The sequence below is a fragment of the Marmota flaviventris genome, chromosome 7, assembly GCF_047511675.1.
Source record: "Marmota flaviventris isolate mMarFla1 chromosome 7, mMarFla1.hap1, whole genome shotgun sequence".
NCBI lineage: Eukaryota > Metazoa > Chordata > Mammalia > Rodentia > Sciuridae > Marmota > Marmota flaviventris.
In genome coordinates this window covers 72,188,632-72,332,810 of record NC_092504.1, presented here as the reverse complement: position 1 = coordinate 72,332,810, position 144,179 = coordinate 72,188,632, and the positions used below count along the sequence as shown (strand labels likewise).

At 40.8% G+C, this 144,179-nt stretch overlaps 1 protein-coding gene and 1 non-coding gene across 2 annotated transcripts; one reads left to right on the top strand and one right to left on the bottom strand.

Annotated features, from left to right (window-relative positions):
- The first annotated feature begins 66,648 nt into the window (after positions 1 to 66,648).
- On the top strand, positions 66,649 to 122,127 carry LOC139706420 (broad substrate specificity ATP-binding cassette transporter ABCG2-like). Its single transcript, XM_071614434.1, has 17 exons — positions 66,649 to 66,780; positions 70,126 to 70,165; positions 70,830 to 71,020; positions 75,411 to 75,470; positions 76,132 to 76,246; positions 76,792 to 76,944; positions 91,640 to 91,776; positions 98,233 to 98,384; positions 99,826 to 99,915; positions 100,220 to 100,467; positions 107,547 to 107,629; positions 113,192 to 113,281; positions 114,879 to 115,003; positions 116,113 to 116,267; positions 118,565 to 118,654; positions 119,809 to 119,894; positions 121,924 to 122,127. The coding sequence occupies exons 3-17, from the start codon at positions 70,848 to 70,850 to the stop codon at positions 122,069 to 122,071; spliced, it is 1,905 nt and encodes a 634-aa protein (XP_071470535.1). The 5' UTR covers positions 66,649 to 66,780; positions 70,126 to 70,165; positions 70,830 to 70,847; the 3' UTR covers positions 122,072 to 122,127.
- A 20,960-nt stretch (positions 122,128 to 143,087) lies between these two features.
- On the bottom strand, positions 143,088 to 143,194 carry LOC114081952 (U6 spliceosomal RNA). Its single transcript, XR_011708175.1, has one exon. It is a non-coding gene; the product is annotated as a U6 spliceosomal RNA (small nuclear RNA).
- Between the last annotated feature and the right edge of the window lie 985 nt (positions 143,195 to 144,179).

The following is a 144,179-nucleotide window of genomic DNA, read 5'->3' as shown; positions in this document are numbered from 1 at the left end:
GCTCCCAACTCCAGCAGAGAGAGTCCCCTCTACCTTGCGTGTAGCGGGGAGCTCCCCACCAAACCCAGGGAAGAGGGGACTCTGCCCTCCAGGCGGGAGTCCCCTCTACTGTGGGTGTCGGGGGAAGCATTGTATACCAATGCACCCAGGATAGAGAGGACTCCCCCCTCCATGGGGGAGACCCCTCCAACGTGAGTGACAGGGGGAGCTTCTGCTTACCACCACACCCAGAATAGGGGTGATTCCATCCTTCAGAGGGCACCCCTCTAACCTGGGTGCGGGTGGAGCTTCATATACCAACGGACCCTGGGTAGAGGGGACTCCGCCCTCCAGGGGAGAAACCCATCCAACCTAGTTGAGGGGGGGGGAGCCCCATATACCACCGCACCCAGGGTAGAGGACACTCCCCATCCAGGGAGGAGACCCCTCCAACCTGGGTGCCGGGGGAGCCCTGTAAATCACCACACCAGGGTGAAGGGGACTCCCCCCTACAAAGGGGAGACCCCTCCAACCTAGGTGCGGGGGAAGCCCCATATACCACCGCACCCAGGGTAGAGGAGACTCCCACCTCGAGGAAGGAGACCCCTCCAACCTGGGTATCGGGGGAGCTCTGTATACCATTGCACCCAGGGTAGAGGGGAGTCCCCCTTCCAGGGGGGAGACCCCTCCAACCTGTGTGTATGGGGGAGCTCCGAATACCACCACACCCAGGGTAGAAGGGACTCCCCCTCCAGAAAGGAGACCCTCCAACATGGGTATCAGGGGGAGCTCCGTATACCATCGCACCCAGGATAGAAGGGAGTCCCCCCTCCAGGGGGGAGTCCCCTCCAACCTGTGTGTAATGGGGAACTCCATATACCATCGCACCCAGGGTAGAGGGGACTCCCCCCAACAGGGGGGAGACCCCTCCAACCTGGGTGTCAGATGGAGCATCATATATCATAGCACCCACATAGAGTGGATTCCCCCCTCCAGGGGTAGACTCTTCCAACCTGGGTGTCTAAGGGAGCTCTGTATACCATCGCACCAAGGGTAAAGTGGATTTCCTATTCCAGGGGAGAGATCCCTCTACCATGGTTTTCAGGGGGAACTCCCCACCACACCAAGGGTAGAGGGGACTCTCAGCTTCTGGGTGGAGGCCCCTCTATCCTGTGTGTCAGTGTGTCAGGGGGAGCTCCCCACTACACCCAGGGTAGAGTGGACTCTGCTCTCTAGGTGGAGACCCTTCAAACCTGGATGCCAGGAGAGCTCCATGTACCACCACACCCAGAGTAGAGGTGAATCCCTGCTCCAGGCGGGAGACCCCTCCAACTTGGGAGCTGGGGGAGGGGGGTGGGGGGAGGGGATCTCCGAATTTCACTGAACCCAGGGTAGAAGGAACTCCCCACTCTAGGGGGGAGAACCATGCAACCTGAGTGCAGGGGGGGGGGCTCCGAATACCAGGGCAAAAACGGGAGAGGGAACTCCCCCCTCCTCCAGGGGGAAGACCCCTCTAACCTGGGTATCAGGGGGAGCTCCGTATACCATCCCACCTAGGATAGAAGGGAGTCCCCCCTCCAGAGAGAAGACTCCTCCATCCAGTGTGTAAGGGGGAGCTCCATATACCACCGCACCCAGGGTAGAGGGGACTCCCCTATAAAGGGGGGAGACCCCTCCAACCTGGGTGTCTAGGGGAGCTCTGTATACCATTGCACCAAGGGTAGAGGGACTTCCTCTTCCAGGGGAGAGATCCCTCTACCCTGGGTCTGTGGGGGTGGGGGGAGGGAAGCTCCCACAACAACAGGGTAGAGGGGACTCTGTCTTCCAGGGGGAGACCTCTTCAAACTGGGGGACAGGAAAAGCTCCTTATACCACCATACCCAGAGTAGAAAAGACTCCCCCCTCCAGGGGGGAGACCCTCAACCCTGGGAATGGGGAGGGGGAGCTCCAAACTCCACAGCAGCCAGGGTCAAGGGCACTCCCTTCTCCAGGGGTGAGTCCCCTAAAATCTGGATGCCCGAGGAGCTCCCAATGCCAGAGCAGCCAGGGTGGAGGGCAATCCCTTCTTCATGGGCGAGAATCCCCCAACCTGGGTGCAGGGAGGGGGGGCAGCTCCACAAGCCTCCATAGCCAAAGGTCCAGGGCACTTCCACTCCAGGGGGGAGACCCCTCCAACCTGGTGCCAGGGTGAGCTCTGCACTTCAACTCAGCCAGGCTCAAAGGCACTTTCCCCTCTAGGGGAGAGACCCCTGCAACCTGGGTTCCCAGGGAAGCTCCAAAAGCCACTGCACCCAGGATGGAGGGCACTCCCCCCTCCAGGGTCCAGACTCCTCCACCCTGGGTGCTGGGAGAAGCTCCTTACTCAGCCCCAGCCAGGGTTGAGGGCACTCCCCCCTACAGAGGCGAGACCCATCCATCCTGGGGGCCTAGGGAAGCTCTGCACACTGCCCCACCCAGGCTCAAGGGGACTCCCCCCTCCTCCAGGCACAAGACCACTCCACCCTGAGTGCCAGGGGGAGCTCCACATGCTGCTGCAGCAAGTGTACAGGGCACTCCCTTCTCCACGGGCAAGACACCTCCAACTTCCATGCCATTGGGAGTTCCACACTAGCAGGCAAACTCTAGGGGACTCCCATTACCAGAGGCAAGACCCCTCCACCCTGGGTGCCAGGGGAGCTCTGCACACTGCTGCAGTCAGGGTCCAGGGCACTCCATTCTCCAGGGGAGCTAAAAGCCCCTGCAAGCCTGGGGGAGCTAAAAGCCCCTGCAACCAGGGTCTAGGGCACTCCCCACTCCAGGGCTGATACCCCCTAACTCTGGGTGCCAGGGGGAGCTCCTCACGCCCCGCACTCAGGATAGAGGAGACTCCCCACTCAAGGGGCGACACCCTTCCACCCTGGGTGCCAGGGGGAGCTCCTCAAGCAGCTGCAGCCAGGGTAGAGGCCACTCCCGCCTCCAAGGGCAAGACCCCTCCACCCTTGGGGCTTGGGAGAGCTCCACAGGCCTCCGCACCCAGAATAGAGGAGACTCCCCACTTAAGGGGCGACACCCCTCCACCCTAGGTCCCAGGGGAGCTCCGCACGCTGCTGAAGCTAGGGTGAGGGGACTCCCCTGTCCAGGTGCCAGACCCCTCCATTCTGGGTGCCAGGGGTAGCTCCGCATACCCCTGCATCCAGGGTTGAGGAGTCTTCCCCATCCAGGGGCGAGACCCCTCCACCCTGGTTGCCTGGAGGAGCTCCTTATTTTGCCCCAGAAAGGGTCCAGGGCACTCTCCCCTCCAAGGGTGTGACCCCTCCACCCTGGATACAGGTGGTAGCTCTGCATGCCACCACACCCAGTCTCCAGGAAACTCCCCCCTCAAGATGGGAGACCCCTCCACCCTGGGTGCCAGGGTGAGCTCCGCATGCTGCTTCAGCTAGGTTTGAGGGGACTCCCCATTCTAGGGTGAAACCCCTCCAATCTGGGTGCAGGTGCGAGTTCTGGACACCTCTGCAAACAGGGTGGAGGCAATCCCCTCTCCAGCGGGGAGACCCCTGGAAAATGGATGCGGGGCGGGGGGGGGGGGTGAGAACTCCGCATGCTGCCCTCAAGGGGGGAGACCCTTCCAACCTGGGTGCTGGGGGTGGGGGCTCCTCACGTAGCCACAGCCAGTGTAGAGGGCACTCCTCCCTTCCAGAGGGGAGACCCATGTGACCTTGGTGCGGGGGGGGGGGGGGGGGAGCTCCCCACACCACTGCAGCCAGGGTGGAGAGCACTCCCCTCTCCAGGAAGGAGACCCCTGGAACCGGGTGCCTGGGGGAGCTCTGCACCCCGCCCTCAAGGGGAGGAGACCCCTCCAAATTGGGTTGGGGGAGGGCTCCGCATGCCACCTCAGCCAGGGTCGAGGGCACTACCCCCTCCAGGGGGGAGACCCCTCAACCCTGGGTGTCGAGGGGAACTCCAAACTTCACTGCAGCCAGGGTCGAGGGCACTCCCTTCTCCAGAGATGTGACCCCTAAAACCTGGTTGCCTGGGGGGAGCTCTGAACGCCAGAGCAGCCTGGGTGGAGGGCACTCCCTTCTCCATGGGCAAGAATCCTCCAACCTCGGTGCAGGTGGCAGCTCCACAAGCCCACACAGACTAGGTCGAGGGCACTTTCCCCTCCAAGGGGAAGACCCCCTCCAACCTGGTGCCAGGGTGAGCTCTGCACTTCACCTCAGCCAGGGCCAAAGAAACTTTCCCCTCCATGGGGGAGACCCCCTCCAACCTGGGTTCCCTGGGGAGCTCTCCAAGTTGCTGCACCCAGGGTCAAGGGCACTAATCCCTCCAGGGTCCAGACTCCTCCCCACACTGGAGCTCCTTACTCTGCCCCAGCCAGGGTTGAGGACACTCCCTCCTCCAGAGGCGAGACCCATCCATCCTGGGTGCCAGGGGGAGCTAAGCACACTGCCCCACCCAGGCTCAAGGGGACTCCCCCCTCCTCCGGGCACAAGACAACTCCACCCTGAGTGCCAGGGGGAGCTCCACATGCTGCTGCAGCAAGTGTACAGGGCACTCCCTTCTCCAGGGGCAAGACACCTCCAACTTCCATGCCATCCGGAGTTCCACACTAGCAGGCAAACTCTAGGGGACTCCCATTACCAGAGGCAAGACCATCCACCCTGGGTGCCAGGGGAGCTCTGCACACTGCTGCAGTCAGGGTCCAGGGCACTCCATTCTCCAGGGGAGCTAAAAGCCCCTGCAACCAGGGTCTAGGGCACTCCCCACTCCAGGGCTGATACCCCCTAACTCTGGGTGCCAGGGGGAGCTCCTCACGCCCCACACTCAGGATAGAGGAGACTCCCCATTCAAGGGGCGACACCCTTCCACCCTGGGTGCCAGGGGGAGCTCCTCAAGCGGCTGCAGCCAGGGTAGAGGCCACTTCCCCCTCCAAGGGCAAGACCCCTCCACCCTTGGGGCTTGGGAGAGCTCCACAGGCCTCCGCACCCAGAATAGAGGAGACTCCCCACTTAAGGGGCGACACCACTCCACCCTAGGTCCCAGGGGAGCTCCGCACGCTGCTGAAGCTAGGGTGAGGGGACTCCCCTGTCCAGGTGCCAGACCCCTCCATTCTGGGTGCTAGGGGTAGCTCCGCATACCCCTGCATCCAGGGTTGAGGAGACTTCCCCATCCAGGGGCGAGACCCCTCCACCCTGGGTGCCTGGAGGAGCTCCTTACTTTGCCCCAGAAAGGGTCCAGGGCACTCTCCCCTCCAAGGGTGTGACCCCTCCACCCTGGATACAGGTGGTAGCTCTGCATGCCACCACACCCAGTCTCCAGGAAACTCCCCCCTCAAGATGGGAGACCCCTCCACCCTGGGTGCCAGGGTGAGCTCCGCCTGCTGCTTCAGCCAGGTTTGAGGGGACTCCCTATTCTAGGGGTGAAACCCCTCCAATCTGGGTGCAGGTGCGAGCTCTGGACACCTCTGCAAACAGGGTGGAGGCACTCCCCTCTCCAGCGGGGAGACCCCTGGAAAATGGATGCGGGGCAGGGGTGGGGGTGATAACTCCTCATGCCGCCCTCAAGGGGGGAGACCCTTCCAACCTGGGTGCGGGGGTGGGGGCGCCTCATGTAGCCACAGCCAGTGTAGAGGGCACTCCTCCCTTCCAGAGGGGAGACCCATGTGACCTTGGTGCGGGATGGGGGGGGGGGAGCTCCCCACACCACTGCAGCCAAGGTGGAGAGCACTCCCCTCTCCAGGAAGGAGACCCCTGGAACCGGGTGCCTGGGGGAGCTCTGCACCCCGCCCTCAAGGGGAGGAGACCCCTCCAAATTGGGTTGGGGGAGGGCTCCGCATGCCACCTCAGCCAGGGTCGAGGGCACTACCCCCTCCAGGGGGGAGACCCCTCAACCCTGGGTGTCCAGGGGAGCTCCAAACTTCACTGCAGCCAGGGTCGAGGGCACTCCCTTCTCCAGAGATGTGACCCCTAAAACCTGGTTGCCTGGGGGGAGCTCTGAACGCCAGAGCAGCCTGGGTGGAGGGCACTCCCTTCTCCATGGGCAAGAATCCTCCAACCTCGGTGCAGGTGGCAGCTCCACAAGCCCACACAGACTAGGTCGAGGGCACGGGAGGGGGAGACCCCCTCCAACCTGGTGCCAGGGTGAGCTCTGCACTTCACCTCAGCCAGGGCCAAAGAAACTTTCCCCTCCATGGGGGAGACCCCCTCCAACCTGGGTTCCCTGGGGAGCTCTCCAAGTTGCTGCACCCAGGGTCAAGGGCACTAATCCCTCCAGGGTCCAGACTCCTCCCCACACTGGAGCTCCTTACTCTGCCCCAGCCAGGGTTGAGGACACTCCCTCCTCCAGAGGCGAGACCCATCCATCCTGGGTGCCAGGGGGAGCTAAGCACACTGCCCCACCCAGGCTCAAGGGGACTCCCCCCTCCTCTGGTGCGAGATCAGTCCACCCTGAATGCCAGGGGGAGCTCCACATGCTCCTGCAGCAAGGGTACAGGGCACACCCTTCTCCAGGGACAAGAGGCCTCCAACTTCCATGCAATCTGGAGTTCCGCACACTGCAGGAGGCAAACTGCAGGATACTCCAATTACCAGGGGAGAGATCCCTCAACCCTGGGTGCCAGGGGTGGGAGGAGCTCCTCACCCCGCTGCAGCCAAGTTTGAGGGGAATCCCCCCTCCAGGGGCGAAACCACTCCACCTTGGGTGCCAGGAGAATCTCCTCATGCCACTGCAGCCAGGATCAAGGGCACTCCCCACTTCAGGTGCGAGACCCCTCCACCCTGGGTGCCAGGGGATCTCCACACACCACTGCACCCAGACTCCAGAGAACTCCCTCCTCAAGGAGCGAAACCCCTATACCCAGAGTGCCTGGGGTCGCACCTCAGCTGCTGCAGCCAGGGTCGAGGGGACTCCTCCTCCAGTGGCAGGACCCATCCACCCTAGGTGCTAGGGGGAGCTCTGCATGGCACCGCAGCCAGACTAGAGGGGACTCCATTCTCCAGGAATGGGACCCTGCCACCCTGAGTGCCAAGGGGAGCTCCACAGGATGTTTTACCCAGGCTCTAGGACACTCCCCTGTCCAGGGGGGAGACCCCTCCACCCTGGGAGCTTGGAAAAGCTCTGCATGCTGCTGCAGCCAGGATCCAGGGCACTCCCACCTCCAGGGGCAAGACCCCTCCATCCTGGATGCCTGGGGGAGCTCTGAATGCCACAGCACCCAGGCTCCAAAGGCCTCCCCTGTCCAAGGGCGAAACCCCTCCACCTTGGTGCTGGGCGGACCTCAGCATGATGTTTCACCCAGGCTCAAGGGGACTCCACCCTCCAGGGCAAAAACCCTCCAACCTGGTATCCAGGGGGAGCTCAGCATGCCTGCAGACAGGGTGGATGACACTCGCCCCTCCAGGGTGGAGACCCCTCCAACCTAGTTACCACGGGGAGCTCCCCACGACCTTGCAGCCAGGGTCGAGGGCACTGCCCCCTCCAGGGGCAAGACCCCTCCACCCTGGGTGCCTGGGGGAGTGTGGAGCTCAGTGATGTGTGGACATCACTGAAGCCAGGGTCAAAGGGACTGCCCCCTCTAGGGTCGAGACCCCTCCACACTGGGAGCCAGGAGGAGCTCCATACTTCACACCAACCAGCGTCTAGGGCACTCCCTCCTCCAGGGGCGAGACCCCTCCACCCTGAGAGCTGGGAGAAGCTTCTTACTTGGCCCCAGCCAAGGTAGAGGGCACTTTCTCCTTTAGGGATGGGACCCCTCCCCCCTGAGTGCCAGGGAGAGCTCTGCAGCCACCAGACCCAGGCTAGAGGGGACTTCCTTTTCCAGGAACAGGAACCCGCCACCCTGGGTGCCAGGAGAGAACACAGGATGCTTCACCCAGGCTCGAGGGGACTCCCCCCTCCATGGGTGGGACCCCTACACCCTGGGTGCCATGGGTAGCTCAGCACACCTCAGCAGCCATGGTCGAGGGCACTCCCTGCTCCAGGGGCGAGACCCCTCCACCCTGGGTGCCTGGGGGAGCTCCACACACCACTGAAGCCAGGGTCAAGGGGACTGCCCCTTAAGGGGCCCTCCACACTGGGTGGCAGGAGGAGCTCCATACTCCACCCCAGCCAAGGTCGAGGGCATTCCCTCTTCCAAGGGAGAGACCCCTCCACTCTAGGTGTTAGGGGAAGTTCTGCATGACTCTGCAGTCAGGTCCAGGGGACTCCCCCCTCCAGGGGCGATACCCCTCCACATTGGGTGCCTTGAGGAGCTCCTTACTCTGCCCCAGCCAGGGTTGAGGGCACTCCCCCATCCAAGAGCGAGATCCCTCCACCCTGGGTCCTGGAGGTTGCTCTGCAAGCTGCTGCAGCCAGGGTCTAGGGGACTCCCCTCTCCAGGGGTGGGACCTCTCCACCCTAGGTGCCAGGAAGCTCTGCAAGCCGCTGCACCCAGGCTTGAGGGGACTTGCCCTCCAGGCGCGAGACCCCTCCACCCTGACAGCAGAAGGAGCTCTGTATGCTGCTGCAGCCAGGGTGGAGGGCACTGCCCCCTCCAGGGGCAAGACCTCTCCACCCTGGGTGCTGGGGGTGGCTCCACACTTGCAGCCAGGGTCGAGGGGACTCTCCTCTCCATGGGTGGGACCCCTCCAACCTAGGTGCCAGGGCAAGCTCTGCAAGCTGCTACAACCAGGCTCCAGGGCACTCCCCCCTCCAGGCTTGAGACCCCTCCACCCTGAGTGTGTTGTGGGGGGGAGGGGGGGAGCTCCGCAGGCCTCATCATCCAGGCTCTAGGATACTCCCCCTTCAAGGGCGAAACCCCTCCACCGTGGGTGCCAGGGGGAGCTCTGTTCGCTGCCCCAGCCAGGGTGGAGGGCACTTTCTCCTCCAGGGGCGGTACCCCACCACTCTAGGGGCAGGAGGAGCTCTGCAAACTGCTGCAGCAAGATTCCAGGAGACTCCCTTCTCCAGGGGCGGGACCCCTCCACCCTGGGTGCCTGAAGGAGCTCCGCACACCACTGCAGCCAGGGTTGAGGGCACATTTTTCTACACGTAGACCTCTTCACCCTGGGTGTCTGGGGAGCTCCTCATACAGCTGCAGGCTTGGTTGAAGGGACTCCTCCCTCCAGGGGCTGGACACCTCCACCCTATGTGCAGGGGGGAGCTCTGCATGCTGCTGCAGCCAGACTCAAGGAGATACCCTTCTCTAGGGACAGGACCCCTCCACCCTGGGTGCAGGAAGGAGCTCTGCATGCTGCTGCAGCCAGGGTCCAGGGCACTCCGCCCTCAATGGGAGAGGCCTCTCCAACCTGGGTGCCAAGGGGAGCTCCGCACGCCACAGCAGCCAGGGTTGAGGGTACTTTCCCCTCCAGGAGTGAGACCTCTAGACCTGGGTACCGAGGGAGCTAAGCAAGCCACTGCAGCCAGGGTCGAGGAGATTCCCCCCTCCAGGGGCAAGACCCCTCCACCCTTGCTGCGGAAGGGAGCTCCACAAGTCCCTGCAGCCAGGGTCGAGGCGACTCGCCCCTCCAGGGACTATACCCCTCCACACTGGGTGCCTGGAGGAGCTCCTTACTTCGCCTCAGCCAGGATCGAGGGCACTCCCTTCTCCATTGGCGAGACCCCTCCATGTTTGGTGCCAGGGGGAGCTCTGCAAGCCTCCACAGCCAGGGTCCAGTGCACTCCTCCCTCCAGGGGGAAGACCCCTTTACCCTGAGTGACAGGGGGAGCTCCACATGTAGCCTCAGCTAGAGTCCAGTCCTCTCCAGGGGCAAGACTTTTCCACCCTAGGTGCTGGGGGTTGCTCCACAGGCCACTGCAGCCAGGGTCAAAGGGACTTCCCCCTACAGGGGCTAGATCCCTCCACCCTAGAAGCCATGGGGAGCACTGCAAGCCACTGCAGCCAGGGTCGAGGGCACTCAACTCTCCAGGGAGGAGACCTCTCCACCTTGGGTGCCAGGGTGAGCTCTACACGCCACTGAAGCCAGGGTTCAGGGGACTCCACCCTCCAGGTGCAAGACTCCTCCACCATGGGTGCCAGGGGTAGCTCTGCGCACTGCTGCAGCCACAGTAAGTCAAGGGGACTTTCCCTTCCAGGGGCTAGACTCTTCCACCCTGGGTGCCAGGAGGAGCTCCTTACTCCGCCCCAGCCAGGGTCCAGGGCACTCCCTTCTCCAGTTGGGGAGACCTCTCCACCCTTGGTGCCCTGGAGCTCGGCACACGCCTCCACAGACAGGGTCTGGTGCACTCCCCCCTCCACAGGGGAGACCCCTCCACCCTAGGTGACAGAGGGAGCTCCACATGTAGCCTCAGCTAGGGTCGAGGGGACTCCCCCCTCCAGGGTCGAGACCCATCCACCCTGGGTGATGGGGGAGCTCCATACGAACGCAGCCATCACATCCAGGCTCCAGGGGACTCCCTCCTCCAGGGGAGGGACCCCTCTACCCTGGGGTCTTGGGGTCGCTCAGCATGCCACTGCAACCAGGATCGAGGGGACTCTCCCCTCCAGGGGCTAGATCTTTCCACCCTGGGTCCGGGGGAGCCCGAAACGCCACAGCAGCCAGGGTCTAGCGCACTCCCTGCTCCAGGGATGAGACCCCTCCACCCTGGGTGCCAGGGTGAGCTCTGCACGCCACTGAAGCCAGGGTTGAGGGGACTCCCCACTCCAGAGACCAGACCCCTCCACCCTGGTTACCTGGGGGAGTTCCGCATGCCACTGCAGCCAGGATCGAGGGGACTCCCCGCTCCAGGGGCGAGACCCTTCCACCCGGTGCTGGTGGTCGCTCTACATGCCACTTCAGCCAGGGTCCAGGGGACTTCCCCTCCAGGGCAGGACCTCTCCAACCTAGGTGCCAGCACAAGCTCTGCAAGGGCACTCCCCCCTCCAGGCTTGAGACCCCTCCACCCTGAGTGCCTGGGGTCGCTCAGCAGCCATTTCAGCCAGGGTCGAGGGGACTCCCTTCTCCAGGGGCAGACCTCTCCACCCTGGGTGCCCAGGGGGTGCTCCACAGGCCAAGGCACCCAAGCTAGAGGAGACTCCTCCCTCAAGGGACGAAAGCCCTCCACCCTTGCTGGGGGGAGCTCCATTCGTCACCCCAGCCAGGGTGGAGGGCACTTTCTCCTCCAGGGGCGGGACCTCTCCTCTCTAGGTGCAGGGGGGAGCTCTGCAGGACCCCTCCACCCTGGTTACCTGAAGGAGCTCCGCATGCTGCTGCAGCCAAGATGGAGGGCACTCCCCGCTCTAGGGGGAAGAACCCTCCAACCTGGGTACCAGGGTGAGCTCCACACCACTGCAGCCAGGGTTGAGGGCACTTTACCCTTCAGGGGTTAGACCCCTGCACCTTGGGTGTTGGGGGGAGCTCTGCATGCAGCCGCACCCAGGCTCCAAGGGACTCTCCCTTTCAGGAAGGAGACCCCTCCAACCTGGGTATCAGGGGATGCTCCGCACGCTGCTGCAGCCAGGTTCAAAGGGACTCTCCCATCCAGGGCCTGACACCCCCATGCTGGGTTCCAGGAGGAGCCCCTTACTCTGCCCAAGCCAGATTCCAGGGTACTCCCCGCCCGCGCCCTGAGACTGCTGCACCTTGGATGCCAGGGGTAGCTCAGCACACCGCACACCGCACACTGCTGTAGCCAGGGTGGAGGGGACTCCCCAATCTAGGTGCAAGACCCCTCCACCCTGCATGCTGAGGGGCGCTCTTTACTCTGCCTTAGCCAGGGTCAAGGGCACTCCCCAATCCAGGGGTGAGACCCCTCCCCCCGGGTGCCTGGGGTAGCTCCACACACCATTGCAGCCAGGGTCCAGGGGACTCCCCCATTCAGGAGGGAGACCCATCCAGCCTGTGTGCCCAGAGGAGCTCCTTACTCCACCCCAGTCAGGGTCAAGGGCACTCCCTCCTCCAGGGGCAAAACCTCCTCCACCCTTGGTGCCAGAGGTAGGGAGCTCCACAAGCTGCTGCAGCCAGAGTGGAAGGGACTCCCCCTCCAAGAGCGAGACCCCCCCACCCTGGGAGAAGGGGGAAGCTACTCATGCTGATGCAGCCAGGGTCTAGGGCACTCCCTTCTCCAGGGGCGAGAAGACTCCAACCTGTGTGCCAGGGGAAGCTCCTCAGACCTCTGCAGCCAGCCTCAAGGGGATTCCCATCTCCAGGGTGGGATCACTCCACTCTGTGCCAAGGGGAGCTCTGCATGCTGCTGCAGCCAGGGTCGAGGGGACTCCCCCCACCAGGAGCAAGACCCCTCCACCCTGGGTAAGGTGGAAGCTCCACACTCCACTGCACCCAGTCGAGAAAACTCCCCTGTCAAGGGGCGAGATCCCTCCACCCTGGGTGCCAGGAGTAGTTCCACACACCACTGCACCCAGGTAGAGGGGACTCTCCCCTCCAGGGGTGAGACCCCTCCACCCTGGGTGCAGGGGGAAGCTATGCATGCTGCTGCAGCCAGGGTCCAGGGCACTCCCTTCTCCAGGGGCCAGAAGACTCCAACCTGTGTGCCAGGGGAAGCTCCTCAAGCCTCTGCAGACAGACTCAAGGGGACTTCCATCTCCAGGGGCAGGACCACTCCACCCTGAGTGCCAGGGGTAGCTCTGCATGCTGCTGCACCCAGGGTTGAGGGCACTCCCTTCTCCAGGGGAGACCCCTCTACCCTGGGTGCCTGGTGGAGCTCCACTTCCCCCTCTAGGGGTGAAACCCCTCAACCCTGGGTACAGAGGCGAGACCCTTCTACCATGGGAGCCAGGGGAGCTCTACACTCTGCAGCCAGGGTCGAAGGCACTCCCCTTTCAGGGCGAGACCCCTCCACCATGGGTGCTGGGGGAGCTCCGCATGCCTCTGCACCCAGACTCCAGAAGACTCCCCCTTTCAGGAGTGAGACCCGTCCATGCTGGGTGCCGGGGGGGGGGGGGAATCTCTGAACGCAGCCACACCCAGGTTCCTGGAGACTTCCCACTCCAGGGGCGAGACCCTCCAACCTGGATGCCAGGGGGAGCTCAGCATGCCATTGCAGCCAGGGTTGAGGGCACTTTCCCCTCTATGGGCGAGACCCCTCCAAGCTGTGTGCCCAGAAAAGCTGTGCATGCCGCAACACCCAGGGTCGAAGGGACTCCCCCCTCCAGGGGGATATCCCTCTACCCTGGATGCTGTGGGGGGAAGCTCCATATGCCACCGGAGCCAGGGTGGAGGGAACTCCCTCCTCCAGGAGCGGGACCCCTCCACCCTGGGAGCTGTGGGAAGCACCCCATGCTGCTGCAGCCAAGGTCCAGGGCACTCCCCCCTACAGGGGCAAGACACCTCCACCTTAGGTGCCTGGGGGAGCTCCACACACCACAGCAGCCAGGGTCAAGGGGACACCCCCACCAGCAGGGGCGAGACCCTCCAACTTGAGTGCCAAGGGGAACTCAGCATGCCGCGGCAGCCAGGGTTGAGGGCATTTTCCCCTCCAGAGGGGAGACTCCTCCAAACTGGGTACTGGGGTTGGCTCTGCGTGCTGCTTCAGCTAGGATCGAAGGGAACCCCCTTCCATTGGCGGGACCCCTTCTCCCTAGCTGCCTGGGGAGCTCCATGAGCCGCTGATCCCAGGCTCCATGGGACTCCCCCCTCCAGGCGTGAGACCTCTCCACCCTGGAAGCCTAGGGAGCTCTGCATGCTGCTGCAGCCAGGTTGGAGGGCACTCACCCCTCTAGGAGCTTTCCTGTGTGCCCAAGAAAGCTCTGCAGCCATCAAACCCAGGGTCGAGGGCACTCCCCACTCCAGTGGAGAAACCCCTCCACCCTGGGAGTCAGGGGGAGCACCCCTCGCTGCTGCAGCCAGGGTCCAGGGCACTCCCTCCTCCATTAGCGAGACCCCTCCACCCTTGATGCCAGGGGGAGCTCCACAGGCCTCCACAGTCAGGGTCCAGTGCACTCCCCCCCTGCAGGGGGGAGACCACACCACTCTGGGTGACAGGGGTAGCTCTCCACACTTAGCCTTAGCCAGGGTCCATGGGATTCCCCCCCACACACACAGGGGCGAGACATTTCTACCATAGGTGCTGGAGGTCGCTCTGCATGCCACTGAAGCCAGGGTCAAGGGAACTTCCCCCTACAGGGGCGAGACCCCTCCACCCTAGAAGCCTGGGCGAACTCCGCACGCCAATGCAGCCAGGGTCCAGGAGACTCCCCGCTTCAGGGGGGAGACCCTTCCACCCTGGGTGCAGGAAGGAGCTCTGCATGCTACTGCAGCCTGGTCAAGGGCACTCCCCCCCTCAAAGAGAGAGGCCCTTTCAACTTGGGGGAGCTCTGCATGTCACAGCAGCCAGGGTTGAGGGTACTTTCCCCTCAAGGGGGAGGGAGACCCCTAGACCTAGGTGCTCGGGGAGCTCCCGAGCTGCTGCAACCATGGTCAAGGAGACTGCCCCCTCCAGGGTTGAGACCCCTCCACCCTTGGTGCTGGAGGGAGCTCCGCACTCCCTGTAGCCAGGGTCCAGGGGACTCCCCCCTCCAGGGGCAACCCCTCCACAACGGGTGCCTGCAGGAGCTCCTTACTCTGCTCCAGCCAGGGTTGAGGGCACTCCCCCCCCCCTCCAAGTGGGAGATCCCTCCACCCTGGGTGCTGAGGGTCGCTCAGAAAGCCGCTGTAGCCAGGGTCGAGGGGACTCCTCCCCTCCAGGAGGGTGACCCCTCCATCCTAGGGTCCTGGGGGAGCTTCATATACCGCTGCATCCAGGGTCGAGGGGTCTCCCCCCCTCCAGGGGAGAGACCCCTCCACCCTGGGTGCCTGGAAGAGCTCCTTACTCTGCCCCAGCCAGGGTCGAGGGCACCCCTTCTCCAGGTGCAGGACCACTCCACCCTGGGTGCCTAGGGGAGCTCCACACACCACTGCAGCCAGGGTGGAGGGGACTCCCATTTCCACCGAGGAGACTCCCCCCTCAAGGGGCGAGACCCCTCCACCCTGGTGCCAGGGGAGCTCCTCACGAAGCTGCAGCCAGGTTTGAGGTGACTTTCCCTTCCAGGGGCCAGACCCCTCCAACCTGGGTTATGGGGGGAGCTCAGCACGCCTGCAGTCAGGGTGGAGGGCACTGCCCCCTCCAGGGTGGAGACCCCTCCAACCTTGGTGCTGGGGGAGCTCTGCAGGCTGCTGCAGCCAGTTTCGAGGGCACTCCACCCTCTAGGGATGAGACCTTCCACTCTGGGTGCCAGGGGGAGCTCCGCATACTGCTGCAACCAGGGTCTAGGACACTCCATTCTCCAGGGGCGAGACCCCTCCAACCTGGGTACCTGGAGGAGCTCAGCTCACCTGCAGCCAGGGTGGAGGGCACTCCCCTCTCCAAGGTGGAGACCCCTCCATCCTTGGTACCAGGGGGAACACTGCACGCCGCCACATCCAGGCTCAACTACCCCTCCAGAGGTGGGACCCCTTCACCCTGGGTGCCAGGGGAGGCCCTCAAGCCACTGCAGCAAGGGTCGAGGGGTCTTCCCCCTCCACATCCAAGACCCCTACAACCGGGGTGTGTGGGGGGGAGCTCCATACGCAGCCTCAGCCAGTCTCCAGGGGCGAGACTCCTCCACCCTTGGTGCCTGGGGTCCCTCCGCATCCCACTGCAGCCAAGGTCGAGGGGAATCCCCCCAGCGGGGGCAAAATCCATCCACCATAGGTGCTTGGGGGAGCTCCCCATGCCTATGCACCCAAGCTCGAGGGGACCCCCCCCTCCAGGGGCGAAACCTCTCCACCCTGGGTGCTGGCGGGAGCTCTGCATGCTGCTGCAGCCAGACTCCAGGGGACTTCCTTCTCCAGGGGCGGGACCCCTCCACCCTAGGTGCATGAAGGAGCTCCACGTGCTGCTGCAGCCAGTGTCAAGGGGATTCCCACCCTCAGCGGCGAGACCCCTCCACCCTGGGTGCCAGGGCGAGCCCCACATGCCTCCCCAGCCAGGAACAAGGGAAATCCCCCCTCCAGGAGCAAGACCCCTCCACCCTGGGTGTCGTGGGTGTAGCTCTGCATGCTGCTGCAGCCGGGGTTGAGGGGACTTCGCCATCCAGGGACAGGACCCCTCCAACCTAGATGCCCAGGGTAGCTCTGCAAGCTGCTGCAGACAGACTAGAGGAGACTCCCTTCTCCATGGGCGAGACCCCTCCAACCTGTGTGCCAGTGGGAGCTCCTCAGGCTGTTGCAGCCAGGCTCCAGGGAACTCCCCTCTCCAGGGGTGAGACTCCTCCACCCTGGGTGCCTGGGGGAGCTACAAACCCTGCAGCAGCCAGGGTCGAGTGCACTTTCTTCTCCAGAAGTGAGACCTCTGGAACCTGGGTGCCAGGGGCAGCTCCGCAAGCCCCTGCAGCCAGGTTCCAGGGCTCACCCCCCTCCTGATGAGAGACCCCTTCAACCTGCTTGCTGGAGGGAGCTCCGCATGCTGCTGCAGCCAGGGTCCAGGGCACTCCCCAATCCAGGGGCTAGATCCCTGCACCCTGGGTGCCAGGCGGGAGAGGGGGAGCTCCACAGGCCGCAGCACCCAGGCTCCAGGGGACGCCCCCCCTCCAGGGGCGAAACCTCCTCACCCTGGGTGCTGGCAAGAGCTCTGCATGCTGCTGCAGCCAGACTCCAGGGGACTTTCTTCTCCAGGGGCTGGACTCCTCCACCCTTGGTGCCAGGGGGAGCTCAACACACTGCTGCACCCAAGGTCAAGGGCATTCCCTTCTCCAGTAGCGGCACCTTCCAACCTGGGTGCGGGAAGGAGCTCCACATGCTACTGCAGCCAGGGTCGAGGGGACTACCCCCACCAGGGGAGAGACCCCTTCAACCTGTGTGCCAGGGAAAGCTCCACATGCCGCTGCACCCAGGCTCAAGGGGACTCCCTCTTCCAGGGGCGAGACCCTTCCATGCTGGGAGCCAGGAGAGCTCTGCATGCTGCACCCAGGGACGAGGGCACTCCCTCATTAAGGGGCGAGACCCCTCCACCCTGGGTGCCCAGGTAAGCTCAGCATACTGCAGCAGCCAGGGTCAAGGAGACTCCTCCCTCCAGGGGCAGAAACCCTCCACCCTAGGTGCCTGGGGGAGCTCCCCACACCGCTGCACCCAGGCTGGAGGGGACTCCCCCCTCCAGGCGGAAGACACCTCCACCTAGGATACTGGGTGGAGCTCCACACGCTGCTGCACCGAGGCTTGAGGAGACTCCCCCCTCCAGGGGCGAGACTCCTCCACCCTGGGTGCCTGGGGTTGCTACACAGCTGCTCAACCAGGATCCAGTGGACTCCCCCTTCTTGGGGCGGTACCCCTCCATCCTAGGTGCCCTGGGAAGTTCTGCATGTTGCCGCAGCCAGACTCCAGGGGACTTCCTTCTAGAGGTGCGGGACCCCACTACCCTGGGTGCCAGGGGGAGCGCCGCAGGCCGCCGCACCCAGGCGCAAGGAGACTCCCGCCTAAAAGGGGGAGATACCTCCACCCTGGGTGCTGGGGAGGAGCCCCTTACTCTGCCCAAGCCATGTTCAAGAGTACTACCTGTTCCAGAGGCGATACTCCTCCACCTTGGGTGCCCTGGGGAGATCCGCATGCCACCCCAGCCAAGCTTGATGGGACTCCTCCCTCCAGAAGCGAGACCCCTCCAACCTGGGTACCAGGATGAGATCCACAGGGTGCTGCACCCAGGCTCGAGGAGATTCCCCCATCAAGGGTCTAGAACCCTCCACCCTGGGTGCCAGGGGAGCTCCTCACGCTGCTGCAGCCAGGGTTGAAGAGACTCCCCTCCAGGGGCAAGACCCCTCTAACCTGGGTTGCGGGGGAGCTCAGCACGCCTGCAGCCATGGTGGATAGGACTCCTGCATCCAGGGTGGAGACCTCTCCAACCTCGGTGGTGCTGGAAGGAGCTCTGCAAGCTGCTGCAGCCAGGGTCCAGGGCACTCCCTTCTCCAGGAGCGAGACCCCTCCAACCTGGGTGCCTGAGACAGCTTTGCAAGCAACCTCAGCCAGGGTGGAGGGCACTCCCCACTCCATGGGCCAGATCCCTTTAACCTGGATGCCAGGGGGGGAGCTCCGCATGGCTCCCCAGCCAGGGTTGAGGGCACCTCCCACTCCAGGGCAGAGACCCCCTCCCCCCCCCCCCCAGTGCTGGGAGAGCTCTGCACATCACTGCACTCAAGCTCCAGGAAACTCCTTCCTCCAGGGAGGAAACCAGTCAACCCTGGGTGCCAGGGGGAACTCCACATGCCTTGGCAGGCAGCCAGGGTGGAGGGCAATTCCCATGCGAAGGGGAAGACCACTCCAACGTTGGTACCTGAGGGAGCTCCACAAGCCACAGCACTCTCCCATCCAGGGGAGAGACCCCTCCAACCTGGGTGCTGGTGGGAGCTCTGCACAGCACCGCAGCCAGGGTGGAGAGCACTCCCCCCTTCAGGGTCGAGACCCCTTCACCCTGGGTTCCAGGATGACCTCCTTTCTCTGCCCCAGCCAGGGTCGAGGGTACTAACCCCACCAGGGGCAAGACCCCTCCACCCTGGGTGCCAGGGGGAGCTCCGCAAGCTGCTGCAGCCAGGGTTCAGGGGACTCCCCACCACAGGGCGATTGCCTCCAACCTGAGTTCCCGGGGGAGCTCAACACTCCTGCAGCCAGGGTGGAGGGTACTCCCCCCTCCAGGGTGGAAACCCCTTCAACTTGGGTGCCAGGGTGGGGAGGAGCTCTGCACGCCATTGTAGCCAGACTCGAGGGGACTCCCCCCTCTAGGGGTGAGACCCCTCCAATCTTGTTTCCAGGGGAGCTCAGGATGGCTGCAGCCAGGGTGGAGGGCACTCCTCCCTCCAGGGTGGAAACTTCCTAATCTGGGGTGGGGTGGGGCGGGGTGATCCGCAAGCCTTCAAAGCCAGGGTCAAGGGCACTTTCCCCTCCAAGGACGAGACCCCTCCATCCTGGATGCCGGGGAGCAAGGGGAGCTCCTCATGCTGCTGGAGCCAGAGTCAAGGGCACTCCCTTCTCCAGAGGCCAGAAACCTCCAACCTGGGTGCCAGGGGGAGAGCCGCATGCCACTGCAGCCAGACTCCAGGGGACTCCCATCTCCAGGGTTGAGACCCCTTCACCCTGGGTGCCAGGGGCAGCTCCGCATGCTGCTGCAGCCAAGGTCTAGGGGAATCCCTTCTCCAGGGTCGAAACCCCTCCACCCTGGGTGCTGGGGAGATCTCTGCATGCCACAGAAGCCAGGGTTGAGGGATTCTCCCCTCCAGGGATGAGACCCCTGAACCTAGTTGCCAGGGGTAACTCTGCAAGCCTTAAAGACGGGGCGACGGGACTCCCCCCTCCAGTGGACAGACCCCTCTAACCTGGAGCCAGGTGAGCTTCGCAGGCCACCACAGCTGGGCTCCAGGCGACGTCCCCCTACAGGGACGAAACCCCTCCACCCTGGGTTTCGGGGGAGCCCTGCAAGCTGCTGCAGCAAGGGTCTAGGGGTCTCACCCCCTCGGGTGAGACCCCTCCAGCCTAGGTGCCAGGGCAGCTCCGCATGCCTCCTCAGCCAGGGTAGAGGTCACTTCCTTCTCCAGTGGCAAGACCCCTTCAACCTGGGTGCCTGGGGCAGCTCAGCAAGCAGCTGTAGCCAGGGTCAAGGGTACTTCCCCCTTCAGGGGGGACACCCCTCCACCTGGGCGCCAGGGAGTGCTCCACAGCCGCTATGCTCAGGTTTAAGGGGACTCCCCCTTCCAGGGGCCAGACCCCTCCACCCTGGGTGTCAGTGGGAGCTCCACAGGCCATGATGGCACCCAGGGTGAAGGAGAGTCACCCCCCCAAGGGGCAAGTCCCCTCCATCCTGTGTGACAGGAGGAGCTCTGTACACCACTGCAGCCAGGGTGGAGGGGACTCCCCACTCCAGTGTTAGACCCCTCCATCCTGGGTGCTGGGTGCAGCTCCTCATGCCACTCGAGGAAACTCTCTTTTCAGGGGCAGGACCCCTCCAACCTGGGTGCATGGGGGAGCTTTGTATGCTATTGTAGCCAGGGTCGAGGGCACTCCCCTCTCCAGGGGGGGGGAGACCCCTCCAACCTTGGAGCCGGAGGGAGCTCCACACTCTGCAGTAGCTAGGGTCTAGAGTACTCCCCCTCTAGATGCTATACCCCTCCACCCTGGATGCTGGGAGGAGCTCCTTACTCTGCCCCAGCCAGGATCCAGATCACTTCCCCTTACAGGGGGGGAACCCTCCAACCTGGGTGCGCTAAGGAGCTCTGCATACCACTGCAGCCAGGGTGGAGGGCACTCCCCCATCCATGGGCGAGACCCATCCAATCTAGGTGTTGGGGGGAGCTCCAAATACCACCGCAGCAAGGCTTGAGGGGACTCCCCCCTCCAGGTGAGAGACCCCTCCTCCCTGGGTTCCGGGGGTAACTCCGCACATAGCTGCAGCCTGGATGTCTGGAGGAGCTCCTTACTCTGACCCATCCAGGGGTGAGGGCACTCCCCACTCCAGGGGCAAGACACCTCCACCCTGGGTGCAGGAGCGAGCTCCGCAAACCCCTGAAGCCAGGCTCAGGTGGACTCCCCCATCCAGGGGTGAGACCCCGCCACCCTAGGTGCTGGGGGGAGCTCTGCAAGCTGCTGCAGCCAAGGTAAAGGACACTCCCTTCTCCAGGGGCGAGACACCTACAACATGGGTGCAGGGGGAGCTCCACTGCAGCCAGCTTCGTGGGTACTCCCTGCTCCAGGGGCAAGACCCCTCCACTCTGAGTGTCTTTGAAGGCATTTCAGTCTTGTTAGCTTTGGAATGATAGAAGCTAACAGGCCACAGATTACTGCACAGATTACTAACTCATTATTAACAGATTACTACTGATTTCACAAGTTTTTCTATGAAAAACTTACTTTTATATGTTTATTTGTATAATTCCTATATTCTAAAGCTTGAGAAAAAAAAAATTCACATGGATGGAGAAGACAATCATGTGTCTCTCCTCAGAAATCCTAAGTTTAAAAGGAAAATAATGGAGGATCCAACATGGCGGCGGGCGGGGAGGCAGCGCTTTCAGTACCTCCTCAGTAACAGGGTCAGAGAGATGCACTGATATGCTTGGATTCTACCTGCTGAGAGGCTCCTGGCGAAATTCCACTGAAGAGAGACCGGCCGGCAATTGGTAGGATTTTTGGAGGTGACAGTTTGCCCCAGATGAGTGAATCTCCACCACGCAGCATGGAGGTCCGGACCCGCCAGCCACTGCCCAAGCAACTCGGCGGCTAGCCTCCTCAGCAGGAGCAGCACAGGGACTCTAGGAAGAGGTCTCTAGCCAGGCTTTCATGAAGTAGTGAACCGGGAACTGAAGCCAACCAGAGACAGACCAGTCCCACCCCTCCCTTCGGACACTCGGGCAAGGAGCCTGGGGCCCGCCATAGCAGAGAGGTGACGTCACCGGAGTTCGGCGGATGGAATTCCTTCCCAGCAGAATCCACTTTAGCAGGTGTGTGACTCCCACCCCCTCCAGATACAAGCAGCCAGGAAACCTCAGGAATTTCTCCAGGGGCGTGTCTGTAGGGAAGCAGAGAGGATTCCCGATCCCCAACTCCCCTTACCACCAGCGGCGACACCCAAGATCTTAGCCGCCAGTTTCCGGGGGCATGCCCACCAAAGGGGTCCGGAAAAATTAAACTGTTGGTTCCCAGATCACCGCACCACAGCACTGGGGCTTAGATGAATGACAGAGAGAGTGCTCAGTCCTTCGGAAAATAGGACACGCGGTGGGGCTGCAAGTGTAACCAGATCTTTGTGGAACCGACTCCGGTGAACAGGACCTGATGGCTGGCTGGCAGGAGGAGGGGGGGAGGGAGCCGGAGAAGTGAAACGGCTCTGGACTAACAGGATTGAGAGATTCCCAGGAGCCACCTTACAGGGATTGCTATCTGCACATAGAGGGCAGAAGCTCGGCTCGGAGGGCACAGCTCCGCCTACTGGAAGAGAAGAAAATGGATCTCTAAGACTTCAATTTTTTTTCGTTTTTTTTTTCTCTCTTTGTTCTTTTCTCCCCTTTTCCTTCTTTCTTTCTTTCCTGTTTCAAGCTTTATTGTTCTTTCCATTCTCCTCTAATCTATCTCTCTCTCTCTCCTTCTTTCTTTTTAAGAGCACCTTCCTTCCCCTACCCCCCAACTTTCATCCCAAGCATTACGTCTTCCATTATGTGTAATTGTCTAAATGCAAATAGGTGAGTGTTTCAAGGCTGTCTATAGGGCTCCTAAATACCTAGCTACTACCAACACCCTGATCCAATCACCTGTTAGTATCCCCCTTCAGTAGAGCAATCTTCTAAAGTAGCCAAGACATACTAACCCTAATACCATCATAGCACCTAACCTAAACATAAAGTCCTAAGAACAGACAACAAATCATTATATGCATATAGAATCTGGAAGCCTTTTATGAATTGAATGAATCAGCTTTAAAGCACAATAAAGCCCAACATTTCTAGGCATAGTCTCCCACCACAAAGGAGAGACAACAGAGATATACAAAACCAAAACAAATTTATAGGAGAAAACAGAAACACAGCAGTCAAACAGCTGTAAAGTAACATGAACAACATGAAAAAACAAGGGAAAAAAGGATTATAAACAATGCAGGACAACTTAAATCTACAGGAGAACCTAGAGGCATCAGAAAAATGGACAGAGAAAGAACTCAAGGCATACCTAACTCAGATGGAACGGAATATTAGAGAAGACATGAGACAGCAAGTCCAAGCAATGAAAGTATATTTTGAAAACGAATTAAATAAACAAATTCAAATGGTAAAGAATGAACTCTACCAGGAGATAGAGATTGAAAAAAAAAATCAAACAGTAATCCTAGAAATGCAGGAAACCATAAACCAAATTAAAAACTCAAACGAGAATATTACAAATAGACTAGATCAAGTAGAAGTCAGAACATCAGATAATGAAGACAAAGTTTATCAACTTGAAAAGAATATAGTCAACACAGAAAGGATGCTTAAAACTCATGAGCAATCTATACAAGAGATATGGGATGTCATAAAAAAACTAAACTTGAGAGTCATTGGGATAGAAGAAAGTATAGAGGTTCAAACCAAAGGAATGGACAACCTATTAAATGAAATAATCCTAGAAAACTTCCCAGATATGAAAGATGGAATGGATTGCCAAATCCTGGAAGCCTACAGGACTCCAAACATTCAAAACCGTAATAGACCAACTCCAAGACACATAATTATGAAGATATCCAACATACAGAACAAGGAGAGAATATTAAAAGCTAAGAGAGAAAGGAGGCAGATTACATTCAGGGGTAAACCAATTAGGTTAACGGCTGATTTTTCATCACAGACGTTGAAAGCGAGAAGATCCTGGAACAACGTATTTCAAACGCTGAAAAATAATGGATTCCAACCAAGAATACCGTATCCAGCAAAATTAAGCTTCAGATTTGACAATGAAATTAAAATATTTCACGATAAACAAAAGTTAAAAGAATCCGCAGCCAGAAAACCAGCACTGCAAGGCATTTTGAGCAAAATACTACAAGAAGAGGAATTGAAAAATAGCACCCAAAACTAACAGTGGGAGGTATCTCAGTAAAGGGGGAGAAAAATAACCAAAGAGGAAAAACTAGCCAAACTAAAATAAATAAATAAATAAACATGGCCTGAAGTACAAACCGTATTTCAATAGTAACCTTAAATGTTAATGGCTTAAATTCACCAATCAAGAGACATAGGCTAGTAACCTGGATTAAAAAAAAAAAAACAAATCCAACAATATGCTACCTTCAGGAGACTCATATGATAGGAAAAGACATACACAGGCTGAAGGTGAGAGGTTGAGAAAAATCATACCACTCACATGGCCCTCGGAAGCAAGCAGGAGTGGCCATACTCATATCGAATAAAATCAACTTCAAACCTAAGTTAATCAAAAGGGATAAAGAAGGACACTATATACTGTTAAAAGGAACCATCCACCAACAAGACATAAGAATTATTAATATGTATTTACCAAATAATGGTGCTGCAACGTACATAAAACAAACTCTCCTCAAGTTCAAGAGTCAAATAGACCACAACACAATAATTATGGGTGACTTCAACACACTGCTCTCTCCATTAGACAGATCCTCCAGACAAAAGCTGAATAAAGAAACTATAGAACTCAATAACACAATCAATAACCTAGACTTAACCAACATATATAGAATATATCAACCATCATCAAGTGGATACACGTTCTTCTCAGCAGCACATGGATCTTACTCAAAGAGAGACCATACACTATGCCATAGGGCAACTCTTAGTAAATATAAAGGTGTGGAGATAATACCATGCACCTTATCTGATCATAATGGAATGAAACTGGAAATCAATGATAAAAAAGGAAGGAAAAATCCTGCATCACCTGGAAAATGAACAATATGTTACTGAATGATCAATGGGTTACAGAGGACATAAAGGAGGAAATCAAAAAATTCTTAGAGATAAACGACAATAAAGACAAAACATACCAGAATCCATGGGACACAATAAAAGCAGTTTTAAGAGGGAAATTCATTTCCTGGAGTTCATTCCTCAAAAAAAGAAAAAAAACCAACAAATAAATGAACTCACACTTCATCTCAAAACTCCAGAAAATGAAGAGCAAAACTACAGCAAATGTAGTAGAAGACAAGAAATAATTAAAATCAGAGCAGAAATCAAAGAAAATGAAACAAACAAACAAAAAAAACCATTGAAAAAATTGATAAAACTAAAAGTTGGTTCTTCAAAAAAATAAATAAGATCAACAGACCCTTAGCCACGCTAAAGAAGAGAAGAATAGAGAGAATTCAAATTACTAACATATGGGATGAAAAAGACAATATCACAACGGACACCACAGAAATACAGAAGATAATTAGAAACTATTTTGAAACCCTATATTCCAATAAAATAGAAGATAGTGAAGATATCGATAAATTTCTTAAGTCATATGATCTGCCCAGATTGAGTCAGGAAGACACACACAATTTAAACAGACCAATAACAAAGGAAGAAATAGAAGAAGGCATCATAAGACTACCAACCAAGAAAAGCCCTGGACGGGATGGGTATACAGCAGAGTTTTACAAAACCTTCAAAGAAGAATTAATACCAATACTTTTCAAGAAATTTCAAGAAATAGAAAAAGAAGGAGCTCTTCCAAATTCATTCTATGAGGCCAACATCACCCTGATCCCGAAACCAGACAAAGACACTTCAAAGAAAGAAAACTATAGACCAATATCTCTAATGAACCTAGATGCAAAAATCCTCAATAAAATCCTGGCGAATCGAATGCAAAAACACATCAAAAAAATTGTGCACCATGATCAAGTAGGATTCATCCCTGGGATGCAAGGCAGGTTCAATATACAGAAATCAATAAATGTTATTCACCACATCAATAGACTTAAAGATAAGAACCATATGATCATCTCAATAGATGCAGAAAAAGCATTCAACAAAGTACAGCATCCCATTATGTTCAAAACACTAGAAAAATTAGGGATAACAGGAATTTACCTCAACATTGTAAAAGCTATCTATGCTAAGCCTCAGGCTAGCATCATTGTAAATGGAGAAAAATTGAAGGCATTCCCTCTAAAATCTGGAACAAGACAGGGATGCCCTCTCTCACCACTTCTATTCAATTTAGTTCTCGAAATACTGGCCACAGCAATTAGACAGACAAAAGAAATTAAAGGCATAAAAATAGGAAAAGAAGAACTTAAATTATCACTATTTGTGAAAGACATGATTCTATACCTAGAAGATCCAAAAGGTCTACAAAGAAACTATTAGAACTAATAAATGAATTCAGCAAAGTGGCAGGATATAAAATCAACATGCATAAATCAAAGGCATTCCTGTATATCAGCAACAAAACTTCTGAAATGGAAATGAGGAAAACCACTCCATTCACAATATCCTCAAAAAAAAAAAAAAAAATAATAATAAAATACTTGGGAATCAACCTAACAAATGAGGTGAAAGATTTATACAATGAAAACTACAGAACCCTAAAGAGAAAAATAGAAGAAGATCTTAGAAGATGGAAAAATATACCCTGTTCATGGATGGGCAGAACTAACATCATCAAAATGGCGATATTACCCAAAGTTCTCTACAGGTTTAATGCAATGCCAATCAAAATCCCAACGGCATTTCTTGTAGAAATAGAGAAAGCAATCATGAAATTCATATGGAAAAACAAAAGACCCAGAATAGCAAAAGCAATTCTAAGCAGGAAGTGTGAATCAGGTGGTATAGCGATACCAGATTTCAAACTGTACTACAGAGCAATAGTAACAAAAACAGCATGGTACTGGTACCAAAACAGGCAGGTGGACCAATGGTACAGAATAGAGGACACAGAGACCAATCCATGAAATTACAACTTTCTTATATTTGATAAAGGGGCTAAAAGCATGCAATGGAGGAAGGATAGCATCTTCAACAAATGGTGCTGGGAAAACTGGAAATACATATGCAACAAAATGAAGCTGAATCCCTTTCTCTCGCCATGCCCAAAAGTTAACTCAAAATGGATCAAAGAGCTTGATATCAAATCAGAGACTCTGCGCCTGATAGAAGAAAAAGTTGGCTCTGATCTACATATTGTGGGGTCGGGCTCCAAATTCCTTAATAGGACACCCATAGCACAAGAGTTAATAACAAGAATAAACAAATGGGACTTACTTAAACTAAAAAGTTTTTTCTCAGCAAGAGAAACAATAAGAAAGGTAAATAGGGAGCCTACATCCTGGGAACAAATTTTTACCCCTCACACTTCAGATAGAGCCCTAATATCCAGAATACACAAAGAACTCAAAAAATTAAACAATAAGATAACAAATAACCCAATCAACCAATGGGCCAAGGACCTGAACAGACACTTCTCAGAGGAGGACATACAATCAATCAACAAGTACATGAAAAAATGCTCACCGTCTCTAGCAGTCAGAGAAATGCAAATCAAAACCACCCTAAGATACCATCTCACTCCAGTAAGTTTAGCAGCCATTCTGAAGTCAAACAACAAGTGCTGGCGAGGATGTGGGGAAAAGAGTACACTTGTACATTGCTGGTGGGACTGCAAATTGGTGCGGCCAATTTGGAAAGCAGTATAGAGATTCCTGGGAAAGCTGGGAATGGAGTCACCATTTGACCCAGCTATTGCCCTTCTCTGACTATTCCCTGAAGTCCTTAAAAGAGCGTACTATAGGGATACTGCCACATCAATGATCATAGCAGCACAATTCACAATCGCTAGACTATGGAACCAACCTAGATGCCCTTCAATAGATGAATGGATAAAAAAATGTGGCATTTATACACAATGGAGTATTACACAGCACTAAAAAATGACAAAATCATGTAATTTGCAGGAAAATGGATGGCATTAGAGCAGATTATGCTAAGTGAAGCTGGCCAATCCTTAAAAAACAAATGCCAAATGTCTTCTTTGATATAAGGAGAGCAACTAAGAACAGAGCAGGGAGGAAGAGCATGAGGAAAAGATTAACATTAAACAGAGACGAGTGGTGGGAGGGAAAGGGAGAGAGAAGGGAAATTTTATGGAAATGGAAGGAGACCCTCAATGTTACTAAAATTACATATAAGAGGTTGTGAGGGGAAAGGGGGGGGGAATACAAGGGAGAGAATTGAACAACAGCAGATGAGGTAGAGACGGAAGATGGGAGGGGAGGGGAGGGGGGATAGTAGGGGATAGGAAAGGTAGCAGAATACAACAGTCACTAATATGGCATTATGTAAAAATGTGAATGTGTAACTGATGTGATTCTGCAATTTGTATTTGGGGTAAAAATGGGAGTTCATAACCCACTTGAATCAAATGTATGAAAGATGATATGTCATGAGCTTTGTAATGTTTTGAACAACCAATAAAAAAAATTAAAAAAATAAAAGGAAAATAATGAATTATTAGACATCTGAACCTTGTAATTCTTGGTGAAATATTTATTCCTGCCAGGACCTCTTTCAGTTCAAGTTGATTTTCTCTTACAAACTTCTCATTTCAACTCATTACATATTTGATAGCTGAGGAAAATAAAATTCAATGATTTTATTAAAAGTCTAGAGATTCTTAAAATTTGATGCATCAGCAGTCTAGAATTGGCTAGAATTTGAATCAAAATGCAGATGCCTAGAGAGTCTTCTCAGACAGTGAATTTGGGGAAATTGGTATACAATCTTTGGGGGTTGGTATAGGGAGCCCATATTATTAATAAGTATCTCATAAAATCTCTAGTAACTCCCTCTGAGACCTAGGTATCAACTAAGTATTAAAAGAATGGTCAAATAATGTATTTCATTGATCATTTAAGTAATAATACTCTTTAGTAATTGGTTTTCATCCTACTTTAGTAATACATTAATATTATTAAGAACTTAGAATGCCATTTAGCACTTACCTAAATGTTTTAGAGATAAATAGAGTTTTCACAAGGCTATTGAGATATTAGTATTTCCTTATTTTGACAGATAAGGCTTAAAGGTGAATAACTGATCAAGGGCTCACAGTCACTAAGGAGAAAGGCTAGAATCTGAGCTCTAGTCTGATTTTATGGTAGAAACAGTTCTAACCTATGTTTTATAGGATTTATTACTTATGAATATAAGAAGCAATGGCAAAAATCACTTTCCCAAACTATTTTTTAAATATCTTATGAGAAGAATCACTTCAATTTAATAAATTGATAAGCACCTAGTATATCTAGTATATCCAAGCATGATCTTCCTCAAAGAGAAACAGGAGATAAGATCTATAATTTCAAGATGAGGTGGATTAGAAGTTATTGATGGCTCTTTGTAAACAAAAAAGCAGAGTGATAACCCATTCTGAAGGTGATATATGTAGAAAATCCAAATTACCAACAACAGTAAGCTAAGAAAAGAGATACTCACAGTGAAAGAACAAGGTGAGCAAAGTGTGAAATGAACAGACAAAATCTCAAAACTATAAGAAGTAGTTCCATGTAACACAACAATCAGTGTTTATGAATGTGCTGTGTTGGCATTGTTTTGGATGAAGAAGATAACTACAAGTGAGGGCCAAACAGGACCATGGTGAATCCTTCATGAAGAAAATGGAAATTAAGTCAATTGACAATAGGGATCTGGGAAAGAACTGGAAGATAGATGTGGGAATCCTAAGAGCTCTGCACCCAAAGTGTGCTTTGAGGACTAACAGCATTAGTATCAGTAATTCTTCTTCAAATCTCCTGTGGAGAACTTTGATGCCTTCTTGAGACCTAAGAAACAGGATCTGTATTTTAATCAGTCCCCAGGTGATGAGTGTGCACAGAGGTGCTTGAGAAGGACTGAGCAGAGAGAGCTCTCTGCATGAGGAAGGATGCCTATGTGCTAAGCAGAGGAAATCTCAAAGAAAATGTCTATGAATCAAAATACCATACATATGTTGTGTAATGGGACCTGAGCTCCAGACCCATAATTTGACAACTTCACTTATATGTGCAAATGACATCGTAAACTTAAGCAGTATAAACCCATGTATATATCCCCTTCTTGCTGTTTCCTCTTGTAGCATAGAGATCTGCTCATAAGATCATGGGCATCAGATGAAGCATGGTTGTGACAGAGAGGGGAAGCCATGAAGGTAATATGACCCGCAACTTAAAACAATGGGGCAGAGGAGCTTCTAGAGGTGGTAGACAAAGGGAAACCAGAGCTACTTAGAGACTGGTTCCATTAAGCAGTTAAATTATGTCACTGAGCAAGTAAGTGACATATATAATTTATTTTGACAGATAAGGCTTACTATACTTTGATATAATGAAAGCCAAACCTCTCCCTATCTAATGTCACTTAAAAACATGAAAATGTCAAAGACTGAAAATAAGACAGAGCTGATAGATTGGAGTCAGAAATATTATTATGAGTTCATGGGTTTTTCAATGTTTACACAATAACAGAAATAGCAATAGTTATAGATCTATGTTCATTCATGTATTTTTATAGGAAATAACTATGTATACATATATATGTACCACAATTAGATGATAAAGGCTGACACCACTTCTGCAGGTTGCATTCCCAGGTGTGTTGCACTGAGAACTCAGCATTCTTTCATGCCTGAGTCACTCATGCAACACTCACTGGGATGGACCTTGCAGGGGGTTACCCATTAACTGTTCTAGATTTGAAGAAGACAGGGAAAATGTGTTTCTGCAGAGGATCCTGAGCAGACAGGAAACAGAGACAGTAAGGAGCACTCCGAAAATCTGAGTAGTTCTGATTAGATGTTGGAAAAGCCATGCTCATTGATTGGGGATTGAAGATGACTGCATGTCCTCCCTGATTGGAGTTTACAGCAGGAAGTATTTGGTGTGAAAGGGAAGGATGGCAGAAAAAAAACTAAGGACCAACAATGAGGGAAGGAGGGGCTGCATATGGAGTGAAATGTCACAGAGGGAAATCCAGGTGAGAAGAGTGGGATTTCATCTGTATCGTTCTTGGATCCTTCCTCTCCAGTTTGAAATATGTTCCTTTATTTTTAAAGATGATGTCTAAATCTCAACTATTGAAAAATTTCCTACAAATATCCCTTCACATTTTTTATAAAGGAAATGCCATTTCTTTAATTTCATTTTTCCACTTCTTCAAGCTAGTAATACCAGCAGTCATTGTCTCAATCCTCCCATCACAGGTGGAAATCCTGAGCTGATCCTGTTGGTTCCCTTGAAAACAGACCCAAAATCCACCCTCTGCTCACCATGACCATCCTGGTTGAAGCTCCATCATCCTTCAGCAACTCCTTCACTTGGTCTCCCCTCACCCTTCCCTATCTGCCATTGCTGTGTTCCAAAACTCTCAAAAACCTCCCCATTTCCCTTAGGGACAGAAAAAGCTATACTTCTTACATGACCTATGAGGTCTATGTGATCTGCCACCCGCCCAATTCCACCTCATGTCCCAGTCGACCTGTGATGGATTGAACTTCGTCCTCCCCAAACTCAGATGTTAAAATCCTATCCCCCAAGGCCTCTGAATGTGGCCATAATGGACATGGTACTTTCAAAGAGGTTTTTAAGGTTAAATGAGGTCATTGAGGGTCCTCATTTGCCTATGTCAAGTTAGAAGGTGATTAGGACACAGACATACAAAGGGAGAAGCTGACCAACTGCAGCCAATGAGAGGCTGATGAAGAAATAATCCAGAAGACACATTGGTTTCAACTTTCTGCCTTCAGATCCATAAGAAAAAGTTTGTTGTTGAGCCCCCAATCTGTGGTATGGTTGTGAAAGTTCACGAGGCAACCTCCACTCACCTTAGTCTCTGGGTCTGTCCCTCTGGACTTGCTGATATTCCATACACATCAGACATGCTCTGCCTTAGGGCCAATGGCTGTGTCTTCCAACCAAACTCTTCTGATTTACAGCACATCTCACTCACTCTCTCCCAGCTCAGGTGTCACATGATTGTGGTCTTCTCTGACCTTCCTATTGAAGATAGGAAGGCCTTCCTTCTGTATGTTCTTGTTTCATCTTTCTTGAACCACTTGTTTTTTTGTTAATTCTAACCTGCTAATAAAGAAGGAACATTTTTTTAGCTGCTGCACCAGAAATACCAGTAAAAAGAAGTAATTGGACAGTAAATGAATGAAAAACAATGTTGTCATAGCATTTATTTTTTAGGAGTCTCATGACATCATTAGCTGTTCTCCCATCTAAGCCAGTTGTGAGCTTACACAGGAACAAGATGAGAGGATCAAGGATCCCCTCCATTCCTATACTAGTCTTTTTTCTTTCTCCTTTAGATTCCACCTAAAACACAAACTATTATCATCTTCAAGAATTTCCATGGTCACTGTCATTTGGTGAATTCACCAGTAGCAGTCCTGCTAGAGACACTTTACCTCATTTTCTTCATTATTCTGAACAGGAAGTAAATGAAACCTGGAAGAAGGAGGAGACTTTTTGCTCTTACCACAGCTGAGCCCAGTGCAAATTTCTCAAGTGATTGCACCTGATATAAAGCTCATTCATTTAATAGTCCTGCACATTCCTCACCAGTTAAATAATTTTAAGAGAGTAATTTAAAACACTAAAAATAAAACAAACAAACAAAAAAAACTATGACAGGGAAATAACTCTTAAAATAGGAGAAGAACCAGATGCAGTGGGCATGCCTATAATCCCAGTGCTAGGGAGAGTCAGGCAGGAGGATCACAACTACAAAGCCAGCCTCAACAATTTAGTGATGCCCTAAGCAACTTAGTGAGACTCTGTCTCTAGATAAAATATAAAAAAGGGTTAGAGATGTGGCTCAATGGTTAATCACCCTTGGGTTCAATCCCTGGTACAAAAAAAAAAAAAAAAAAAAAGGAAAGAGAGAAGAAAAGGAAACAACCTATAGTGATCTTTTAATATACTGTAACCACCACCTCCAAACACTACATCTCCACAAAAAGATCCCAACTGGATTGAAGAGAGTTACCTCAGCTCCAGGAACACATACTTTATATCATACCATACTCACATCTTCTTTATTTCATTTTTTCCCCACCGTGATTCTTTCTACATCTTAATTTACTTTGGAATTGCTCATTTATCTTTTTAGAAAAATCTAGGAGAGGGGATATTTCACAGGGCTAGTGGCCTAATCGATGCAAGCAGTAAGTATGTGTAGAGGGGATAAAAAAGTTTTGGGGGAGGGAAGAAGTAGGAAACACATCTGGAATTTGTGTAATCAAATCACAATCAAATGTTCTTCATGTCCCTTGATTGGTTTCTACCAACAACTGAACTATTAAAAGACATTTGGGTACCTAATTCAAAGTACTATGTGCATGTACAAATATACCACAATGGAGTATATTATTCTGTATAATTATTATAACCAGTAAAAAAAGCTTTGAGAGACAATTAAGGAAATGTGAGAGATGTCAATATAAACACAATATAGCTGAGAATACACAGACATTGTTCATTTGATCACTGATAATGGTATTGGTAAGGTAAGGAAATGTGCTTATTTCCTTATGTAATTATGGGAGAAGAGGGAAACAAATGACCAATTGCAGGGAATAGTATTATTACTAATACAGTGGCATTAATTATTTAATTGTTAGGTAGTTGTTCTTATCATTTGAGTAATCAGACATTTTTTCTACATTTCTGTCATGTTCAAATATCATAAAGAGCTAAAAATAAATTATTTGAATCAATGAGATTTTATACTTCTAAGAAGCCAACAATTGTCTTTTTACTTTTCCCCTGGAAATCCAAGCAAGCAACTCATGGAAGTGCCTTCTTGGAACTAAATAAGACAATAAAGAAAGTATCTTCCTAGAAAGACAAATCACTTTTAATAAAAAAGCAGCCCCAAAGTCAACATAACTCAATCACTCAGCAACAATAACAACAACAAAAATGTGTTGAAAGGTTGAATCCTGTGCCAGTATAATTAAGGGGAGATCCACCGACAAAAAATTGATATTCATCTGCTACAGGTCCAAACCCCTCTGAAATCCAAACCAAGATTCAACAAGACTTTTCTTCAGCTTGGCATTTTTTACTATAAATAACTCTAACCTCAACTTTGATAATATTTGTAACTTTTATCATAAATGAGAGTAGTGATCCCAAAAGTCAATATTGTACCTTCAACCCATTTGAATGTATTCATTTAATGGTTTAAAGTATTAATTGGTATCAATCTTCCTAAGTTTGTTTTCATATCTCTGATTTATACCTGTTCCTCTTACCCTCAATTCATCCTCTTGCATTATCTGCTACTACCTTACATAAACACCATCCATATGTTTTGCCTTTGTAACTTGGTATGAATTATCTTTTATACCTCTTGTCTCTCTCTTTCTTTCTGTCTCTATTTTCCTTCTCCCTTTTGGCCTATCTCCCAACTCCTCATCCCTCATTTAAGGTGATAGTAATTATGATAAATTTAAGAACTAATTTTTTAGTTATTCCAGTACTTTAATTACAGGTTTACATGTGTATTTGGGGAACTATGGAGGAAAAATAGCAACAAATTTGTGTTTCTTATAAGGTTGGATAGTATGGGGCTTGGCTCTGAACTGATTATAGCAAATAGGGTTCAGTGGCATCCTTGACACTGGTGTTGATATTGGGATCAGCAGAGGTGACACATTGAAAAAAAATCAACCTCTGGATATATGATAAACCCAGGGCTCTTAAGAGAAAGAAACTCATGAATAGTCCCTCTCTTGATAAAGAAGTGAGAACTGTAGCAACCGATGAGTAAACACAGAAACAGTATGAGAAAGCAAGAGAACAAATCATTCCTAAAGCACATAATGTTTCAACAAGTGACTCCATGTACACTACCATGGAGGATATGTCAGAGAAAGAATTTGGAAATTTCATAGATAAAATGTTCTATAACCCAAAATGTTGTAAAGAGCAAAATTGGAGAGAAAATACAGGCTATAAAAGATCATTTCAGTAAAGATAAAGAAATTCTAGAAAGGAACCACATGGAAATCCTAAAAGTGAAAAACTCAGAAACCAAACTAAAAGTTCAGTGGAAAGCATCACCAAAAGATTAGATCACTTTGAAGGTAGATTTTCAGGCCTTGAAAACCAAATATATAATCTTGAAAATATAGTTTTCCATAAAGAAAATATGTTAAGAGACAATGAATAGATAATCAAGAAACATGGGATATCATTAAACGATCAAATTTAAGATTCATTGGGATAGACAAAGGCTTGAAATAAAAGCTAAAGGGAGGCATAATCTTCTCAAAAAATATTAGAAAATTTTCAAACCCTTAAGTATTAGAGAGAAATTCAAATCAAAGAGACATATAAGAATCAAATTATAAAATAATCACAATTGATCCACACCAAGAAACATTATAATGAAAATGCCTAGTTTACAGGAAAAGGATAGAATTACAAAAGCTCCAAGGGAAAAAGGGCTGGTCAGATTTAGAAGTAAACCAATCCAGATTTCAATCGATTTCTCAAGCCAGACCCGAAAGCCAGGAAGACTTGTAGTAATAGTTACAAAAGTCTGAAAGAAAATGGATGTCAACCATGAATTTCTATACTCAGCATAATTAAGTTTCAGAATTGAAGAGAAAATAAAAACATTTCATTATAAACAGGAAGCCAATGAATTAATAATAGGAATCCTGCACTACAAGACATACTCAATGAAATTTTCCATAAAGAAGAAATGAAGAACGAAATTGAAAAGCAGCATAGGAATGAAGTGCACTATGAGAATAGTCAATTAAAGGGGCATCAAATCTGCTTTAAATATTTGAAACAAATCAAATGTCTGCAAATATAAACCCTCTCTCAATAACAACATTGCATGTAAATAATCTAAAATCTTCAATAAAATGACAGAGGTTGACCAACTGTATTAAGAAACAATATCTAACAATAATTTCTTTGGAAGAGACTCACCACACAGGCAAATACATCCATAGACAGAAGGTAAAAGGATGGGATAAGGTATACCATTCAAGTGGGACTCATGAACAATCAACCTTAGCAATTCCTATATCAGATAAAGTAGATTTCAAGATAAATTAATCAGAAGAGACAAAGAAAGTTACTTCATACTGCTAAAGGGAATTGTATATCCACAAGATAATGATGGCAGAGATTAATGCCTCAACCAACAGAGCATCTATGCACATGAAACAAACCCTTATCAATATTAAGAATCAATAATACAATGACACTGGGTGACTTTAAATTTCCTCTCTCATTACTGAATGGATCAACCAAACAAAAACTAAGTAAAGATTCTAAAGAAACTAAAAAATACAATTAATACATGAACCTAAGAGACATCTATAGAATATTTCATCCATCAATGACTAAATTCACTTTCCTCTCAACAACATATGGGAACATGTTATGAAACAAACTGTATTTTCTGCCTCAGGCAATCTTTGAAAATACAAAAAAAACAGAGATAATATCTTAAATTTTATCATAACATACAGAAATAAAATTGGAAATCAACAATAAGATAAAAAACAAAGACCACTCTGACACCGCATATTAAACAATGCACTTTTGGAGATGAAAGTGCAAAGAATTAAACAATCTGTGTCTTGAACAATGAGGATGGGAGGACCACAGAAAAGGCCATATGAGGCCTACTCCATCTACAAGACTAGACCACAGTTAAGATTGTTTCTCTGCATAATTTCCCTCTTCATAGTATATAAATAGTCACTTTTCTCATCACTACAGAAAGCAGCCAGGTTTTTTTTTGCTTTTTTAAAATAAATTTTTAATTGACTTTTTAAAAATAAATGACAGCAGAATGCATTACAATTCTTATTACACATAATAGCACAATTTTTCATATCTACTTTCATAAAGTATGTTCACACCAATTCATGTCTTCATACTTGTACTTTGGATAATGATGTCCATCACATTCCACCATCCTTGCTAATCCCCTACCACCTCCTTTCCTCTCCTATCTCTCTACCCTATCTAGAGTTTGTCTATTCCTCCCATGCTCCCCCTCCCTACCCCACTAGGAATCAGCCTCGTTATATCAGAGAAAACCTTTGGTATTTGTTTTTTGGGGATTGGCTAACTTCACTTAGCATTATCTTCTCCAATGCCATCCATTTACCTGCAAATGCCATGATTTTATTCTCTTTTATTGTTGAAAAATATTCCACTGTGCATATATAAAAAATATATCCATATTTTTTATCCATTCATCTATTGAAGGGCATCTAGTTGGTTCCACAGTTTAGCTATTGTGAATTGTGCTATTATGATGTGGCTGTGTCCCTGTAGTATGCTGTTTTTAAGTCTTTTGATTATAGACCAAGGAGAGGGATAGCTGGGTCAAATGGGGGTTCCATTCAGAGTTTTCCAAGGAATCTTCATACACAGAAAGCAGCAACAAACACCTTGGGAAACTTCTGATTAAGGTCATATTGCCCACACAGGGAGCTCTTCTTTCCTGGTTATGTATGACTCTATCAGGTTTCTTACATTCCCTTAGAATCTGCCCTTCCTCCAGATCTAACTCTTTAATGGCCTTGTTGATATTTTCATTTTTTTTCCTGGTTTGTCAGAGTTGTTGTAAGCCAAAGGGCCGCTGAAAACCATATGTTTTTTCTCACCATCAGAATGTGCGTCACAACATCATCCTGAAGGCAAATGTGATTTCATTGAGAAACACTGAATCTTTTCTAAGACCATCAATTCAGTGTATGTAATTTAATATATGAAAATAACAAACCCAAAGGAAAGTTCTAGTTATTGTGAGTGTTCAACTTTAAAAATTTAAGAAACTTCACACAGCTTCAGAGCCCAAGGGAATCATTTTCACTCTTCATCTGCACACCCACATGTAGCACACATGATTATGATGACTTTTAGACACTTAAGGAATGCTTTGAATGAGGATTTTTAAAAAAGTCATTTTTTAGGAGAAACAGAAAAGTGAATAAAGGGCAAAAGGGACAACAGTAGATCCTGTTGGAAAAAGGATCAAAAAGCTAGAAATGCCTAAAAGTTTATTTCCAGGTTCTTTCTGCCTCTCCTTTTGACTCCTCCCTCAATCCTAAAGGAGATTATATAAAGATAGTATAGAGAAAGATGGTTTCTTGAGCATGTTCAACTGGAAACATGATAAACTATAAGCCCAGGCTCTTGCCCATACAGAAAGAGGAGACACCTAAAAGGCAAACCCACTAATACTTACCTGTACCACATACCCTGAATTACATTGGAAATTGGCATCCTCGGTTACCTCTGGCATCCTTCAGGTACCGAGACATCTCCAGATAAACCACCTGATTCTTTTCTTGCAGCTAAGACATCCAACAACCTATAAAAGGACAGATTTGTTGTGAGATTATTCCTCCCTTTAAAGGCCACATCTTTCACCTACTTAGAATCCAAATTCTATTCGTTAATAAATGAACTAGTCAAAACATTCTAAGGTTTAATATGTGTGTGTTAAACACACACACCAGAAATTCTTACTTTCCTTTTCATCAGAAGCCATAAGAAATCTCAGACTTTTTTTTCTTTTTTACCTCTGATGCATGTTCTCACTGAGACCTTCAGCTTTCTCTCCACTTTTAGTAGTATTCCCTTATCTTCCTTCCTCATTAGCTCATAACATGGCCAATTGCTATTGGTTAATCACTTTATCATGATGTGTTATTAAAGCGGAGTTTAACAACACTTGCTTGTCCTAGGATTAAAACCATAAACTAATCTAAATGCAAGGTATTCATAGTTGTTAGCTGCAGGGCAGACTGAACACATGTTAGCTGCAGGGTAGGCTGAACACTTGACCCTCACCCTCACCCTTCTGGTTCCTTATCACTTGTTTGCCTCAAGTCTGAGCACTCAACCCCACTCAAGGTTGAACATTGAACCCCACTCAAGGCTGAACACTCAACCCTCACCTGTCTGGTGTAATGGAAACCCACATCTAGCCCCTGCCTGGTCTGCCTGAAGGCAGAAGATGACACCTTAGCAACTACTGTGTGATCCAACCACTGTATGCCAACAAGGCAGCTTGCAGACCCAGAGACCCTGTTTGACTTAAGCAACACAGCAAAAGGCATATAAGATCTTCTCCTATTGTTACTTTCTCTCTCACTTTCACTTTCTCTTTTGCTTTGCTCTTACTGCTCTGTTTCTCTTTCTTCTCTCCCCCCTCACTTTGCTCTCTCCCTATCTCTCTCTCTTTCTTCTTTCTTTTCTCTCTCTGTCTCTCTCTCTCTGGCTTTCTCTCTCTTTTCCCTGTCAATTAGATACCCCCGCAATAAAGATCTCTTGGTCACTCTGTTATGATCAAATTAGGGACCCCAAAAGTCCACCAGAGACCAAAATTGATATAAGCAGCAAAGAGGTGTTTATTGTGAGCTAGCTTGGTCCTCCGCGCTCACACCGCAACTGGTGATGCTGAGAGGCCCTGAGCCCAGGGTTTGAGCAGTTTTATACACTCTTTGGGGAAGGCAGGGACTTCACATACATCAGAGCATCTCTTAGCAAATCATCACACACCATGGGAAAATCAAACAACAACTCTTTTTTTTTATTGGTTGTTCAAAACATTACAAAGCTCTTGACATATCATATTTCATACATTTGATTCAAGTGGGTTATGAACTCCCATTTTTACCCCGTATACAGATTGCAGAATCACATCGGAAACAACAACTCTTAACATTGATTAGCACATTCACTGGCAGGAACAAGTTGGGTAGGGGTGATTCTTTAGTACAAGAGGGGGATTAGCTTGAACTGATTGGTTTAAGTCACGAGGGGAGTAGTGCTGAACTACATGGTTTCCCAACATGTTATCAACCACCATAAACTACTGGGAGGGTCTTCTGGCATCCCAGGTATTTCCCCTGTCTCATGCTAATTGGTGGTTGCTAGGGGGTTGCTATGGGTCCTCACCTAGCCTGACTCAGTCAGGGACACCTGGCTGGAAGATCTCTCCTGTTATTGGTAGATAAACAACTTAGCAGGGTGGGTAGTATGTGCCTAGGAGTGCTCTGTGGGTCTTTCCAAGGACAAGGGTCATGCCCCCTTCCTTGGACAGGCTTTGCTCTGAGGTAGAGGCTGGTTTCTCAGCTATATGCCAAATGTCGAGGTCACTTTTTTTTCAGTAGTACCTAGGACCACACAGGGAATTCACAACAAATGAATGCGATTTTTTAAAAATATTTTTTTAGTTGCCAATAAACCTTTATTTAATTAATTAACTAACTCTGGTTATTTATACACCTCAACTCTGGTATCTATGCCAGTCTCTGTTTAGAATTGAACCCAGTGCTTCACACATGCTAGGCGAGCACTGTACCACTGATCCACGATCCCAGCCATGAATGTGATTTTTAAAATCACACTGAAACAGCACAAAAAAAGGCTTACTTACACTTTCATTGTATTCACAAAGTTTGCCTGCACCTGAGAGTCCCATGATGGCATTAAGGCCAGGTTAATGATCCCACTGTAAACACAAAATATACTGATTTAATATTTTACTTTTTAAAGAGTTCTATAGGTTTAGGGGCTATGCAGAATATGTTCAGTTAAGGCTGATGAAATTGCAGACAGATAACAACCACCAAATCTTAAAGAAAATAACTCATTGATTAAGAGAAGTCTAGCACATATAGGATATCATCCACTATTCAGGACCTATAAAAAAACTATCTGAGATTCCTGAAATATCTTGAAACCACTAATCCATTTTGGGAAATGACACATTTAATGTTTGCAGACCACAAAATATGTAGCAAATCCTCATGAATCATATCCATAACTCTTACTCCTCTTGAAATAGTTTCTGAGTAATGTTTGAGGATCAGCCTCTTCAAATCCCCTTCACCTGCTTCTCAGTCAAGTCAGACACAATGAATAAACCACACTGATTTGGAGATTATTCAGCAAATTGTTAAAATCTAATCAGAACAAAAATTAATGTATCAGTACAAATCAAAGAGTGAAACAAAGCATTCCAGAGTATAAGAAACAATCACCTGTTCTTCAAACTTGAGAAAATCATCTTACCAATTAAAAAACCAGGATAGAAGATTTATTGCTTTGTTAAATGTCTGATAAATTGACTGAAAAATGCTTGGTTTAGTATTGGGAGACATCTCTCTAGCATGGATGTCTATTCCATATGCACAACCAGAAAACAGATGAAAGTATGCTTCAATCAAATTAAATATATGTGTGAAGCTAGTGAACAATCAGATGGAGTAGAGGTGATTATGGCACCATTGACTCTGCTAAGACCCAAGAAGTAAAGTAGGCTAAATATTGTCCTAAATATAAGAATTGAAACTACAGAGAAAATGAAATGGAGGAGGAGACCTAAGGGCAGGGCTACTGCAAGTGCAGAGGAGTGAACTCAGCCATCTGACTTCACCCATTCAGAACTCTGGTATCTATGCCAGTCTCTCCTTAGAATTTCAAGGTACATCCAGATGTATTCTCCTTGGAATCGGTATCTGTTCCAAGTGCAAGATCAAAGGTCACAGCTATGCATCCTCACATATTGATATCCAGGGAGGTCGATCCTATGAGCGCATGGCTGTTGTGGGTGATGAAAGTCCCAGCACAACTGCCCCACAACATTCAGATCCACAAGGACCTCATCATTCATAGCCTGTGGCACCTGACCTATCACAATGAAAATAGGGCTTCTAGCGACTGAGGTGAAAATTACCATTCACTTTGCTCATTCACTGAGGAGACTCCAAACTCAGGACTAGTATAATGAGAGTGTGGTAAAACAAGAGCCAGCTGTGACTCAGAAAACTCTTAATTCATTTGATATCCTTCCTTCCCCAGTGTAAAGACACAGAAATGACTGGGTGTCTGGGGGTGTGGGTCAGTGCTAGCATGAAGGTTTAGCTTGCATGAAGTCTTGGATTCAATTATTATCAACCACCCAAATTCAAAATTTCTGGGTAAATTCTCAAAGTGCATTTCTTTACAGTTCTTAATACATCTCCCTTATTAATATCTACCCAGTAACTACTTCTAAAATGATCACAAACATCCTTCTTGTTCCCTAAGTCCTCAATGCCTGGAAAACTTCCAGAGTTTTAAAATACTTTCTTGGGGGTTGCGGATGTTGCTCAAGAGGTAGCGCACTCGCCTGCCATGCGTGCAGCCCGGGTTCGATCCTCAGCACCACATACCAACAAAGATGTTGTGTCCACCAAAGATTTAAAATAAATAAATAAATATTAAAAAAAATAAAATAAAATACTTTCTCAAGGAATGAGCAAACCATCCTGAATGATCCAACCAGAAAACAAATGTGAATATGTTAAGGCAAATCATTCCACTGTTTGGCTTTCTCTGATGTTAAATCCCAGTGTTACTCAAAACAGCAGTGCTGTAGAATGACAAATGCCACACCGGCTACTTCTACATTCATTCAGACAACACAATTATGATATGTCTACTATTATGTATATACAACATACTCTTCTAGGAAATGAGACAGAGCTGAGAACAAATCAAGTAGATAAACAAATGGAAAAACAAATTCCTAGCGCCCTGGCATTCATATTCTAGCCCAGGGATAAGAACCTTACAGCTGGTCACTTATTTTCTATTTTCACAAACACTGTGATTGGTCAGAGACATGCTCATTGATTTAAGTAGGGTATAGAGCTACTTTAATGCCACAAAGGCAGCAAATTCCATCGACTATGGTCCACTATTTCCTGATCTCCCCACCCTCCCTCCACCCTTCTCTAGCCCCTCTTAAGTCATTCCCCCATTATTTTCTGCTTCATAGTCTGTGCCTACAGAGCTCCTCCCTCCTCATACTGTGAAACTTTGACAAGAAGACTGTGTCTTACTGAAACTGCTTCTCCTTCCTGCCCTTCCCCATCATGCACAGCACACTGTATTCCTAGTACTGCATACACAAGATGAAAAGCACCTGAAGGATTTCTGTTGGTTCTATTACACTTTACTAGACAATCATCCACACTCTGATCTTTTTGTTTGTGAGCAAAGGAGCTAAATGTCATTCTTTGGGCATGGTCAACCACCCTACACACACACACACACACACACACACACACACACACTCACACATTTTTCACTTTTTCAATCTCTGTGCACCTGGCCCTCCAATACAGGGTAAGGAGTTTCTGTTCTGTTTTTGAATACTTCCATCAATCACAGCAAACAGTACAGGGAAACTGCCCTAGTTTTCTGATCCTTCCATCCAAATAAAGTTTTCTATAAATAGAGGGCATATCTCTGTCACTAGCATGTTGGAAAACACAAGGCACCTACTAGGCACCCCTATTTCGTTGTATAAGTGAATCTCCACCTTTTTGTAATGAGTCCCTAGTAGGCTATCTGGAAAGGATGAGTGAGGTAAATGAATCCCAACATAGTTTGTGCTTTATATATATTCAACATGCACATATTCAAAGCATGGTACCTTCTACCTCTTTTCATCACAAAATCTGTTGGTACCATCATTTCTTAATTATTGTGTTTCACAAATACCTTGTCAGCTTCTAATCATGTTGCCAAAGATCAAAGCCTTCCATCCACTTTTCCTCTCCTTTCTCTCCTAGTCAGGATTTTTAAGCAACACAGGAGTAAGACAAGAAGTTGATAAGAGAGCAGGTATTGCTGCAAGGACTGTGTTTGAATTCACACAGCAGCACTGGCTTCAGCCCAGTAGCCCTCAGATCCTCACTATTTCTCTCCCACCCATGCCTCAATGTTTTCTATGCTATCTTGTCACTTCTTTTATTTCTAAAGGGAGTTGCCTGACATTAACTAAAAAGTGTATAATCACATAAAAATATCAAGAAAATAGAAAAAACTCTAATTCATATACATCTGCACACTGAGTCAAAAGATTCTTTTATAACCACTCTCCAGTCTTTAGCAATCATGAAAGAGTGCTTGCTTTGACTGGGAATGATTATTTTCCTTATTAAAGAGACAGAACTCATAGGCCATGGTATCTGAGCAAGGCCAATTATATCCATACACTGTAGAAGGGAAGCAAATGTTCATAAACATCAGGGAAACATTGACATTTCTAATGACCACCATCTGTGAGCTCATGAAGGTACCTCATAGTGATGGTTTCAATAGAAACACTTATCTCTCTCCCATTCTAGGTCTCACTTCAACATCACACTTTGAATTCTGAATTTGTTGCTGGATAAAAAGAATAAAAATAAAATCACAGTTATTTGATACTTTAAATACTACATAACTTCAATCAAATTTTAGGAATCTTATATTTAAATATGTTCTACCTGTCTTTATTAGAATAAGCAATATTATGGAATATGAACTACTATAAATAGACCATTCATTTAAAACAGGTCTATTTGAAAAGAAAAGACTTTCACAATATAGTATCATTTCAACCACCATGCTTATAGAACATAAAGGACATACTGTGCAAAAGTACCTAAAACTCATGTCTCAAAAAGCATGTTCCAGTAGTGAAATAGAAACACATTCTCTTCTGAGTTTGGAAAGATTAGAGTTACAATTACATACCCACAATCAAAAAGCAATAAAATAGCCTGGTGCAGTGCCACATGCCTGCATTTCCATTGGCTCAGGGATGAGGCAGGAGCATCCTGAGTTGAAGGTCAGGCTCAGCAACTTAGTGAGGACATAAGCAATTCAGGGAGAATAAAAAAGGGCTGAGGTGGAGATGTGGTTCAGTAGTTAAGCACCAAGGGTTCAATTCCCAGTTTTTTTTAAAAAAAGCAATAAACTATACCACTAGGCCTATTTCCACAAATCATGGGACTTATACATGAAAAACTAAATGGCACATTAATTGTTCAGTTTCTCAAAAAAAGATTAATGCACATGGTACAATCACTTTAATGAATGAATTTTAGTTCAGTTCCTTTTAAAGCTAAACATACACTTCAGAGACCCAATCATTTCACTCCTAGTTTAGTCAAAAGATATAAAGGCATTTCTCAAGGTGTCTAAATAAAGATTTGAACACAAATATTCATAGTTTATTGGTAATAGCCAAAACCTGAAGTTCATTGTAGGTCAATAAATTGATACTTTCAAAAGTTTATGCACATACTTGATATCTGATAGTTTCTTTTTCTCATTTTCTGATTAAATAGAAAGCCTTTCTTCTCTTTTACATGATAACAGATGTTGTGAAAACTTAGCACAGGCCCTTTTTGGTCCCTGGAGGTTGTCCCAGAGAGGACATCAGAGTTTCTTTGGAACATGTGGTTTAAAACCAGGTCATTATTGGAAGACATCTGGAGATGGGAAAAGCAATAGTAAGTTGACAGTTCTGGTATGAGATTTTAAACACTAGATAACAACACATGAACATATTTAAACCAATCTTCTTTTAAACTGTGCTGCAGTGAGTAGGTTCCTTTCCAAAGAACAGCCCGCATCACTGTGATAAGAACAACCTTAGAATCTGTAATGGGAAGCAGATACGAATTAGAACACCTGCACTCCAATTAGATGTCATATTTCCAAATTAAGGGATCCTAAAACATGAACAGTATGACAGTTATGCAAAACCCAGGAAGGAAGGAAAAGCAGATGATTCTTAGTCTTGTTTGGTTTGAAAATCATACTATGATACAACTTCAATTCAAGGACATTCTACATGATCATCATGCAGCTCCTGTATTATTCTTAAATATTGGAGTTTACAATATTTTTACCACCAAAAAGAGCTTAGTCTATCAGTCAGGAACTGGAGAGATTTTTTTTGAATTTAGAGTTTCAACTTGTATGACTCTGATTGTTGTGCACCTTAAATCAGCTAAAATGCTAAACTCCAACATAATTTTGTAATGACATTATTGTTTCTTGAATGGGCAAACATGAAAATGAATCAGTAAATCAAACCAATAGTTAAACACCTCAAGGCCTTAAAGAAAAATTGAATATTAAGTAAATGAGTGAAGTGAAAAATGTTTCATTGAAGAAGTTACAAAAGACTCCTTAAATAGATTTGGAGTAAGATCTGGTATTGAACTGAGGTTGTTAAATTTAAGTTTGAAATGCTAATGGCAATAATTGTAGTTTTCATTTTTGAAAGCCAAAATCATCCATGAAAAACTTTCTCTCTGCCTATTGCACACAAGCTACTCCTGAGAACAACTATAGAACGAGACAGAACATGACATGGAATATTGAAGAGTTCTCTGATGAGATCAACCAAGCCACAGGGACTACAGGAACAAAAATCCCAACAAGGAAGGAACAGCACTGGGCAATGCCAGCACTCCATGCCTTTTCTGCTCCAGGTATTTGCAAATCCAACCTTTTTACACAAGGGGCAACACTTGGGATCCAGGCAGGAAGATGCTGCTAGAGCATCTTCTAGAAGCCTAGCTATATCTGAGCAAATATCTCAACAGTCTTTCAGCTGGGGAGACAAAACTGGACATCTTTGGCAGCAAACGTAAGGATTCCTGGAAACCCAATCTTTTGAGATTCCAGAAACAATATGGCATGGGAATACTGGAAAACCTAAAAGATAACCATTTTCTGTTTAATCAAGGTCATCTGCTCAGAAATTTCTAGAAGAAAGTTAAATCATTTGTCAAAAAAGATATCATCAACCAGGTGTTCTGGCAGTACACAGTTGTAATTACAGCCATCCAGGAGGCTGAGGCATGAGTGTCACAAGTTTAAAGTCAGGAACATAGGGAGATGCTGTCTTGAAATAAAATAATAATAAAAAAGTGTGCGTTTATGTGGTTCACTGGATAAGGACCCTGGATTCCATACCTGGTTAAAAAAAAATCCAAATTTTCAATCTAAAATTACCAGACATGCCATAATATGGGAGGTAAAGTTCCAAATCAGAACATAAAAGAAGACCCACAGGTAAAACACAATGGAGTTATCAAGCACTGACATGAAAACCATTGATTAATATATTTAGAAAACATAGATTATCACCAATAACCAGATCTTTAAAAAAGAAAAAGAACAAATAGAACTCAAGTTAGACATGATGGTGCAAATCACTATAATCAGCAACTCAGGAGACTGAGGTAGAAAAGGTGGTCAGGAATGTGCTCTCCAATGAGGCTGTTGAGCAGTCACAGAGGGAGGCCATCTGGAGGAACAGCACTAGTTTGAGCAATAATGTAAGAAAGCAGCAAAAGGGCCAGAGTGCCTAAAGTGTGAGAGGGGCCAAGAAGAGAGGAGATAGGGTCAGAGAAAAGACAGATCAGGAAAACCCAACATTGACCACCATAAGTAATTTGACTTGGACTAGAAATGAGACTGAGAGATACCAGAAAGTCCTGGGTGAAGGAATGGCATGATGTAACTATGTTTATAAGGACCACTCTTATTGGGGATACAGATGGAGCAAGGAGATCATATAAAAGACTACTGTAACAACCCAAGTGCCAACATGGGAACACTGTTCTGAACCCCTCCTCTATGATAAGGTCTTTGAAGAATTTTTTATCTTTGTATGTGCTGCCCCTGTACAGAACCACTCAGGAACTCCAAGAACAGACACAGCACCAGGTTTATCAGACATACCACCTGCTGCAGCATCTCCTATTCCAGTGGAAAATGGAGTACAGGTGGGGAAGGTACAGAAATTCAGGAGGACAACCTCATACACACAGCAAGGGCAGAACCAAACAGGATTCCTAAGAATTCTTTATGAATATGTTCCAAACCATCCCAGTGCCCTGCCTCACCCAACCCATGACAATCAGGTGAATAAAAAGAGTGCTATACATAATAATGGTTGACTTTATGATCCTTGGAAACTAGAGAAGAACTCATGTAAATTTAAAAAAGATCCTATTGAGAAATTCCAGTAAATTCAAAGAAGAGAAGTAGGTAAAAAGGCTTAGGGGAGGGGTGTCTGTGGGTGTTAGGAGGACAAAATTGGCAGATGCCCTGGAAAATCCTCACCCTTTGTCTTCTCACAGCATCAAGCTCACCCACCCTACTGACCCCTATTTAGACCTTCTGTGAGAGAGTAGATAAACTTAGCACCACTCAGTCAGTCCTTCCCCTTTCTTTGTAAAACTCACCTCCAGTGGCTTCAGTGGGAGAGCACAAGATTTGTTACATTCTAGAAACTTCTATTTCACCTTTTGGATAAATTGAAATGGATTACCTAATGCTAGCTGGGCCTAAAAACTAAATTACTCCCAGACCCTACATAGCAGCAAGGACTTTCTAGTCACAAACCCAAGAGATTAAAGTATTGATTAATAAAGTAGAGGAACACTTGTTCATCAGTGTCTCCTCCCAAGCCAAGACATCATTCCTTTCTTGTGAAAACAAACTTATTCATAGACACCAGGATGGGAGATGAAGGTAGAATAGCAACTTTTCTCCATACTTCTCACTAATTTCTGGCTCAAACAACTGCTATACTACTAACTTTAAATATTATCCACTGAATATTTTCTTTCTGTAAATAAATTAAATGTGTAGCTTACAATCATGTTGGTACCCCTATTCTCAGTCTCATAGTGAGGGGGAAAAATGAGTACTCATCAGTATGGGTTTTGTGGGATTTTGATGCATGGATGACTTTGAGTACATATTAATATTAATATCAATATATATTAATAACCACAGAAGTATACTTTAAGTAGGAGAGATGTGGTATGTGAATAAAATTACAAAAGACATTATTGAAAAGGAAAATAGTTATGAGAACAAAATCAACTAGACTATAAACTTTTGGTTCACATTCTGATGTGAGCTCAGCATTGATTACTTAAAGAGTGGATGAGGTTATCGTATGTCTATAGAACCTATAGATATAGGTAGGGAGGCCATTTGGACTCTTTAATTTTTATTAAAACATTTCAATCCTAACTTCCTATCCTACACTATATGGTTCATTCTTAACACAGTGTAAAACTTCCTCCCTGATACCATTTTTAACTGCTACCAAACTCATAGCAAAAAGTGTCAGCACAGTGTCTGAGGTGGCAGATAAACCAATTACCCTCATCTGATCATTGCACATTGTAGATGATAAGGAAATGTCACACCAAAAATTTACCTATCTTAAATTAGTGTGGGACCATTGAAAACGATGTGCATATTTTTTGAAATTAAGATAGACATATTTACAGAGTACTTAAAGAACATGAGGACCACCTATGCCTCTATAAAATGCAGGTTTATCCTCAAATAAGCTCCACCATCCACAGTAGCATAAGGGACCACAGAGTTGTAGCATCCAAGTGAAGCCAGAGTTAAAGACAAGCAGTCAGTACAGATATAGAGAATGAAGACCAATTTGGGTCCTGGAAGTTGGAGACCACTCATGAGGAACTGAAATGTTAATTCCTTCAGGGCCCTTCCTCCACCCTTATCAGGATAACCTGCCCCTGCTCCAACCTCTTGCTAAGGTAACATGTCACGTAGATTGTCACTCCCCACAGGGAGTTGTGAAACTTGTTAATTAATGTATCTTGGGCCCCCTTCCTGCTTGGATCACTCCACCTTGGCTCCTCCAGCCATCTGCCTCTCACCTTTTATCCATCTCACCTGGGCCATCTCCTGGGCCTAATCATGCAGGAAGGAGAAAGATAAGGGGGAAGAGAGCAGGAGAACAAAGAAAATCTGGGATGGATAAAAAAGAACACTCTTACTTCTTGAATACCAGGATACCAACTATTATGGCCCTTTCTTCCTCCCAAGAGAAAAAGTCTGTATTACTCCCTTTTAAATAAACTCTACTTTATATGCTTGCCTCGGCCTGCTTCTCTAATATTATACTTAAATATGTGAGAAGCAGAACTCCTCATCAACAATCAGTGGTATCATAATTGTATCCCCTAATAACTATGAGGATCCTTCTTAGGAAGTGCACTTAGAACATGCATATGGACAGCACTGAGAGTGCTCTTCATTGCCATTCCTCAGTCCCTCTGCATCCCCACGTGACACACACACACAAATATAATTGCCATGAAAACAGACACATAGATCAATGGTACAGAATAGGAGACTCATAGACAAAACCATTCAGGAATACTCATCTGATCATTTTTGAAAAAGGTTCCAAAAACACACATGGAAGAAAGTACAGCCTTTAAAAAAAGGTGGTTGAAAAGCGGGTTGCCCGCATAAAAAAGAGTAAATATACCAAAGAATGAATATAGAAGCATGAAAATGCAAAAATAATTTCTGTCATTGTATATGACTATAATGCACCAAAAATGTAAGAAAAAATAAAAATTTTAAAATAAAAAAAAGATAAATGCCAGGTAAATCTTCTCTAATGAACCAGCTTTAGAGGGAATGACTGATCTTTCCCTTTCTCCTATGGCTTCTAGGATGCAAAGTTTTGAAGTACAGAGGCCCTTTCTGTTCCTCTGTGTATATTCCAATGTGTTCCCCCAGGGCAATGTTCCACTGTGGGTGGTATTTTATTTCATCTTTCCAATGCTCACTTCAAATGCTTCATGGACCCCTAATGATAATAAATGCAGAAATGGGTTGGCAGAGTCCTGTGTGTATTTCAATACTCCTTAAGGAAAATAATGTGCTCCCTAAGGGAACTCCTGAATAATGCCCAAGGCCTGAGATCAAATAAACCCAATACATATTTGTTACTTTGAATCTGTATTTTTTTCTGAAAATGGAGAAGGAATTTACAATGCTACAAAATATAGATATATAGATACATATATAAAATATATATTCTACTATATACATGTATGTATATATTGCCTTCTTATACACACACTTTTTAAAACTGATTTAGAACCTAGTTTTTGGTCTAAATTTTTTTGCATTATTTAAATGTTTCCATTATTATTTTTAATAAGTGTTTTAAATAGTTGGTTAATTTTTAAATGTAACTATTAAAACTGAACTATTCACAGAGAAATTCTGAAAGAGAGCTCAAGGACTCTATAGCAAACTACCCAAACTTGTGAGCAAAGTTAATGGCCTGGGAATAAGAAAATTGTGTGTACAATCCCTTTAAAATATCAATCCTAACAAATATTTCCTCCACCAGCAGTAACTCCCATGCTTATTACGTTTTCATTCTTCAATATTAACTATCCTCATCTTCACACAATTGGGCACAGTCAAGAGTTTTATCTTAACTGAGACGTGTGCAGGACTCACCACAAGACCTGGAATCAGTTGCACCCACACATAATTTTCTAAAAAACCTCTGAATGGGCAGTTTTTATTTCCTACTCTCAAATTAAACTGCCAAGGGTACAAACTCAGTCATCTCATTTGAGCAGTGTGCTCTTTTCAAACCAAATGTGCATCCAATACCCACCCACCTTTCCTGTCACACAAACTTGCCCACTTAACAGTAGTTCAAGGGACCAAGGGCTCAGGGCTCTAGTCTCAGGATGCACATGCTTAGAGGCAGAGCATACAACTCTTGGATTTAAAGCAGGGATATGGAGGGGGGTTCCCTATGACAAGGACACACAGCATCTGTGCTGCTGTGGAAATCCTCAAGCACTTTCCTCAGCTTGCTTGGCTTTTCCCAGTCTCCTCCTTCCAACCCTTCCCTCCTCACTGGAGGGTGGAGTGCTTCCTCTTCCCCACTGTGTACTTGGAGGTTGGTCTGCTAGGACTCAGGGCAGTGCCCACAGCCTCCACTGAGCCCTTCCCTGGATAAAGACAACCCCACAGTACCAGCTGCTGTCAGGTGGGACACTCACTGTGGGCAGCCACCTGGGAAGGTGCTGGAAGCCCAGCTCAGGGCTGTGGGCCACAAGCTGGGCCACTAGGAGACAGCTGGGAAGTGACTTCTCTATGTAGGGCTCAGGCTGCAGGGCCAGAATGCCAGCAGATGCCCATCCCTGGAGTTGGGCTTCAAAGTCCAGGGTGGGGACAAGAAGGCAAAAGGCAGGATGTAGCCTCACAGAACTTGATGAACCTCTGTGCTCAGGGCACCCAAGGTCAAGGACCACCCACTTCCTGGGAAGTATCATCGACAAGACTTTTCCTGACCACACAGGGACAAATCAAAAGTACCTCCTCTGGTGCTTTTTCTAAATGAACAGAAGCCATTAGGTCTGGTATCAGTGAGGACTTCCCGGACTGATGGACATCTCTTGTGGCTAGAAGTGTTTGGCACAGCTGCTCTCCTTGCCCCTGAGCACTGGGAACTCTGACACCTAGGCTTTTCCTCTCACACTGCACCCATCCCAAGGGCAATGGGTGATTTCTGGTAAGTGAATTTGGGACAAATTAGATGGTTGTGCCCAGGGCCAAATACATCAGGAAATGAATCTAAAGTGGTGGAGGGTTAGAATGAAAGTATTCCTGTGGATGGTTTCAGTGTCTTGACACACTGCTGAAACAATTATTTCTCTGCAATATTTTTAGGCTGTAGAAATCCTAAAAGACAGTATGGGTACAGGAGAAGAGCTGGTTACGAGGCTCTGTGAATGAGTAATGCATTCCCCCTTTCCTCTATCCTCAGAAAGTAGCACCTGCATGGAGAAACTCTTCAATCTGCAGTTTACAAAGAAAATCCACAGTATCATCTTTTGACCCTGAAAATTATTGTTAATATTGTGTCCCATTCAGGAAAATTTCAGGCAAGAAGAGAAAAAAAGAAAATAGAACATTAACTTTTAGAATATTGAAGATACTCTATTGTAGAGTTAAAGAACTTCAAGGATATATCTATATCTATATCTATCTATCTATATCTATATCTATCTATATCTATATCTATCCATATATATATATATATATATATATATATATATATATATATATATATATATATATATATATCCATATATATCCTTGATGAACCAAACATTTTCATTAAGTCATTCTTTTGGGATACATTCTGTCAATGAATGAATGTTAATGAATTCTGGGATGACTCATATAGAAATACAGTTTATTCTGGTTTCATTTCAACTTCATTGAAGCAGTTCAAAGAAAGTATCTATTTATAAAAAAAGGATAAAGAAAATGTGATATTGAGATCAAGCAAAAATATCAAACAGGATAACAGGTTGTATATAGTATTTTGAATTATATTAATGAAAGACATCAGGGGCTGGGATTGTGGCTCAATGGTAGAGCGCTCACCTAGCATGCACAAGGTCCTGGGTTCCATCCTCAGCACCACATAAATGTAAAATAAAGATATTGTGTCCACCTAAATCTAAAAAATAAATATTTTTTTAAAAGAAAGACATCATACCACTGAAAATTATAGAGAGATTACAGCCTAGATTTGTGCTCTGTACATACATAAAGAGGTAAATAAATAAATAAAAACATATACCCAAATTCCCTATGTAAAAAATAGTTGGATGAAAACAACTATTTTAGTGCAATTTATTTTATAGTTGGTTTAATGCAAATATACATTTATAATGAAAAAAACATTGTTTTTAAAGGTAAATCCATTGATAAAATGAATATCTAAAGAGACAATGCTTTGAGTCACACCCCCACTCAAATAGGGCCCAAACAAGAGAATCAACAAAGTTTTCACCTCGTTTTTTATCTACTTTGTAAAATAGTTTTCTTTGTGGTGATTTTTTAAAATTTTTTATATGCCAGTTATTCCTTACCTAAATGGAGTGGCTTTCTAGAGCCATAAGTTCCTGTTTGTGGAGGAACTAGGTGAAAGGACTTCCACTTCTAGTGTTTCTTTCTGAGTTACCACCCTATGACCATCTCTGCAGTGTCTTTTATGCTTTGGATATTTAGTGTCTTTGGAAAAGCTTGTGTGTTAATTCAGGCATATTGAGAGGTGAAATCATTAGATTATGAGAGCAATAACTTAGTAGGCTAATCCTTTTGAAGGAATAATAATTTGAATACAATTTTGGGTGACAAGAGCAGGCAGGTGGAACATGGCTGGAAAAAGTAGTTAATTAGGTATGTATCTTTGGGGATTGTATCTTGTCCTTGGATCTCCTTTCTCTCTCTTCTCCTCTCTTCTATTTGCTTTTATCTCTCTCTCTTTCCCTTCTTGCCTTGCAAGGGCTGACAAACTTTCCTCTATGATGTTCTGCATCATATAGGACCCTAAGCAAGGGAATTAGCTGACTATGAACTGAACATCTAAAACTGGGAGCCCACAACTTTTACTCCTCTAAGTATTCTTATCTGGTATTTGGGTCATGGTAATAGCAAGCTAACACACCCTGATTTGATAAACTGCTTCTGTATGTGGACACCACAAGAGTTGGATTCTCCAAAGGCAACTCTATTAGCTCAGGATGGCAGGAATAAATTTGTTTAATAATCTGGATGTAATCATGAATGATACTTAAGCACTAATGGGAACACAGTGGCTGGGTTTAAGACTATCCTGAATTAGGGTTATCTTAATATTGCTTAGTAATATAGTTTGATACTTGCCTAGTATATGTAGGTGAGTTAACAACCCCCTTTTGCTCCTGCAAGGGGAGTATGTACACTGATCACCTTGCTGAAGTTTAGCTTCTCTGCTTTTTGCAGCAAATCACAGGGAGTACTACCACCCTTATGATAATATCTGTCTTTTTTTCCCCAGAAACAGGCAACAGTCTTCTATTCCCTAAATTTCTTACTTAGAAATGACTCATATGATTAATCAATATTCAACATCACAGAATTTAAGACTTTAAACAACATGAGGAATACATCTATAAACATTTATCTTTTCTATTCACCTAGTCTATCTTTGGCAGTTGTACCTGCATTACTCAGATACAGACAAGCATTTCAAGTTATTACTTGGTCAAAGAAGACCCCTAAAAGTTAACTTGATACACACAATACCCAGGAGTGATAAAGGAATATGAATTGACCAGTTTATTAAAATACAGTTCAATCCAAATTATATTTATGACAAAATGGAAGAAGCTAAGATAACCTGTTTATACTACTAAACTTTAAGATATTCATTTGCAGTTTTATGAAGTTTGTGGAACAATTTTTTTTTTTAGGTAAAGCAGATTTCATAGCAGCCTGATTTCTTAAAATGGCTGTGGCTATTTCTCCTCCTCCTCCTTGTCCTTCTCCTATGTCTCCCCTTCCTCTTTTTGCTCCTTACCCCTCGTCTCCACTTGATGCTTCTCTCTTCATTGATTTCCTATTCCTCCTTCTTCTTTTACCTTCTTCTAATTCACAAGTGAATTTACAAGTTAACTCTTAGATATTTGCTTTCCACATAAAACTGTAACATGAATAAATCTGCAAGCAACCTTAAGAACAGTTTTTCTTAATATAAGAAGAAATTCAGCAGAAGAGAAAATAGAAAGTTTCGAACTTTTACATGCTGACCCTATAATTGCAGTTTAAGATTCATTTTAAAGGTACTTCCAAGAAGTTTTAAAATTAGGCATTCCCAAATAAATAAAATATTAAATTCATGCAGAACCTAAAGTGAATTCACCAGAAAAGGTTACAAGATATTTGTATGAGTCAATTGTGTTAAAAAGTGCAGGGGAGGGGTTGGGATTGTGGCTTAACGGTAGAGCGCTCACCTAGCACGGGCGGGACCCGAGTTTGATCATCAGCACCACATAAAAATAAAGGCATTGTGTTGTGTCCATCTACACCTAAAAAAAGTGCAGGAGAAACCCCTTCAAAAGAGCAAAGTGGCCCCAGGAACCCCTGCTAGCTATTCCTTAGAATTAAGCAGAAAGTTTACCTGACAGTTCTAAGTTAAAATATTTCCAATGCTGTCCCCATGGCCCATTTTGAGGCAATACTGTCCTTATTTCAAGGAATATGAAGATCAGGCAGAATTACAAAAAAAAAAAAATATTTTTGCTTCTTATGGATTCATATCTGCAAGTTACCTAATTTGGGAGAATGCCAAAATAAAGATAAAGGGTGATTTAAGACATGACCACCATGTTTCACAACCTTTGCGTTCTTTATGTTCTTCATTCTTTGTTATGTACACTTTTTTTTTTTAATAATGAGGGGATTCATCTTTAATTTTCATAAATCATTATTTTCTTTTTTTCCTCATACATTATTCCTCATTAATTCAAATAAAGACCAGGAGTAGAAAAAATGTGGATTTTGGAAAATTTATTTTACTTTACATTCATTCAGAGTCTTAAGTCATAACAAAATAATCTTTTATATTGCCCCTCTCTATATATATGTTTCTACTCAATGCAAAAAATATTTTTATAAGTATAGGTTAATAAAGTTATCTATGACAGTGCTTTACCTTAAAAGTAGAACATGTTAACTCACATGTTTTTTTTTTTAATTTTTTATTGTTGGTTGTTCAAAACATTACATAGTTCTTGATATATCATATTTCACACTTTGATTCAAGTGGGTTATGAACTCTCATTTTTACCCCATATACAGATTGCAGAATCACATCAGTTACACGTCCATTGATTTACATATTGCCATACTAGTGTCTGTTGTATTCTGCTGCCTTTCCTATCCTCTACTATCCCCCCTCCCCTCCCCTCCCCTCTTCTCTCTCTACCCCCTCTACTGTCATTCATTTCTCCCCCTTGTATTATGTTTTCCCTTTCCCCTCACTTCCTCTTGTATGTACTTTTGTATAACCCTGAGGGTCTCCTTCCATTTCCATGCAATTTCCCTTCTTTCTCCCTTTCCCTCCCAACTCACATGGTTTTAAACACAAATATCAACACTTCATAGTTACTTGGTATCATGACTTTTCATTTCACTCTTTCTTTTAAAAAAATAGGAACTGTGACATCCAGGATGTCACAGGAAGTGTTTGAGTGAATTATTGCATGCCAAGATAAAGATATTTTCTTTTGACTCATTCATATTTCACATTTTGTTGATAACCTGAGACTACCTACAAGGAGTATGCATATATTACCTGTAAAACCTGTATTTTTACCTATAAAACTCAATCCAATAATGAATGTAATTGCTTTAACAAGTATTTAAAAAAAAAAAAAAACCTTTTGAGTCTTTTGATGTGGTACAAATTGAAACTTTTAACACTTTTAATCTAAGTTTATTAAGATAGTGGTTTTGTCTTAACATTTGTGCATTCATTTAGTCCACTGAAAACTATTAAACTATGTCAGCTTAACTTCGGTACCTGGTATTTTTCATCTAACACTAACATTTCATGCTTTCCTTAAGAGTCATCTTAAGAAATTAAATAAATTATTTCTGTTTTGGTCAGTTTTTTCACTGCTGTGACACAAAGACCCCATCAGAACAATTGTACAGGAGGAAGTTTATTTGTGGCCTCACAGTTTCACAGGCAGCTGGCTTCATTCTTCATGGCTCCAGATGAGGCAGAAGAACATGTTGAAGAATGTTGCAGAGGGAGATGCTCACATGATGATCAGGAAGCAGAGAAAGAAACTACACTCACCAGAAACAAATATATACCCCAAAGCCATGCCCCCAGTGACCAACCTCCTCCAGCTACACCCTTCCCACTTTCACCACTCAGTATCAGGGGATTAATTCACTGATTGGGTTAAGGCTCTTATAACCCAATCATTTCTCCTCTAAACCTCCTTGCGTCATCTCACACATGAGCTTTTGGGGGCCACTTCACATTCAAACCGTAATAGTTTCCATTTTACATAAATTTTGTAAAAATCATTTGTAAAAGGTTTAATGATGATGTTTTCAGTAATTGAGGATAGCGTCCTGGACGTGGGCCCAGGTATTCCTGGGTAGCAGGCCCAGGTCTTCCTGGTTATCATATGGCATTCAATGATGGAGTCATGATGCTCTTGAGCAGGACCAAAGGTACAGTAGTCTCAAGCAAGTTCATTCGTATCTTGCTTTGTGCAAGCATGATGGCTTGATTTAAAACTAAATCCTCCTAATGTCTTCTTCCTATTGTTGATAAATATGCAGATGATAAAGCCTTTGTCACCCTCTCACATTGATGGTGCTTTGGATTGTGGGGCACCTTAATGTCTCCTGTTAGTTTTATGGAAAACTAAGAATATGTCCATTATTCATACATTCAGCATGCACTTGAGTGACCAAGTTCCTCCAGGCAATGGGTTTATGATTCTAATGCTATAAATGAGTTAAAGCAAATACAAATGAAGAAAAAACTAAACCAAGATTTTTGTTGTTTTATCTTTTCTTTTCTTTTCCTTTCTTTCTTTTTTTTTTTTTTTTGAGAAAAAGGAAAAAGAATGTTTATTGCTTTGTTAGCAAAGGAGAAACACACGGGACTCCTGTCCCAGAGGCTCTGGTACTGCTCTACAGCAAGAACAGGGGACTTTTTTTTTTCTACATGAGCTCTCTTCTTCTTCTTCTTCTTCTTCTTATTATTATTATTATTATCATTATTATTATTATTTTGCATTACAATTCTTAATACACCTTTATACCATAATTTATCATATCTCTGTATATAAGGTATGTTGACATCAAATTCACATCTTCATACATGTATTTTGTATAATGATGAGGGTCTCCTTCCACCATCCATGCTATTCCCCCTTTCCCTCCCTTTCCCTCCCACCCCTCTTCCCTATCTAGAGGTAATCTTCCTCCCATGCTCTCTCTCCCTACCCCATTTAGAGTCAGCCCCCTTATATCAGAGAAGACATTCAGCATTTTTTTTTATTGGGATTAGCTAACTTCACTTAGCATAATCTGCTCTAATGCCATCCATTTCCCTGCAAATGCCATGATCTTATTTATTTTTAGTGCTGAGTAATATTCCATTGTGCATAAATGCCACGTTTTTTAATCCATTCATCCACTGAAGCTTTTAAAGAGATGATTCAAAGGCTGCATTCCACAAGTTTTCTGTTAAAGTTGTAATTCACTTGTTAATTTTGGAGATAGTCAGGTCTGAGATCTTTAGGTACCATCCTCAGGGTCTGGGTTACTTCCTTTCTATGGTGGGTGTGTACTCAAGGATAGATAACTCTGTCTAGGATGGGAAAGAAAAGTAATCCAGTTTCCCCTGTGATTAGGGATAGGGAGAGTATAGGGAGGAGCAAGGAGAGAGGAAGAGAAACATGTTGATTTTAAAAATAAGTTTCAGTGGCAGAGCAGCAAGGGATATATTCAAAGCATAAAGTGGACCACTGTTACATTTTCCCACTGTCAATTTCTACATTCCATTTCTGGGCCACAGAATCTCCAAGCTGCTTCTGGCTGAAAGAGGACAAAGTTGGGGGAATTAACGCAAAGTCCTTGTTCTCTATCAGGTGGGGCATGGACAGTTAAGGGCATTCAGCATTGGAGCAGTCCAGTGGCCCACAGTAGCAGATGGCAGGACAAGGCATACATAGGGCAGGGATCATGCTAAGACAACAACAAACAAGACAGCAAAGCATTACTTTTATTTTTTAAACAATTAGCACAAAAGCAAGTAGTATTTCAACCAGCGTCTGAAAACAGTGGTTTTCAGAATATGTCCTCTGAAAACTTTGTGGATTATTTGCCAAGCATGTTTTGTCTCATGCTATGGGAAACTTGTGCCATGCCACAGTCTGGCTGGGCACAAATGCCGCAGTCTGGCTGGGCACACAATCACGAGCCACCACACAGCTTGTAGATTCAAACAGCAACTCTTTATTCCCAAACTCACACCAGCCATCTACAATCACGTTCTGGGGAAATCCACGTTCTCTGCCCAAATCCACGTTCTCTGCCCAAATCCACCTCCACTGGGCTTCTATCTCCAAAATATACTGTCTGAATCCCGTGAGAACTCAAGGGGAACTCAGGCAGCAGGATACGCCCTATTCCCAGCAGGAATAATCTTAAACCTTAAACCTGGAACCTAAACTGGGAACGCCCTAAACACGATTATCTTAAAACCGGGAACACCCTAATCTGCCTTGGTCCTTGAGCAAGGTCACCTACATTCAATGTCGCTGCAACATGTCAGCAACATGGGGTACGCTGGCAAGGAAATTGTCATACCTACTTGGCTAATGGCTCCCAGCAGTGCCATTCTTTTATCTCAATGGTCCCAATTCAGAGGGAAAGTGATACTTTGATTCACTGTCAGAAGACTTCATTTGATCTAATGTTAAATGACAGAGGGTTTTGGAAAAATCTGTCTGTAGGTCAGAAAAATACATATCAACAATAGGAAAGCAATCCAGTCTGTATAACAGATCTGGATTAATAAACACAATATTTTTAGTCCTATCATTTTTTAATCTTGTTCCTTTTTTGTATGAGAACAGTATAGTTATACATATTGGGTTCATTTTGTCACAATCATGCATGCATGGAATTTGATTCAGTATTTTACCTGCCTACTGTCCATCTCTTTGGCCCTCTTTGTTCTCTTCTTCCCCTTTTACCTGTGGATTCTGCCTTCTAAGAGACTTCACTATGGCTTGTCCTTTGGGCATGCACATTCTAGGCTAAGTCACACCAAATTAATATTTTCTCTGAGCTCCAAGACAGACGCCATGCACATTTGATCTCTTTCTACTAGTAGTGAAAGCAGGAGGATGAGTGTTTTAGCTGTTTCCATTTGTTTACTTGCTCATCACTGCTAGAACCACTACAGAAGACTTTTCCCAAGGTCTTAGAGGCCCCTAGTAGTAGTGAGAAGAACCAAGGGAGTGAACATTGTACACATAGCCTCTCCTCCTACTTTGGCATTCAGTCCCAATTCCTGTGAAACAGAGGTATAAATCTAAATAAATATTCCAGCTTTACTTACTTTTCTTTATTAACTGAATTTAAAAATCTGTAATTTTAGAAATCATGGGTCTGAGCAATACACTATTAGATTCCCACTATCTTGGATATAGATAAACCCAGGGACATGTGGGGCATGGTGAAATCATTTGCCTAGGTTGTTTCCCAGGGATTCAAAGCCCATTTTTGTTGAAGCCAATGACTTCATCTGGACTTGCACAAGTGTTGGATGTTGAGATTTTTACATCAGAGGGCCAGAAATTCCATACTTACACCTGCTAACACCAATATTTTCTGAAAAAGCATCCTGAGAAGAGCCATGACATTGGATTACTCATGTGCAGACCACTGCTTACTTCACCTGAAGTCACCTTTCCTCATGCCTTCAATCACCCTGCACCTTTATGCCAGAAAAACCTATAATCTTTAGTCTCAGGAGGGTCTCTCCTTGTGCTGAGTCAATTTATGAATATGCTTTTTCTCTTTTACAAAACTTGTCCTTGCCATGACTGGCATACTACTTCGTGTGCAAAATGGACTTTATTTGGTAGCAATTTGATGAGACAGCCGAAAATAACATCAGAAGAATATTTACTATGGCTTATCAGCCCCTTGCTGCTAAAGAGACCATTGGACAAGTTAAAAATGTCCAAGTCATTCATCCTATAGACCATCCCTGGGACTTTCCCTGGTTCAGCACTGTGGACCTTCAATACATAGTTTCATTTTGCTCTCGGGTTGAAGATGTCCTGGCCTGTGAGTCCCTTTGGTTCAAGTGATCAGATTTGTATTTCTCTTTCCCTCTCACTTGGCTTTTCTTGTGAGGAAGTTGGATATGGACAGACAAGATTTGACATCTGACAGGAAGCTCTGGATTGACCTTCATTGGGGGAATGTGGTTCCCGATCAGAGGGAATTAAAGATTCTCTGTCTACAGATGTTCTCTTTGGTTTCTCTCTCATTTGGTCTGGTTCTGGTTGGAGATGGCCCACATTTGATGGCAGAAACCTGGTGATAACCTGGTTTGGCCTTCATTTCAAGTGTCCTTAGATCTGGTTCTAACTGCAGTGTAAGTAATGAAAGAATATAACTTTAACATGTTTTGATACAATTCTGAAACAATGGGAATTAATAATTACATCTCCACATGTTGCCCAAGTGTTGGCATTTTCCAACTGGGTCACTTGTAGCTATGAATCCATGAAAAGGAAAAAAATTATTTGATACTTAATTTTGCCTTATCTTCACCCTTCAAATAAGGGTAGTATTAGCCTCAAAATAGGCCATGGAGACAGCATTTGGAAGATTTTAACTAAACCTGTGAAGGCAAACTCCAGCCAGGTGTTCATTGTACCTACTTCCTTTGCAGCAAAAAAAAGGGCAGCATTGACTTACCTGGGCCAACGAGACAACATTCAAACTATATTACTAAGCAATCTTAATATCACCCTGAATTCAGGATAGACTCACATCCAGCCACCATGTTTCCCACTATTGCTAAAGAACCCATTCATGATTATATCCACTTATTAAACAAGTTTATTCCTGCCATCCTGAGCTAATAGAGCTGCCTTTGGAGAGTCCAAAACTTGAGATTTCCACATACAGGAGCAGTTTTTCGAGCCAAGATGTGGTAGCTTCGTACAACAATGACCAAAATACCTGATAAGAATACTTAAAGGAGTAAAAGTTTATATTGGGCTCACAGTTTCAGATATTCAATTCATAGTTAGCTAACTCTCTTTCTTTGAGTTCTATGTGAGGCAGAAAGGAAAGACATGGTGGAGGAAAGTTGGCACGCTCTTGGAATACAAGGGCCCAGTGGGAGAGGAGGAGAGGAGAGAAGGAGATGAAAGAATACAATTTTGACAAGTTTTGTCACAATCCTTCATTACTCCTGAAACAGGAGAGGAGGACAGCCAAGGACAAGATACAAAAGCCAAGGACACTTACATAATGAACTACTTTTTCTGGCCATGTCCCACCTGCCTACTATTGTCACCCAACAGTCTATTCAAATTATTATTACTTCAAAATGATTAATCTACTAACAATATTATTGTTCTCATGATCTAATGACTTCACCTCTGAACACTCCTGGATTAACACATGAGCTTTTCCTGGGACACTAAGGATCCAAACCACAAAAGACAGCACAGAGATGATTATAGGGTGGTATAAGAATTTCTGGAAGCAGAAGTTCTTTCACCTAGTTCCTTAACACTCAAGGCAGGAGCTTGTGGCTCTAAGAAGGCCACTACACTGAGGTGTGGAATAACTGGCCCATAAAAATTTAATTAAAAAAACCTATTTTATGAAATAGATGAAAAATAATGTGAAAACTTTTTGATTCTCTTGTTTGGCCCTGTTTTGAGTGAAGGTGTGTAAGGGTCCGGCGAACATCGGAGGAAGAGACCACCAAGAGACTGGCTCATGCAACACCAAAAGGGGTTTATTGAGGATCCAATCCAGCACGCTGGGGCTCCGTGCTCAACAAGGGAGAGTGGCTCAGAGCCCCGAGCAGAGGTTAAGCAGTGCTTAAGTACACTTTTTGGGGAGGGCGGGGGCTTTGCATATATCAGAGAAAATCATCATGAGGCGCGGGAAAATCGAACAACAACTCTCAAACTTGATTAGCACATTCATTGGTGGGAACAGGTCGGGCCGGAGTGATAGGTCAATCCTAAGAAGGGGGGTACATTCAAACTGATTGGTTTGGGCCCTGAATGCCTACGTGCCAAGCTGCACGGGATCCTAGGTTATTAAACAACCAGATGGTCAGGGGGAATATTTACTGGGAAGTCCTGGGAATTGTCCTAACAGCTACAGGAATTTCAGGTTTTAGGTGTAGCATAGGAACTTAACAATACCTGGTCCTTTACATTTTAACTCAGGCTTTGCAGCTTAGAAGCAGCTTTACAATGCCTGGTCCTTTACATTTTAACTCAGGCTTTGTAGCTTAGAAACTTTACCCTTTCAGGTGTGATTCTAAGAATTGTGACTCTTTATATGTTCATTTTATCAATAGATCTCACCTTTAAAAACAATGATTTTCTCATTATAAAAATTGTATATTTGCATTAGGTCAACTATAAAAAAATTACACTAGACTTGTATTTTCAACCAACTATTTTTTATACAGAGAATTTTGGTATATGTTTGGATTTATTTATTTACCTATTTACATGTGTCTAGGGGATACATTCAGGCTGCAAGCCCTCTATCATTGAGCTTCATCCCCAGCATTCTAATTCCTTTTATTTATATAATCCCAAAATACTATATAAACCTATCATCCTGTTTTTTATTTATACTTTATATCAATATCACATTTTCTTTCTCTTTTTTATAGATACTTTCTTTGAACTACTTTCAGAAAATGTTGATACCACAATATTCATTAAGATCTGATCATTAATAATGTATCATAATTTTGGTTTAAAATGAAATCTGAATAAAATGTATTTCCTTTTTAAAATTTGTTTTAATTAGTTACACATGACAGTACAATGATCTTGACACATCATACATTTGAATCAGATGGGATATAATTTCTCATTTTTCTGAGTGTATAGGTTGCAGAATCACATTGGTCATGCAGTCACATTATACCCACAGCAATAGCAATATCTATTTTATTCTTCTATCCTTCCATTCCCCTCTTCCCCTCCCCTCCCCTCCCATCACTTCTCTCTAAACAATCTAATGTGTCCCACTTCTTCTTTTTTTCCCCTCACATCGTCATACCTGTATTCTGTATAACAAAGAGAGTCTCCTTCCCTGTTCCATGCAATTCCCATTCTCCCTCCCTTTTCCTCCTACCTCTCTTCCCTATCTAGAGGTAATTTTCTTCTCATGCTCTTCCTCCCTACTCCATTTTGAGTCACCTCGCTTATATCAGAGAAGACATTCAGCATTTTGGGGGGAGGGATTGGCTAACTTCACTTAGCATAATCTGCTCCAATGCCATCCATTTCCCTGCAAATGCCATGATCTTATTATTTTTTAGTGCTGAGTAATATTCCATTGTGCATGAATGCCACATTTTTTTTATCCATTCATCCATTGAAGGGCATCTAGTTTGGCTCCACAGTCTAGCTATTGTGAATTTTACTGCTATAAACATTGATGTGGTTGTGTCCCTGTAGTGTGCTGTTTTTAGGTCTTTTGAGTATAGTCTGGGAAGAGGAATAGCTGGGTCAAATGGTGGTTCCATTCCCAGTTTTCCAAGGAATCTCCATACTGCTTTCCAAATTGGATGCACCAATTTGCAGTCCCACCAGCAAAGTATGAGTGTACCTTTTTCCCCACATCCTCACCAGTACTTGTTGTTGTTTCACTTCATAATGGCTGCCATTCTTATTGGAATGAGATGGTATCTTAGAGTAGTTTTAATCTGCATTTCTCTGATTGCTAGTGATGGTGAGCATTTTTTCATGTATTTGTTGATTGATTCTATATCCTCTTCTGAGAAGTGTCTGTTCAGGTCCTTGGCCCATTTGTTGATTGGGTTTTTGTTTTTTTGTTGTTTAACTTTTTGAGTTCTTTGTGTATCCTTGAGATTAGAGCTCTATCTAATGTGTGAGAGGTAAAAATTTGTTCCCAGAATGTAGGTTCCCTTTTCACTTCACATATTATTTCTCTTGCTGAGAAAAAAAACTTTTTAGTTTGAATTCATCCCATTTGTTGATTCTTGGTTTTAATTCTTGTGCTATAGGCGTCTTATTAAGGAACTTGGGGCCTAACCCCACAGATGGAGATTAGGGCCTACTTTTTCTACTATTAGACACAGAGTCTCTGGTTTGATTCCTAGAACCTTGATCCATTTTGAGTTAACTTTTGTGCATGGTGAGGAGAACTCTAATGAATAGACAGGGGTAATTTACGGAAGAATGTATAAATTCAAACTCCTTATCTGTATTTAGAAAATTACCCTACGTATAAATAGTAAAAGTTACAAGGTTGAAAGTGGGATAGAGAGAGGAAGAAAAAAGAAGGAAAAAAAGAAGAAAAGAGAAAAAATAACAAGGAAAGAAAGAAAGAGAGAGAGAAACAAAAGAAAAATAATAAAGGGGTGGGGTGAGGTGGGGTCTATGCAATTCCTCTATATTATATTATTCTGGTAATTCAGTTCTTAAAGTCCAATTTCATGCAAAGTTTTTGGATTCACATATGTGAGGACCAGAGGGGGAAGGGTAGAGGAGATTGGATGAGAAGAGCGAGAAAAGAAGGAAAAAAAAAGTCTCAGAACTCTGTTTTCTTTTCCTCCAGTAGGTGGAGTTGTCTATTCCTGGCTTGAGTCTCTGCATTCAGGGTGGTGGAGGTAGCCAGTGTGGGAGGGCTTGAGTTTCTACCTGGAGCCTCCCTACTCTTAGTCTCTGAGTTGGAAACCAGGTGCCTGTACAGTTGCTGTTCCGCGTTAATAGCTACGCCCCCCAAAAGCTTATGGGAAAAATTTTGAGTTATCACAACTGGGAGTGGGGGAGTTGGAAACTGGGTACCTGATCAGCCGCAGAACGGCGCTGGTAGCCACGCCCACCGATAGATGGTGAGTAAGGTTTTCCAAGATGGATTCCATCTGTTACTCACATAGGGTGTTTGGTGAGGTGGGGGGTGCTGGGGAGACCTTGTGCTTTGTCCAGAGCTCGGTCCATAAGCAAAGCCTCTGTTTTGCACCATCTTCCATTTGTGCTGAGCGAGCGCCGAAAGAGGGCCGAGGCTTCCATCTCATAAAACGTATTTCTATATGAGCCTTCCCAGTGTCTTTATTATTATTGACAGAATAAATGCTAAAAGAATAACATATACTTGATGCTCTTTAAGTTTACAATACAGTATCTTCAATATTCTAAAAATTAATGTACTGTCCATTTTCTTTTCTTCTATTCATGCCTGAATATTCCTGAATGTGACAAAATATTAACAATAATTTTCAGAGTCAACAACATAATACCTGTGTGGTTTTCTTTGTAAACTGCAGATAGAAGGATTTCTCCATACAGGTACTACTTTCTGAGGGTAGAGGCCGGGGTAAATGCTGGAATGACAGTGCTCACTCACAGAGTCTGGCCACCAGCCCTTCTCCTGAACAACACTGTCTTCTGGGGTTTCCACAGTCTCAAACTCTTGCAGAGAAGTAATTATTTCAGCAGTGTGAAGATATTGAAATCTTCTACAGGAATACTTTCATTCTAATCCTCCACCCCCTTTAGATTCATTTCCTGATGTATTTGGCCCTGGGGCAACCATCTAATTTGTCCCAAACTCATTGACCAGAAATTGCCTATTGCCCTTGGGATGGGTGAAGTGTGAGAGGAAAAGCCTAGGTGTCAGCGTCTCCAGCACTCAGGGCCAAGGATAGCAGCAGAGCCACAAGAGGTGTCCATCAGCCCAGGAAATCCCCACTGATACCAGACATAAATTGCTTCTGTTCATTTAGAAAAAGCACCAGATGCTGGGGTTTTGTTTTGTCCCTTTGTGGTCAGAGAAAGTGTTCTCTGTGACATGACTCCATGGGAAGGTGGTGGTCCTGGACATTGGGTGCCCTGAGCACAGGAGGTTATCAAAGTCTGTCAGGCTGCACCACGCCTTTTGCCTTCTTGTCCCCACCCTGTTCTGGGCTAGCCTGACTCCAGGGACTGGGAAGCTCTTGGCATTCTGGCCCGGCAGCCTGAGGCTTACATAGAGAAGTCCCATTCAGGCTCTCTCCTAGTGGTCCAGCTTGCTGCCCATAGCCCTCAGCTGTGCTGCTAGCACCTTTTCAGGCACCTACCTGTGGTGAGTGCTCCACCTCAGGGCATCTAGCACCATGGGGTTGTCTCCATCCTGGGAAGGGCTCTGTGGAGGCTGCAGGCAGTGTCCTGGCTCCCTGCAGATCTTGTCCCTAGAGAGCTAAAGGGAAGGGGAGGCATTCAGTCCTCCACTGAGGAGGGAGGGGCAGGTAGAAAGAGGTAGGGAAAAGGAACAGGTGACCTGCAAAAAGTGTATCAGGCTTGTCACACCAGCACAGAAGCTTGGTGGCCTTGTGGAGGCTGTTGTTATAGGGCCTGTGTGGAAGTTCATGCTGACTCCTTTCAACTTCCATATCTGTGCTTTATATCCCCAATTTTATGCTCTGCCTCGGAGCACATGCGTCCTGAGACTGGAACCCTTGGTCACTTGAACTACTATTAAGTGGGCAAGTTTGTGTAACAGGAAAGGTGGGTGGTTATTGGGAGCACATTTTGTTAGAAAAGAGCACACTGCTCAAATGAGATGACTGACTTTGTACCCTTGACAGTTTAATTTGAGAGTAGGAAATAAAAACTGTCCATTCAGAAGGTTTTCTCAGAAAACTATGTGGGTGTGCAACTGATTCCAGGTCTGGTGCGAGTCCTGCACAGGTCAATTAAGATAAAACTCTTGCCTGACCCTAAATATGTGAAGATAATGAAAGTTAATATTGATGGATGAAAACTTACTGAACATGAGAATTACTGCTGGTGGAGCAAATATTTGTTTGCATTAATATTTTAAAAGGATTGGACAAATAATTATTTTTCTTATTCCCAGGACATTGTTTGCTTCCAAGTTTGGATAGTTTTCTAGAGTTTTTGAGCTCTTTTTTAGAGTTTTTCTGTGGGTATTTTGGTTTTGATAGTTAAATTTAAAAATTAACCAACTATTTACAACACTTATTAAAATAATATTGAAAACATTCAAATAGTCCACAAAATTCAGACCCAAAACTAGATTATAAATCAGCTTTTAAAAAATGCATGTACAAGAAGAGATCATATTATATATTCATGTATTATATATGAATTATAAATATATATATATTAATATATAATGTATATTAATATACTATGTTAATATATACTAACATAATGTATTAATTATATATTAATATATAATATATTATGTATTTTATATGTATGATATTTAATAATATAAATTGTAAATATATATATTATATATATATGAATTGTAAATGCTCACTCCAGTTTCAGAAAATAATACTGATTCATAATAACAAATGTTTATTGGGCTTATTTGTTCCAGGGCCTTGGGCATTATTCAGGAGTTCTCTTAGGGAATACATTATTTTTCTTAAGGTGTATTAAAATACACACAGGAGCCTGCAAACCAATTTCTGCATTTATTATCATTAGGCATCCATGAATCATTTGAAGTGAGCATAAGAAAAATGAAATAAAATTCCAACTAGAGTGGAACATTGCCAGAGAGAGCACGTTGGAATGGACACAGATGAACTGAAAGGCCTTTGCACTTAAAAAAAAAAAAAAAAATTGTATCCTGGAGGCCATAGTAGAAAGAAAATGATCAATAATTCCCTCTCCAGCTGGTTTTTCACAGAAGCTTTTCCTGGCTTTTTTTTTTTTTAAATTTTAAACTTTTTGTTTTATTTCCTATGTTTTTGGTGCATTTTAGTTGTATATAACAGCAGGAATTGTTGATACATTTTCATGCTTCCATGTTCATTCTTCTGTATTTTCCTTCTATGTTCATTCTTCTCTAAATTAATAACCTATTTGCCAAGCACCATTTTCAACAGACTGTCCTTTCTCCCATGTGTGTTTTTGGTGCCTTTGTCAAAGACGATCAGATGAGTATTCCTAAATGATTTTGTCTATGAGTCTCCTATTCTGTACCATTGGTCCATGTGTCTATTTTCATGGCCGTTATTTTTGAGGAATATGTATTGTATGTGTGTTACATGAGGATGCAGAAGAGATTGAGGAATGGCAATGGACAGCACCCTCAGTGCTGTCCATTGCATGCAGTAGTGCATGTTCTAAGTGTACTTCCTAAGGAAGATTGTTTTAGCTGTAACAAGACACACTTGGACACCGAGACCCTGTAGTCTCATATGCTACTGTTGATGGCTGGAGCTTAATTGGGGATAACCCTACATTTTATAGAGGCATAGTTCACCCTCATTTTCTTTAAATAACATGTAAATATATTGTCCTTTGTTTTAAAAATACATGTATATGTTTTTCAATGGGCCCACACTAATTTAACATAGGTAAGTGTTTGGTGCAACATTTCCTTATACATCTACAATGTGCAATGATCAGATGAGGGTAATTGTTTATCTGTCACCTCAGACATCGTGCTGACACTTTTTGATATGAGTTTGGTAGCAGTTGAAGACATTACCAGGGAGGAAGGTTTACCCAGTGTTAAGAATGAAAAATATACTGTGGGGTAGATAGTTAGGATTGAAATGTTTTAATGAAAATTAAAGAGCCCAAATGGCCTCCTTACCTGTATCTATAGGTTCTATAGACCTATGAGAACCTCATATGTTCTTTAAAATAATCAATGCTGAGTTCACATCAGAATGTGAACCAAAAGTTGATAGTCTAGTTGATTTGGTCCTCATAAATTTTTTCCTTTTCAATAATGTATTGTATAATTTTATTCTCATACCACATATCTCTGCTACTTAAAGTACACTTCTGTGGTTATCAATATATATTGACATTAATATTAATATATATTCAAAGCTATTCATGCATCATGATCCCACAAAATCCATACTGATGAGTACTCATTCTCCCTATTCACTAGGAAGCTGAGAAGAGTGAATACCTCATTTAAGTCATACATTTGGTTGATTCAGTGTCATCTTATTTAAAGTCAGTAGTGTAGCAGTTGTTTAAGAGAGGAAAGGGTGATAAATACAGAGAAAAATTGCTATCCAACCTTCTGTTCCCATCCTGGTGTCTATGAATAAGTTTGTTTTCAGAAGAAGAAAATCAACTCTGTACTTGGCTGGAGACCCTGCTGAACCAATATTCCTATATTTACTGATCGCTACCTTAATATCTTTTGTTTGTGACTGGAAAGGCCTTGATGCTATTTAGAGCACGGTCTTGCTGGAATTTAGTTCTTAGATCCAGCTAGCATTAGGTAATCCACTTCAATTTATCCAGAGGGTGAATTTGAAGTTTCCTTTTTTAAAAAATTTTATTTTTAGTTTTTTTTTTTTTAAATCCACAACAACAGTGGAATGCATACAATCCTTATTACACATATAGAACACAATTTTCATATCTCTGTATATAAAGTATGTTCACCTCAATTTATGTCATTATATATTTACTTTTCTAGAAGGTAACGAGTCTGTGATCTTTGCCTGAAGCCACTGGAGGTGAGTTTTATAAAGTTGTACAAAGCACCACTGAGAGGTGCCGAGTTTATCTACCCTCTCACAGAAGGTCTAAATGGGGTGTCAGTAGGGTGAGGTCAGCTTGATGCAGAGAGGAGACAAAGGGTAAGGACTTCTCATCTGCCAGTGTTGCCCCCCTGACTCCCACAGACACCCCTCCCCCAAGACTTGTTACCTACTTCTCTTATTTAAATTCACAGGAGTTTCTCAGTAGAATCTCTCTTAAATTTACATGAGTTCTTCTCTAGTTTCAAAGGGGTATATTGTCAACCATTATTATGTATTGTACTCTTTTTATTCACCTGATTGGTCATTGGTTGGGAGAGGCAGGACTCTGGGATGGTTTGGAAGAAGTTCATAAAGAACATTTAGAAATCCTCTGTTTGGTTGTCCCTTTTTAGGACCCCTTAATTTGGAAATAAGACATCTAATTGGAGTGCAGGTATTTTAATTTGTATCCACCTCTCATTATAGGTTTTCCAGTTGTTCTTATCACAGTAATGTGGGCTGTTCTTTGGAAAGGAACCTACTCATTGCAGCACAGTTTAAAAAAAGATTGGTTTAAATGTGTTCATGTTTTGTTATCTCGTGTTTAAAAATTTCATTTACCTGGACTGTCAACTTACTATTGCTTTTCCCTCTACAGAAAAACAGAACTCTCCAAATGTCTTCCAACAATGACCTGATTTTAAACTCTGATGTCCTCCCTGGGACAAGCTCCAGGGACCAGAAAGGGCCTGTGCTAAGTTTTCACAACATCTGTTATCATGTAAAAGAGAAGAGAGGCTTTCTATTTAACCGAAAAACAACTGAGAAAAAGAAACTATCAGATATCAAGTATGTGCATAAACCTTTGGAAGGATCACTTTATTGACTTACAATGAACTTCAGGTTTTAGCTATTACCAATAAACTGCTATGAATGTTTGCATTCAAATCTCTAATTAGACATATTGAGCATTTTTTTTTTTTTTTGCTAAATTAGAACTGAAATGATTGGATCACTTGTTAAGTGTGTGTTTACCTTTGAATGGAACTGAACTAAAATCCATTCATTAAAGTGATTGTATCATGTACATCAGTCTTTGAGAAAATGAACAATTAATGTGCAATTTAGTTTCCCTTATGTATGCCACATAGCGGAAATAGGCCTGGAGGTGTCATTCATTTCTTTCTTTCCTTCCTTCCTTCCTTCCTTCCTTCCTTCCTTCCTTCCTTCCTTCCTTCCTTCCTTCCTTCCTTCTTTCTTTCTTTCTTTCTTTCTTTTTTTCATACCAGCATTGAACCTATGGCTCTTAACCACTATGCCACATCTCCTACTCAGCGCTTTATTATGATTTATTTACAGACAGTTCTCCCTGTCTTGCTTAGGGCCTTACTAATTTGCTGAGGCTAACCTTGAACTCATGATCCTCCTGTTACATCCTCCTGGACTGATGGGATTACAAGCATGTGCCACCACACTGGCTACTTTATTGCTTTTTGATTGTGGGTATATAATTGATCTTTCCAAACTCTAAAACAGAATGTTGTTCAATTTCACTACTTGAACATGTTTTCTGAAACAGACAAGTTTTAGTTTTGGGTACCTTTGCAGTATATGTTCTTTTTATGTTCTAGAAGTAAATAGGTTGAAATGATAATATATTGTTAAAGTACTTTTCTTTTCAAATAGACCTGGTTTAAATGAATGGTCTATTTGTCGTTGTTCACAGTTTATAACAATTTACTCATTACTCACTCTAATAAAAACAGGTAGAACATATTTAAATATAAGATCCCTACAATTTAATTGAAGTTACATAATTTTTAATATACCTAATAATTGTGATTTTATTTTTATTCTTTTCATCCAGCAACAAAATCAGAATTCAAAGTTCGGTGTTGAAGTGGGATCTAGAGTGGAAGGGAGATGAGTGTTTCTTTAGAACCTATCACTAAGAGGTACCTCCAGGAGTTCACAGAGGCTGGGCATTAGGAGTGTCAGTGTTTTTCTGATATTTTGTGAGCCTCTTTTTCCTTTTGATGGTGTCACAATGTAATTTGGCTTTGCTCAGATACTATGACCTATGAGTTCTGTTTGAGTAATAAGGGAAATAATCATTCCTAGAAAAAGCAAACACCTTCTCCTGGTTCTCCAAGGCTGGAGAGTGGTTATAAAAGAATCTTTTGACTCAGTGTGGCTGAAGGTCTATACAGAATTTGGTGTTGTATTTCCTTGATATTTTTCAAGCAACTCTCTACTTTTCCATTAATGCTAGCCAACTCCCATTATAAATCAAGAAAGTGACAAGATAGCATAGAAATGTTGAGGCACAGGCTGAAGAGAAATAGCAAGGAACTGAGGGCTGCTGGGCTGAGGTCAGAGCTTCTGTGTGGATTGGAATTCTGTCCATGCATCAAAACCTGCTGCCTTGCCTACTTCTTCTCTCTTCTGTTGGTTAAGAAATCCTGACTAGGAAAATAAGGAAAAGAATGGTGGATGGAAGGCTTTGATTTTTTGCTACACGATTAGATAGATTTGACTTATGAAAAGCTGACAAGTCTTTTGTGAAATACACAATAATTAAGAAATTGTTGTCCTTACATATTTTGTGATGAAAGAGGTAGAAAGTACCATGCTTTGAATATGAGCAGGTTGAATATATATATATAATGCATACATTGCATAGAGGTTCATTTACCTCACTTATCCTTTCCAGCTAATCAACTAGGGATTCAATACACTAAAGTGGAGATTCACTTATTCAAAAAAATATGGGTTTCTAGTAGGTGTCTGGTGTTGTGCAAGATGCTGGTGACAGAGATAAATCCTCTTTTAGTCTGGATGAATCAGAAAACTAAACCATTTTCCCTCATTCTTGTGGTGATTGACAGAAGTATTCAAAGACAGAACAAAAGCTCCTCACCCTGCATTGAGGGCCAGGTGCACAGAGATTGAATTTGTGATAAGTGTGTGTATTGGGGGAGAGGTTGACCATGCCCCAAGAATGACATTTAGATCCTTTGCCCATAAAGAGAACAAGACCAAAGGTTGTATCATTATCTACTAAAGTGCAATAGAACCAACAGGAATCCTTCAGGTGACTTTCATCTTTTGTACTCAGTTCTCGGGATTCAGTGTGCGGTGGGTAATAGGGAAGGGAAGGAGGGAGAAGTGGTTACAGTAAGACACAGGCTGGTCGTGCAGATTTTACAGTATGAAAAAAGAGGGCCTCTGCAGACACATGCTATAAAGTGGAAAATGAAGGGGGAATGGCTTGTGAGGGGTCAGAGAATGGTGGAGGGAGGGTGGGGAAACCAGGAAATAGTGGACCATAGTTGATGGACATAACTGTCTTGGTGGAATGAAAGTAGCTCTAGACTCTACTTAAACCAATGAGCAAGACTCTGTCAAATCACAGTGTTTGTGAAAACAGGGGGCTGATCCCTGGGCTAGAATGTGAACTCCAGGGTGCTAGGAATTTGTTTTTCCATTTGTTTATCTACTTGATTTGTTCTCATCTGTGTCCCATCTCCTAGAAGAGTATGTTGTACACACATAGTAGACACGTCATAATTGTATTGCCTGATGAATTGTGGAACAGTCACTGCTCCACATAGGAACGGTTGGATTTGCAATTCTACAGTACTGCTGTTTTCTGTAACACTGGGGTTTAGTGTCAGAGAAAGCCATATAGCAGGATCTGTGAAATTCTTTGCCTTAACATTCACATTTGGTTCCTGGTTGAATCATTCAGAATGGCTTGATCATTCCTTGAGAAAGTATCTTAAAGCTTGGGGGAGTTTTTCAAGTAACGAAGACTTAGGGAATAAGGTTTTCCTGGTCATTTTAGAAGCACTTGCTAGGTAGTTATTAATAAGGGAGATGTATTAAGAACTGTAGAGAAATGAGCTTTGAGAATTTACCCAGACATTGTGCATTTGGGGGATGGCTAATGATTGAACTCAAGACTTCATGAATGCTAAACACCCATACTAGCACTGACCTATACCCCCAGACCTACCCAGTCATTTGTGTGTCTTTACACTGGGGGAGGAAGGATATCAAATGAATTAAGAGTTTTCTGAGTCACAGCTGGCTCTTGCTTTACCACACTCTCATTACACTAGTCCAGTGATTTAGAGTTTCTTCAGTCAGTGAACAAAGTGAAAGGTACATTTCACCCCAGCCACTAGCAACCCTAGTTTCATTGGGATAGATCAGGTGTTACAGGCCAAGAAAGGTGAGATCATTCTGGATGTGAGTGCTGTGGGGCAGTTGTGTGGGGACTTTCATATTTTATAACAGCTGTACACTCATAGGGTATCAGTATGTGAGGACACATAGCTGTTGGCTTGGATCCTACACTTGGAATAGATACTGATTCCACTGTAGAACACATCTTGATGTGCCTAGCAATTCTAAAGAGAGACTGGCATAGACACCAGAGTTCTGAATGTATGAAGCCAGACTGCTGTGTGCACTCCTGTGCCCCTGCAGTAGCCCTGCCCTTAGTTCTCTTCCTCCATTTCATTCTTCTTAGTAGTTTCACCTCTTATATTTAGGACAGCATTGAGCCTATTTGACTTCTTGGGCCTTAGCACAGTCAATAGTGCCCTAATTACCCCTTCTGCGCTGATTTTTCACTGCCCTCAGGCATACACTTGATTTGATTGAATCATAGTGGCATCCATTTTCTGAGAGAAAATGGTTTCTTATATTCTGGAGTGCTTTATTCCACTCTTGAATTTCTACTGAAGACACATTAATTTTTGTTCTGATGAGATTCTAAAAATGAGAACACTGCTGCTTATAAAGTCTCCAAATCAGTGGTTCATTCATTGTGTCTGACTTGACTGAGAAGCAGGTGAGGGGATTTGAAGAGGCTGATCATCAAACATTATTCAGAAGTTGTTTTAAGAGGCGTAAGAGTAATACAGATAATTGACAAGAATTTACTATTCATTTTGTGATCTGTGAACACAAATGGAAATATGTCATTTCCAAAACAGCATTAATGGTTTCAAGATATTTTGGGAAATGTGAGGGATTTTTCTTAATTCCTGACTATTGGATGATATCCTATGTATGCTAGACTTCTATTAAGAATGACTTATTTTCTTTAAGTTTCGGTGCTTGTTATCTGTCTGGAATTTCATCAACTAAACATATTCAATGCAGCCTCTAAAACTATAGAACACTTTAAAAACTGAAATACTAAATCAGTATATTTTTGTGTTTACAGTGGGATCATGAAACCTGGCCTTAATGCTATCATGGGACCCTCAGGTGGAGGCAAAACTTTGTGAGTACAAGAGAATGTATAATTCAAAGTCCTTTTGGAGCTGTTTCAATGTTCTTTGAAAAAATCACAGGCATTTGATGGACATTCCTGGTCTGGTCCTAAGTAGTGTATATCACTTGCTTTTAGACTAGCTTGTGGTTTTAATCATAGGACCAGAAAGTCTTATTAAAATTCAGTATGAGTAACACAACATGATAAGGTGATAAGTCATAGCAGCTGGCCGTGTTATCAGCAAATGAGGAAGGAAGATAAGGGAATACTATTAAAATGGAGAGAAGGAGCTGAAGTTCTCAATGAGCACATGCATCTGAGATAAAAAGATCCTACTTCCTGGGTTGGGATCATCAAGGTAAGGGTCATTGGGACTCTATACTGGATAAGCCAATCATCTCTTGCTTTAATGTGTTTGGGATTTTGTATAGTACATGATGTAAAGGAAGGTAAGAATTTCTGTATGTGTGTGTGTGTGTGTGTGTGAGAGAGAGAGAGAGAGAGGTAGAGAGAGAGTGTGTGTGTATGTGTGTGTACAGACCATATGTTAAACCATAGAATTTTTTGATTAGTTCATTTTTAACATGAACAAAATTTGGATTCTGTGTATGTGAGAGTTGTAGCCTTTGTAGGAAGGAAAAAATCTCACAATATATGTGTCCTTTTATAGGTTGTTAGATATCTTAGCTGCAAGGAAAGATCCAAGTGGTTTATCTGGAGATGTCTGGGTACATGGAGTACCTGAGGATTCCAATTTCCCACATAATACAGGTTATGTGGTACAGGTAAGTATTAGTGATTTTGCCTTTTAGGTTTACCCTGTTCCTGGGCAAGAGCCTTGGCTTATAGTTTAGTGTGCTTCCAATTGAACATGCTCAGAACCAACTTTATTTACACCACATTTATAAAAATTGAGGGAGTGATCAAAAGGAGAGACAGAAAGAACCTGGAATATTAACTTTTAGGCAGTGGTATCAATTCTAGCTCTCCTATCATTTCCAAAAGGATCTATTGTTGTCTTTTTTGCCCTATATTCACCTCTCTTCTTCTCCTAAAGGATGACTTTAGCAATTCCTCATTGAAAGATTTGTAAGTGTCTAGAAGACATAATTTTGTGTGCTCCACCTGGGTATGCAAATAGGGAGTGAAAATGCTTCTCTTGGGCTCTGAAGCTGTGTGTGTAGAGTTACTGAAATCCTTAGAGTTGAATGTTCACAATAGCTAGAACTTTCCTTTGGGTTTGTTATTTTCATATATTAAATTACATACACTGAATTGATAGTCTTAGAAAAGATGAACTGTTTCTTAAGGAAATCACATTTGCCTTCAGGATGATGTTGTGACGGACACCCTGTCAGTGAGAGAAAATATATGGTTCTCAGCGTCTCTTCGGCTTCCAACAACTATGTCAAAACAGGAAAAAAATGAGAGGATCAACAAGGTCATTAAAGAATTAGATCTGGAGGAAGTGGCAGATTCCAAGGTAATATAAGAAACCTGGTAGAATCATAACCAGGAAGGAGGAGCTCCCACGTGGGCAATGTGACCTTAATCAGAAGTTTCCCAAAGTTTGTGTTGTCAAAATTGGTGGTTTTCTGTAGTGATGAGAAAAGTGATTATTTACATACTAAGAAGAGGGAAATTATGTGAATTTGAGCTTTGTGCAGTCTGAGAGATAGAACCTAAATTTCATTCTACTCTATATGGATTTCCAGTCCATCCCAGCACTATTTGTTGGAGAAGCTGTCTTTTTTTCAACATGATTTTGTCATCTTTTTCTAGTATGAGGTAACTGTATTTATGGGACTTTGTCTCTGTGTCTTCTACTCCATTCCATTAGACTTCATATCTATAGTGGTGCCAGTACCATGCTGTTTTTCTTTCTATAGCTCTGTAGTATAATTTGAGGTTCAATATTGTGATGCCTCCTGCTTTTCTCACTAGCAGTGAATCTGTACAGTGCTTTAGGTAGAATGGCCATTTTGACAATATTAATTCTGTCTATCCAAGAACAAGAGATGTCTTTTCATCTTCTGAAGTCTACTTCAATTTTTTTTAGTGTTCATTGTAGGTGATGCTTCACTTCCTTTGTTAGATTTATTATAAGGGTTTTTTTGATGCTATTGTGAATAAGATAGTCTTTCTAATTTCTTGTAGTGATAGTTCATTTTTCATCTTAAATTTTGTTTAAGTTATTTTATCTCTTTCTTTTAGTTAGTTTGGCTAAGAGTTTATCTATTTTGTTTACCTTTCAAAAAACCCACTTTTTTCATTGATCTTTGGATCTTTTATTCATTCTCAATTTCATTGGTTTCTGTTCTGATGTTGATTATTTCCTATCTTTTATTGATTTGGGTGTTGGTTTGTTCTTGTTTCTTAAGGCCTTGAGATGTAATTTTAGATTACATACTTGTTGCACTAGCTCAATGTTACAAACTTTCCTCTTAGAGCTGTCTTCGTACTGTCCAAGAGATTTTGATATGTTCTATCGCTATTCTCATTTATTTTTAATTTTTTTATTTCTCCCCTTATTTCTTCTGCTATCCATTCACCTTCAGAAGAGTATTATTTAATCTGCTGGTGTTAGAGTGATTTCTGTTTTTTATCTTTTATTTAATTTAAATTTTCATTTACTTTTTAATTTTTTATTATTATTTTTTTAATTTATATATGACAGTGGAATACTTTACAATTCATATTATACATATAGAGCACAATTTTTCATATCTCTGGTTGTATACAAAGTATATTCACACCAATTCATGTCTTTATACATGTACTTTGGATAATAATGTCCATCACATTCCACCATCATTTCTAACCCCAACCCCCTCCCTTTCCCTCACACCCCTCCCTTTCTTTCCTACCCCTCTGCCCTATCTAGAGTTTGTCTATTCCTCCCATGCTCCCCTGCCTACCCCAGAGTGAATAAGCCTCATTATATCAGAAAAAACATTCAGCTTTTAGTTTTTTGGGATTGGCTAACTTCACTTAGCAAAATTATCTCCTCCAACTCCATTCATTTACCTGAAAATGCCATGATGTTATTCTCTTTTATTGGTGAGTAATATTCCATTGTGTATAAATGCTACATTTTTTTTATCCATTCATCTAGAAGGGCATCTAGGTTGGTTCCACAGTTTAGCTATTGTGAATTATGCTGCTGTAAACATTGATGTGGCTGTGTCCCTATAGTATGCTGTTTTTAACTCCTTTAGGTATAGACCAAGGATAGAGATAGCTGGGTCAAATAAATAATTCCCAGTTATCCAAGGAATCTCTATATTGCTTTTCATATTGGCTGCACCAATTTGCAGTCCCACCAGCAATATATGAGTGTACCTTTTTCTCTACATCCTCACCAACACTTATTATTATTTGTCTTCATAATAGCTTCTATTCTAACTGGAGTGAGATGAAATATTAGAGTAGTTTTAATTTGCATTTCTCAAATTGCTAACGATGATGAACATTTTTTTTTATATATTTGTTGACTGGATTGATTGTATATCCTCTTCTGAGTAGTGTCTGTTCAGGTCCTTGGCCCATTTGTTGATGGGGTTATTTGTTTTTTTTTTTTTTTTTTTTTTTTTTTTTTTGGTGCTTAGTTTTTTGAGTTCTTTATATACCCTAGAGATTAGTGCTCTATCTGATGTGTGAGGGATAAATATTTGCTCCCAGGATGTAGGCTCTCTGTTCACCTCATAGATTGTTTCTTTTTCTGAGAAGAAACTTTTTAGTTTGATTCCATTTCATTTATTGATTCTTGGTTTTAATTCTTGCACTATAGGAGTCTTATTAAGGAAGTTGGTGCCTAATCCCACATGATGGAGATTAGGACCTACTTTTTCTTCTATTAGGAGCAGAGTCTCTGGTTTAATTCCTAGGTCCTTGATCCACTTTGAGTTAAGTTTTTTGCATGGTGAGAGATAGGGGTTTAATTTCATTTTGTTACATATGGATTTCTAGTTTCCCCAGCACCATTTGTTGTAGAGGCTATCTTTTCTCCAATGCATGTTTTGAGTGCCTTTGTCTAATATAAGATAATTGTAATTTTGTGGGTTAGTCTCTGTGTCCTCTGTTCTGTATCATTGGTCTACCAGTCTGTTTTGGTGCCAATACCATGCTGTTTTTGTTATTATTGCTCTGTAGTATAGTTTAAGGTCTGGTATAGTGATGCCACTGGCTTCACTGTTCCTGCCAGGATTGCTTTAGCTATGCTGGGTCTCTTATTTTTCCAGATGAATTTCATTACTGCCTTTTCTATTTATATGAGGAATGCCATTGAGATTTTAATTGGAATTGCATTAAATCTGTACGTGCTTTTAAAAATCTTATTGTTGATTTCCAATTTCATTCCTGTATGTTATGATAAAATTCAAGATATTATCTCTGTTTTCCTATATTTGCAGTTATTTGTTTTGTGACTGAAAATATGGTTTGTTTCAGAAAATGTTCCATGTGCTATTGAGAGGAAAGTGAATTTAGGCATTGATGAATGAAGTATTCTATAAATGTCTCTTAGGTCTATGAATTAATTTAACTTTTTATTCTGTAGAATCTTTACTTAGTTTTGGTTTGGTTGATCTATCCAGTGTTGAGGGAGAAAATTTAAAGTCACCCAGTATCAATGTATTGTGGTCCATTTTATTCTTAATATTGATAAGGGTTTGTTTCATGTACATAGATGATCTGTTGGTTTAGGCATTGATTTTTGCCATCATTATCTTGTTGCTATATGATTTCCTTTAGCAGTATGAAGTGCCTTTCTTTCTCTCTTCTGATTAATTTTGGCTTGAAATGTACTTTATCTAATATGACAGTAGTTACACTTGATTGTTCATGATTCCTACTTTAATGATATATCTTTTCCCCTCCTTTCACCTTGAGTCTAAGGATGTCTTTGCCTGTGAGGTGAGTCTTTTGCAGACAACATACAGTTGGATGTTGTTCTTTATTCTGGTCTTCCATCCTATGTCTTTTGATTGATGATTTTAGACTATTTACATTCAATGTTGTTATTTAGAGATGGTTTATATTTCTAAACAGTTGAATTATTTCTAATGTTTAAAGAAGACTTGATTCCTCTTTAATTGATTATTCTTCTTGAGCACTTCATTCCTATGGTGCTCTTCATTTTCATTCATCATTTCTTCTTCATGAAAACTTTCATTGTGTATGTCTTGTAAGTGCATGCTTATTAGTTATGAATTATTTTGGTTTTCTTTTTTATGAATTTTTTTTTTCAATTTTCAATTTTGAAGCCTAATTTTGCTGGGTGTAGAAATTCTTGGTTGACATCCATTTTCTTTCAGAAGTTTATACATTATACCAAGTACTTCTAGCTTTTAGGGTCTAGCTTGAGAAATCAATTGAAATCTGTTTTGGTTTAGTTTTTTCACATCTTCATACATGTATTTTGTATAATGATGACTGTCTCCTTCCACCACCCTTGTAATTCCCCTTCTCTCTCCCTTTCCATCCTACCCCTATTCCCTGTCTAGAAGTAATCTTCCTCCCATGCTCTCCCTCCCTAACCCACTTTGAGTCATCATCCTTATATCAGAAGAAAAAAAAAAAAAAAAACATTTGACATTTTTTTTTGGGGGGGATTCGCTAACTTCACTCATTATAATCTTCTCTAATGCCATCCATTTCTCTGCAAATGTCATGATCTTATTCTTTTTTTAGTGATGAGTAATAATCTATTATGTATAAATGCCACATTTTTTAATCCATTCATCCACTGAAGGACACCTAGATTGGCTCCACAGTTTAGCTATTGTGAATTGTGCTGCTATAAACATTGATGTGGCTGTGTCCCTCTAGTATGCTGTTTTTAGGTCCTTTGGGTATAGTCCAAAAATGGGAATAACTGGGTCAATTGGTGGTTCCATTCCCAGCTTTCTTAGGAATCTCCATACTGCTTTCCAAAATGGCTGCACTAATTTGCAATCCCACCAGTAGTGTATGAGTGTACCTTTAACCCTGCATCCTCACCAACACTTGTTGTTGTTTGTCTTCATAATGACTGCCATTCTTACTGGAGTGAGATGGTATCTTACAGTAGTTTTTGTTTTTGCTTTTTTTTATGGGTTGTTCAAAACATTACAAAGCTCTTGACATATCATATTTCATGCATTTGATTCAAGTGGGTTATGAATTTTTACCCCGTATACAGATTGCAGAATCACATCGGTTACACATCCACGTTTTTACATATTGCCATACTAGTGACTGTTGTATTCTGCTATCTTTCCTATCCTCTACTATCCCCTGTCCCCTCCCCTCCCCTCCCATCTTCTATCTCTACCCCATCTACTGTAATTCATTTCTCTCCCTTGATTTTTTTCCCTTTCTGCTCACATCCTCTTATATGTAATTTTGTATAACAATGAGGGTCACCTTCCATTTCCATGCAATTTCCCTTCTCTCTCTCTTTCCCTCCCACCTCTCCTCCCTGTTTAATGTTAATCTTCTTCTCATGCTCTTCCTCCCTGCTCTGTTTTTAGTTGCTCTCCTTATATCAAAGAAGACATTTGGCATTTGTTTTTTAGGGATTGGCTAGCTTCACTTAGCATAATCTGCTCTAATGCCACCCATTTCCCTGCAAAGTCCATGATTTTGTCATTTTTTAGTGCTGCATAATACTCCATTGTGTATAAATGCCACATTTTTTAAAATCCATTCATCTATTGAAGGGCATCTAAGTTGGTTCCACAGTCTAGCTATTGTGAATTGTGCTGCTATGAACATTGATGTAGCAGTATCCCTATAGTACGCTCTTTTAAGGACTTCAGGGAATAGTCCGAGAAGGGCAATAGCTGGGTCAAATGGTGGTTCCATTCCCAGCTTTCCCAGGAATCTCCAGATTGCTTTCCAAATTGGCCGCACCAATTTGCAGTCCCACCAGCAATGTACAAGTGTACCCTTTTCCCCACATCCTCACCAGTATTTGTTGTTGTTTGACTTCATAATGGCTGCCAATCTTACTGGAGTGAGATGGTATCATAGGGTGGTTTTGATTTGCATTTCTCTGACTGCTAGAGATGGTGAGCATTTTTTCATGTACTTGTTGATTGATTGTATATCCTCCTCTGAGAAGTGTCTGTTCAGGTCCTTGGCCCATTTGTTGATTGGGTTATTTGTTTTCTTATTGCTTAATTTTTTTAGTTCTTTGTATACTCTGGATATTAGGGCTCTATCTGAAGTGTGATTTGCATTTCTCTGATTGCTAAAGATGATGAGCATTTTTTCGTATATTTGTTGATTGATTGTATATCGTCTTCTGAGAAGTGTCTGTTCAAGTACCTGGCTCATTTATTGATTGGATTATTTGTTTTTTTTTTTTTTTTTTTTTTTTTTTTTTTTTTTTTTTTGGTGCATATCTTTTTGAGCTTTTTATATACCCTAGAGATTAGAGCTCTGTTTGATGTGTGAGGGGTAAAATTTGTGCCCAGGATGTAGGCTCCCTGTTCACCTCACAGATTATTTCTTTTGTTGAGAAAAAAACTTTTTAGTTTGAATCCATACCATTTGTTGATTCTTGGTTTTAATTCTTGTGCTATAGGCATCTTATTAAGGAAGTTGGGGCCTAGCCCCTCGTGATGAAGATTAGGGCCTACTTTTTTTTCTATTACATGCAGAGTCTCTGGTTTAATTCCTAGATCCTTGATCCATTTTGAGTTAACTTTTGTGCATGGTGAGAGATAGGGATTCAATCTCATTTTGTTGCATATGGATTTCTAGTTTTCCAAGCACCATTTGTTAAAGATGCTATCCATTCTCCAGTTCATACTTTTGGCACCTTTGTCCAATATAAGATAGTTGTAATTTTGTGGGTTAGACTCTGTGTCCTGTATTCTGTACCATTGGTCTACCAGCCTGTTTTGGTGCCACTACCATGCTGTTTTTGTTACTATTGTCTGCAGCATAATTTAAGGTCTGGTATAGCGATACCACCTATTTCACTCTTTCTGCTTAGAATTGCTTTACCTATTCTGGGTCTCTTATTTTCCAGATGAATTTCATGATTGTTTTTCTATTTCTATGAGGAATGCCATCAGGATTTTGATCGGAATTGCATTGAACCTTTATAGTGCTTTTGCTAGTACGTTCATTTTAATAATATTAATTCTGCCTATCCATGAGCAAGGTAGATCTTTCTATCTTCTAATGTCTTCTTCTGTTTCTCTCTTTAGGGTTCTATAGTTTTATTGTATAGATCTTTCACCTTTTTTGTTAAGTTGATTCCCAAGTATTTTATTGAGATGTTTTATTGAGATATTTATTTTTTGAGATATTGTGAATGGGGTAGTTTTCCTCGTTTCCTTTTCAGAGGATTTTTCATTGATATACAGAAATGCCTTTGATTTATGGGTGTTGATTTTATATCCTGCCACTTTGCTGAGTTCATTTACTAGTTCTAGAAGTTTTCTGATGGAATTTCTTGGGTCTTCTATGTATAGAATCATATCATCAGCAAATAGTGCTACTTTAAGTTCTTCTTTCCTGCAGTTATTCCTTTAATTTCTTTTGTCTGTCTAATTGCTCTGGCCAGTGTTTCAAGAACTTTGTTGAATAGAAGTGGTGAGAGAGGGCATCCTTGTCTTGTTCCAGATCTTAGAGGGAATGCCTTCAGTTTTTCTCGGTTTAGAATGACGTTGGCCTGAGGCTTAGCATAGATAGCCTTTACAATGTTGAGATGAGTTCCTGTTATCCCTAGTTTTTCTAGAGTTTTGAACATAAAGTGGTGCTGTATTTTGTCAAATGCTTTTTATGCATCTATCAAGATGATTATATGGTTCTTGTCTTTAAGTCTATTGATGTGATGAATTACATTTATTGATTTCCGTATGTTGAACCAACCTTGCATCCTGGGGATGAATCCCACTTGATCATGGTACATGATATTTTTGATATGTTTTTGTATCCGATTTGCCAGAATTTTATTGAGGATTTTTGCATGTGTATTCATTAGAGATGTTAGTCTGAAGTTTTCTTTCTTTGAAGTGTCTTTGTCTGGTTTTAGAATCAGGGTGATATTGACCTTGTAGAATGAATTTGGAAGTACTACCTCTTTTTCTATTTCCTGAAATAGATTGTAGAAAATTGGTATTAGTTCTTTTTTAAAGATCTTGTAAAACTTGGCTGTATATCTGTTCAGTTCTGGGCTTTTCTTGTTTTGTAATATTTTGATGGCTTTTTCTATTTCCTCACTTGATATTGGTCTGTTTAAGTTGTGTATATCCTCCTGACTCAATCTGGGGAGGTCATATGACTTTAGGAATTTATCGATGCCTTCACTATATTCTAATTTATTAAAGTATAAGGTTTAAAAATAATTTCTAATTATCTTCTGTATTTTTGTAGTGTCTGTTGTGATATTGCCTTTTTCATCACATTTGCTAGTAATTTGGGTTCTCTATCTTCTTTTCTTTGTTAGCATAGCTAAGGGTCTGTCAATCTTATTTATTTTTTCAAAGAACCAACTTTTAGTTTTGTCAATTTTTTTGATTGTTTCTTTTGTTTTGATTTCAGCTCTGATTTTAATTATTTCTTGTCTTCTACTGCTTTTGCTGCTGGTTTGTTCTTCTTTTTCTAGGGCTTTGAGATGTAGTGTGAGGTCATTTATTTGTTGGCTTTTACTCTTTTAAGGAATGAACTCCATGCAATAAATTTTCCTCTTAGTACTGCTTTCATAGTGTCCCATAGATTTCGATGTGTTGTGTCTGTGTTCTCATTTACCTCAAAGAATTTTTTAATTTCCTCCTTGATGTCTTCTGTAACCCATTCTTCATTGAGTAGCATATTGTTCATTCTCCATGTGATGTAGGAATTTTTCTTTCTTATTTTATTGTTGACTTCCATTTTAATTCCATTATGATCAGATAAAATTCATGGTAGTATTTCTTCTCATTTTTATTTGCTAAGAGTTGCCCTGTGGCACAATATATGGTCTATTTTTGAGAAGGTTCCATGTGCTGCTGAGAAAAAAGTGTATCTGCTTGATGTTGGATGATATTTTCTATATATGTTAATTAAGTCTAAGTTATTAATTGTGTTATTGAGTTCTATATTTTCTTTATTCAACTTGTGTTTGGAAGATCTATCTAGTGGTGAGAGAGGTGTGTTAAAGTCACCCATGATTTTTGTGTTGCAGACTATTTGACTCTTGAACTTGGGAAGTGTTTGTTTGATGAACATAACTGCACCATTGTTTGGGGCATATATATTAATAATTGTTATGTCTTGTTGTTGTATGGTTTCCTTGAGCCATATGTAGTGTCCTCATTTATCCCTTTTGATTAACTTTGGCTTGAAGTCTACTTTATTTGATATGAGTATGAATTCCCCTGCTTGCTTACAAGGTCCATGTGAGTGGTATGATTTTTCCCAAACTTTCACCTTCAGTCTGTGTATGTCTTTTCCTATCAAATGAGTCTCCTATAGGCAGCATATTTTTGGATATTTTTTTTAACCCAGTCTAGTAGCCTATGTCTTTTGAATGGTGAGTTTAAGCCATTAACATTTAGGATTACTATGAGATATGGTTTGTATTTCCAGCCATATTTGTGGGTTTTTTTTTTTTTTTGTTGTTGTTGTTGTTGTTATTTAACTTGACTTGGTTTTCCTCTTTAATTAGTTTTTTTTCCTTTAGTGTTCTACCCACCCACTGTTGGTTTTTATTGTTATTTTTCATTTCTTCTTCAAGAAATGTTTTGCCAAGGATGTTTTGAAGCACTGGTTTTCTATTTGCAAATTCTTTTTACTTTCGTTTATCATGGAAGGTTTTTATTTCATCTTCATATCTGAAGCCTAATTTTGCTGGATACAAGATTCTTGGGTAAAACCCTTTATCTTTCAGCCTTTGAAATATGTTGTTCCAGGATCTTCTAGCTTTCAGGATCTGTGTGAAAAGATAAGCCATTAACCTAGTTGGTTTCCCCCTCTATGTAATCTGCTTCCTTTCTCTTGTGGCTTTTAAATTTTTCTCCTTGTTCTGTATGTTGGGCATTTTAATTGCAATGTGTCTTGGTTTGAATCTTTTATAATTTTACACATTCAGTGTCCTGTAGGCTTCTAGGATTTGGATTTCTGTTTCTTTCTTCATTTCTAGAAAGTTTTCTAATATTATTTCATTGAATAGATTGTCCATTCCTTTGGTTTGGACCTCAATACCTTCCTCTATCCCTATAACTCTTAAATTTGGTCTCTTTATTCTATCCATATATCTTGAATGTTCTGCTTGTTGCTTCTTATCAGTCTCGCTGTGATGTATACATTCTTTTCGAGATGACATACTTTGTCTTCATTGATGTTCTTTGTTCTAAGTGTTCTACTCTGTTGATGATACTCTCATTTGAGTTTTTAATTTTAATTTGGTTTATCATTTCTTTCATTTCTAGGACTTTTTTTTTTTTTTGTATAACATCTATCTTCCTGTAGAGGTGATCTTTTGCTTCCTGGATTTGTTTATGTAATTCATTGTTGAAGTGATATTTCATTGTCTGCATTTGTTGTCTAATGTCTTTCCTGAGACTCCAGAACATCTGAACCATGAATATCCTGAAATCTTTATCTAACTTTCTTTCTGCTGTAGATGTTACCTCTTTTAATGTTGTATTGTCTTGCATTGTTTGTGGTCCTTTCTTTCCTTGTCTTTTCATGCTGCTCATGTTTCTTTCCAGCTCTGTGAGTCTGTTGTGTTATTGTTTTTCCCCTATAGATTTATATTGCACTTGTATAGTTCCAAAATCTCTCCTTTGTGGGGAAAGACAATGTTAACAGTTCCCAATATCAACAATCCATCATCTATGAACAAGTTTTCATTATCAATACATTTATAGTTAGTCACTATGCCTAGAGATGTTGGATTCAATCATTATTTAAAATATAGTCATTAGTTTCATAAAAGCCATACCATTTCTGATGGTGTACAGAGAACTGAAGGTCAGGCGTAGGACATTATGTTAAAGGGGAAAGGTGTGAGGGTATGGAGTTAATCTATCTTAGCAACTTTGGAGGAAAACTCTAGTGAATAGACAGGAGATAGTTTAGGGGAGATAGGTTAGGGAAGAATGCATAAAATCAAACACCTATATGTATTTAGAAAATTACCTGAAGTAAAAATAGTAAAAGTTAGGACGTTGAAAATGGGAGAGAGGGTGTAAGAAAATTAAAAAGAAAAGAAAGAAAGAGAAAAAAGAGAGGGAGAAAGAAAATAAGAAAAAAAGGGGCGGATTATGCAATTCCTCTATAATATATCATTCTGGTGATTCAGTTCTGAAAGTCCTATTTCATGCAAATTACTTGGTTTCACATATGTTGGGGTTGTAGGAACCAGTGGGGGAAGGGTAGAGGAGAATGGATGAGAAGAGAGAAAAAAAAAACTCTTAGAATTCTGTTTTCTTTTCTTCCAGTAGGTCGCATTGTCTATTCCAAGCTTGTGTCTCTGCCCTCAGGTAACCAGTGTGAGAGGGCTTGGGCATCTTCCTGGAGCCTCCCTGCTCTTAGTCTCTCTTGAGTTGAAGTTGTACAGTTGCAGTTCCATGTTGATAGCCATGCCCCCCAACTCTCTGTACAGTTGCAGTTCCATGTTGATAGCCATGCCCCCAAAAAAATTTTGAGAAAGTTTTGAGTTATTACATCTGGGGGTGGGGCAATTGGAAACCATGTACCTGACTAGCTGCAGAACTATGCTGGTAGCCATGCCCACCAAGAGATGGCGAGAAAGGTTTTCCAAGATGGATTCCATCTGTTTCCTGCGTCGGGTGTTTGGTGTGAGGTGGGGGGTGCTGGGGTGACCTTGTGCTGGGGCCAGAACTCAGTCTGGTGACCCACATGGGAGCGGAGCATAGTCTGGTGATCTACAGTTCTGTAGAAGTGCTGCTTGTGGTCACATGTGTGTTCAGACTGTGGGCTTTGGGGCCAGAGTCTGGAGTCTGACCAGCAAGCAAAGCCTCTGCATTCCATGTCACACCCGCCGCTCCAGTGGAATCTGCAAAAGATTCCCTGTATGGTATCCTGTCACATGCTCTGAGATGTAGTTTTTCATTGAGGCAGGACCCTGTGGAGAAGCCTTTTGACTGTTTTCTCGGATTCGTGCGCAGAGCCACCAGAAGCAGTACCTCCTCTACTCCACCATCTTTGCTCCTTGGTTTAGTTTTAAATGTGACCAATCCTTTTTCCCTTGAAGTTTTTACAATTCTATCCTTATTCTATAGGTTGCGCATTTTTAAATAATTTTTCTAGGTATGGATGCATTGTGATTTTTGTATAATTTGATTCCTTTTGTCTCTTTTATTTGAATTTCTATCTCATTCTTAAGGTTTGAAAATTTTCCAATATTATTCATTGAAAAGATCATGAATCCCTTTATCCTTTATCTATCTCAATGAATCTTAAGTTTGGTGTTTTAATGATATCCCAGATTTCTTGAATATCATTTTTAGAATTTCTTTATCTTTACTGAAGTGATCTTTCACTTCCTGTATTTTACCCCCAATTTTGCTTTTTACATCTTTTAAGGTAATAGAACATTTTAACTATGAAATTCCTAAATTATTTTTCTACATGTCCTCCATGGTAGTGTCCATGGAGTCGGTTGTTGAAGCATTATTGGTTTGGGGTTGATTTGTTCACTTGCTTTTTCATACCATTTCTATGACTACCCATCTATTGGTATAGTTTTCACTTCTTTATTAATGGAGGGACTACTTGTGAGTTTCTTTCTCTTAAGACCCCTGTATTGATAGAATATCCAAATATTTATTTACTTTTTCAGTGTGTCACTTCTGCTTCTCCTAATATCAGCACCACTTTTTAAAATGCCAGTGAATCCTATTTACCATAATATTTTCAGAGCCAAGTTAAATACTATTCACCTTATAAGAAATAAAACTTTTTGCTATTTTTTTCCACAGTTCCCCATATATACATGTAAACCTGTAATAAAGTTCTGGAATAGCTCAAAAAATAGTTAATAGTTATTAAATTTAGTACAATTACTGTAACTTTAAAAGAGGAATAAGGGCAGGGGAGAAAGATAGGCCAAAAAGAATTTGAGAAAATATAGGATGTAAAAATAAAGAGAGAGAAAAAGATATAAAATATAATTCACACCCAGATACAAAGGCAAAATAGATGGATGATGAGTATGTAAGGTAGTATTCGATAATGCAAGAGAATGAATCAGGGATATGAAAAACAAGTATAAACCAGAGAAATGAAAACAAAGATAGGAAGATTGACACCAAATAATACTTTAAACCATTAGATAAAATACATTCAAATGGGTTGAAGGTACAGTGTTGGCTATTGGGGTCACTACTCTCATTCATGTTAACGAATTCTGTAAATTATCAAAATTGATGTTAGAGTTATTTATAGTAAACCATGCCAAGGTAAAGAAAAATGATGCTGAATCTTGGTTTGGATTTCAGAGGGGTTTGGACCTGTAGCAGATGAACATCATTCCTTGGCTGTGGATCTCTCCTGAGTTACAGTGGTGTAGAGCCACCTTTCACCAGTTATTTTTGTTTGCTGAGTGATTGAGTCAGGTTTACTTTGGGGCTGCTATTTTTTAACTGATTTTGTCTTTTTAGGAAAGTACTTTCTTTACTCTCTTATTTAGCTGCAAGTCGGCACTTCCATTAGTTTTTTGCTTAGATTTCCAGGGGAAATGTACAAAGTTGTTGGCTTCTTACAACCATAAAGTCTCATTGATTGAAATAATTTATTTTTTAGTTCTTTATGATCTGAACATAACAGAAATGTTAAAAAAAATAGTTTGATTACTCTAATGATATGAACAATTACCTAATTATTAAAGTATTAATGCAACTGTATTAGTAATAATATCATTCACTTCAATTGCTCATTTTCCCCCTTTTCTCCCATACTAACATAAGAAAATAAGCACATTTCCTTACCTTACCAATATCAGTATCAGTGAAAAAATGGACAAGGTCTCTGTATTATCAACTGTTATTATGACTATATTTATATTCATTCACATTTCCATAATTGTTCCCAAAGGCCTTATTTATTGGTTTATAATAATTATAAAGAATAATAGATTTCATTGTGGTATATTTAGACATTTATATAATACTTTGAATTAGGTACCCAAATGTCTTTTATAGTACAATTGTTAATGGAAACCAATCAAGGGCCATAAGGGGCATTCAATAATGATATGTTTAGAGACTCCAAATTCTAGATGTATTTTTTACTTCCTACCTCCCCCAGAGCTTCTTTATTCCCTTTCCACACATATATTGGTGAAAAGATTGGGAAAGTTGCCCTGTGAAATATACCCTCTTCTGGGATTTTCTGAAAAGATGAATGAGCAATTCTGAGGTATGTTGACTTGTAGAAATAATTATTGTGAAAAAATTATGAAATTGAAAATATGTGAATATGGAATGTGGGTAGTATATGTTTCTTGCTCCAACGTGATTCTCTTTTTTTTTTTTTTTTTCACTCCAATTGGGATCCTTTGTGGAGATGGTATGTCTGTAGGAAGTTGTCACAACACTCTAAAAGATCATTATAGGTAGTGTCATTTATATTTCCTCCTATTTTATTTGTTTGTTTGTTTGTTTATTTTTGGTACCAGTGATTGAACCCAAGGGTACTTAAACATTGAGCTATATCTCCAGTCCTTTTTTGATATTCTATTTAGAGACAGGGTCTCACTAAGTTGCTTAGGGCCTCACTAAGTTGCTTAGATCCTCACTAAATTGCTCAGGCTGGCATTGTATTCATGAATTCCTGCCTCAGCCTCTCAAAGTACTGTGATTGCAGGCATGCTCCACTGAGAACAGCTCTTCTCCTATCTTAGTAGTCATTTCCCCATTTTATAGGCTTTTCTTTTCTTTCTTTTTTAGTGTTTAACTTACTCTCTTAAAACTGACTATTTGGTGAGGAATTCACTGGACTATTAAAAGAATGAGCTTCATATCAGGTGCAATCACTCGAGAACTTTGCACTGGGGCTCAGCTTCCACATGTGGTTAGAGTGAAACATCCCCCTTCGCCTAGGTGTCATTTACTTGCTGTTCAGAATAATGAGGAAAATTAGGTAAAGTGTCTCTAGTAGAACTGCTGGTGGTTAATTCACCAAAATATAGTGATGATGAAAATTCGTGAAAATGATAATAATTTGTGTTTTAGGTAAAATCTAAAGGAGAAAGAAAAAGGACTAGTATAGGAATGGAGCTGATCCTTGATCCTCTCATCTTGTTCCTGGATAGGCCCACAACTGGCTTAGATGGGAGAACAGCTAATGATGTCATCAGACTCCTAAAAAGGTAAATGCTATGGCAACATTACATTTCATCTGTTTACTATCTGATCACTTCCAGTTACCGGTATTCCTGGTGCAGGAGATTCAGAAGCTAAAAAAATAGTGTTCCTTCTTTTTTAGCAAGTTACAGTCAATAAACAAGAAGTGTATCAAGAATGATGAAAAAACACATAGGGAAGTAAGGTCATGGTGAGGGCAGGGAGCTGTTTTAAACAGGAAGGTCAGAGAAGACCACAAGCATGTTACGCCTGAGTTGGGAGAGAGTGAGATGTGCTATAAATCAGAAGAGGGTTCTGGTTGGAAGAAGCAGCCAGTGGCCCTGAGATAGAGCATGTCTTATGTGTGTGGAATATCAGCAAGGCCAGAGGGACAGACCCAGAGACTAAGGGGAGTGGAGGTTGCCTGATGAACTGTCACAACAATGCTACAGATTGGGGGCTCAACAACAAAAATTTTTCTTATATCTCTGAAGACAGAAAGTTGAAACTACTGTGTCTTCTGGTCATTTCTTAATTAGTTTGTAAATGGCACCTTCTCCCTTGTGTGTCTGTGTCCTAATCTCCTCCTATCTGGACATAGTCAGATGAGGACCCCCTGATGATCTCATTTAAACTTAAAGACTTCCTTGATGGTGCTATGTCCAATGTGGTTACATTCTGAGGCACTGGGGAATAGGACTTCAACATCTGAGTTTGGGGAAGACACAGTTCAGCCAATGAAATGTGTTTAGGATGTGAGGTGAAGTTGGGCTGATGGCAGATTTCATGGATCTCATAGACTATCAAAGAAGTATGGCTTCTCCTGTCACTAGGGGACATAGTGATATTTTGAGAGTTTTAGAGCACAGCAATGGCTGTGGGGAAGACTGTGCAGTTAGGCAAGGATGAGAGAAGACCCAGTGAATGAGCTGCTGAGCTTCAACCAGAATGGTCATGGTGAGCAGAAGGTGGTTTCTGTTTTCAGGGGAACCAATAGGATCAGGTCAGGATTTGCACCTGGGATGGGAGGATTAAGACAATGACTGCTGAGATTTGGGGATTGAAGAAGTGGAAGAATGAAATTAAATAAATGGGATTTCCTTTATCAAGAAAGAAAAATGGCCAGGTGGGGTGCTGCACACCTATAATCCCAGCAGCTCTGGAGGCTGAGGCAGGAGGATCACACATTAAAATCCAGCATCAGCAAAAGCAAGACTCCAAGCACTCAGTGACATCTTGTCTCTAAATAAAATACAAAATAGGGCTGGGGATGTGGCTCAGTGGTTGAGTGCACCTGTACTCAATCCCTGCCCCCTCCCCCCACAAAAAAAGAAAGAAAGAAAGGAAATAAGGAAGGTGGGAAGGGATGTTTATAGGAAATTTGTCAATAGTTGAGATTTATACAACATCTTTAAAAATATAAACATATTTCAAACTGACAGAAAGTATCTAAGAACAATACAGATGAAATCCTACTCTTCTCACCTGGATTCCCCTCTGTTACTTTTCATTCCATATGCAGCCCCTCCTTTCTTCTCTGCTGTTTCCCACATAGGCTTTTCTGCCATCATGTGCTACTACAACCTCCAATCAGGGAGGACATGCCATCATCTGCACTCCACAGTTCACTCCACAGATATTGCTTTGCCAATATCCAATCAGGGCTACTCAGATTTCCCCAGTTCTCCCTAGTGTCTCTGTTTCCTGCCTTTTTGGGATCCTCTACAGAAATATATTTTTCCTCTTTTTTCAATCTGAAAAGTTAATGGCACACTGCAGGGTTTATCCCAGTGCGTGTTGTATGAGCCGACTCAGGCATGAAAGGATGCTGAGTTCTCAGTGAAACACACCTGGGCATGCAACCTACACAGCCTTTATCATCTAATTGTGGTGCACATATATGTATACATAGATGTTTCCTAAAAATACATGCATGAGCATAGATATATCTATATTTATTGCTATTTCTGTTATTGAATACATTGAAAAGACCAGGAACTCATAACAACATTTCTGATGCCAATCTGACACCTCTGTCTTACTTTTAGTCTTTGCTATTTTCACATTTGTAAGTGACTTCAGACATGGAGATATTCAACTCCCATTATCTCAAAATATGTACTTACTTCCTTATGCAGTAATTTATTTGTTTAAGGAAGCCAATCTCCTGGTAGCTATGGTCTCTCCCTTTGTCCACCACCTCTAGAAACTCCTCTGCCCCATTGTTTTAAGCTTCCAATCACACTACTTTCATGGCCTCCCTTCTGTAACAACCTTGCTTCCTCTGATGCCCATGACACTTTGAGCAAGTGTCTATGCTACAAGAGAGGAAACAACAAGAACTGAAGATATGTGTGGGTTTAAACTTCTGAAGTTTAAGATGTCATTTACACATATAAGTGAAGATGCCAAGACACGGGTCTGGAGTTCAGGCCCCATTAGAGAATATATGTAGGATATTTTTATTCACAGATATTTTCTTTGTGGGTTGCTCTGCTTAGCACACAGTCCTTTTTCCTCATGCCCAGAGCTTTGGTCAGTCCTTCCCAAGCACTGCTGAGCATACTCATCACCTGGGACTTATTGAAATGCAGATCCTGTTTCTCTAGGTTCCTGGAAGGAATCAAAGTTCTCTACAGTAGTTTTAAAGAATTACTGACACTGATTCAGTTAGTCCTCAGGCCCCACTTTGAGTGTTAGAACTCTCAGGTATCCCATGTCCATCTTCCAATCCTTTCTCAGCTTCTTATTGTCAGTTGAATAATTTCCAGTTTCTTTTCGAAGGGTTCAATATGGTCCTGTTTGGTCCTCTCTATTAGTTATCTTCTTCACCCAAAACAACAGCAACACAAGCACACACATAGACACTGCTTGTTGTGTTACACAGAAAGGCTTCTTATAGTTTTGAATTTTAGACCTGTTCACTTCACACTTTGTTCACCTTGTATCTCTTTTCTTAGCTCACTATTGTTGGGAATTTGGATATTCTACTTTTATCACCTCCAGAATGGGTTATCACTTTCCCTTTTTTGTTTATAAGGATCCATTAACTTCTCCGAATCCAATCATATTGAAATTATAGACCTTATCTCCTTTTTCTCTTTGAGGAAGATCATCTTTGGATATATTAGATATACTAGGTGCTTGATCATCTTTGGATATATTAGATATACTAGGTGCTTATCAAATTCTTAAATTGAAGTGATTCTCCTCATAAAATATTTACAAAACAGTTTGGAAAAGGTTTTTTTTTTTTTTTTTTTGCCTTTGTTTCTTATACCCATAAGTAATAATTCCTATAACAAGTAGGTGAGAAATGTTTCTACCGTAAAATCAAACCAGACTCAGATTCCAGCCTTGCCATTTAGTAACTGTGAGCCATTGGTTAGTTACTTGACCTTTAAACTTTATATGTCAAAAGAAGAAAATACTAATATTATAATATCCTTGTGAAAACATTGTGGAAATTCAATTTATCACTAAAACATATAGCTAAGTGCTAAATAACATTCAAAGTGCTTAACAGTATTAATGTATTACTAAGGTAGGATGAAAACCAAGTACTAAAGAGCCAGGATACTTAAATGATGAATGAAAATTTGTATATGACCATCCTTCTAATACTTCGTTGATAACTAGTTTCAAAAGTGAGTATACTCAAAATAATCTAAGATACTTGTTAATAATATGGATTCTCTATTCCAACCACCAGAGATTGTATACCAATTTCCCTGAATTCACTGTCTTGGAAAACTCTCTAGAAAACTGCATTTTCACCAATTTCTAGTCAACTCTAGACTGCTAAAGCAATAAACTTTAAGATTCTTTAGTCTTTTTTTTTTTAAGTCTATTACTTTATTGAGGAATATTAGCAGAGTTAGTACAATCAGATTGGCACAGAGAGGTACTAAAGGAAAATGATGTTGAAATGGGATTTTTTTCCTTTTCAATAAAGGGTAGAAAGTAACCAGCAGAAAAATGAAAGGGATGAGGAATAGGGTAACATTTCAATTCTTATTCTCCCTCCTCCCCACTTTGTTCATGTTCTTTGCTCTGAACTCACTAAAATTACAATACAGGTTGTGAAACATTTGGAACAATTATTGTAAATTATTAGAAAAAGAAATTGTGGTCTAAGGCACTGGAAAATAAAGCATTAGGTACATTATGAATACTAATTGAATAAAAAAGCAGATTCCATTTGCAAACTCAACATGAACTAATCATACAATCTTGAACATTTCATCTTATCTCTACTGGTGTCTGGTTGCTCATACAGTGTTCTTTTTAAATTCAGTCATTTTTATTGAAGTTATCTCTAAGTTCTTGCATTTGATTGGAATGATATGCCTAGTATAACATCCAATACAAAGCCAACTCACACAAAACGTTTTTGAACATAACATGAATATGTCATCAACCTTTCCTAAGAGGTTAAAACATATGGCAAATAATAACAAAATGTGATATAGTAAGTCTACTTGTTATAATTATTTTACCTAAATTATGCAAATAATATTTTTGTTGGTTTTGATACAATAGAAGGAAGAGGTTAAAAATATATCAAGAGCATTGTAATGTTTTGAACAACCAATAAAAAATATGAAACAGTAGAGTTTATCTGAATAGAAAAAGTAGGCATTAGGATAGAACAGTAAACATTCTAAACCCTGTAGTGACACTAGATTTACAGTCTGCTGTATGTGAGCAATGCAAATATCCAGAAGCAGAAAATTGTCAAATGAGAGGAGATAGGCAAAGTCAAAACTCAATAATTACATGTGGGTCATATGGGTTTCATAATTTGCTGATTGTTTTAATCTCATTATTGTTAAACATTTTTTTCTAAATTCTATCTCCTTTTATTACTTGTTTTTTTAAATATTTTTTCTTGTGATTTTGTAACATTTTATTTAGTGCAAACTTTTCCTCAGTTGAAAGAAGCAATATAGTCTTCAGTGTATTCATTGTGATTTGAAAATATTTTTTTTTAATTAAGAACAATTCTAATACTTCCTTGAACAGTGGTGATTGAAAATTAACAGGTATAATGGCATTAACAGATAAAGAAGGTATGCATATCTCAAACATAAGCATACAACTAAAATGCTATAATTAAATAAAAACCTAAGCTTAAAATATCCTAATCAATGCATTTGAAAACCTAAGAGTTATTTGAAAGACTTTTTACATTCATTAGTATTTCATTTATTTTTTTCTGGTATACTGTTTTTGCAACTTAAAAAAAAAACACACATTTCTATTGATGCAAAAAAAAAAATCTCTTTAGTAAAACAAAGAAACCTAAGTACATTTTTTTAAATTTTGAGTTGTATATCAAATTTCTAAATTGTATATTAAATTTTTAAAAATTCTTTATTGTTCTCTAGAAAACCTAGTTTAGATAATGTAATGGCTTTTCTCAAGTACTTTTTTCATGACAGAAAATTTAGATAGAAAAAGTTCACAAAGAGACTATTAGTGAATTTGTACTCTCTCTTTCCTGATTTAACCTAAATGTTCAGGATTTGACCAGTGATTTTTATTATATAAAATGTGTATGAGAGCTTTCTGTGTTCACTTAAGAGAAACATTTTTCTCCATTTTATAATATTTAGATTAAAGTTTCATGAAAAATGTTTTTTACACAAATATAGATAGTTAACTCTCATATATGTAAAAGAATTTCTGCCTGTGTATCAAATATCACTAGTTCTCTTTCATTGGTAACAAGGGGGGTGTATTTTGAGGATAATAATATGAGACAGTGCAAAAACTCAGTGTAAAAAAGAAAACATCTTTTTGTTTTGCTCTTATTTTCCACAAAACTTAATTTCTTTTTTTTAAATTTTTTTATTGTTGGTTGTTCAAAACATTACATAGTTCTTGATATATCATATTTCACACTTTGATTCAAGTGGGTTATGAACTCCCATTTTTACCCCATATACAAATTGCAGAATCACATCAGTTACACATCCATTGATTTACATATTGCCATACTAGTGTCTGTTGTATTCTGCTGCCTTTCCTATCCTCTACTATCCCCCATCCCCTCCCCTCCCCTCCCCTCTCTTTAGTCTTTTAATAAAAGCATTGAATTTAAATATTCCCAACTCCATGTATGTAATGAGTTGAGATGAGAAATTTGTAAGAGAAAAGCATGTTGAACTGAGAGAAAACGCTCTACTGGCAGAAATAAGTATTTTACAAAATATTTCAAGGTTCAGATATTTTGGATGGGGGATACTGGGGATTGAACTCAGGGACACTTGACCACTGAGCCACTACCCCAGCCCTATTTTGTATTTTATTTAGAGACAGGGTCTCACTGAGTGCATATTGCCTGCTTTTTCTGTGGCTGGCTTTGAACTTTGATCCTCCTGCCTCAGCCACCTGAGCCACTGGGATTATAGTCGTGCATCACCATACCAGCAAGGTTCAGATAATTAATGATTTATTATTTTCTTTTTTTCACTTAGGATTTCTGAGCAGGGACGCACGATCATCTTCTCCATCCATCTGCCTCGCTATTCCATCTTCCAGCTGTTTGACAGCCTCACCATACTGGCCTCAGGAGAACTAATGTATCACGGTCCTGCCCAAAGGACTTTAGAGTACTTTGAGTCTGCAGGTGTGGTTAAACATTGTATGCCCTAGATCCTTTATTCATAGACTCCTGGCAGAGGAGAGGAGTCCCCAGGAGTGCTACAGGAATGCTCTTTGATCTTGCATAGACTTAACTGGGGTGTCTCCACTCTAAAACATATTTGGTCAGTTCAATGCCAGAATTCTTTTTCATTTTGCAGCATTTTTTGTTTTTCAGGTATCTCCCCTTTTCCTGTCTTATTTGAATATGCATGGTGTGTGTGTGTGTGTGTGTGTGTGTGTGTGTGTGTGTGTGTGTGTTTGTTTGTTTCATGGGACTTTTTTCTCCTTTTCAGTTATGTTGACCTTTTCCTGAAAGTTCAGTAAGTAACATGCTGAACTCACACTCAGTATTCTGTCAGTTGAACTTTTTTGAAAAGTTCCAAACCATTGCCTTTTAAAACATGTAACAGATTGTGATATTACAGTGTTTCCCCTGACACATAATCTTGCTCTGCCTTCTTCAGGGCTTGTGGAAATGTTTCTTAGAAGCATTAAATTGAATATTTAAGTCTTGAATAGCTGGCCCTGAATCTGATATAATGGGCCAAAATTTCTGGTCTGTCTTGTTCTTTCTATTTCAGACTGAGTACTCTGATTTCTTTAATGGTTTACCTATCTGCTTCACTTCAGGGGTCTGTGGATATGATTATAGATGTTTATCCATGACCCCAAATAAAGTTGTAAATAATCATTCCTTCTTAATTTGTTTTTATTAAATATCTGTCACTTAAAAACACATCAAACACATGAGAGTTGGGAATCCAGGGAAGATGAACTAAAGAGTCAGAGCTCAGGCCAAATTTAGATGTTGAGGTGAGAGGTCAGGTGTGCTGTGCTGGTCATGTTCTCTCAATAATGCTTCTCTGGGAATGTGTTGTCTATTTGGAATTATGGCATCTTGAGAGATGATCATTTGGAACTCTGAATTTAGTAGGTTGCAAAGCAACATCTGCTAACATACCTACTGCTGTTCCAGTATTCTCTAGGTGAACTCAGTATTCTCTAGGTGAACTCAGTATTCTCTAGGTGCACAGTTCACCAGAAACTTAATATCCTTTCTAGGATCTACATTTAGATTTTTGAAGAAGTACTAGTAAACAGTATAGCATATTGATAGCTGCTTGGATTTTGAATTTTTATGAGAGGTAAGCACTAATGTAAGATGTTCTGAAGAGTCCAAGAATAGTTTGGGATACATTTTTTTGTTTTATTTATTTATTTTTTTGCCTGAGACAGTTGTTGAAATATTATGTGATTAAATAAAGAAGAGGAAAGGATAAATTAGAGAGGGCAGAAGAGAGCAAGAAGATGAGGAAAAAGTTGTTCAATCTGCCTTACCAACCCCTCACCTCCAGCATCCTCTGCATGTGAGTCTTTACCTTCCAAGACTATCAGCTTGATTTCTGGGGTGTCTTATTTTGTAGGTTTTCCCTGTGAATTCTACACTAATCCTGCAGAAATATTCCTGGACTTCTTTCATGGTGTAATAAAGAGAGAGTCAGAAGAACATGAAGGTATGTGAACCTTTCACATTTTCACATTTTTGCCTGAGGTTTAGCAAAGAGATGATTCATTGAAACATGACCTTGTGAATTTACATATTGATGTGATGAACAAATAGACATTGTCAGTGAGTGCTGTGGGCATTTTTATTTGTGAATGTACATGCTAATTCATTTTTGTACTCAAGCTACAAAATATAGGATTTGTACAAGTAAAAGGTCAAGAGAAAACTTGTGAAATCAGGAGTAATTTGTTTATAATGAGTTAGTACTCTATGCAGTAATCTGTGACCTCTTATCCTCTTCCATTCCAAAGCTAACAAGACTGAAATACCTTCAAAGACAGATGATTCACAGATAAAAGAATTAGCTAATAATTTTGCCAAGTCCACTTTCTACAAAGACATAAAAACTGAACTGCATGAATTCAAAAGGGATAAGAATAAGAGGTGCTGGGTCAGGAAGGAGATTCCTTATGTCACCTCCTTTGGTCATCAGCTTATTAGCCTCACCAAGCGTTCATTCCAAAGCTTTGCGGGTAATCCCCAGCACTGGATAAATGAGGTAAGTGACAAATTCTTCCAGTTATGCAGTGAAATACCCATGTGAGAGCTATTTGTTTCTAATATGGACTTATGCAGGATTATTTTTTCTTCTACCCATCCTTCCATTTATTAGTCACGCCCCCTCCATTTGGAATTTAGAAACAGCCAATCATTCTAGTGTATTATCTTTGATATGAATGGTCCCCCAAAACTCATGGTTGAAGGCTGGTCTCCAAAGGAACAATATTCAGAGGTTGGGCTCTTTGGAAGTGGCTGTATCATTTGACATCATCAATGGACTAATCCTTTGATGGATTCATAATTTGATGACATTATTAGGAGGTGATGTAAACTGTACCAATCAGGATCTAGAGAGAGGAAGTAGGTCAAGTTGTCTGCCTTGGAAGGGTTATGTTGTCCCTGACACCTTCCTTGCTCTGTTTCCGGACTGCCATGAGATGAGCAGCTTTCAGCCTCCACACCCACATGCCTTGAAGTTCTGCCTCACCTTACTCTTAAACCACAGAATCTGAACTGACATGTCTAAAACTGTGAGTCAAAATAAAATTTCTCTCTTACTTGGTTTCATGTTGCTGTGATCAGTATCCTGACAAAAACAACTTAGAGAAAAAAAAAAAAAAAACATTTATTTGGGGATCATGGCTTCAGAAGTTTCAATTCATAGAGAAGTGACTGCATTGTTCTGGGCCCATGGTGAGGCAGCACATCATGGAGGAAGGGCTCAGCATAAAATGCTGTCCAGTTCATGATGGGGTCAAGAAGCAGAGAGAGGGAGCAGGGCTGCAGGAAGAGCAATGCTTTCAGGGCACCCCCTGCTTTACTCCCAATGACTCATCTCTTTCAGCCACAGCCCACCTGCCGGCAGTTACTGCCCAGTCAGTCCATTCAAACTAGGACAGACAAATTAGATTACACAATTCAATCATTCACCTGTGAATTTTCCTGTATTATCATAGGAGCTTTTGGGGGACATCTAATGTCCAACCATAACATGTTCTTTCTTGGTATTTTAAATTTTTATTTTTGTCACAGTGATAAAAGTTGAGAAACACAACAGGTAAAAAGCAATTGAGTTTTTACTCATGTAAAGCTCTTTAAGTGGCTTCTGTACTATATAACTCAAAAATGTTGATTATATATATATATATATATATATATATATATATACACACACACACACTATAATGGATAATGTTAGTCAAAATTTTATTTGTTAAAAATGTTTAGACAGATAATATCAACCACATATGGAATTTGCTGAGAGCTGTCCATTGTCATTTATTGACTCATTCCAAAGATAAATTGAAATATCATGTGTTCCATTTGGAGACTCTACTATACTAGTGAATGAAATGAGTAAAAATAAAAATCTCTGCTTGTGTAGACTTTTTTTCCATATGAGGGAAGGGAAATGATAGATGAATAAAGAAAATACAGACTATGTCATATGGTAAGATGAACTATGCAGAAGAAAAGAGAGAAATCATAGAAATGAAGAAGAGAGAAGGCTCAAAATAGGGAGAAGAGGATTGATTTGCCAATAAAATCAGGTGTTGAAGGAACCCAGTGTCATTTATATTCCTGAAGATAGTTTGTTCTGTCCACTGTCTGAGAAAGGAGACTGTAAGCAGAATGTAAGGATTGATGCTCCTCATTGAGAGATTTTAATATTGGCAAAGCAATAGATAACTCAAAGTATGTGTGGTTTATGCACAGGAAGTAACCAGATACAACAAGAATATTCATGGTGGGGTTAATTGCCTTAAATAAGATATGATGGTGTTCTTTTCTCCTTTTGATCTACTTTGTGGTAGGTGTTTTCAGTCCTCCAGGTTTTTATTTTATTTTGTTTTGTTTGTTTGTTTGTTGCAATACTGAGTATTGAACTCAGAACTTCACACATGCTAGGCCAGTGCTCTGCTATTGGGCTATATGTCTGGCCTATTTATTAGTTAATCTTAATCCCTATGTCACACAAAACACTGTTCCTTCAGTTAATTTGTCCAACATTTGGAGGGAAATCAATTTAGCTGGTTATTATTGTCCAACATTTGTAGGGAAATCAATTTAGCTGGTTATTATTTTATTGATATTTTCATTGTCAATCATTGCATTTCTGTGTATTAAGATATGGCATGTTTTTGGCTTAATAAACTGACTTCTCAGCATAAGCACCACATTTTCATATTTAAGTATTGTTGCTCTCCAGGTGTACCTGAGGGCCTGCATCCCCATTTCAGTGATGATGTTCATTGTTTCAGACTTCTTTAGTCCATGTGATTTGGCATTTCTCTCAAGCAGTTTTGTGTCCCATTGTTCAAGGACAATATTTTATTCTTAGATCATCGATTTGACATCATTTGAAAAAATGTCAGGCCAATTAGATGCATTAACTTTGATAGCCCATTGTTCAACAGGAAGATGCAGTATAATAAGCTGATTCTTCAGAGTGATTTATTCATTAGGCTTTTCTTACATGTCTCTAAAACTGATTTTTAAGTGTCTTATCCAAGAAACATATGGTATTCTGGGCAAGATGTTATTAGAACACAGGTGTTTTTACATCAGGATTATGAGTGTTTTGAGCCTTGGCTTCCTTAAGAGTCAAACAGCAGGCCCAGAGCCTCCAGGTAGCACATTCAGCCTACTTGTCTCATCATTGAACTCGGTTCTCTAAAAGCAATTCCAGCAATGTTCAGGGAAGCAGTAGTCTCTACAGTAAGGGAAAAACCTTGTAGAACCCTGAGCTCAGTGGAACAACTCTTGTTCAGAATTTTAAATGTTGAAACATTAGCTCAGGAGCAGGCAAACCCGTTTAGATAAAACCTCAGAAGTTAATCATTTTTGACTCATGGCCACATATGTCATTTGTTTCACAAAGTCTACTCTGCCATTTCATGATTAAAGCAGCCACAGCTAACATATGAGCAAATGAACATTGCAGCATTCCAATAGACTTTATTTAAGGACACTGATTTTGAAATTCGTATTGAAATAAATATTATTCTTGAACTTTTACCTCCCAAGTTAAAAAAAAAAATGGAAAAAAACAAACTATTGGGTTTTGGCCCATAGTTTACTAATCCTTGATATAAGTGGGGTTTTGTTTTGTTTGGTACTGAGGATTTAGCACTGGGAGGCTATACCACTGAGACATATTCCCACACCTTTTCACATTTTTTAAAGACAGGGTGATGCTATGTGTATTAGGGCCTTGGTAAATTTCTGAGGCTGGCTTTAAATTTGCCATCCTCCTGTCTTAGCCTCTCAGTTCACCAGGAGTACAGGCATGTGCCACCATGCCTGGCTCTGACATCGAGTCCTTAAGCTTGTATGATTTTTATTTTTGTAAGTTTTGTGAAATGGAGTTATTTAAATGTAGAAGATATACAATCAATCAACAAATATATGAAAAAAAATATTCATTATTGCTAGCAACTAGAAAAATTCAAATCAAAACAATGCTTTCCTGGTGACATTCCTTAATTTATTGCCTGATTTTTTGTATTTTGTTGTAAACTAGTTATTTGTTGACATGATTCAGACTTGACATTTAACCAGATATGTTGGGAAGGTATAGGAATGAGTGGATTATTTAAAAAAAAAAAGGTTTATTGTTCATTTAAGTCTACTTTGACAACATTCTCCTTAATCTCTCTGAGATTCATTGTCTATACTTGCATACTAAATATTTGACTATGCATTCAATTTTTTAATTAAATTATTTATTTATTCCAATTTGTTATATATGATACCAGAATGCAATTCATTTCATATTACACATATAGAACACAATTTTTAAAGTCTCTGGTTGTACCCAAATATTTTCACACCATTTGTGTCTTCATACATTTACTTAGGGTAATGATGTCTAACTCATTCCACCATCTTCCCTACCCATAAACCCCCTCCCTTCCTCCCCTGCCCCTTTCCCCTATCTAAAGTTCCTCCATTCCTCCCATGCTCTGAGCGCCATTGCCATTATGAGACAGCATCCTCATATCAAAGGATACATTCAACTTTTGGGTTTTGGGGATTGGCTTACTTCACTTAGCATTATATTCTCTGACTCCATCCATTTACCTGCAAATGCCATGATTTTATTCTCTTTTAGTGCTGAATAATGTTCCACTGTGTATATATACCAAAGTTTCCCTATCCATTCATCTACTGAAGGGCATCTGGGTTGGCTCCACAATTTAGGTATTATGAATTGTGGTGCTATAAACATTGATGTGGCTATGTCCTTGTAGTATGCTGTTTCTAGGTCCTTTGGGTATAAACGGAAGAGTGGAACAGCTGGGTCAAATGGTGGTTCCATTCCAAGTTTTCCAAGGACTCTCTATACTGCTTTACATATTGGCTGCATAAATTTGCCGTCCCAATGTATGAGTGTGCCTTTTTCCCCGCATCCTCACCAAGACTTACTGTTGTTTGTATTCTTAATAGCTGCCATTCCGACTGGAGTGAGTGGAAATCTTAGAGTAGTTTTGATTTGCATTTGTCTAATTGCTAGTGATGATGAATATTTTTTCATATATTTGTTGATGATTGTATATCCTCTTTTGAGAAGTGTCTGTTCAGGTACGTGGCTCATTTATTGATTGGATTATTATTATTTTTTTTTTTTTTTGGTGTTAAGGTTTTTGAGTGCTTTATATATCCTAGAGTTAGTGTTCTATCTGATGGGCTTGTAGTAAAGATTTGCTCCAATTCTGTAGGCTCTCTATTCACCTCAATGATTGTTTCTTTTGCTGAGAAGAAGCTTTTTAGCTTGAATCCATCCCAATTATTGATTCGTGGTTTTAATTCTTGTGCTATAGGAGTCTTATTAAGAAAGATGGGGCCTAATACAACATAATGAAGATGTCACCTGGTTTTTCTTCCAATAGACACAAGGTCTCTGGTTTAATTCCTAGGTCTTTGATCCACTTTGAGTTGAGTTTTGTGCATGGTGAGAGATAGGGGTTTAATTTCATTGTGTTACATGTGGAGTTCCAGTTTTCCCAGCACCATTTGTTGAAGAGGCTATCTTTTCTCCAATATATGTTTTTGGCACCTTTGTCTAATATGAGGTAGCTATAATTATGTGGGTTTGTCTCTGTGTCCTCTATTCTGTACCTTTGGTTTACCTGTCTGTTTTGGTGCCAATACCATGCTGTTTTTGTTACTATTGTTCTGTAGTATAGTTTAAGGTCTGGAATAATAATACCACTGGCTTCACTCTTCTTGCTAAATATTATGCATTCAATTTTTAATTTTTTTTAGAGAAAGCTACAAATATCCATCAATCCATACCTTGAGATGTGTTGTTTAAATACTTCTGGAAAAAGGGAGAATGACATAGTTGAAGAATTTCTCATCTTGATCTGTTTTCAACAGAGACCATTTGTACATATACAAAAAGCTCATAGTTAGGCTCGTCTACTCTGTTGTTAAATGTTCAGTTTTCTCAATGGCTTTGTTTTTCTTCATGCAAGAAGATACAATACATGTGAACTTCTTAAAAGCATCGAATGATCATGGATTCATCATTTTGTCAATATATTTGAAAATTGGCTAAAAATCACTAAGGAATATCCAAATGATAATATTCAGTCAGTGAAAGAAATGAAGTGTGGATGCAAGAGAAATGAAGGATGCAGAGTGTCTAATTTGAAGTCTGAATATCTTGACAGTTATACAATGGGAAAACATAGACTCTTGCATAGATGCACATGCTGCATCTTGGTAGAGCCATTAGCATAGATTTTGGAAACTTGATTAGTTGTAATAATGAACAGATTCTGAGGGTCTTGGGGGATATAGCAGGGGAATGGATTCCTACCCCCACCCCAAATTTCTGTATTATTAGCAAAGGACATTTCATAGGTGAAACATTTCACTAATCTTCTTTCCAGAGTCTGGTCTTCACAAATTATTCTTTACAATTCACTGTTCTTTTCTTTGCATGTTGCCTGCATATTTGCCAAGTATCCATTACCAATTAGTTCATGGCTTGATACTGTTGTAATATTGAGATTTTTTTTAAGCTTTGATTATTTCAAGATTACTGGTAGGTATTTAGTTTTCTTTACATTCCTATCTCCTATATTATTATATTTAGCTCACATATAATTATAAGAATTCCTTACATAAAATATGTTCTAATGTAACCCTGATCTTTTGCTAACTGAAGCACCATTAAGAGAGTTTTTATTCTAAGAGGAAATGTAACATTGTTCCATTTTCTCTGGGAGATATATAGACTGAGTAGGTGACGATGGGTGGGAAAGGCAAAGAATTGGCAGCTCAGGTGTGTCAAGTTATCTGTAAGGCTCATTGGCTGGGAATGAAAGACAAGAAATATGAGCGGAGATGGTAATGGGAGGATTTGGGTAACCCCATCTGGCCAAATACTTTGGTGACAGTGACAATGCACTTTTCCTGTGCAGGTGGGGATTCCCCACATGTTAGCTAGGTGCAGTCCACTTCTTCCTTATCATTCAAAATTCCATTCTTAGAATTTGGATGTGGCATTAAAATTTTATGTATTTCTGTACTTTGCAGTGATGGGGATCAAACCCCAGGTCTGGCACATGGTAGGCAAGCAGTCTATTGCTTAGCTACATCCACAGCCCTGAAATTTCCTTTATTTCTCACAATTAGAGTGAAGTCATCTTGTTTTAATTTGAATCTCTTGAAGTTTAAAGCTGTGCACATTCACTGGCATGAAAGTTGAAAATTCAGTTTAAGGCAGCATTCTTATTTTGTTCCCAAAACATCTCCCTCATATGCCTTCCTCACACAGCAACCCTGTATGGTATTTGTGGACAGAGATTGGTAGACACTGGGAAGATTCTTATCTCATCAGGTCATCTGCTCTCTTGTCCTCTCAGTACCCAAAACACAGAATCCTGACATTCTCAATTTAATTTAGAAAATGTTCTAATAATAACCACTGTCTGATAATTCCCCAGTTACTCTGGCCAATCCATTTAAAGTGTGTATTTCAGTGGAGATATTTGACTAGGTAATAAAAAGTTTTACCTGTAATTGAAATTTTTCTTTCTAATTTTCATTTTTCTCTTTGAAAAGATAATTGTCACATTGGTTTTGGGACTGGTTACAGGCACCATTATCCTTTTGCTGAGAGATGATTGTACGGAAATCCGAAATAGGTAAGTAAATTTGAATCTCAATTTTGTGAAAATGCTCTTACTTTGATGAAACTAATGAAAATCCATTCAGAATTTGAATTTATGACAATACAGGGTAAACATTGCTGTTTTATTATGGGGTAGGATCAGATAGTGTATTGAAATGGGAATGGAAGAGTTAATTTTCGGTTTCACATATGTATGTATGTGTGTAAATTACACATCATGGATATATCCTAACCATTTTGAAGTGCACAGTTTAGTGCCAAAACGTCCATTTATGTTGTCACCTGACAACACCATCCAACTGCCAACCATTTCTTTATCTTCTCAGGTGCAATCTTCAACCCACCTTAGAGTAACTACCCATACTCATCATTGCCACCTCTGCAACCATCTGCAACTTTCTGTCTCTGAATGTGGCCATTCTAGGAAACTTATCAATGTGAAGTCATACAATACTTGTCTTTTCATGACTGCCTTATTTTCCTCAGCATAAACTTGTTAAGTTTCTTCAAGTTGTAGCATGGGATATATTCTTTTTTTTAAAGCCAAATAATATATGTGTAGAAAGTACATTTTATTTATCCACTCATCCATTGCTGAAAATCAGGGTTGCTAACACCTTTGAACTATTGTAGTCATGTTGCTATGGGGGGCACACACTTGTCTGAATCTTTCTTTCAACAGTCATTTGGGGCAGATACCCAGCAGTGGAATTGCTGGGTTATGTGGTAATTTTTTGAATACCTGCCAAAGCCTCTCCTACTGCATTTTACATTCTTAACAGCAACACATAAAGTTACAATATCTTCTCATTCTCACAAAAGCTTACTTTGTTTTCAAATAACAGAGATCCACATGATCTTTGGAGAGATGTTTGTTTTTAGTATTTTGCCAATTTTTAAGTTGCATTCTTTGGTTTTGGGGTGTTTTGTTGTTGATGATGATTGGAATTCTTTATAGTTATGGGTTATTCATTCATTTTCAGATATATGGTTTACAAATATTTTATTCCATTTTGTGGGGTTTTTTTGCACTCAGTTCATAATGCCTTTTATGCTGAGATGTTTTTGATTTTGAAATATACTTTTGCTCTGTTTTCTTTGGTGGTTTGTGAGTTTCCTCAATTTTGGTGTTTGCATGACTTGGTAGTATAAGATGTATGGATGGGAATCAGTTGTTCCTAACTCTGTATGGAAAGCACTTACATTAGTGTCATGCTCCTTTCTAGGTTCAGTCATAATGTGCCCTTAAAACTCTTATTCCTAGGTGTCATTTTAAACAGCTGGCTCATGTTCTAAACATAGATTCTCAACATTACAGAATTCATGGTTCTCATCACAATTCATGTATGCAGAAGCACTTCTCACTAGGCACTGAGCTTCATGCTTGACAGCTATGGCTAATGTTAACTCCCAAGGGCCAGAGAAGTGGGTGGTCTCATCCCCATTTTACTGTTGAGAACTGTGGAGCTTGGTCTTTGTCCCAGATGCTGATCCTGATCCAAATAATGAGATAGTGTTTGTTTGTTGTTTGTTTTGTTTTTATTTTTGTACTGGGAATTGAACCCAAGAATTGAAGGACATGACAACCATCCTGGGGGAGAAACAGTGTTAATCTTGATCCCCACAGGTAGGGAAGAAGGAAAGGAAAAGACTAAGGAAAAGAAAAGGAAGACATGTCAGTTTTTAAAAAAGCCTCCTGTGTTTGAGCAGCAAGATGCATACCAAAAGCCTGAAGTGAACTCTGGATACAGGCAAATTGTTTTTGAATGAAAAATAACCATAAAAATTCTTTATTTAAAGTTATTTATTAAAGTGAATTTTCCTTTTTGTTGAAGTAGATGGTGTTTTCTTACAAAAAGATGACTATTACAGCTGTTTTCCAGAGTTAAGTCACTTTTTTACCTTCTTCAGGAAGAGATCTCTGATTTTTTTTTTACAACTGTTAGTGTCTGTGTCCTATGTACATGCTATTTCTTAACAAAGCTCAGCAGAATCACAGGGTTTTGAGGCCATGAAAGATGTATACTGTGCAGCAAGAAGACTGTTGAGGAATCTGTCATCAACTGAAGTTTGAAAGAAGTGAAAAGCTGACCACCACAGCTTTTGGTCAAAAATTTCAGAGAAATACATGAGTGTAGTCATTTCTTCAGATGTTCTCTGGAGAAATTGGACACTAATGTTATTTTAATTTGCATTTTTGACTATCATTACCTACTTTTTTTAGAATATTTAGACTATGTGAGAGTAGCCTCTGTGTATGTGGTTCATCTACCTCTGCTTTGGATGATCAGGTGATTAGTGATGATTGTTTGGGTAAGAAAATGAAGTCTCAGCTTCTTCTCTGGAACCAGGGCATTAGAACTTTCTTTGGACAGGAATATCCATCCTTCATTTGACATTGCTGTGAAGGCCAGTGGTTTAGGACTGTTCTTGGAATCAAGTGGTGTCTTAGCAATTCCTCTTACCTATGTAACTGAGGAACTGGGTTTGAATCCTGTGTAGAGCGTGAGCCACTTTGACTTTATAGCCTTAATGTGTTGTTTTGACAGCTAAACAAATTAGGAAAATGATGGGTTTTTTAAAAAAAAAATTGGATCTATTAATCCCACTTCAGGGTGTTCACACAAAATATTTGAAGTCAATTAGTTGAAGAGGGATCTGTGCTCCCATGTTCATTGTAGCCCTGTGCACAACAGTCAATTTGGACATCAATCTAAGTGTCTGTCAGCTAACAAACAGAGAAGGAAAATGGGTGAATGCCCCAGGGAATGCTGTTCAGCCACAGGAAAAGGAATTTTACCATTTGTGACACCATAGACGAAATTGAGAACATTATGCTAAGTAAAGGATCCAGACTGAGAAAGACAAAAGCCACATGTTCTTGCTTATATGTAAATTCTGACACTTTTAGTCTTTTAAAGACAGAGTAGAATGGTGTATGCCAGAATGGTGTATGTGAAGGTCAAAGGTACAAATCTCAGGAAGGCAGGAAGAATAGGATCTTCTTTCTATTGAGATACATTGAACAGGGTGGTGAATGCAGTACATAATAGTGTAGAATTCAAAATTGCTGAGCATAAACTCCAAATGTTCTCACCATAAAAATGATAAAAATTAAAGTATATGAACTTTAAAAGCAATGGATCTACATAATAGACTCATTTTATTATTCTTTGACATTTTACTCTCTAGGGACTTTTTTTCTCAGTCCTTTTCATTTTTTGAGACAGAGTCTCATTAAGTTGACTTGGGCCTCCCTAAATAGCTGAGGTTGGCCTTGAACTTGTGATCCTCCTGATGCAGCCTCCTGAGTGCCTGAGAATACAGGTATAAGCTACCATACCCAACTAGCATTGAATTCTTGAAGGATAACTTCACTTTGTGCCCCACAAATGTTTGAGTATAGTTTGTCAATTTATAAAAAAAATAAATCTGATGTGTATTTATACATGGCACCTGAATTGCCCCCTTAAAAAGCATTGAGTGCATTAAACATTTTTCATAATAAAAACCTGTTTATTATGAAGTAAATCATCTTCTGTCTTAGAAGGGATTTTACTGTTTCCTTTTTCAGAATTATGAATATTACTGTATTGTTAAATGTGAGAAAAAAATTTAATTGAATTTTTCTTCTATTCCATTGTTTCCCCATGGTCCTTTAGCTTGATATTAGGTTTACTAGGTACTAAAACTTATTTGGCTGTTTGTCTCTTCCATTCTTTTTAATTATTGATGAACTTTCATATTTAGAACAGCCTGCCCTCTTAGTTCTTTATTTCTTAGGTGTGATAAATATCTGTCTAGAGAAGCCAGGCTGCACCATAATTTTCTGTTGATGAGAGGCTGTTGTGGAAAAGGATGGACTTAAGTGGGTGATTTGAGGTGATGTAGAGTGTTTATTTAAATTGAAAGTACACATTCACACCCACATCTGAATGAAGTAAAGTGTACTTACTGCTTGTAGGGAGGATAGCTGGTTTTATAACATGGATATATGCTGGGAAAGCATGATGATGTATAGGTTTCAAATAAACCTTCTCATGTGCATGAATAAAAAGTTTTCTATAAACTCTTTAAGGTAGTTGGAATTGTTCACTTGTGTTTACATTTGAAAAACTTTCTCTTGTTTTTAAGTAATTTAAATGATGTACATATATCCTTTCTTTACATGTTTATAGTAATATCAATTTATGTGTCTGATTAGACAGGGAAGCCCATGTTTTAAGGATTTTGGCAAACTCCCATGAAATCCTTATTTCACTTGAAATATAAACTAGCAGAACACTTTTCTTGCTAACCCTCAATTATTTTACTGATATACATATTAATAGTCTTCACACTGGTGATCAAATTGATTTTTATTATGAATAAACATCAGTTTGATTTTTTTTATCACTTTGGAAACCCCATAGGAAGGTGGTTGTTCCAAATCAAGGATGGTGTCCAGGCTTTCTGGTGGTCTTGTGTAGTTCTGGCATTTTCTTTCCACATGCCTTTACTCTTTTGTTACTTTACTTCAAAACCAAATTGAATTGAATACCTTAACCCTTTGGAGCTCTATTTAACTTAAAGTTTCTCTTCATACATTAGGAATGATACTCGGGATTTTTGTGAGTTAAATTCAAGGTGAAAGTATTTTATAACCTAAGTGTTAGCACAGGCTGTCATAGCAATGCACCAGACTCAGGGACTTACAGGACAAAACCTTTTTGTTTCAGTTGTAGAGTCTGGGAGTTTGGGTTCAGAGCTCCCTTCCAGCAGTAGGCTCCTGGGAGGGTCCCGCTCTGCCTATAGATGGCGCCGTCACCCTGCATCTCTCATGGCATAGAGTTTCTGGGGTTTCTTGCTCTTACCAGGGCACTGGTCCCATCATGGGGGCTCCACTCTCATGACCTTGCCTAAACCTCATTACTTAAGTTACCAATCTCAAAAAACCAAGTGCCAAATGTTTTCTCTGACATAAGGTAACTGACTCATAGTGGGGTAGGGATGGGAGAATGGGAGGAATAGATGAACTCTAGATAGGGCAGAGGGATGGGAGGAGAAGGGAGGGGACATAGGGTTAGAAATAATGGTGAATGTGATGGACATCATTATCCAAAGTACATGTATGAAGATACGGATTGGTGTGAACATATTTTATATACAACCAGAGGTATGAAAAATTGTGGTCTATATGTGTAATATGAATTGTAATGCATTATACTGTCATTTCTTTCAAAATAAATAAATAAATAAATAAATAAATAAAATTTAAATATGTACCTCCCAATACTATTGCATTGGAGGTTATTTCTTTATCATATGAATTTTAGTGAATACAAGTCAGTGCACAGTAGTCCACACAGAAATTTCAATATGTACTATAGTGTGGAATAACCAGGGCATCACTGAGGACACTCAGGGAGAGCCCTGATGGGATGATGCTTTCCTATCTGTTTAAATGGAAAAGTTCCACTTTAAAAAAAAAATGTCTTTGATTTTACATTAATTTTGGAAGGAGTTCTGAGAGACGAAACCAACCTAAGAGCTCTGATTTGACTGAGCTGCTTTTATTCCCATTTTCTCTTGACAGAGCACTGATGCTCTTCTTCCTGATGGTCTACCTGTGTCGCAGAAGAACATTGGCGGTGGATCTCTTCATGATCCAGAAGAAGCGGTTTGTGTGAGTTGGACTCTGTTCAGGGAAGGGGCATTGCAGCCTGGTGGGCAAACTGGTCACATCCAGAATTGGGCCAAGGATTTCATAATGGGGATAACTGGAAAATTTATTTTCTTCTCATTTCTTTCCCATATCTTATGTTTAAAATTGTCATATTTAAATTGTGTCTATTTATCTTGTACAACACAAGCTTTTGAAGTATATATAGTTTACCAATATTATTTGAGAAAAGCAGTCTTCAATGGAGTGGAAAACCAAGAGCATATGAGGTCTGATACTAAGGGAAAAAATATCAAGGTTTGGGTGTGGTCAGCAAGTCCCAATTTTGCAGAGAAAGTGAGGAATAAAAGGGTTGAGAATTGTCTTTGGTTTTGAGAAAGTAATAGGTCATGAAGCCCCTCTTAAGGAAAATTCAGGAGCTTTGGTAGATATTTAAGTGTTAAGTATCAAATTGGAGATGGGATATGAAGTTTACAAAGTATGTAGCCAAGCGCAGCCCTGAGTGGATCAAAGAATGGAGAGAGCCAGAGGGCAGCCTTACAGGAAAGAGCAGGATGGTTTTGTTCATTGTAGTTTTCAAAGATGGAAGAGATTTGCCCATGCCTACATGCCCAGGAGTGGGATCACCACAGAGGGAAGGAATTCATTTCTAGTGGTGAAAGAGTTTGGAATTTGGAAAGAGAGGCATTAGGAATAGCAAAGATTAAGGTTTGGTATCTGACAAGGGTATCTTGTTGAAAGGCATGATCATTTTCTTGCTTCAACATAAGAATAGATTTGAAAAAAGGTTTTGGGATCTTCATCTATGTTGGATAGAGATGATTTTTTTGTTCTCTTACTGTTTGCTTAATATTATACTGATATTGGCACAATTAATATTCACAAGTACACAGGGAGCTACACCAGCTGTACTCATCCCTTCTTTTCTTTAAGGATCAAAGCTATGGATGGAGACTCTCTTTGTCATGAGTATAACAAGTTCACCTTCATATTCACTGGTGGGAAGAAGAAAAGCTTCTTTTTTGGAGGGAAGGGGTACTGGGGATTGAATTGAAAGGCTTTTGATCACTGAGCCACCTCCCCATGCCTATTTTGTGTTTTATTTAGAGACAGAGTCTCACTGAGTTGCTTAGCACCTCTCTTTTGCTGAGGGTGGCTTTAAACTTGCAATCCTCCTGTCTCAGCCTTGAGGGCCTCTGGGATTACAGGCATGCACCGAGTGCCAAGCCAAGCCAGAAAAGCCTCTTTTACCAAGCCTCTTTTACCACTGAGATTAGCCCTTTCCAGTGAGCTAGCCTCAGAGGAAAAGCAGAGGCTCTGAGGAGAGTGAGGAAATGCAGACTGTGTTCCTGGAGGGGTGATGTGGGGTCATTGGGGATGAAAGCAGGAAGGGTGCTGTCATGAGAGAGGTTCACAGCATGGGGCTGATGTCCCAGAGAGGCTGCACCTGTGATGGGGAAGGACATGGGGGGATGAGCACAGAGCTTGTGGGCAGCTGCAGGATTAGACCTGGTGGCAGCAGGAGTCTGAACAGCATCTTATCTGGGCTGTGCCTTTTTAAACTAACCTGGCCTGTGTGGTGTATGTTTTTATTCTACAGACATGAGTCCATCAGTGGGTATTACAGAGTGTCATCTTATTTCTTTGGAAGTCTTTTGCTTGATTTACTACTCGAGATGATATTGACAAGTTTTATATTTATTTATACACTATACTTCATGGCCGGTAAGTAACAAGACAAAGAGAATGTGTCTTTACTTTTGGATATGTGGAAAAGTTAATTTCTGTTTGCAAACATGTATTTTGTTCCCCAAATGGCAAAGCAATTTATAAGGGAGAAAGCATGTGTCTATTGGGTATTCTACAAATAGCTGGTTAATGTGGACACTCTTTTCTAGACTTTTCCCAACTGAACTATTAAAACTTCTTATAAAATGGTAATTTACTTATCCCCACTTATAAAACTATACATATTCTGTGTGTTTTACACAAATATGGTCCAAATTTATAAAATTATTTGAAACTGTGTTAGAGGAGCCAGGATATTTATTGCCTTTTTCTACGTTTTTTTTCTCTCTCTGTATATATTTCAATATAGAGATAAAATATCAATAGGAAGATGTTAGATACCTCTAATATATGTAGAGACATATATAGAGAGATAAGAAATCATTATGCACTTATATTCTCTTCCTGTTTACTTTTCTAACTAGATAAAGATGATGACTTTGGGGTTTATTGATTTAATAAAATTACTTGTTTGATGAAGTAGACAATATCATTTGTGAATTATACTCTGGGTTTACCCCAGACTCTTTGAGTTATCGTTTCCATAATTTTCACTGATACACACACACAAACACACACATAAACACGCACATTCACACAAACCAAAAGTTTCTTTAACAACCCACTATAGAGTTTGAATCATTGATAGAGCTTAAATTTTCCATTTTAGAAATATATGTATGTGATAAGAATTATTCATGGAATCTGGAGCCCTGAACTCCTATCAGTGTTTTTGCAGCTGTTCCCAAATCTTCAGATCATATGACACAAAGCATTAGCTCATGATAATTATAAACTACTATAAGAAACTTAACAGCCCTATTCGCAATCACAGAGCCATGTGGCAATTTGTGAGGACTTAGTGATACCCACTCCTAGTTATATGGAGGGAAATAATGAAATTGGTGACCCAGGGTGTTAGGACAGAGGATGATTATTTTTGTTCTCTTACTGTTTGCTTAATATTATCCTGATATTTGCACAATAAATATTTACAAGTACACAGGGAGCTACACCAGCTGGACTCATGCCTTCTTTTCTTTAAGGATCGAAGCCACGGGCGGAGACTTTCTTTGTCATGACCTTTACCCTCCTTATCTTTGGTTTTTCATCCATTTCCATGACCCTGGCTCTAGCAGCAGGTTATAGCAAAGTCTCTATACAAGGAAATGTTGTGGACACCTATTTTACATTTATGCTGGTGAGTGTGAACTGTACTTCTCTGGGACAGAATTTTTCCCCTTGTTTGTCCCTTCACCTTCTGTCATGTAAAACCAGCTTTGAGGATTGTGTGGGTGGGTCTCTGATGCTTCAAGGAGGTTATATATTGAAATACAGTTTACATTAGAGAATGTGCAACTTTTCTTCTTCCTCTTATCCAGTCTTTTTTGCCAGTTTCTAATGTAGTTACTTAACTTTGGCCCCATGTACTTACTAATGAGCTTTTAAAAGGGACTTCTTGGTGACATAAAAAACCTTCATAGGTTGGGACTTCAAAACCCAGAAAAATTGGCCGATTCCCTCACAAAAAAACATAGCTCTCTGCCTGCCTTTCATGCTGGTGTTAGAGAACTGCCAGCTGTGTAAGCAGCAGAGGTGGTTTGGTTGGATTCACTACTCCCCAAGGTGAAAGTCAAGCTCCCAGGGAAGTGTATTAGGGGGGTCTAGCCAGATGCCTCTTGCATTTTGAAAACGTTTTAAAATTTATTGGAAAATTCTAAAGTCCGTAGTATTAGGTCACCAGTTGTGTGGGTTACTAAGAATCTCTTACATTAATATATTTCTGTTTTATGCTTTTTAAAAAAGTTGCTTAATCTATCATGCTCCTAAATCTTGACCTCACTTAGATGACTCAACAGATAAACTGAACAAATTATCACATTCCCTCCACTACTATGTCAGTGATGCAGACATGCTCAACCTACAGAAGGAAAAGATGTCTTTCAATGACATTTATGGAGCACATATTCTTATTAAGAATTGTTTATTATTGAGTTATAGTTATCCATAATATTGGGGTTCATTTGGGTTTAACCATTCCAGCATAGCTTAGCACATACTATTGCCAAAGTTGAGTTCTTCTGTTTCTGAATTTGGAGATGAATATGAATATCATTAAAAAAGTGATGTCTTGTTTTTATATCATGTACTGTAACAAAAATGTACTTCAATAAAATAAGATGTTTTGTTTTATTTGATACTTGATTGATTTTTTTATTTAAAGGTTTCCATGTAGAATTTTAAAAGCTAGTCATGAAATTGCATTTCACTCAGGATTGCCATGTTATGTATCAGGCACTTGTTAAGTCAATTCTGATATACGCAGGTACACCAACACTATCATTGCTATGCATATCCCAACATACCCTGTACAAGTTAGGACAAGTATTATGTGGATTCCTTAGCAGTCCCTCTAGTTCATCTCCAGCATTCCTTCCTGAGTCAGCATTACAATGCTGCTTTTTCATAGCTTTAAATGAAGAGATTCACTATGTATTCTGCTGTACTACACTGCATTCTGCTGTTTATCAGTTCTATGCTTTGGGTAACCTGAAACCTGCAATTCTGAATCCCAAATTATTATTAACATCATGGATACAACATGCAAACTTTGTAAATAACAACACTTATTGATGTGTGGAAGTAGAGAGGGATATGTGTTGCTCAGGAATGATCTGTATATGTTTGTAGATTTCTAAGATTTTTAGAGGGAACACATGGTAGAGATATAATTAGAATAGTGAGTACAGTCAGCCCTTCAAATACATACTTTATGGATTATAAGATGCAATTGACTACAAACAAAACTTACAAAACAAGTACTGTGTCTGCACAATTTTTCTTTTTTATTCATTATTCTCTAAACCTTTTAGTGTGTATAAGTTATATATCTATGGTATGAAATACATACATAGCATTTCTATGCTACTAGGTATTATAAGAAATATGGGGCTAATTTAAAATCAAAGGAGATATATATATATATATATATATATATATATATATATATATATATATATATATATACATATACATACATTTAAATATGAAGGATTTACTTGGGATTACACACAAATACTATGCTATTGTGAAATAAAGGGCCTTGAGTATCTGCAGATTTGGGTATCTGTATGCATGTGTCCTGGAGTTGATCTCCCTTGCATACCAAGAGAAAAGTATACTTCTTAATCTTCCATTGTGTACTGGTACAGAGGAAGTTAAGGACAAAGTATTGACAATAAGGATCTCTCAAATAAATGGAATATATAATATAGATGATAGTATATTTTTATTAACTTAAAACCATGAACATCCTTTGCCAGGCAGAGGTTTACACATGTAAAGGAAGGTTAATGTTTAGAATAAGTGCAAAGGATTTCAAGAGTTCTTCCCAGCAGTAATGTGGAGAAGTTTCTAGAGATCTCAAAAGGCATCTTCTGAACAGTTTTCCTGAAATCTCTGGACTCTTCTAATTCATTTTTTTTTTTTTCTGTGTAGATTCTTTCAGGTGTGTCTTTGTATTTTGGAACCAGAAGATCTCAGTTCCCCTGGCTTCAGTACTTCAGCATTCCATATTATGGCTTTATGGTAAGCTGTCCTTATCTACACCTGTGAGTGTTTCTCCAAGATGGGAACAGTGAAAATAAAACCCACCCTTCCCTGCTATGACCTGTGGACACCTCCCACCCAGGAATGTCCTTTCAGGAGCAGTGAATGAGGATTTCCTAATAGCCTTCATTAGCACAAGTTCAGGGCATCATCTGTGGTTTCTTTCTATCATCCTGTTGTTTGAGGGTGAGGAAGGGTGGGGAGAATAAATCTCATAGTAAAGCAGAAATAATGATGTGATACATTGTTTGAATTCAATAAGGAAATGAGAAGATGGGAGACTAGAATTGTAGATCATGTTGAAAGGGGTATTATAAGAGGAACAAAAGTTATATAACACTCAGCCCTATTGGCTCTAGCAAGCTAACCAACTCCAAAGAAAACAGTGTCTTAATACAGTGTAACCAAGATTCTACCACCTATCATTCATTGTAAGTGTTTTTTATTGAAAAGAAGAAGTGTCATTAAAATAAGTCTTCAGTTTTCAATGATCAACAATGTATCATTTTACTTATAAAGCTGTAGAGGTCACAGAGAGAGAAGATGGAAGGGGCTATGGGGGTCATCTAACAAGAGGTCTTTCTTCTTGGTTAATTGAAAACATCATCCCAACTCTGGACCTCTTGATTCATAACTTTAATCACTTTGCCATGACAGACTGTGAATATGAAGCTTGGTTTGTCTTTTAAATATCATGTTTAGCTCAATAAGCCAATCCCCCAAAACCAAAAGATGAATGTTCTGTCTGATATATGGATGCTAACCCACAAGGGAGAGTGGGGAGGGGAAGAATAGTAGTCCATTGGATTAGACAAAGGGAAGCTAAGAGAAGAGAGGGAGATGGGATAGGAAGGACAATAGAATTAATTGGACATAACTTCCCTAGCCTTGTATTTGAGTACATGACCAGTGTAACTCTGCATCATGTACAACCACAAGAATAGGATGCTAATTAGAATAAGTTATACTCCATGTATTTATAATATATCAAAATACATTCTACTGTCGTATATAACTAAAAAGAAGAAATGAAAAAGACTAGTAAAGATTAAGCTTGAGGATTTCATTGTGATAATTTTTTGGAAAGTTTTTGAAATTTAAAATCATCATGTCTTATTCTTTGTGTCACATAGGCTTTGCAGCATAATGAGTTTTTGGGAGGAAACTTCTGTCCAGAACTCAATACAACAACCAGCAATAAGTGTCCTGACTATGTAATGTGAGTTTGTGTCCAGTGTCATCAGGTGTTTACATAATACTGTAATGAGATACAGCAAGTTCCCTGGGCTTATAGCTGGCATGAAAACTTTCAAGGTCAACAAACATTCTGAGCCTATATTTTCTTCCTCATAAATTGAGTCATTGTGCACTAATCAATATGAACATGCTATATTCTGCTACAGTGAAAATTGTACTTATTGTGGAGAAATGTTTGGGCCCTTTCAAATGATCATGTTGACTTTTTAATTTACAGTTGAGTTTTGAGTAATTTTGAGTTCTCAATTTTCAGACCATTTAAGTTGAAAATGGGTTGTTCTGACAGTTTAGCAAAGGTTTTAATCTCTCAGTGTATGGGTTCTTTGCTACATGTCAGCTGAGCTCATGTTAGTAAGAAGTTTCAGGGCTGCCATAGTATACATAAAGTGAACATTGTCCCCCAATATTTTGGCCCTTCCTTTTGCTCAGGCCATTGGAAGACACATAAAATCCAAGACCATGTAGTGCATGTGTGAGTGTGTGCACGTGCGTGTGTGTGTATTTGTGTGTGTGTATGTGTTCTGAAATGGAATATTCTCTCACAGTGGCTATGTTTTTCAATGAAAGAAACACATATTTCAGCCAATTGAGAAGTAAATATTATTTCTGCATCATGTCCTTAAAACAGAAATGCAGGGGTTTAAAAAATTAAAAGACCTTGTTTTATATTTTAATATTTTACTTTTCTATTTTTGCTGCTAATAGGCCAGGTGCCTATTAATGAGAGAAAAGAGAATGCTGATGTCCTGAATCCCTTTTGAATGTTCAAATAACATAGAATAATTTGTAATAATCAGACAAGTTCCTATTTTGAATTACTGACAGGTGAAACCTCTATGAATAGAGTTTTCTCTACTGGGCCCCCTTCACCTTGGTTTGATCTGGGTGTGGTGTCTTTGTAACACAGAGTCACCATCAGGCTGCTGGGCAGGACGCAGTGGTTGGAAACAGGGGAACAGATAAGCAGGAGCCACCACAGCCTAACTGTTCACAAAGGGCTATCCTCACAAGAGGAAGGAGGAATCTTTCCTCTAGGCAGAAAGAGGGCATGGCTATTTTAGGAACTGCTAAATGCCAACATGCACAAAAATGGCAGCAGGCAACAACTGTAGCTGCATCATGTGTTTTAGTATCAGGTACTTTTCTATGTGGCAGGAATGCTCCATCCTGGCCTGCTCCAGCTGGTTCTTAAGGTCTAAGTCTTTTTTCTGTACCTGCAGGTAACATCCTGTAGCTGAGTATCTGTGATGCTTATCACAGTGTTAGACTGACAACTGACAGACTTGACTCTGCCTACAAGCCCTTGCTCCCTTTTGGTTTTAGAATTTTTACCCATTTTTTTTTTTTTTCAGGATGGCTATCTCATGGGTGAGCACATTGTCCCCATCAGGAGTCAGTGAAAGATCCGTTGATAATTTTTTATGCTTTTTTTTGGCACCATGGATTGAACCCAGAGGCAACTAACCACTGAGCAACAGGACCAGCCCATTTTATACTTTATTTAGAGACAGGGAATCACTTAGTTGCTTGGGGCCTTACTAAGTTGCTGAGGCTGGCTTTGAACTCCCAATCCTCCTTACTCAGCTCCGGAGCTGCTGAGATTACAGATTTGTGCCATTGCACCTGGCCTATTTCTGGTTTTTGAAGAGGGTAGCATTATATACTTGGAAACAAATGAATCTGGTTTCTACTTACACTAGAAATTTGGTTTTTAATATGATTGTAAACTTGGCTAAGTTAATTAAGCCTTCTTCCCCTCCTCTTAAATGAGTATGATATCTATATCCCTTTGGAACATTTTAGGGATAAGTAAGAAATTATATGCAAGTTCCTTAGCATAGCATCAAGTAACAATGACTGATAGCTATAGTATGTAAAGGGATAATTTTGAAGATATTGTTAATCCATAGGTTTCTTTAAGGAAAAGCAAATAAATTGACCAAAATTTCACAGATGCCAGGAATAAAGTTATATTTTCTGTTTCATTTCAGATGTTCTGGTGAAGAATTCTTGTTAATGCAGGACATGGATATCTCACCTTGGGGCTTGTGGATGAATCATGTAGCTCTGTCCATTCTGATGATTTTCTTTCTCATAATTGCCTACCTAAGAATGTTATACCTTAAAAGAAATTCTTAAATTTTACTTCCATTTACTATGAATTAATTTCACATTTAAAAAGTACCTGGATTGGCTGTCAGTAGTTAATGATTTTTTTATTGTCTTCTATTCAGTTCCATCACACTGCTGATCAGCAACAATCATCTTCAATAGAAAAGATCACAAAACAACAACAAACTGAATTATATATCCAAAAATGAAAGCCAAAATCTGATGGTATTTCTTTGTGCATATTACTTTATCTCCCTCAGACAATAAGTGTTGGGAAGAAATCCAGGCTAATTTATTGACCTGAAAAAAAGGAGAATTTAGGGCTGGGGATGTGCTCAAGTGGTAGTGCGCTCGCCTGGCATGCGTGCTGCCCGGGTTCGATCCTCAGCACCACATACAAACAAAGATGTTGTGTCTGGCAAAAAATAAAAAATAAATATTAAAAAATTCTCTCTCTCTCTCTCTCTCTCTCTCTCTCTCTCTTTAAAAATAAATCAATAAATAAAGGTATTGTGTCCATCTACAACTAAAGAAAAAGGAGAATTTATATCTAGAAACTCATGACAAGTTTCTCTTATCTCTGGCATTAGCTTCCTCATGTACAAAATGAGTAGGCAGGCTAGTAGCCCTCTGGTTTTGATATTCTATGGCTCTACCATTAAATATGATCCCATTAAATAAATAACTTGTGTAAATGTTGTATTAGAAGTATAAAACTAAATTACTTTGGAAACATAATACTATTTCTAGGGTGAAACAGATCCATGATGATAAAAAATCATGTCTTAAATAAGATAATTTAGATTGGTGGAACTTACAGATATTTGCTAATGGAATTGTAAGAGTTCAGGAGTCTTAGCTGGAGTCTTGGGCTGCAGGTGGAGTTGAGGGCCAGGGTCGGGGATTATGGCTCTTGTGCCATTTCTGGGACATTCTGCCTCTGAAATTTCACTTTGCCTCCTTGCATATCTCAGTGGTAACTAATCTGGCTACATCAGAATCTCTGAGGGCTTTGCTAAGACAAAAATGTCAGGTCCTGCCTTTCCCACTGAAGGAGCACCTGGAGAGCCGCCTCCATGAAGAACTTGTCAGGGCTGAATTTGGCCATTTCTAATGCTCTCTCAGCTCTGAAAATGTTATGCTTGTGGTTTAATAACTTGGATATCTTTGCCTACACAAGATCCCATTCAATGCTTGTACATTTAATTTATTTCTGAATACTCATTTCATTCTTTACCTGTAATAGAGAACTATTTACCAGTACTATGACTGTGTTTAAAACTTCTCTTTTATTGAAGGGCAATGTAATAACAACAAAAAAATACAATTCAATGAGTTACCATAAAATGATGACACATGTGCAGCCACCAGTCCAGGCCAAGAAGTAGAATGTGACCTGACAGGAGAGTCCTGCATGCACCTTCCTAATCACTGATTCCTCCTCTTCTCTCTATGGGTTGCTTTTGAAATGATTTGTGTATATTCCTCTCTGTTGCTATTATCAGAACATCACTGATGTTTGTATTTTTTGTGGAAAGCTACATGCTTAATTCCCTCTTCCATTTTAAAAAAGCTTTTAAATATTTAAATAGCTTATATTTACAGAAAAGCTGCAAAGAGAGTGTGGAAATCTCCCATGTGCTCTTGGCCAAAATTCATTTAATTTTAACTTTTTATATTTCAAGCTCCAGTCAAAGGTAAGAAATTAACATTGGGACATCTTTGTGCTCAAATTGCACAATTGTTACAAATTACCCCCCGCTTTTTTTTTTTTTTTTTTTTTTTTTACTAATGTTCATTTATTGTTCTGGGATCAAATTTTGGGTATCACATTGTGTCTAGATCCATCTTGCAGAAGGAAATACAGGAATGAAAAGATCTAGGGACTCACCAATGTAGATGCCTGTTACTTTGGTTCTCTAGGAATATAATTGACCCACCATTGAGTGCTTTTCCATGTTGCTGCAATGAAGTCAAGGGAGCTGACTTTAGATGTTTATCTTTACACTTTAAAGAATATTGCTTTATATGACATTTGATTAATGCATCAATTAATCAAATTATCTGTTTTACCAAGTTTAATCAAATTATCTGTTTTACCAAGTTTTTATGGAAATTTCAATGTCAAATGATTTTTTCTACTTTTGGTAAAATTTTTCTGTATCTGTGCTTACAGTTACCTACATATATACATCATCACACAGAGAGAAATGTATATGCATATTTATACACAACATATATCTGCCAGGTTAAAAAATAGCTCAAATTAACAATATCTTCTTTGGGATTTATTAGACATTTAATTGTACCATATTTTATTTATTCTTTGCATTATAATTTCCTTTTTATATACTTTTTATTGAGTCAACAAACACAAAATAAAAATTACCATCTTATCAAACTTCTAAGTTGAGGAACATTTAAAAAGTGTGATATTATTTTTCTTAGGTTAAAAAATAAAATGTTAGTTAATAGAAATTTCTGTAAGAACACATATGTATACTTGTGTAATTTGTTCTTATTTCCTTGCATGTCAGAAGTAATCTATAAAGGAGGGGAACTGACCTATTATGCAGGAATAAATGAAACATCAGTTGATATTTATTCTCCAGTTACTCTTCTTTGGATGCCAATCAAGACTTCAAGAAGACTGCTGCTATGAAATGCTCCTCAGTGTGTTGGGGAGGGAGGGAAGAAGGGAAGAAAATGTGGGTAATGTGGAAAGGTGTTAAAGAGATAATAAATATAACACTTTCTCTGTTTTTGAAGTCATCTTCATGCACCTAAGATTTGAAACTTATTAAAATCCCTTGCACTTATATCCTTTTGACAAGAAGTAATACTGATTTTTGAGATGTCTTTTCTGATTCCAGTAGGCTTTAGAAAAGAGCTGTCAAGGGGGCAGAGATGGAGGCTGTCAATGGATCCCACAAGAGCCTGGGCTGGCACCAAGGTTGATTGACTGAGGTCAATTAATATTTTAGAATGGTCCTGCCCTTCCAGGAGACCATACCAGTCAGCAAATTGGTGGCAAAATGATGACATGCAATAACTGAGTCATTACCCCTGATGTCTTTGGGGACCACTGCATTAAGATATAGGTCCTCATGGAGTTATATTTTTGTATTAGTTATGGCTGTTTTTGCCCTTCGACAGCAAAGTAATTGAAAGAAAGACCGTGATCATTTGTAAAACCAAAAATATTTACTATCTCACCCTTTTTGTAAGCTTACAGAAACTGACATTAAATCCATAGGTTCTGTTTCCAAAAAGTGGGAAACAGGTCCATAAGCCAAGCAATTACCAGCCTCTTTCAACATCATTTCCATGAACTCATTTGCAGAATTTATGCTTTAGGTTTAGGCACCTTTAGGATCTGCTGTATTACACATCTTTAATCCTGAAGAGTAGGTAGACGGGGGCACATGGCAATACAAGAAAGGTTCCACAAAATCTGAAAGTAGCTGCCCCTTTGTCACTTTGGGATTTCCACAGTGGTGTCACAGCAGCAAAGAAAGGTGTTATAATAGTGGTCATCCCTGTGACAGTGAAGGGCAGGATTACTAGCCCTCTACATAATGGGTAGAGAATTCAGAGAAGTAACTCAATGTTTCTCTGTAATAAAGTCTCTGAGGCCTCAGTAGTGAAGGTGTGGACATCTGTTCCAAGAAAACAGCTTAGAGTACAGCTGAAGTAATGGCCAACAATTAGAAAGTTCTAGAAAGGATGTGGAAGAGAGAAACAAAAAATTGTGATCATGAGCACAAACAGCAATGGGACCAGCAAGTTCCACTGAATGTCTGAACCTCCTGTACTGTGTTTTCTAGAAATTACAACTGGCCTCTCCCTCAAGCTTTCCATATTGTGGATTTACAGTGGCCATAATTGGATCTGTGTGGTATGAGGGCTGGGCTGATTTGGGTGCTGTTGGTGCTGTCACATCTTCTATGTACATCTCCACTTTTGGTTGCAGCTTTGGTGGGCAGTTCCATGTGGGTGAACCCAATCAGTGAATGAATCCCCTGAGAGGGATTAATGGAGTGGTAACTGAATGTAGGAAGGGAGTAGCTGGAGGAGGTGGTCATGGCGGGCGTGCCTTTCGGGTATGTGTGTGTGTGTGTGTGTGTAGTATCTGGCAAGTGGAGTTTGTCTCTGCCTTCTGATCATCATGTGACCCATCTCCCTCTGCCACATTTCTTCTGCAATGCTCTTCTGCCTCACCTGGATCCCTGAAGAATGAGCCGGCTGCCCATGGACTGAGACCTCTGAAATCATGAGCCACCAAATAAACTTTTAGTTGCAGCTTCAAAAAAGCTGACTAAAACAGAAATAATTTAGTTTTCTTAAGATGACTCTTAAGGAAAGCATGAAATGTTAGTGTTGGATGAAAAACCCCAGTTGCCTAAGTTAAGTTGACTTAATTTAATACTTTTCAGTGGACTAAGTGAATTCACAAATGTTAACACGATATGAAAAGACAAAACCTTTAAAACTATCTTAAGTAACTCAGATCAAAAGTGTTAAAAGTGTCAATTTGTACCAAATCAAAAGACTCAAAAAGCTTTTAAAGAAATAATTGTTAAAACAATTTATAATCATCATTTGATTGAGTTCTACAGTTAACATATTCATATTCCTTGTAGGTAGTCTCTACATATCTATAAAGTGTTAAATATGAATGAGTTAAAAGATAATATCTTTATCTTGGTATGCAATAATTCACTCAAACACTTCCTGTGTCATCCTGGATCTAGCTTACTTTTTAGTTCCTACTTTTGTAAGAAAGAGTGAAATGAAAAGTCATGCCATCAAGTAACTATGAAGTGTTGACATCTGTGTTAAAAAATTATGTGAGTGAGCATGTTCTAATTTTGAGGCAAAGCACTGTCTTAGATAACTTTATTAATCTGCATTGGTCTAATTTTTTGCTATATATATATATATATATATATATATATATATATATATATAACAAAGTAAAGTAATAATTTACTTATATATATATATATATATATATATATATATATATATATATATATAATTTACTTTGATATTATATAATATCAAAGTAAATTATTACTTTGTTAAGGCTTAAAATTCCAAATTAATGTAATATAAAATAAATTTTCCAAATCAACACTATTTTCTATGTCCTCATCTTTATTTGAAATAATGAAGAATAAAGTTTAAAAAAAAGAGAAGAGAGTTATTTATGAAAATTAAATCTCACTATAAACAAAAGCATACAAATTAAAAGAATGAAGAACATAAAAAACACAATGGTAGTGAAACACAGTTCTCCCCAAACTTGATTAGCTTCCTCAATCTCTACAAAATTAATATCAAACAAAATGATACAGAATTGAGTGATGCTATAAGAACAAAACAGAATACCCACAATACAGAAACAGAGAATTGTCTAGAAACTCACGTAACATTTCTTCAAGATGATTTCACATTTTGGGATCACTATGGACAGATGCCATATAATGGAAAATTGTCAACTGCTTTGAAAAAGTCTTGCAGCTTAGATCAGCAATGGAAGTAGTCTGTGATAATAGTATGCTTTCATGCTATATGTTATTTCCATCTGGTTAATATTAAATATAATTATTATTTGATAACATACATAGCAATTGGCTCTAAGAATCCAATACATAATCTGGGTAAAACATAGCAATTCTATATCTCTACAATGGTAACCCTGGGCCTGAATACAATATTTCTTAAAAGGAAAATATTTTTTAAAGGATGGCCAGAATTGTATCTGTTCAAAAGTCCAATATTCTCACACTCACTCAAAAAAAAGTGAAGGAAATGTAGCTAGATGTTATAAGTGCTGGGTTTTAATAAAAATAATTTCCATATTGACTTCTACCAAACAGCAATGATTTAGGTCTCCCTATGCACCAAGTCCTATCAACTTAATCATCATGTTATTTCTCTCATATTCCCAATACTAAGCCTTTTGTAAATGGAACAGAAATCTGATACTGGCTCTTTTTGTAGTTTTGTTTTGTCATATATATTTGGAAACTTTGGGGAGAAGACTGAAAATTTCTGTGCATTTCTCAATTTCTTCTAGAATATTAGAAATACTTATTACTTTATTTATATCTTAAAGTTCAAAATGTAAGGCAACATATTCAACAAGAACAAAAATATACACCAATGGCCTTACAGAGCCTTTCCTATGCAATGGGCACTACCTCGTGCTTGGTCTTGGAATCACGTTGGTTTTCTGTGACTGTTCCCCTATATCTCACTACTTGACAGCATCAACATTTCAGAACGGATCCTTTGTATTACTGAGTAGATGTTGGGGAAAGGTGACTCTTATCTTGAATATTATTAACACTGTCATGTGCACAGAGCAACAGTGAAGATTTCTTTGTCCTTGGGATGACTGCTTTATTTTATCTGATTATATTTTTCTTCTTAATATTATGTGTACTTTCATATATTCTTGGAAAGTACTGAGATCATCAACCAGATCACCAAAGAAGAGGTACGCCAACTGAGCCTATGCTAAGAAAGTGATAAAGAACATAATGGCAAAGCCAAAGAGGTCTTTGGCAAACCAAGAAACAGTCTGGGCAGTAGGCTCATGGTCCCATTAGGATTGATAAACTTGAAGAGCTGTAAAAGAGGGAAGATATCCACAGATAAATGAATAAACACAATGTGGCACATAAATACAATGGAATATGATTCTGCCACAGAAAGAAATGGGATTTGGGTACCTCGTACCATGCAGATCTTGAAAATATTATGCCATGGGAAATTGTGTGTCATAAAAGGTCAAAACTGTACCACTGCACTCATATGAAGCACTTAGAGTGGTTAAATTCATAAATAGAAAGCGGAAAGTGTGTTACCAGGGCCTGAGGTGAGGGGGAGATGGGAAGTCAGTGCTGATGGGCAGAGTTCCACCTTAGGATGATGACAAAGCTCTGGTAGTGCACACTGGTGATGGTGGTCCAACACTGTGCATATACTTTATGCCACACGTTAAAATGTGACAATGGCAATTTTGTGTTTTATAAGTTAACCACAGGAAGACTAGGAGAGAGGAGAGAAAGGACTGATTTTGTTGTTGTTTTCTGAACCCAGAATTTCTATTCTCTTTTTCCTGAAGGGTTTGCTGAGTCCCTACCCCATGATAGGCACTGTTCTTGTTGCTGGGAGGAAGCAGGAGGCAGAACACAGCTGCAGGCTCAAGTGGTAACAATTTTCCAGAATGATTAAAATATCACAAAAATGGCCTTCCTTTTAGTTACATCCACTAGTGATAGTCTCAAAAGACAAAATAAAAGAGAAAAAAGCTATGCCAAACACCACAACAAATTTTCAGGAAATGCTATTTGTGTATTAGTAACTGTCATTCATGTTTGCATCAATGGTATGGATGTAACAATGGTTATGTCACTGTTTTGAATCTGTACCATGACTCAAATGCTGGCCTTCTATCCCCAGATTTAGGCTGGGCTGAGAGCCAAGAGGGACTTGCTGTGCCTTATGGCAAAGCCATTTGGAACACTGCTCTAGACAAGGCTCAAGAACTCTGCCCAGGTTGTACAGTTCACATCCCTGGGGGCAGGACATATGCACAGCTCGGGGGAGAGGCCTTATGGAAGAGCACCTGGGGGATATCAGAAGTGCAGTCAGGATCCCTGCCTCAAAGAACTTGAGTGCCGCAGTCTGGCTGGGCACAATTCAGGAGCCACTTGTCAAAAGAAACGAACTTTATTTTTAGAACACACACACCAAACCACACAGCTCCTCAGGAAAAACCTTCAGAGCCCAACTGCCACCACTGGCTTCCCACAAGCCTCTCATCCTCCCCCACTCCTCCTGCTCTTAAGGCTGATTGGCTGGGTCGCAGGGGCAGAGCCAAAAAAAGTCCCCCAATGAGCAGCTCCTGGTCTGAAAGGGCGGGGAAACAGCCCAATGAGCATCACTGCAAAGGAGCCAATCAGTTGGCAGCTAGAAGTTTGCTGGGGCCGCTGTGAGCCAATCATCAGCTGGCAGCTGGAAGTTTGCTGGCAGGGAAGTTTGCTGGGGCCCCTTTGGCTGTGGCTCTCAACACTTGAGGGTCAAGTTTTGGGAATTGAAAGAATTAACACAACAACCCAAATTAAGCACAACTACCTGAGACCTATGATGGAAAAAAAAAAAAAAAAAAAAACAAGTATTTTTCTTAAGGTCTCTTATAAAAGTTTTTTTTTTTTTTTTTTTTTTTTTTTTTTTTTTTTTTCACAGTAAAAGAAAAATGTAAAGGCTGATGCAATTCAACATTACTCTTGATGTCACTTAGATGCTATTCATTCAATATCCTGGTTATTTTTTACTATTTCATGATAAAGGTTTGAAATGTTAGTTATGGTTTCTCCTGAACAGAAATATTGCTGAGTAAGCAGAATGAAAAACAAAAGGTGAAGTCTATGCCTTATGATGAACCTCAGGCTTTCTAGGCATAAACACCAATTCAGGAAAACACATAGTGCTTGGTAAGAACCTTCTGGAACAGTTGTTCAAGAGAAACTTCAGTGATGAAGGAATTGTTCTAGTATTTCAATTTCCCATTATAGTAGCCACTAGCAACATTAGACATCAAGCACTTAAAATGTGCCTAATGGGACTGAGGAACTGAATATTTAATTGCATATAAACTTAATTCACTGAAAATGAAATGTAAATAGCCACCTGTAGCCAGTGGCCACTGTCTACACAGCACAATAAGAACCTGAGCTGGTAACAGATTAGGAGCTTCCTCGGAAGTATTAAAATTACCAGCATCTCCAGAAATGATGATCATTGTACATTAAATGCCCCAATCTATCACCCACCTGGAAATGCACATTATACCTTGGGAACAGAGGGAAACATGTGAGTGAGGAACACTTGAGAAGAAGTTTCTGTGCCAGCATAGGTTCTGACTAATTTTTTTCCTCTGGCCTCTTTCTGGAAGAGAGGATCCTCTAACATTTTCAAGTGCAGCATCTCTCCCTCACCTGCACAAGAACTTCTCTGACTATGGCTTCCTCTTCTTCCCTGAGTACCCAATATCATGGGATACTCAAATCTGCCCCTGAGTTAGAGTGTGTGGTTTCCCAGCCTAGCTACATAATGAAAAGGCCTCTTTTGCATGTGGTAAATGAAACCTATATTGTCAGATGGTAGAAGAGTTCTGGCACCAGAAATAGAATTACCCATGCCCAGCAGAATGGTCACATGAGACCCACTAGTTTGACTAGATGTAAATGAAAATCTCTCTAAGAATTGGAAAAAAAAGTTTTATATTTTACTCTTGTAGTATATAAATAAAAAAGAGTCTTAAAATGACTAGTTTATTTTACTAAACCAAGAAATTCTTCTAGATTTTAAAGACTACTGCTTAAGACAAATATCTGATTGACACATTCCTGGAGACTTCAGAGCACACACTGGAGAAATAAAACAGGAAAATAGAGGACAGAATCTCAAAGTGATGTCAAGGTGCAACGTATAGAATGTAATTACTTTGCTTAGGTTTCAGGTGAACTTAAAAAATTTGAGCCAGATAAACTCAATGCCTTGTCTGTATTCACAAGTTTGATGGTGTGATGAAGTGTGGGATGCATTTGGGGGAGCCAAATACAATTCTTACTCTACTTGCTCTGAAAACCTTCTAAAGGAGAAGTGGATTGGGAGTCACCCTTCCCTGTTCTTCACAAAAGCACTCTGACTTCTTACCTTTGCAGTGTAAAGAGTTAATAAAAAAGAAAACAAAATGCAGCAACTTTTCAAAAAAAAAAAATTCATACTGCTGCAACTACTAAGCTAAAGAATCTGTTCATGACTCCTGAGAGATTAGCTATCTTCCCATGTGTGTGCATAGTGGGTTCAAGGCAACTCACTGGAGTAAGAGAAGAAAACATGTAAGGAGGTGGTGAGAAAGTGTTAGAATTCTATTTATAATTATCTATATTCTGCTCTTCTAAATGTGTATGTTTTACAGATATGCCCACTATTCCAATATATATGCAAATTTATACACACATTGGGATATGCAATCAAACTTTTCACTAATACACATGCAAGTTTAAAATGTAGAATTGTACTGCCTAGTCTTTGGTCAATATTGAAATCATTTGATAAAAAGAAAATAATTATGCTATTCCCTTGAAAAATATAATACTTGCACTTTTATCAGATTCTCAATAACTTAAATAAAACTAAATCCACATAGATAAAAAAAGCAGGGTATATCCTTAAGAGTCACAAAAATGACTGTGCTTTGGGATAATTGATAATCTATGTGCATTGCACTCTGCCATTACAATTATTTGGGGAAATTATTTCCAGAGCTGTTGCTAAATTTCAGTTTTATACTGAGACCTCTGGAAGGAAGTAATTGAAATGGAACATAATTAATTAAGAAGTACAGAGGAATAGAAAACCAACTGGGCAAGTTCTAGAGCTACAATGCAGTCAATGGCAGGCACAGCATGAAAGAGGGCCTGATCTTGATTGCAGTCTCTGCCTTAGATTTCTTGTACCTTCTACAGAGAATGTTGATGGAGATATCTGAAATTTTGTTTTTGTGGACTATTTGAAGGAAATTTTAAACTGCATGAAGTTTATCCTGACACTCCACAGATTTTCAGATTTTTTTTTTCTTTTCAAATCTGACAAGTGTTCAGAAATACACAATTTTTTTTTCAGAAGGTGGAGAAAAATGTCACTAGCAAAATCCCCAAATAAATAATTTCTCTCATATTTCATATGGCAGGCTAAAGCCAAATATGAATCAGCAAGTTTTTCTGTGATGATTGAGGTTAATTGAGAGATCACTGTAAATGCCTGTTGATTATGAGAGGTTTCACCTCAGGAATTGGCAAATATGTGGTATCCCATAAACATAATTTAAAGAAAATGTCAGATTCTCTTCTGGGGATATTGGGAAACAAAATGCTAAGGAAATAAAAGATTATAATTAACATTTTAGAATAGGGTAGGAAATTTGGTGTTCTTCAAACTACTACAAATATCACCATATCCAGACAATTTCAGAAACCCTGAAAAGTTATATTCTGGGAATGTAGATGTCCAATATCTCTTCCAACTACAGTAAAAGAGAAAGAGGCAAAAAAAAATAATCATTTCTAGGAAGGAGCCAAAATTGGTGATATATCAGATGAACTTGACCAATATAATTGCCAAGAGTGAACCACACCAATGTTGCCAGTAATTCAACCAATAACCTGAACTGTGATAGGAGGAACTAAAACAACAAAAATACATAGATATGTCCAAAAGAGTCTCTATCTTTTTTTCCCTGCCTTTATAAGGTAAAAATCTACACCTGCAGCTTATTCCAAGTTAGCTGCAAGTCATTTTATGAGAGCCAATACCTTCAGACTTTTGGAATCTTGCACTAAGCGAAAAACCAGACTTCTCAAGGCCTCTTTCCTAAAGGATTTCATCCTTTTCAGACCTCCATTCAGCTTTCTGGTACTTATACTGCCCAAAATACTGTTCAATTTTCTTAAATGAAGAATTCACAAAAAATCTCTAAGGTTTCTTTTGGATGTAAAGACATTTTACGAGGTAGAAAGAAGATAAAGGAGACACAAACCATGCCCTGAAAATAAATATCATCTAGTGGAGAAGAGGGATGGATATATTTATATATCCATAAACCAAGTGTCTCTTTCATTCAATCAGTAGACAACTCCTGATCAAATCTGAAGTTTGCCACTGGGGTGCTCCAGCACAGAGCCTGATGGTTCACAGGTTCTCAGTAAATGTGTATTGGCTGAAACAGTAACATGTATATTTCACACTCATACTAATGCCACTAATCTTTAGTGCTTTCCTGAAACTGAGGTGAGGATTTTTCTTGCCAAATTCCAATTTCATAGGTGTCAAGTTAGGTGAATTACTTAATGGTAGCATCTTCCTATCAATCTAGAAATAGAATGTCTAGCTCCATAATTTCAGATATTTATAAGCCCTTGGTCAGTTATTAGGCAACACTATCTCCTCTAGTACTGGAGGGCAGGCTACACCTGAAGTCTAAGTTGTAGCACCTGTGGGTGGCAGTCCCACGCAGGAGCTAAGCTGCCACCACCCCCAGCCTTGAGTAAAGGGGGTATTGGGCTGGCATCACAAGGCCACGCATTGTGCAAAGCAAATGGCCTTACGTTCACTCTGCAAGGAAATGCTTCAGCTCTGGGATGCCCAATGGGATTGAGCACCCCCCTCCCTTTTGAAACATTATCCCCTACCATATATGGGTGGAATATTCTATCCAAGATCTTTTCCCTGATAAATAGAGGGCTTCCAGGTGCTCTCACTCTCTTGCCTTCCAATGTGGAAGAGGACCCTTGAGGTCAGTAGAGCCCCCCCCAAGAACCCCAGACTTTGTGAAAAAAAATATGTCTGTGTCCTTGCAGTCTTTTTGTCGCCAGCCCAAACCATGCAGAATGATGCCGATTCCATCTCCCACATGGGCCATGGGCCATAAGCACCCACACAAGCTCCAGAGATGACCAGGGAAGGAGGATTCCTATTGTCATTCCTATGACAAGTGAGGATTCCTATTCTTGTCAAATCTCCTGTTCTTTCTATCATACTTGACATGATGGGAGTAGCATTAGGGAGCCTGCTGCCTGCTCAGCTCTGATAGAGGCACTGACAGTATAAAACACTCTGTAGAGACTTTTCATGGATCTAGAGCCTATGGAGGGGAAAAAGCTGACATGAAAGAATAAGAAGGAAGTGAAGGCTCAAAATACCAACTAACTAAGTGATTAAGTTGATTACTTTCAACTAACATAAAATAAAACTGTAATCTGAATGGATTAATAGAGAACACTCTGGAGGTATTTTACCATTGACTTTGTTATTCTCAGAAAGAAATACTGGCCAGGCACCATGGCACACACCTATAATCCCAGAAGCTCAGGAGGATCATGAGTACAAAGCCATTCTCAGCAAAATCGAGGAGGAAACTACTCAATGAGACCCTGCCTCTAACCATAATACAAAACAGAGCTAGGGATGTGGCTCAGTGGTTGAGTGTCCTTTGGATCAATCCCTGATTACCAACACCACCCCCAAGTATTGATGATTTATTTTAAAATTTTCATTCCTAAATATGATATTGTTAATTTAACAATTAAATTTAAGTATTACAGTCATCAATTAAATATATATTTTATTTATTTTTCCTATTGTGCTTAAGAACCAGTACTGAATTTTGATCCTGAAGGTCTGAGGATCTGTTTAGCTTTCATTGCTTCAGTAAAGGAGTAGGAATGGATTGCTTTGATTATGACCCGCCATCTTCTGGACATACTGGGAAACAATGTCTTCTAGCCCTGAAGAATGATTATTTTAACACAGTTCATCAAACACGAACCTGGTCCTTTTCCTGGGGCAGCCCAAGTGTCCTTGAGTGACAGTTCTACATTTGGTCATAAATCAGCAACACAATGAGTCTATGTTGGTAGCAGTTAAATGACCCTTGGATTTGAAGTCAGATGATAGGAACAAGGTTTTAAACTTTTCTCCAGCCTGAATATATGCCTCTAGGATTCATGATTGGGGATGCTGATATATTGGCTAGCTAATAACTCTCCTGTGCTTAAATTCTTTTTTGTAGGAAATGAATACAGTAGAAGCTAGGACTTGGAAAATCTCAAATAAAGAAATGTAAAGACATTTGCACCTTAATATGCAATTGAAACTTCATATTTCCATCACTTCTCTGGTCAGTCTTTGATGGTATATGCCACTTGGATGGCACCCACTCTCCCAAATGAAAGTAATTGTGAAGGCCTCAGCTCAGAAGAAACAGACAACCTGAAATGAGTGCTGGAAACACGTATATATCCATGTGAGCATAGTCATTCTGCTATTTGGCTAAAGTCCTAACCCTTCGTTTCCAATTTTCCATAAATGAAACCAGAGCAAAACATTAAAACACAAGTAACCAAATAGTAGGTAAACTATCAAAAGCTGCCTTTAAACATGGTTAATCATTTCAAAATAGTTGGTGGTTATTCTTCTGTTCTTAATATTCTTGAGAAAATACAATACAAATATTAAATACAAATAAAGATATTTAGAATCACATCTATTACATAAATTAGTCACTAGAAAGCTTAAACAAAATAATATCTAATCTAAAAAGAGAAAAAATATTGAAAATAACAGGAGAGTGTTCAAAAGAGAAGAAAAATAAGAGAAATTTAACAAAAGCATAAAATGTAAATGAAAAAAACTCTTATTGATGAACAAATTCCAATAAATAGTAGAAAATGAAAATGACATCTGTACAAAATTTTTAAAACCCTCAAAATAATGTTAAAAAAACAAATCTTTGCAAAGATGTATGAGGGACAAAAATATTTTTTAAATGTGTTAGGTGATACTATACTCATTTGATAAATGAGAGTATAAAATGAACATGGGGCCTGATTAACATTATTTAATGTTGATATATGTATGAAATCAATGATTTAAGTATCATAAATCATATGGATTCAATAGTAGAGCTTCAACACAGAAAATAATGCCTACTAGTAATATGAGGAAAATTAGAAAAATCATATTGCCCTGGAAATTTAAACCTACCTCTCTCAATCTTTGATGGAGAAAGTAGACAAAAAATGCCTAGAAATAAGGGTTTGAATTGAATATGTGACAGGCCATATGTACATCAAACTTCATGCAGGTTGAGCCTCCCTAACCCCTCCAGATCTGAAATCTGAAATTGTTTGAAAATCTGAAAGTAATAGGTCAATTTGACACCACAAGTGGAAAATTCAACACCATGAAACATTGTTTCATGCCCCAAATTGCTAAAAATATTGTATAAACTTATATTTAGGTGATTTGTACAATTTGCAGATATCTTGGATCCATCCCAAAGAAATGTATATATGTATACTTTCAGGTGTTGAGATTATATAATGTATAATATGATATAATATTATATGTTATATGTTATATATATTGTATATTATATGTTATATATATATTATAATAATTATATATTATAAATAATATAATATAATATTATATATATAAAGGTGCAGGGTGATTTAAGGCATGAGAAAGGTGACTGGAGGAGAAGTAACAAGTAGTTTACACGTGTTCAACTCAATGCCATGGCTCTTCTCAGGATGCTTGTTTAGAAATAATTGGTGTTATCATATATGAGATATTATATTTTATATATTATATATCATATATTATTATATATGATGTATAATATATAATATATGTTGTAATATATTATATATTATAAATGTATTATAATATATATTATATTTATTGTATATAAATATATATTATATATTGTGATATAATATATATTATATGTTATATATATAATCTCAACACATGAAAAAATTCCCAAACCCAAACACTCCTGGTTCCTAATATTTTGCATAAGTGTATTTAACCCTCTCTACCCAATTTTTACCCAGCAGAAGTATTGCCCCAAGTGAGTCAGAATCTAGATTTTATTGCTCATAATGCTCCACAATTACTCAGAGTCAAATGGGCATGGAAATAGGTTTCATTCAAAGCCAGCTTTGAAGAAAGATAAAAGAATGCTTTTTGTTTTGAATTTCCATCTTCAGAAAGCTCAAGGGCCAAGAAAGCTTTTATAAGAGAAGGAGTGATAAAGAGGACAAAAGGTAGGGAAAATATATATGAAGGTTTAGCTAATCTGTGTTAGAGATCATGTCAGTGGTGCCTGGCCAAGGTGGGGTTAGTTTCTCTTGTCAACATGAGGAAGTTCAGAAGTTCTAACAATTTGGGGCTTTAATCCCTCTTAATTTCAGATGCATTTCCCTAATTTTAGAGGGAGTCATTTCAAATTCTCCTGTTTAGTCAGCCTTCAGAGTTGAGGAAATTAGTGTTCCAATGTCATCTGACTAGCTGTCCAACATTGTATCAGTGTGCAGAATTAGAACATAAGGAGTCAGATGCTTATTCCTAAAGGGGTAAATTCTGAATTATTAAATATTTCCACCTAGGGAAAGAGCTTCAGTGTTAGTTTGTGTAATTGCTCCTTCCATGCCTTCTCAGTTGTTTGATTTGGTGGGTTGGATGGGTTTCTCCATGCAATCTCAACTCTGTCTCTGAACTATGTCCTTTGAAGACACTGTGAATTATTTGCCAAGCTTACTTATCCCATGGTGTGGGAGCCTTGTCCCATTCTTTGATCTCAGTGGGCTCAATTCAGAGGTGATCTCTCTTCCTGCTACCAGTGAAAGTAGGAGGGTGAGTTTTTTCAGCTGTTTCCATTCCATTACTTCCTCATCACTTCTTGACCATCATAGAGGACTTTGCCCAGTTCTTCAGAGGCCCCCAGTAATAGTGAGCAGAACCAAGGGAGTGAATGCTGTCACATAGTCTCTCCTCCACTTTTGGCATGTAATCCCTATTCCTGTGAAACACAGTTGAAAGTCTAAATAAATAGACCAGCTTCACTTGCTTTTCTTTATTAGTTAATTGACTTAAAAATCAATAATTTTGGAAGTCATGGAGCTGAGCAATATTATCATTAGCCTCCTACTAGCTTTGCGGTAGTTAAAATCAAGGACATGTGGGGCATGGTGAAATCATTTGCCGGGGTTGTTTCCCAGGGATTCAAAGCCCATGTTTATTGGAGCCAATGACTTCACTTGGGCTTGCACCAGTATTGCATGGGTAACATTTTGACATCCTCAGGCCAGAAATTCCATGCTCATATCTGCTAACACCAATAATTTCTGAACAAGCATCCTGAGAAGAGCCATGGCATTGAGTTGAACATGTGTAAACTACTGGTTACTTCACCTCTAGTCACCTTTCTCATGCCTTAAATCACCTGCACCTTTATCCCAGAAAACACCATAAACCTTAGACTCAGCACAAAGAAAGAAGAGACCCTCCTGAGACTATTTACAAATACACTCTTTTTTACAAAACTTGTCATTGTAATGACTGGCATACAGTGAGGTGTGCAAAATGGAACTTGTTTGGAAACAATTTGATGAAATGGCCAAAAATAACATCCAGAAGAACATTTGCCATGGCTTTTCAGCCCCTTGCCACTCTAAAAACCTTTGGACAAGTCAAAACAAGTATCTAAGCACCTTGTCCCATGGACCATCCCCGGGACTTTTCCTGACTCAGCACTGTGGACCTTCAGTGCATAGTTTCAATTTTGCACTCTGGATTGAAGACTTCCTACCCCGTGAGTCACTTTCCTATAAGCAATCAGATTCCTATTTCTTTTCCCCTCTCATTTGGCTTTTCTAGTTGGGGAGCTGGATTTGGATAGACAAGATTTAACATCTGAATGGAAGTTCTGGTTTGAACTTCCTTGGGGGCAATGTGATTCCAGACCAGAGAGGGATTAAGGATCCTCTGTCTACAGAAGTTCTCTTTGGTTTCTCTCTGGGTTGGTCTGGTTGTGGTTGGAGATGTACCATATCAGATTGCAGAAACCTGGTCAGACCTGGTTTGGCCTTCATTGCAAGTGTCCTGAGACCTGATTATAACAATATAAGTAATAAAAGAATAGAATTTTGACCTGTTTTGTCACTATTTGGAAATAATGGGAAATATTAGTTAAATCTCCATATTCAGCCCATTAGTTGACATTCTCCAACAACTGGGTCACTTGCAGCTATAAATCCATGAGAAGAAAAAATGATTTTTTTGGTAATCCTGTCTGATCTTCATATTCCTTGAATTAAGGAAAGCATTAGCCTGCTGGAGACAGCACTGGGAAGAATTTAACTTAAACCTGCCAGGTATACTGTCGCCTTAATTCTGAAGAATAGCTTTAGCAGAGGTTCCTGGGGCCACTCTGCTCTTTTGCAGGGGATTCCCATGAATTTTTTAAACACTATTAACTCCCAGTAACATCTTGTTGCATTTTCTGGTAAATTCATTTTGGGTCTGCAAGCCTAATTTAATGTTTTATCAGCATGCCTAATTTACAAACTTCTTGGGAGTGCATTTTAATTAATCTTAAACTGCAATTATAGGGTGAACATATAAAAGTTTTAAGCTTTTCATTTTTTCTTCTAATGACTTTCTTCTTATATTAAGGATAACTGTTATTATGTGGAATGCAAAATCTAAGAGTTAACTCATAAATTCATTTGAAAATGAGAAGAAGGAAAATGAAGGAGAAAGATGAAATAAATAATCAAGAGAAGAAGGGTGAAGAGGAGGAGGGGGAAGAGGAGGAGCAAAGTTCACAGTCTTTTTAAGAAATCAGGCTGCTATGAGATCTGCTTTGCCTAAAAAAAATTTGGTCCACAAACTTCCTAAGACTACAAAAGAATATCTTAAAGTGTAGTCATATAAAGTGGTGACCTTGGCTTCTACCATTTTGTCATAAATATAATTTAGATTGAAATGCCCTTTAACAAACTATTCAATTCACATTGCTTTATCACACTTGTGTATCATGTGCATCAAGTACACGGGTTTTCTTTGACTAAGAAATAACTTGAAAGTGTTGTCTGATGTCTCAGCAATTATTAATTAGCAGTTATAACTATCAAATATAGACTAGGTGAATAGAAATGAGATTAAATATTTATAAATGTACTCCTCATGATGCTTAAAGTCTTAAATTCTGTTATGCTGAAACTTGATACAACATCTGAGTCATTTCTAAATAAGAAATTTGGGGGATAGAAGAAGACTGTAGCCTATTTTTCAAAACAGCTGGATATAATCACTAAGTATGCCCATATGCCTGAGTATGGTAACACCCACTGTGATTTGCTGCAAGAAGCAGAGAAGTTAAACTCCAGCCAGGTTATCACTATATAAAGTCCACTTGCAGGAACAAAAGAAGGGAGTTGACTTACCTGGGGAGGTGAGGCAACATTCAAACTATATTACTGAGCAATTCTAATATCACCATGAATTCAGGATAGACTTACACCCAGCCTCTGTGTATCCCACTGATGCTAAAGTACCCATTCATAACTGTATCCATATTATTGAGCAAGTTTATTCCTACCATCTTGACCTAATGGAGCTGCCTTTGGAGAATCCAAAACTTGAGATGTCCACATAGATAAACAGTTTTTTGAACCAAGGTGTGTTAGCTTTCTATAACAACCAAAATACCTGATAAGTACACTTAGAGGAGTAAAAGTTTATTTTGTTAAAACGTGTTGTTATTGTTGAAAGTTTCAGATGTTTAGTTCGTAGAAGGACATGGTGGAGGAAGTTGGTCAGCTCTTGGAAGCCAGGAAGGAGAGAGAGAGAGGGAGAGAAAGAGAGAAAGGAAGGAGAGGAGAAGTGAGGCCAGGGACAATATACAAACCCCAAGGACACATACACAATGAACTAAGTTTTCCAGCCATGTCTCACCAACCTACTCTTATCACGTAGTAAGTAATCTATTCAAATTATTATTTCTTCAAAAGAATTAGTCTACTAAGTTATTGCTCTCATAACCTAATGATTACACCTTTGAACATTCCTGCATTAACACATGAGCTTTTCCAGAGACACTAAAGAGCCAAACCTCAAAACAAGGACAGCACAGAGCTGATTATAGGGCATTAACCCAGAAAAAAAACATTGAAAGCAGAAGTCCTCCCACCTAGTTTTTCCACATACAAGGAAGGGTTTGTGGCTCTCAGAAAGGCCCCTCCATTTAGAAGGAGTAATTAGCACATAAAAAACAAAAACAAACAAACAAATATAAAAAATACCACACCACCACCACCACAAAACCGTTTTAATAATGGAGAAAGACAATGTTAACAGTTCCCAAAATCAATAGTACATCATCTAAGCACACGCAAACTCCTATCTGTATTTGTAAGATTACCCTACTTATAAATAGTAAAATTTAGGGGTTTGCAAGTGGGATAGAGGGAGTAAGAAGGAGAAAAAAAAAGGAAAGAAAGAGATAAGAGAGAGTGGGAAAAAGAAAACAAGAGAAAAAAGAAAAGAAATAAAAGGGGAGGAGGGAGGTGGGGCATATGCAATTCCTCTATATTATATTATTCTGGTGATTTGCTGAGGGCCATTGCTAAGTAAGAACGATGCATGGCATGACCCAGGTCATTTGCAGTGTCATGGCATGTAAGGTGACCTTGCTCAAGGACCAGGGCGGATCCGGGTTTAGGGCGGATGGGGTTTAGGGCGTTCCCGGTTTAGGACAATCCGGGTTTAGGGCGGTTCCAGGTTTAAGGTGTACCCTGCTGGGAATAGGGTGTATCCTGTTGCCTCAGGCGCGCCAGCTCGTTGAGTTCCCGTTGAGTTCTCGTGAGATTCAGAGAGTTTTTGGGATTTCGCCCAGAACGTGAATTGGGCCCAGAACGTGAATTGCCCCAGAACGTGTGTAGAGTGCCGGTGTGAGTTCGGGAATAAAGTATTGCTGTTTGAATCTACAAGGCTGTGAGTGGCTCGTGATTTTGTGCCCAGCCAGACTGCAGCAGTGATTCAGTTGTTAAAGACCTTTTTCATGCACAATTCTTGGTTTCACATATGTTGAGGTTGTGAGGACCAGAGGGGGAAGGGTAGAGGAGACTGGATGAATGGATGAAAAGAGAGAGAAGAGAAAGAAAGAAAAGAAAAAAAAAATGTCTCTCAGAACTCTGTTTTCTTTTCTTCCAGTTGGTGGCATTGTCTATTCCTAGCTTGAGTCTCTGGGTTCAGGGTTGTGGTGGTAGTCAGTGTGAAAGGACTTGAGCTTCCACCTGTGGCCTCTCTATACTTATTATCTGAGATGCAAACCAGGCGCCTGATCCGCCACAGAACCAAGCTGGTAGCCACGCCCACCAGTTGGTGGATTTTAAGGGTTGGTAGGATTTTCCAAGATGAGTTCCATCAGTTTTTCTTGTAAGGTGTTTGATAAGGTGGGGGGTGTTGGGGAGACCTTATGTTTGTCCAGAGCTCAGTTCGGTGACTGCACGGGCAGGCGGCTGGGCCCCTCCTCCAGTTGGGGTGGTCTGGCTACCACGCGGGCAGGCGGCTGGGTCCCGTCTCCGGGTTGCGTGGTCTGCCTTCCGTGAAAAATATGGAACGCTTCATGAATTTGCATGTTATCCTTGAGCAGGGGCCATGCTAATCTTCTCTGTATCTTTCCAATGTTAGTATATGTGCTGCCGAAGCGAGCACTATTTCATTATTTTCATTCAAGTATTTTTTACATAACAGTTTTTGGTATATTTTGAATTTATTTATTTACTACTTTATGTGTGTGCAGGAAGCAAATCTAGGCTGTGATCTCTCTATCACTGAACGTCATCCCAGCACTCTGAATTCTTTTATTTATATAAATTCCAAAATACCTTATACAACCTAATATCCTGTTTCTGTTATTTATGTTTTGTCTCAAAATCACATTTTCTTTCTCCTTTTTCGTATGTTTATACTTTCTTTGAGTGGCTTTCAGAGAATGCTGATACCACAATATTCATTAAGATCCAACTATGAACAGTATCCTAATTTTGGTTTAAAATGAAACCTGAATAAATGTATTTCTATATGAGTCTTCCCAGTGACAGAATGAATCCTAAAAAAAAAAAAAAAAAATTCATGAAAATGTTTGTGTTCATCATGGGCATATACTTGAAGTTATTTAAGTCTCCAATATAGTACCTTTGATATTCTAAAAATTATGTACTGTCAGTTTTCTTACCTTCCCTTCATGCCTGATTTTCCTGAATAGGACACAATATTAACAATAACTCCTGAGGTCAACAGCGTGACACCATGGTTTTTCTTTGTAAACTGCAAATAGAATATTTTGTCCACATGCAAGTGCTACTTTCTGAGGCCAGAGGCAAGGGTGAATGCTGGGATGGCAGTACTTGCTCACAGAACCTGATAACCAGAGCTTCTCCTGAACCCACGCTATCACTTTCTAGGGTTTCCTGTCTCAAACTAATGCAGAGAAATAGTTATTTCAGCAGTGTAAAAACATTGAAACCATCCACAGGAATACTTTCATTCAAACCCTCCATCCCTTTAGATTCAGTTCCTGATGTATTGGGCCCTGGGACACAACCATCTAATTTGTCCCAAACTCATTGACCAGAAAGCACCTATTGTCCTTGGGATGGGTGAAGTGTGAGAGGAAAAGCCTAGGTGTCAGAACTCC

Bases quoted from the DNA above. Each gene is read 5' to 3' on its own strand.
- LOC139706420 (XM_071614434.1), top strand. From the start codon at position 70,848: ATGTCTTCCAACAATGACCTGATTTTAAACTCTGATGTCCTCCCTGGG. The intron at 98,385-99,825 runs GTGTGGTTAAAC...CTTATTTTGTAG, and splicing joins AGAGTACTTTGAGTCTGCAG to GTTTTCCCTGTGAATTCTAC. The intron at 115,004-116,112 runs GTAAGTAACAAG...CTTTTCTTTAAG, and splicing joins TACACTATACTTCATGGCCG to GATCGAAGCCACGGGCGGAG.